The sequence below is a fragment of the Podarcis cretensis genome (genome assembly GCF_951804945.1).
Source record: "Podarcis cretensis genome assembly, chromosome: 2".
Lineage (NCBI taxonomy): Eukaryota > Metazoa > Chordata > Lepidosauria > Squamata > Lacertidae > Podarcis > Podarcis cretensis.
In genome coordinates this window covers 31,924,494-32,031,152 of record NC_137171.1, presented here as the reverse complement: position 1 = coordinate 32,031,152, position 106,659 = coordinate 31,924,494, and the positions used below count along the sequence as shown (strand labels likewise).

Genomic DNA, 106,659 nt, shown 5'->3' with positions numbered 1-106,659 from the left:
GCTGGCGCCGACCGGAAGTCCAGCCACTGCCTCAGTCTAGCCTACCTAACAGGGTTATTGTGATGATAAAATGGAGAGGGGAAGAGCCCTGTACACCACCTTGAGCTCCTTGGAGGAAATGTAATGATAACTCAGTTCCAGCACCTCTCATGTGGGCACCATTGCCATTATAAGAGAACAAGGGAAGCGTTCATGGTGAGTTCCGGCACCTCTTTTTCTAGAAAAATAGCACTGCGGGTGGCGCTGTGGGTTAAACCACAGAGCCTAGGACTTGGCGATCAGAAGGTCAGCAGTTCGAATCCCCGCGACAGGGTGAGCTCCCGTTGCTCGGTCCCTGCTCCTGCCAACCTAGCAGTTCGAAAGCACGTCAAAGTGCAAGTAGATAAATAGGTACCGCTCTGGCGGGAAGGTAAACGGCGTTTCTGTGCACTGCTCTGGTTCGCCAGAAGCGGCTTAGTCATGCTGGCCACATGACCTGGAAGCTGTACACCGGCTCCCTAGGCCAGTAAAGCGAGATGAGCGCCGCAACCCCAGAGTCGGCCACGACTGGACCTAATGGTCAGGGGTCCCTTTACCTTACCTTTATGAGTTTGTACATATAACGTTTTCTCTCAAACTCCACCCAAGAGAACTTATGAAATTATGGCATTCTCAGGGCCTGAGGGGGTGGAGTGGGGGAGCTGAGTTGTGTCTTTAGGATTGAAAATAGATTTGCCAACCATAGTTGCTGCTTGCTGCATCCATGGGGGGCACATTTCTTCTGACCTTTGCTATATAACTTCCTATCAAAGTCATGGTCTAGCAGTCAAGAGCAAGTTCAAGAAACCAATGTAGTTCTCTGGATAGCAGCCAAGCTGTGACCTAAGAGATGCAAAGCTAATTTCAACCACGTGTCTCCAGGCAAGTAATCATGTCTCTCCAGGGGCACCATTTGGGAGGGGGGGGTTGCCCCCTATAACTCTTAGACCATATGTGATTATATTTCCAGCCAATGTACTGGTTCTCTACATGGAGTATTATAAGCAGTTGAAAGGCCTTTGTACCAGCTATGCCTGTTTATTTTGCATTATGTACTAAACCCTTTGTTTTAATGCTGTTACTGTTTAAACTGTATGTTCTTTTCTTGCAGCCCTTGCTAGGGCAGTGAATAAATAAATGCAAAGGTATTTGTTAGAAAGTATCTTTGATTAATTTTTTTTTATCTTGTGCATGTTTAATCGCGTAATGGCAACTTTTGTGTGCATTTAAAGTGTGACATGAGGCTCAGAGTCACTTTTAGTGTCATATATGACTACTCATCAGTTGCCACCCACACATTATGGAAACCTCAAATTGGCACTGAGATTTAGTAAAATAGCTGAAGATGGTTGCTGATTTGCTGCCCCTTTCGATTAGCTGCCCAAAATGCAGGACAAGCCTAAGAGGGAACAAATTTCTGCTTTCCCACAGAATCAGTCAGATCCCATTAAACACCCATGCAAGGATTTTATTATTTTTAAGAGTCTGCCTCATAAAACCTGACGCCTGGGGCACTGTTGATGTGTGCATGGGGGAAGGGATGTCCTTGCCATTGGGCAGAGGGTTGCAGGGCACTGATTACTCCAGACAGACATGAGCAAACAGCACTCAGGTTTCCTCCCAAACCATATAAACAAACCTTTGAAAGAGCAAGAATAAACTAGGGTAGCTTTGTCCTTTTTCTCACCCCGCTGCCTTTGCAAACACTCTTCTCTAGCTGAGCTGTGTCCTTTCTGTCGCCAGCCATGTTGTTTTTCGTATAAGCAGGAGGACACCGTGTTAGTGAAGGCAGAAAAAGGGGCAGATGCTTGAAATCCCACCTCAGGCACATGCAATTCTCAAGCACTATTAAACCCACCACCAATAGATCATCCCTAAAATGGTAAGAAACTTGAAAAGTTACTGAAGATGTACAAAACTTTACAATTATATCCTCATGGAGTACATCTCCCACAAGGAAGCCACAGCCGTTGGCTAATAATATTCAGGGAAGTTTTTAATGTGTGATATTTTAGTGTATTTTTGGTTTCTATGGAAGCCGCCCAGAGTGGCTGGGGAAACCCAGCCAGATGGGCGGGGTACAAATAATTAATATTATTATTATTATTATTATTATTATTATTATTATTATTAGCCAAGAAAAACTAAGCAGGCCTTGACCTCTTAGAAGACCCTGTGTTAACAAGATTTAAGTTCAGGCCATCTTCATACAATGCGTTTTATATTTTAACAGGGGCTTGGAAGAGAAGAGATAAAATATTTCCTTTAGAAATCAGTTTTGGATTTCTGTCAGTTTTGGGGAAATGGAAAGTGTAAGAGATGAGTGGTATTGCTTCCCCATACAAATGGTGGCAACAATCTGAAAAGAAACAAAATTATTTCGGCACACAATTTGTATTATTGGAAGCTGCAAACACACCCACCCTACTGTGAAGTTTGGTGAATATTCCAGACTATAGGAGGGGGATTTTGCCTCCTCCTCAAAACCCACTGAGCATTATTATTATTATTATTATTATTATTATTATTATTAAAATTTGTATACCATCCTTCACCTGAAGATCACAGGGTGGCATAATAGTATATAAATGAGCTACTTCATTTTTGTAGCCTGTATGAAGGGTGGGTAGACATACATGGGTCTTGTCTGCATGGCACAGGAAGCCAAACCTTTGCATAGTGAGAGATGGCAAGAGTGTGTAGCTCTTGGAGAGGAGCTCACAGTTGCTGTATTCCTCCCTGGTTCTTTTAGCTGCTGTGCTGAGCTAAGCCAAGATGTGTCATCTGAACCGGGGGCTTGTGGTTAAGTAGCCTCATCACTAACCACAGTTCAGACGATATGCCAAACCAAACATTAGCTGAGCTCAGTGCAGTTTGGCAACATAAAGGACAAGGGAGAAGTAAAGCAGCTGAAAGCTTTTCCCTGGGGAGACTGCATGGTCTTGCTAAGCTAAGGTTTGGCTTAGCGCGTCTTGTGAACCAGGCCATTGTCAAATTATACATAAGCAACAGTGTCACAGTTATATGTGAAAAGACACATAAAATGAAGACTGGTCTGTGCACAAACCGGCCCTTGAACTGGAGCAAAAGTGAAACATTTCATTTTTATCCTGCCTTTAAAGGTAGAATAATAAATGAACACCAAGCTTGCCACTCCCATGAAAGGAACACAGCAAATTTGCCCCATCCTTGCCCCATCCGGCCACTCAAGCCTGTACCACTTTCAGGCCAAGGAAATAATGCACCGGCAGCTAGAGGTTCACTCACTGTAATGATCACTTTCGAAAGCTACAACAAGAGAGCTCCTCCCAAGCATGGAAGGCAAATTATACGCTCTGTGGAAGGAGCTGATGGATGTAGACCAGGCTATACAAAGCAATTCCTGTCCCAACCTTCTCCATGAAATAGAATTTCCCCCATGTCTGCATCAGTAGTCCCTGTGCAGGTGAAAGTCTGGCGTGGGAAATACCTACATGATCTGGGGTATCTGAGAAATTGGTGCTTTCACTTGTTCCTGATACAGTAGGACAGTTGACCACATTGCAGCTGGGAGGGGGTTTTTGCTTCAGGTCATGCCACTGAGGTAACGTGCATCAGACCAAAGGCTGAGGCTAATGCCTGTCACGTAGGAAGACATTTTATTTCCTGCCCGTGCGACCAGACCGTTCTGTGGTCTCACAAACTGGAATGGATGGCTTTGCCTTGGAGACTTCCTCACAGTTTGAAGGTTTAAAAACGAGACTTGGCTTTGGTGCAGGCCATTAAAATAGTTCCTAAGGCAACGGCAAACACTCCAATGATACCTCAGGCCCAGCCTCAGGTAAGCTGACGCAATGCAGTCTCTCTTGCAGGATCTCCTAGCGACATAAGGAAGATGGACTCCATGATACTCCACAACCTGTCCACTGTAATAATTGAGACTCCCTTCCTTGAAGCCAGGATCCTCATGCTCACTTCTTGGGGCTCTGAGTGCTTCGCGGGGAGCCCTGCACGTAAGACATGATGGCGTTCTGAAGAAAGCTGACTCGCTGGGCTTCCTCCTCCCTCATCCTGGAGATCTCTGCCTCACGAACCCGCAGCTTCTCCAGTAGGCTTGAGACTTCGCCCTCTTTGTCCAGTAGCGCCTCCCGGTGGTTGCTGGACAGAACTACATAAAAAGGAACAAAGCATCAGCACACCAACACCTCTGTGGTCCTCAGGATTCTGGAAATGCTCTTGGGGCTGGGCTAAACTTTACACAGCAGTGGCAGAAAACCAGAAAGCCCCCATTGCCCGTATGATCTCTGCTGGTGGAGAAATCTAGGTTTTTTCTTTGAATGTAAACCTCCTAGAATGACAAAATGGGCAAACCTGTGACAAGTCACTCCCCCAGCTCCAAAGATGCTACTGAACAAGAGCTACAATTGCACTGCTGTTTGGGGAGTTGGCATCTGGGATATCTGGGAGGCAGAAATAAGAGGGGGCGCCCCAATCTTCTCAATCCCGTGGGCTGGATGTGACTTTGTCCCCAGCTGGTAGACTGCAAAGGTCCCACTTTACACCTCTTGCTCATGTATGAGATACTTAATCTTCTACTCCTGCCCTGCATCAAACACTTCTATTTCTCTTTATGTGTTCCTCTCAGTTTGAGAGAGGCTGCCACATGGATTCCAGACAGCCCTCTCATTTCCTCCTCCTTTGCTGGGACTCTATGTCAGCCATCTCTGCCTCCTTCAGTCCCAAATCTACCAGCAAGAGGGAAGCAGGATGCAAAAGGTCCCATTTGTCAGACCCAGCTCCAAGGCATCAAAGGATGCAATAAGAGTACTTGGTGGAGTTAGAAATAGATCAGCTTGGTCTCACAGGCATGGCATACCACCCTGTTTCTTGCAGCTTCCGGGGAAGCAGAGACACACCATTCCCTACCTTTCAGCTGTCGCTCCAGGGCTGCAATCTTCTCCCGCAGCCCTTCCTGTGCCGTTCTCTCGGCCTCAAGGTGTCCTATCTGCTCCTGCAGCCCTACTCGCACTTTGTTGATCTCAGTTACCTTCTCCTGTTCCTTGCTGCTCAACTCCTGCCATCCGAAATACAGGCGACAAAGCAAGTCAAGAGGGCTGCAGGCTAAGAATGAACCATTTTAAAAGCTCAGAAGAGATGCCCATCTCATCCCTTCCCTGTACAGTGGTACCTCAGGTTAAGTACTTAATTGGTTCCAATGGTCTGTTCTTAACCTCAAACTGTTCTTAACCTGAAGCACCACTTTAGCTAATGGGGCCTCCCACTGCCACCACACCGCTGCTGCACAATTTCTGTTCTCATCCTGAAGCAAAGTTCTTAATCTGAGGTACTATTTCTGGGTTAGCGGAGTCTGTAACCTGAAGTGTCTGTAACCTGAAGCGTATGTAACCCGAGGTAATCTACCATGTCTTACAGACACCAATTCAATACTTCAGTCAGTAGAAATTGCATGTGTTTGAAAATTTAATCTTAGGTTTTCTGACAGTGAAGGATGCCCTACCCGTTTTCTCCACTTTATTTTAATATTATTATTATTATTATTATTATTATTATTATTATTATTGCTGCTTAGGAAATTTACCGTATTTTTCGCTCCATAGGGTGCACCAGACCATAGGGCGCACTTAGTTTTTAGGGGGGAAATAAAGGGAAAAAAATTATTCCCCCCCCCAGCCCCAAAGAGCAAAGAAGCCAAGACAGCCAGCGGGATCCATTCTGCTGGCTGTCTTGGCTTCCTCTTTAGCCACGCACAACCTCTCCAGCCGGGAGAGGCTGCGCGCGGCTTCGTTTTTAGCCGTGGGGCTGGGTTGGGGGAAGCCCGAGCTTCCCCCGACCCCAGCCCCCAGAACAGGTCCAGGAGCGGAGGCAAGGTTGTGCAGCCTTGCTGCCGCTCCCGAAGCTTACAGGCTGGGGGCGTGCTCCGAAGGCTTGCGGATAGCTGCCCAAAGCCTGGGGTGCACAGCGCTGTGCTCCCCCAGCTTCGGGCTGCAGGCTGCTATCCGCAAGCCTTCAGAGCCCGGCAGGAACTCCCGCCGCGCTCCAAAGGATTGCGGATAGCTGCCCTCTCACTCTCCAGGCTTCAGCGAAAGCCTGCATTGCTCCATAGGACGCACACACATTTCCCCTTCATTTTTGGATGGGGAAAAAATGCGTCCTATAGAGCGAAAAATACCGTATATACCACTCAGTCACCATGGCCTCCAAACCACACTCTCCATTCACCTGCTGAAGTTCTTCCACCCGCCTCTTGAGCCCTTCCACTTGTAGGCTCAGGTGGCCCTCCCTAGACTGGGCCTCAGCCACTGCTTGCTTCTGCTGCAGGCAGTAATTCTGAGCCTCGTCGCGGGACTGCATCATCAGCCGCAGCTTCTCCTCCAGGTGCTCCTGTCGCTGTTGCTGCAAAGCCCAAAAGGGGGTGGGAGAGGAGGGGGTGGGAAAGCAGCTGCTTGAAATTATATATATAACCCCGGCATGCACTAATTAGGGCCGTCTTCCAGTTAAGGAAAACCTCCACCCATTATTGGTGCAAATTTTAATCCTTTAGTTATTCGACTGAAATTGCACACAACTTTTGAAAAAGCCATAGTTGTGAAGCAAAAAGCATAGATTGTGGGCTCACGTTAGCCGTGTGTGTGTGTTTGAGAAAGGGGAATTCCTATTTCTAAGCCCGTGCTTGCCACCTGCAGTTTTTGGAAGTAGCAATACAATGCGATGTTGAATTCGCTTCCAAGTGTGCAGTTCTGCAACATATATTTTGCTGTTCTGCAGAGGCAAGAAAACATGAAGCTGCCATGGAAAATGCCAACACTCCCCCACTGCTCCAAAATGGTTATCCCCCCTCTCTCAAAGTGGTTTCACACCCTGATGCTATGACATGGAGAGTTTACCGGCCCTGTTTCCACATCACTGGGTGCCACTCGTGTGGCTGTTGAAACACAATGATGTGATATGATGTAGGCGGTACAACACATTATGGATGGAATGGGGCAAGTCAAGTGGTTTGCTGCTGTTGCAGCTTCTGCAACCACCCCCATTGTTTCTTGTAACATGTAGCTCCACCCTCAGCATCCAGCTGCGCTCACCTCTTCCAACCTGGCTTGGTTCTTGGCTTTGATGAGCTCTTCCTCAATCTGGCCTCGCTCTACAAGGGCAGCAGCTTTCACTCGGCTCAATTCCTAGTTACAAAAGCAAAAAAAGGGCATTACGTGACAACTTTGGGTTGTTAAGAATCTCGACGTCACTTCGGCCTTCCTGAGTGTTCTCATCCAACAGGTTGCATTTGGATCCTAGATCCTAGAGGAGGCCGAAAAACAACAGAGGATAGGGACTGGGTATGTTTTTCACGCAAAGGTTGGCTATGGCAGTAAGCAGCTTATGGCTGGGACTTCGTACCCTGTGGCGGATCTGCTGCCGCTCCACTCACCTCCTCAAGCCCTATGCGGATGGCTTCCAGTCTCTGGATGCGCTCCTGCAGGGACCGCTCACTTGCCTCCATGTGATGGCTCAGGTGATCTACCTGCATTATGAATGGCACAAGGGAAGGGGGTACATAACAGCATCTGAGCACCATCTAGTGTAACCCCTTCAGCAAATGGGGACCTTCTCATTCTCAGCTCAGAAAGGGATGTTGGGCTCCACTCCATCCCAAATGGTTTGGGAGCAAAGCCTTCCTTTCAATATAGATACATGAATGAACTTACCTCCTGATAAGAAATGAGGACTGATTCAGACTATGGAGCTTCTGCTTAGAGTCAGTCTAATGCAGCAAGCCATACAGGCTAATTGGGAAATCCCTCAAGGGGAAATGTATTTCCCCTGCCCCAGACTCTTGGGAAGTAAGATCTGAAATGTGGGAACCATTGTGAAAGCATCCAGTCCTTTGTATGGAAAAGAGGGAAATGGAGATTGCAATCGGGGAATTCCCCCCAAAAGAGAACAAAAGGCCTTTCCATCCCCCACTTCGCCCTGGGGGCACCCCCTTCCTTTTCTCTTCATTCAGTCATGTGAAATGGGAAAGGGACTGAAACCTCCTGTAGGAAAAACTCTGCGACCCTACATCCTATGCAGCAAGATGCTAAATGAAGGAATTAAATTTTCACCTGAGACAGAAAGTTAGCTTGAGTCAGCTCTGCCACCTTGAGAAGGGATCTGTGTTTGTCTTCTTATCATGCCCCCCCCCCCCCAGGGACGCTGCTGAGGGACTTGGCCACCCTCAACCTCACCTCCTTCAGCCGAAGGGACTCTGCATCTTCCAGGACCTGCTTGAACCTCTTCTTCTCCATGTCCAAACGCTCTGTGGATAAGCAGGGAGAACTACAATGAGGTGCCAGCTGCTTGATCCTTCACCGATTCCCCTCTTCTGTGGAATCCAGACTGCATCTTACATTCAGCAGCTCCAGACTCCCCAAATCCTGCTCACCTTCAGCCTGTACAGCCCGCAGCTTCATTTCTGCAGTTGTGTGGGTCAGGTCCTCCTTCACCTGGAAGAGCTGCTCCTGCTGTGCTTTGCACCTTCTTTCCAGGTCGCTCACCTAGAAGGAAGCCACTCTCATGATACCCAGGCAAGCCCAGTCTCTGCACCCTGGACTGCTGGGACAAGGGGGAGAGGCAGGAGCCTGGTGGCAGGAAAAGGAGAAGATGGGCTGTCAGGAGTTCCTGGGGTGTGTGTCTCTGTGTGTGTGACTCAGGTAAGCTACCCATTGCAGATACTCAAGCCATTCTCTTACCTGATTCTTGAGCAGGAGGTTTTTCTCATGGGCTGCTGAAAGTTCTCGCTGAAGTGTTGCCTCTCGATTAGCAGATGCCTACAAAGGCAGGCAATGGCAACTATCAGTTCTTCTTCCCCTACTTTTCTTCCATCCTCCTCACATACCCCCTATGTAGCACTGCTTCCCATACCACCACATCAGCTCTGGGCACCTTTCCCACTTCTTCCATGCTGAAGAAGAAGAAGAGTTTGGATTTGATATCCCGCTTTCTCACTACCCTAAGGAGTCTCAAAGCAGCTAACAATCTCCTTTCCCTTCCTCCCCCACAACAAACACTCTGTGAGGTGAGTGGGGCTGAGAGACTTCAGAGAAGTGTGACTAGCCCATGGTCACCCAGCAGCTGTATGTGGAGGAGCGGAGATGCGAACCCGGTTCACCAGATTATGAGACTACTGCTCTTAACCACTACACCACACTGGCCACCTGCCACTTTCTCAGCCACAGATGGCCCCAGTCTGCCCAGATCATCCCGGCCTACCATTTTGTGTTGCTGCAACTCTTTGGCCTGGCTCTCAACTAGCCTCGCCTGCTCCTGCTTTGCCGTACTCAGCAGCTCTCCCAGGTTGCACACCTTCTGCTCGGACAAAGCCAAAGCGGCCTCCGTCATTTGGAGTCTGCAAGGCAGGAAGTGTCACATGAGATTAGGGACATGCAGCAAAGCAAACACCTGTGTGCTTGTGGCCAGAATCAGATGGTGGAGGAGCCAAATTGTCCTGCATAATCACTTTCAACCTGAAGACCTTTACAGCCACAAAACCTCACGCGCAGAGTAGAGGAGACATTCTCAAGGGGAGTTAACCCAGTATAACAAACTTTCACAGGGTTTCCAGGGACAAGGAATTTGGTGCCCTCCCGATATTTGTTGGACTACAACTCCCATCATCCCTCACCACTGGCCAGGCTAGCTGAGGCTGATGGGAGTTTGTGCCCAACATCAACTGGAAGGCCACATTCTCTCCATGCCTCTGAGAAATATGTACTTAGATCAACATCAACTCTATCATTTTATGATTCTATAATAAACAGGGCCTGTTCTTGCTTGACTATCTCCTCACCACCCCAGGGTGAACGTTGTGTGTGAAGGATCAGGATGTGTTTTTGATAGATATTTTAGAAATACAATAAAAATACTAACCTAATTGAAATATTACCTGTAAGCCACCTTGGTGGAATGTAAATAATTGTGATAACTAAATAAAGAGACAGAATATCCATTTTGGATGCTGGAAAACCATTTCAGCATTCATGCAACACAGGTCAAGTCCAATGTATTTCTCCAGGCGTACACGACGACAGTAATCTTCCACCTTTTGAGACTTGGGACCACCTTCTGCCAAGACATGCATTTGGGGACCCACCTCTTAATTTTTAGCTGTATTTCTGCATAGTGGTAGTGTGGTTGGTGTGACTTGGTCTAGATCAAATTGTGATCCAGTAGGGAGTCCCAGTAGCGAGAACAAGATGGTGTATTAGATGGGTCACACCATCCATTTAAAACTCTCTTAGACCATTTTAACAGTCATGGCTTCCCCCAAAGAATCCTGGGAACTGGTTAAGGGCACTGGGAACGGTAGCTCTGTGAGGAGTTGCCTAACAGCTCTCAGCAACCCAAACTACAGTTCCCATGATTCTTTGGAGGAAGCCATGACTATTAAAGTGGTATAAGAGGGCTTTAATTGGATGGTGTGGATGTAACTTTAGAATGAGATTCCGCTTGAGCCAGATATCTGGGTGGAAATGAAATCCTGCTTTTTCCAACCCCCTTGCCTAGCGGGTCCCCAAAGAGTTGCTGCTCCTTACTTTGCTTGTAGCGAGTTCAACACGGAATGTCGCTCCGTCAGGGCCTCTTGCAACTGCCCAATTCGTGTCGCTGATACCCTGCATGGAGGAGAGAGGCAATATCCAGGTATGGGACTATCTGTAAAATAAACTTTGTAGCAAGAGCAGGGAAGGGAGCAGCCAAGTTGTGACAAAAGTACTGGTTAAAATGGGACAAACAGTAACAAGCCGAAGGAAGATTCTTAGAAATCATTTTTTTAAAAAAACCCCACAGCATACTTTGTAGATAGTTCCTATGTGACAGGTAATGCTTTACAAGGGTTCAGCACTTTGAATAACCTGTTTTGATATTTTTGTAAGCTGCCGTTGACTATATGAGGAAAGCTGGGTGCAAAAAAAACCCTTTAAAATAAATAAATAACAGTATTCTGACTGCTAGTCCAGAAGACCTATTAGGGTCAACACAGATGTCATGGTTGTACCATACAAAGTGAAGCGAAGTAAAATAGCAATATCCCTAAACTTCCACAGTGGAAGTATCCTCTTTTTGAGATGCTCCCTGTTCCATGCTACCATTTCTAATTGGCGTAATGCCTTAGTAGCACCTGAAAACAACACTGAGGAACCAAGGTCTGGACTCAGCTGAGGAAGTAAAAAATCTGCAGCTCACAATCCACTCACCTACTGCTGTGGTTCATCACCTCTCGCTGCTTGTCAATTGTGTCCATCATATCTAGGTACTGGAAATCACATATGTATAAAATCAGTAACCTGAGTTTTAAATTCAAGCAGCAAGCAGGCCAATGTACTCAAGAGTACTGGGAGAGTCGAACTTTTCTAGCCTCAGGCCACAGCTTTTCTTCCCAGCCCTCCAGTTAACATGTCTATAGATTTTTAATCCCACCCTTCTACTAATGAGCTTTGGGAAATGCACAATGCCTCCTCCCTGCATTCTAACTACACAACAATCCTCTGGAGCAGGTTAAGTTGAGAGGTAGCATGGCCTAAACTCATCCAATTAGCTTTATGGCTTGAACCTGAGTTTCCCCAGTCCTAGCCTCAAGCTCTATTCACAAGACCGCAAGTCTTTCTTTGTTGTGAGAACATTATCACTGTAGTCACAAGAGCTGAAGGTAAACACCAAGATGCTGAAGAGCAACAGGTTAGATCCACAGGTGTCTTGTCAGGTATATATAGGGAGACCAAGGATTCATTCAATCAAATGGATTACTTTCAGGGAGTTTAAGGAATTAAGTTTTCTTCGCTGGACTAGTGCAGATGATATTTCTGGGAGGCTGAGAGTTACACAGAGCACTACCCATTTCTCTTGGCTTCAGCAATTCTACCAGGCCACAGGGATCCAGAAAGATGATTTTACAGTAACAATCCTCCCTAGACCAGACCAGACAAACTGGTCGAGGCTTTCTTCAATTTCTAGTATGTTCAAAGTAGTTTGCCATCTGAAGTTGTGAGGGTTCTGTAGATCAGAATGACTTCCTCTGGCAACTTGGGAGGAATCACCAAGTGAGGTTAGAAATGCAATGCCCTCAAGATCAAGCACCTTTACAAATTAACCCTTCCACTCAGAGAACCTGATTGAATCCATGGATGAAGAAGACAGGACAGCTCCATAGTACATACCCCCAAAAAACTATCAAGCAAAGCTAACAAACCTGTCTAGAGTTCTTCTCCTTCAAGCTTATCACCTCTTTGCTGAGCACTTGGGTCATGCTCCGACTCTTGCAGAGGATGTTTTGACGTTCTTGGTTGTGTTCCATGGCTTGATCTGGGCCAGAGGGAGAGAGAGAAAGTGCATAAATCATATTCTGCTCAGGGTGAGCAGCCAGCGATGTGTAGTCGACAGAACGTTGGACCCAGACCTGCGAGTCTGGGGTTCTAGTCTCTACTCACTCATGAAACTCAATGGGTGACCTTGGGCCAGTCACTAACTCTCAACCTAATCTACCTTACAAGGCTGTTGCCACCTTGAGCTCCTTGGGAGAAAAGGGAAGGGAATATAAATGCAATCAATCAACCAACCAACCAATCAATCAATCAATCATATAGGTAAAGGTAAAGGGACCCCTGACCATTAGGTCCAGTTGTGGATGACTCTGGGGTTGCGGTGCTCATCTCGCTTTATTGGCTGAGGGAGCCGGCGTACAGCTTGCTATGACCATTAAGGTCAGTTTTGTCCCAGAGTCACAAATGTGAAATCCAACAATTGTTGTTAGTATGTTCCCTGTGCATCTGGCATCAAAATGGGGAGTGTAACATACAAAGAGCATTGCTGGAGTAAACCAAACACTCTGTTTTCAACAGGGGCCTACCAGTTACCTCTGAGACGCCCATAATATAAACTTAAAAAACCCAGCAAATGTGCTGCCCTCCCTCCCAGCCCAGGATGTACTGTCAACTTCAAAGAACTGTGAGCTTGTCTGAAGATCTTCTTTGGTCTCAGGCTGGATGTTGACCTCTTGTACAGGACCGTTGGGTACAGGGCAGCCCGCTGCATCAGCTGAATGTAGAACTCTAAGCACGTAAAGGGTTGGCACAGCTGCTCACCCACAGCCTTCAGGATGTCACTGGGCACATTGTTCCCGGCCAATTCCAGTTGTCGTAGTGCCCGGTTGCAATGCAGGCAATTCAGGAGTGCACGGCCCCCCAGGAGCCCAATGTTATTCCAGCGCAGATCTAAGTAAGAAGAAAAGCACCACACATGACCACCAGTTAAACACAAGCTCTCGCTTTCCCAAGTTTTCACACACCAGCAGCTGAAACTAGGCCACTTTGGGGGGGGGGAATGTTATCTATAACTGCAATTCATCGAGGGTCCAGTGAAAAGGGCTGGGAGGCTAATTTCTGGTGGCATTCCCCTTCATGTCCTTTTTTTTTTTGCACTAGGGAGATAAATGCTTGCTGAACTGCTGCAAAGTTTAGCAAAGGAACAGATCCATACTTTATTATACGTGTGTGAAACGAGCAGTATAATTCTATGCATAATTAGAGGTGCTTAAGCCCATTAATGTGGGACGCAGGTGGCGCTGTGGGTTAAAGCCTCAGCGCCTAGGGCTTGCCGATCGAAAGGTCAGCGGTTCGAATCCCTGCGGCGGGGTGCGCTCCCGCTGCTCGGTCCCAGCGCCTGCCAACCTAGCAGTTCGAAAGCACCTCCGGGTGCAAGTAGATAAATAGGGACCGCTTACCAGCGGGAAGGTAAACGGCGTTTCCGTGTGCGGCTCTGGCTCGCCAGAGCAGCGATGTCACGCTGGCCACGTGACCCGGAAGTGTCTCCGGACAGCGCTGGCCCCTGGCCTCTTAAGTGAGATGGGCGCACAACCCCAGAGTCTGTCAAGACTGGCCCATACGGGCAGGGGTACCTTTACCTTTACCTTAAGCCCATTAATTACTATGGGTTTACGTGTGCACCAAATTATGCACAGGGCTCAACTTGAAAATGCTTATGTAAGGATACTTTGCAGGCTAGTGAGACTTTGTGTGTGTGTGTGTCTGTGTGTGTGTGTGTGTGTAGAGTTTTAAGTATTTTGCCATGCGTTGCTTCAGGTGCCAGCCAGGCAGCCAATAAAGCTCAACAGCTGAAGGCCTCATGACAAAAGGAACAGAACAAGCCACTAAGGCCGTGTCTGCACCTGTACAGTTCTAAGCTTCACTTGCCCTGGCTTGGTTGGTCGAGAGTGGGCAAATTTATATCTTTATGATCAGAGTATCAAAATCTGCAAAGTGAGATGCCCAACTGCCTCAGCACCACCTGCAATTCTGCGGATGCTGCTTGGTAGCATCTGGTGGCTGCAGTGCAGAAGTCAAACGATCCCAGGGTGAAAGTGGGTCACTGTGCAGACAGGGGTTGGACACATCCATGCAATGCCCTGCAGATACCTTCAGAAGTAGGCAGAGTCCAAGGCTCAAGCCAGAAGAGCAGTCATCGCTTCTCTGAAAAAGGAACTGGGCTGACAAGAAGGGGAAGATGCTTCACTGCTTAGAGCAGTGGTTCTCAAAGGGTGTGGCACCCCCCACTGATGTAGCTGGGCAGGGAAGATTCAAGGACCATCAAAGGAACATTTAAACATTTCAGTGTGGTATAATACAGTGTCAAAATAATATATTTTTATTTCTAGAATATGGATAGGTATCTTTTTAAAATGAGAGCAAGAGCATCAAGTAATACTAAGGAGAATCCTAGCTGTGTTTTCCAATGTATTGCTGATCCATTTGGTGTGGCATGAGTATATTTTTATTCTGAAAGCGTGGCCCAGAGAAGTAAGTCTGAGAGATCGGTCTTACCAAGTTCCCGAAGACTGGAATTAGCTTTCAGCGCCATGGACAGCTCTCCTGCCCCCTGGTGGTTGATCTGGTTATTGCGCAGATCCAGGTACTGGATGTGACCATTGGCGCCAAGGCCCTCACAGAAAATGGCAAAGCTTTCTTCCCACACACCCAAGTTGTTCCATTCCAAAGTGAGACTGGAGTTGGGAGCGGGGAAGAGTCAAAAAGAAAGGCAAAGAGACCACGTTAGGCAAGAAACGTAACGGCACAGCTAAGACAGGGCTATACACCAAGCAAGGAGCCTTTAATTTTCCTCGCACTCAGTACCAATTTTATGAGGTAATATTGTGTGACAATCAATAATTTTGTAGAGACAAGAAAGAACCCACTCAGTCTTTCCAGTTTCGCTGAGCAACAACAGGAGAAGCTGATCCCAGTCAGATTTTGAAGAACTTGATGCACACATGCACACAGTGCACCCCCAGAAAGGTCCAAAAGGAGCAGGTGTACCCCAAAATCCCTGTAGCTGCTCACCTCCGGATTGTCTTGTTCTGCCTGAGCAGTTTCCCCAGAGCCTCTGCCCCCACAGATCGTAGGTTGTTTCCCTGAAACAAACCAAGCCCCAGCAGTTAACAGGATAACATATGAGCACGGCAGGGTCAGACCAAAGGCCCACTTAGTCTGTTATCCTGTTCTCAGATGCTTATGGGAAGCCCTTAAGCATGCCAGGAGCACAATGGTCCTCTCCCACTCATGGTCCCCATTAAATGGGATTCAGCTGCTTGTTTTGCCTCGTCGTCAGGTACAAGAACATCTACACTACAAACAACACTGCTTTAAAACAACTTTTTTGTACTGTGGCTTTGCCCAAGGACTCTTGGGAGTCAGAAACTTGTAAAGATGTTGTGACTAGCTCTTGTGAATGTGGACTACAGTTCACATTCAGTGTTATGTTTTTATTTTCATTATCAACTATTATTTTTATGATTCTGCTGTTGTACATCACTTTGTGTTATTTGAACTGAAAAGCAGGGTGAAATTTAGTAAGTACAGTACATAAATAGACTCCAAGATTCCTTTGGGGAGAAAGCCATGGCGTTTAAACTGCAAAAAAAAAGTCTGTATTAGCAACATAGACACACGCTATTTACATTTGAGGTATGGGCTAATCATATGCTGCAACTTAAGCAAAATATCTGTCTCTCTTGGCTTGTGGGGGAGGGTAATGAGGAGCTAGTTATTTCTTATTGGTGCTTTGTTCCACATGTATTTAGGACTGGGATGCAAAACCATATGCACAGAACCTGTAAGAGTTTAAGGCAATTAACTGGGACTTACAATTCTGAATTCCTGCTTTTACATTTAAAACTGTACCTCTGCAACCCTGAAGAAGAGGAATTCAGCCTTTAAAAATAGCTGGGATTCCCAAAATTCCAAAGTTGCATTGTAGTCATTTCTGGACCCCACTACTTGGAAGTGGAACCGACTCACCTTCAGATCCAAGGATTTCACAACAGTGTTGGAACAAAGTCCATGAAGTAGTAGCTTAGCCCCTGTAAGGGAAAAAGGGAAAAGCAGTTAATTTTTTTTTTTGTACTGCAGGTCTGGCCTCTCAACCCTGGGTATGAGCAGCAAGAGTCAGCAGGTATTTGTTTCAGTCAGGCAAGCTCTGTAGTTAGCAACTTCTTGCTGTGCTTCTAACACAGGAGTGGCCAAACAGATGTCCTATATATGCTGTGGACAATTTCCATCAGCCTCAGCCAGTATGGCCAACGATCACGGACGATGGATGAGTTGTTGTCCAAAATATCTAGAACACACTATGTTGGCTATCCCTGCTCTAATGGGTGCCAAAAGGTCTTCCTCTGGGATTATGTGTTACCCATAACTCTAGCCTGGAAAAAGGGGAGGCATAACTCATTTATAGCATCATTTTATGCATGTTGTGAGCTATCAGGCCCAATCCAAAGCTTTGCTACTGGCTCTAGGCTCAAGTACTTAATGGAATGCCTACACTAAATGGACCCACACTTGGAGGTCTGCAGGGGAGAGGTGTCTGGGGGAGGGGGGGGGAGAAGCCTTGAGGGGCAGATAGACAGTGCTGCATTTTGACCCCTGGATGTTTCTCATCCATATTGTAGAAGGCAGTCCCAAAAGGCACACCTTCTCTCAAAAAAAGAAAAATGGGGAAATTCTAGAGAGGCCATTGGCTTTCTCTAATTGCCCTACAGCTCCTTTTATTTTACCTGAATACTTTAAGGCCGTCTCCCTCAAGCCTGTACCTTCTGAATGTTTTGGACTACGACTTTCATCATCGCCAGCCCACATGACCAGTGATCAGGGAGTGCAACAAGTGCATCTGGAGGGCAACAAGCTTTCCACCCATGGGTTAGAAATAAGCTTGTATTCTCAGGATGCTGTATTCTGCCCCCACTGCCAATTATTGCATAGTGCAATCACAGAAATTGCAGTGTATGCCTGGCCCTGTGTAAGAAGCTCTCTTAACAACATGTTATTTGGGAACTGGGAAAATTCTGTTTCAGTGTAATATTTTCTGGGGTTTAGTCTGTTAAATGCAGTCTTCACATTATTGGGGGGGGGATGCCTTAGCCTGGGTGGCTGGTAATTAGCAGGCATGTGGGGTGTGGGGGTGTGTGTTAACCCTTTCCTCCCCTACTGTGGCACTGAGGAAAATCCACTTTCTGCAAAAAATCAATTTTACATCACTTCACACATCATTGTTTGGCTCTTGATGGGATTTAAAATGCACCCCTCATAGAGGCATCATGGTTCTGAATAGTGACCAAATCCCCTTACGGCAATTGCCACCAGCAGGTATTCCAAGCCCTTTTATTCCTGGGCCTCCCATGGCAACTTGTAATCTTTTGTTTTATTCCTTCCCAAGTGATACTGGAAACCCCTTTTACGAGGAGCAGAAATCCCCACTTGTGCAACGCAAGGAAAACATACGGGTGACAAAGCCACATCAGCAACTGAAGGATGGGTGAGAGGCCATGAGGAAAAGAGGCCACGGACTTTGACTTTTATGGTCTATTCTCAGGAAAGGACAGAAATCAAGAATTGCCTTATGAACAAACAGAGCCCCACCTTCTTCACTCAGCATACAATTGCTCAGCGTGATCTCGGTGAACTGGAGTTCATCCTGCAACAGCTTGCCCAGGACCCCGCAGGTTTCCACAGAAAGGGTGTGTGTAGCTAAATCCAAGCGGCTTTTCCCCGAGGCTTCCTCCAAGTGCTGCAGGATACTTTCCTGGGGTTCAGCACCGCTCTCCTTGCACAGCCTAACGTAGGACCGTCGGAAGTCATCCATCTCTGTGGCAGGCATCAGTGTCACTCATGCCCCTCCACGTAGATGAGGAATTAGGAGGGGTCCCGGTATGAAATGGCAGCCGAGGGTAGCCTGGGGGACAGCAACAGTCAGATATTACCACCCTGATACATGCTGCTGAGTGCTTTCTCTCAGGTAATCATGCTTTTAAGATTTTAAGAAAACCCCACATAAGGGCACTAGGAATGGCACCAGCCTAGCTAACTTTACCCCGAGACAAAGCAGTCAGGTTTCCAAACACTCACTGAGGGTTGCTAGAAATACAGCCTCACCCTTCAACTGCCAGCGTCAGCCTATGTAACCAAGGGAAATGGAGCATGATGGGTAATGTAGTTAAATTCTTCCTCTGCCAAATCCTATTATTTAGGAAGTAAGGCATGCTGGGAGTTGTAGTTTAGAAGAAATATTTGACTTTCTTATGGACATTCCTTCTGCTAAGGAGTTCTTGTTTTAAACACACAGGGTAAACACACATATAATGATATATATGAAATCAAATTAGAATCTGATAAAGTGTTTTATGTTAAATTTCTGAAGTAATGAAGGCAACTTAACAAGAACTAGAGTTGGCAGGACAAGCATGTTTAAAAGGTCTCGAGAGACCTTCAGTGCCTGTTTTATGGGACAGCCATTCTCTAAAATAAGAGGCACCTGTGGTCTTTGTGTGGTGTAAGAGAACCCTTTAAAAATAAATATCTAGTGTGGCTGTTCTACAAGATTCCTGAACGTGAGAGATTAGCCAGAATCAAAATGCAAGTCTGGCTAGTCTCTCATATTTTGTGGAAATGTAAGATGCTGAAATCTGAGGTGCACATTCTGCAGAATACAGGACTTCGGGAAAACTTGTTTATTTTTGTATGTGTGTGTGTTATCAAATCAATGCATTAATTTAACTGGGAAGGATGAAGACAGCCTTTCACACAAAGATGCCAAGTTGTCTGCATCCTTGGAGGTTTGCCTTGGAATCACACATGTTTTCTGTGAGAAACTGTTATAGAGATGTAGGGTACAATATGACACTACAGTGTGCCATCAGGGATGAGAATTGGACACTTTATGTTTATGTGAGAACAATCCACTTACTTGTAAATTAGTTCACAGTAACAGTTCAGTCTCAGGATGAGTTCACACATACATGTTAACCACTCAGTGACTGTAGCAAAAGTAACCACTATCACATTTCAAGCATTATGTATCACCTCACACTGCCAAGCACAGTTCTTTTCAATAGAGGCAGTTAATTCTTGTGTCTACAAGTCATTGGCTTTGAAATCTGCAAACTTCCCCTGAACAAAACTAGACTCACTTGGCTTTTTAAAAGTTTACAGGTAATGGGACCCCTGACCATTAGGTCTAGTCGTGGCCGACTCTGGGGTTGTGGCGCTCATCTCGCTTTACTGGCTGAGGGAGCCGGCGTACAGCTTCTGGGTCGTGTGGCCAGCATGACTAAGCCACTTCTGGCAAACCAGAGCAGCGCGCAGAAACGCCGGAGTGGTACCTATTTATCTACTTGCACTTTGACGTGCTTTCGAACTGCTAGGTTGGCAGGAGCAGGGACTGAGCAACAGGAGCTCACCCCGTCGCGGGGATTTGAACCACCGACCTTCCGATCGGCAAGCCCTAGGCTCTGTGGTTTAACCCACAGCGCCACCCACTGTCTTAATTGTAAGAAAAATTGTAAGAAAAATATGTAAAGCAATAAGAAATTGGTTGAAACGGTTTCATATATGTATTCTTACCTTGCCTCGCCCAATCTCTCCCTACACTTTCCCTCCAACACTGTCTTGCAGTTTTAAAAAACGTGTTGTGAATATTCTAATTGTATACATTCAGCCACACTTTCATACCCATTCATGCCTCAGTAGACAAAAAAGAAGAGAAAATCAAATGAACAGAAGAGTAGGATAGAGGAAAAAGAGAAGTGAAAGTTCTGATCAGTGTGGATTTAAAATTTAAAAGGCTGAATCAGGAGCAGATTCTGCATACATCAGACACTATTTGAAAGTTTTACTAAAGGAAGAATTGCTGCTCTCTATTGAAAGCATGGAGACAGGGAAGCCGTTAGGAAGACGAGCACTGGGGATGTTGAATAGTTGCTGAATTGTGGGAAGAGGTGGCAAAGTGTATCAACCAGTCAGATCCACACTATAGACTAAAAGCACATAACTCCCACCCCCAACCATCCTGGGAACTGTAGTGCTCCTCACCAAACTAAAGGCCTTGCTTCACATTCCCTTTGAGTGTTTTTGCCTGGTTGGAATATGTCATTGAATTCTGATAATGATTCCTACTAGTCTGGATGGAGAACAATAGGGGTGTGTGTGTGTGTGTGTGTGTGTGTGTAGAAAACAGCCTACTGTACAAAATAGCATTTATATTCATTGCTCTGTCTGCATTTGCCTCTGGTCCCAGCCAACACTGGCTGGGAAAGTTGCCCATAGGGAAAGCTAGACCTTGCCTGCCCTAGTAGAATTTAGAGAAAGTGTTTGCCATCACATTTCCTTGCTCTGTACCCACTATTTGTTTCTCAGCCTTTCAGCTGTGTCCATGCCAAGGGAGGTTCTGACTAAAATTACCCTGAGAAACAAAACAACTTTATTTGTGTATTTTCTAGTGCCCATCATACAGTTGGCACAAAGTTATTAAGAGATGGTGACAATAGTTGTATAGAAGCATTTTAGCACTATTTCAGTGTCAGTAGCTCCAGTGCCTAGTATGCTGACTTAAAGCTTGGGCCTAGCCAAGTATACTCAGAGGTAAGATGCATTAAATTCAATCAGATTTTCAATGAGTTAAGTTCTCTTAGGAAGGCAGCCTAACAGCCCAGCCCTAAACCTTTTGGATACAGAACTACAGTGGTACCTCAGGTTAAGAACTTAATTCGTTCTGGAGGTCCGTTCTTAACCTGAAGCACCACTTTAGCTATTGGGGCCTCCTGCTGCCACCAGAGCACAATTTCTGTTCTCATATTGAAGCAAAGTTCTTAACCTGAGGTACTATTTCTGGGTTAGCGGAGTCTGTGACCTGAAGCGTCTGTAACCCGAGGTACCACTGTACTTTCAGGGAGCTAAGCAAGCTCAGGATCTGCAACTGTGAGATCCAGTCCTATAAATGTTTACTTCATAAATCCCACCGAATTCGGTGTGACTAAGTCACAGTCTTTGATTGCACAAATGTACAAGAGAGGAAGTCCTACTGAACTTAATGGGGTGTAATTATTTTTTTAGGAGTAATTCCTACTGATATAAATTTAATTCCAAGTAAAGGCTTTAGAATTATGATCCTGTAGGGATGGTGGAAAATGCATTTGCAATCTATCCTACTAGCTATTAATTCATTCTGAACATGGTTACTACGAGCAGTAGAGATGTGAGCAGAATCAGCTATGGCAGTGAAGCACAGGAGCAGGCGCACGTTGCAATGAGGGCAAAAATACCATTTCCACTACCAAATGAGCAAGAAAACCACCCTTCCTGTCTGAACTTACTCGAGCTGCGGCTCTTACACCGCCTATTATCTTCCTCTTATCTCGCTTTGTCTTCAGATCCTGGCCTACCCCCAGGTCCCCATGCCGGGCTCCACCGCCTATGAAAAACAAGGCTTCCCGTTCAGGTCTCTACCTTAGATTACTTACTGAGTCAAGAGAGCACAACGCAAGAGACGGAGGGAAGAGTCAACTACAACTCCCACAATGCTCGGCCAAAGAGGCCTCTTCTGCCACCGGAAGTGGGAGGAAATCGCGAGGGGAGCCGACTTCAGACCGACTACATGTTCCAGCATGCATTGCGCGATACCTTGAGCCCTCGGGACTTCTGGCGCCTCCTCTGGCCAGTGATTGCGGAGGAGAGTCAAGAGGGCGGGTCCTCTTTGAAATGGAGAAGAGGGAAGAAGGCGCGAAAGGCTTCAAAAAGGTCAGGACGGGGGCGGGGGGAGCAGGGGACGGAATCCACCTTGGAAAGTGACGGGTGGCTGTTAAAGGGTGTGTGTGAACGGGAGCCCTGAGAGTTCAGAGTTTGCAGACACGCGTTAAAATGTTATGGCAGGAACTTGGGAAGGTTTCTGTGTAAGTTGTTTCAGTGGCTTGTCAAGTTCTGCAAATCCTGCTGTGAAGGCTAAAGAGGTTCCCTCAGAGAAGACCTGTGTCTTGGGAGGGCTCTTGGCTTAGACTCCCAGCGTTTCCCAAACTTGGGTCTCCATCTGCTTTTGGACTACAATTCCCACCATCCCTGACTTGCTAGCTAGGGATGATGGGAGTTGTAGTCAAAAAAACCAACAGCAGCTGGAGACCCAAGTTTGGGAAACACAGGTTTAGAGGAAGGGTCTTATTTAGTTTTGGGGGCACTAAAGAATAGTGGATAGATAGAGCAGCTTGGCCAATTCAGGACTGCAAGAGTTGGGCTTAATCTTCTTCTGGAGAATCAGATGATGGGTGCTCAGAAGTTGGGGTGGTTTCCTTAAAGGGTAGGTGTTGGATGTGGAATGGGGTTGGGGAAGGACCAAGGAGGTTCCACTATAAAGTGGTGTTGGGGAGAGACATGAATTGGTAATATTTAAGCCCTATCCATTGGCCGCCCCCTCCTTGCTTGAGGGATTTTTTTGCCCCTGGCATCCGGACTTGTAAGTTAGCCAGAGCTACCTACCCACCATAATATGTCTTTCTGAAGGTCATTTTGTAATGGCCTTCATTTGCTATAGAAATCTGAGGGCTGGGAGTGTGAAAATAATTGTAATAATGGATGTTGTAATAATGGGTAACTTCAGCTGCCTTCAAGTTGCTTAGGTGAACTCACGTTCAGGCGGTGACAAAGCAAAACATATCTAAATGACTGCGCCATGAAACTGTTGGGGAAGAAAGCAAATAAATGGGAATGACCCTGGAATTACAGAACAATCTAAATCCCCTTCATAACAGGCTGGAGAGGGAGTTGAATTGGGCAGAGGTGTCTCTCTGCCCAGCCCTGCTGCCTGCAGGGAGATACCGGCGTCATGCCACAAGTATGGAGCTCCCCTTCACCCTGTCAGATGTGCTGTTGGATCCCAAGCTTGTCCCAGTGATGCTGTGTTATGGCATCAGGCCTGATTGCTGCACCAGCTGCAGGCTGCTGCTGTGATACACTTACTTCCTTGCTCCAGCATCCCCCCTGGTGATGGTGGCAGAGCTGTGGATGCAGTGTTGGTCCTGCCACTTTGTTCAGCCCCTCCAGGACATAGTAGTAGTAGTTAGGATTGTAGCTAGAAACCTGAGTGGTAGCCCAGGATCTGTTACAAGATGTAAATGATGTTGAACTGATTGGGAAAAGAGACCACGGCCCTGTCAAATTAGACATACAAGAATGTGGAAAGCTGCCCATGAAGTCAAACATGGGCAAACTTAAATTTCAGAAGACGGGAAAGGAAAGGAATAGGAAGTGTTAAAATGCTCCCAGACAGGCTTCTGAACTTGGGACCTTCTGATTGCAAAGCAGGTGTACTACAACCGAACCATAACTTTTGGGAGATCAGAGCTGATGTCTCTCCATTCTTCCTGTAATAAGACTGATCCTTGTAAGCTGCCCTGAGGGACTTTTTGGCCAAAGAATATGGTAAAAATGTTTTAAATTCACTTTCACACTTTCATGGTAAGAGCATAAGAAGAGTCCTGTTAGATCAGACCACATATAATCTAGAACCCTGTTCAAAGTGGCCAACCAAATGCTGATGGGAAGCCCGCAAGCAAGACTTGAGTGCAACAGCACTCTCCCAACTTTTGATTCCCAGTAAATGCTGTTCAAACACTTACAGCCTTTGACAGTGAATTTAGTCATGGCTGGTAGGCATGATATCCCCCGTGAGAGCCAGTGTGGTGTAGTGGTTAAGAGCGGTAGTCTTGTAATCTGGGGAACCGGGTTCGCGTCTCCGCTCCTCCACATGCAGCTGCTGGGTGACCTTGGGCCAGTCACACTTCTCTGAAGTCTCTCAGCCCCACTCACCTCACAGAGTGTTTGTTGTGGGGGAGGAAGGGAAAGGAGAATGTTAGCTGCTTTGAGACTCCTTCGGGTAGTGATAAAGTGGGATATCAAATGCAAACTCTTCTTCTTCTAAATCCATCCACGTTGGTAGACATCACTACATTTTGTGGGAGCAAATTCCATATGTGCTGTGTGAAGAACTCCCTTTTGCCTGTCCTGAATCTTCCAGCATTCAGTTTCACTGGATGACTCATGAATTCAATTAATAGGAGGGAGGGAGAAAAGCTTCTCTCCGTTCATTTTCTCCACGTCGCATCATTGTATGCCCCTTTGTCATGCCCTCCCCCCAAATACTCACTCTTTCAAAACTTAGAAGCCCCAAATGCAACTTTTCCTCATAAGGTAGTTGATTCAGTCCTTTGATCACACAAGGCAACCAGGATTGTAGCTAGCATTCCATGTGCCATAGCTTTGTAGAATGGCATTATGATATTGGCAGACTTTCAGTCTCTTTCCTACTGACCCTCTTAATGGAATATGCTAAACTGGTGAAACTCTCCAGAGCACTTCCAGATATATGCAGCAGGTAGCGCTACAGCCTAGTTAATTTTGTATTTTATTTTCTAGCAGGCCCACTTGATAAAACCCGTAAGCCTTTCCTTCTTGTGCAAAGGATTCTTTATATACTAATCTAGATGTTATGCTGAGTTAGGCACGCTCAAACCCTTTGATTTCAAAAGATTTAGAGGAAAGATTGTAGTCAGTGGCAAAGCATCCCTAGTTTAGTTCCCAACATTTCCAGCTAGGGTCGGAAAAGACCTTTGTCTGGAATCCTGGGGAGCCACTTCCCATCAATGTCAACCAGATGTGGGGAAGCTTTGGCCGCCACACGCTGCTGAACTGCAACTCCCATGATCCCTGGCCATTGGTCATGTTTCTTGGAGCTGATGGGAATTGTAGTACGGCAGCATCTGGAGCGTCAAAGGTTCTTCATACCTGGCATAGACAATATTGAGCTAGACAAAGCAATGGTCTGACTTGCTTTAAGGCATGCCCCTATGTTCCTGACTCTGGTACGGAGTAAAGGCTCAGATGGCTGATTAACCGCTTATAAAATGAAATTATCATTAGAAATCCTTTGTAACAGAATCTGGGGGGAAGGGCACTTTTTTTTAATCCAGCTTTGGCAGCCAGCATCCTGATTACAGCCATTTCTTCACAGTCCTGCCTAGATCTTATTTGTCATTATTATTTTATCTTAACAGCCAGTCCCTCCTAGGGGTGTTGGATAGGGCTTTCTTAGAATACATTAATCAAGCTAGTATTTTCCATTTGGATGAAGAAAGGGTTTGACATTTTAATTAACCCTTCCCAAACCTGTTGTCCTCCAGATGTTTTGGATCCCAACTCATATCAGCCCTGGTGGAAACACCCAATAGGGATTATGGGAATTGTAGTCAGCAACAGCTAGAGAGAATCAGGTTGGGTAATACTGATTTAATCAGGAGTTGAAAAAGATATTCTGAATTCTCCTCCAGAACCAAAAACTTATTTCATAAGTTACTTAAACTACCACAAATTCCATAGAACAAATAACTTGATCCATTAATCAGCTGTTCCTAAAATTAGGAAGCTTTTGCTGATAGCTTTTACACTGTATTATATAGATGTGATTTTGGTGTCTTTTTAAAACAGAAAACCAAGATTAAAATGCTAGGAGATAAATTAATAGCAGTCAATATATTTTGCTGGTGCTCTATTCTTTAACTGCTCTGGTAGATCACCCTTTTGTCTGACAACTTGTTAAGATATTTAGGCATTGTTAATATATCTCTTCAAGTCTCTTTCTCAAGAGTTTCTTCATCCTTTCTCATACTTTGTACTCCAAGCACTTAATCATATTTTGTTGTTCAGTGTTTGTTGGTATCCTGAACAGAATTTTCAAACAAAAGCCTAATAAGTACTGAACCAGTATAATGTTGTTGCCACTGGTGTCTTCCTTATACTGTTTTTGTTAATGCGACACAACTGCATTTTCCTTGAAATATTTTTATATCTTCAGTACACCACAAACATTCTTCACTTGTGGCCTAGCTGCTAAATTTGCTTTTACAAAGATGCAGTTTTCTGGCTCATCTGAAGTGATTCAGGGGACAGTCACTGCAGCTTATGTTAGTACTTACATTCATACCAGTCCCTTTCTTGAGCAATTCTTCATTCCTAAAACTGTAAGTCACTGTAATGCATAGTTTTTCATGACTCTCATTTTTATACATCTTTCTTCTCTTAGTGTGCAGTGCTACTTTATATACCAGTCCAGAAAGCCAGGGCTAAAATTAGTAAATCCCACTTCACAGGATTTGATGTGGTAACACCTCTACCAAGAACTGAAAGTTAACTTAGAGGAAAAGATGGAATAAACATGAAATAAATAAAATAAATCTTTTCTGGGGCTTCCCCAAACCTCCAGAGCAGATTGGTGCAGTGGTGGTTGGGAGAGGGATTATATGTGGAGAACAAGAACCTTTGTGTATGATGCAGAAGTCCTTGCCCTAAGCTCAGTGATTTTATTAGATGCAACCCTAGTTAATTAATGGAAGGGCATCATTTTTTTATTGGGAAGGTTGTAAGCTAAGGGCATACACCTTATTTCTTTAGGTTATTCTGGTTCTAACAGAACACGAGCAAATGCTAAAAAGGGCCTTTCCATCTGGCAGTGAATGTTTGTTTTCCTTTTTGAAGGTGCAAGTGAGCAACCTATTCTGAGAAATTCATGTGTGAATTTGGATGTTACTGACTAGTCAACTAAAAATTGTTTAACATGATTCTAATCTCATGCAATTCTGTCCAGCCACTGAGCTGGGCTGAAGAGGCTCCTTCTGCATGTCCTACCATCAGTTGAGGTACAATGGATGGGAACAGGAAAAGAGGGCGGTTCTGTTTGGAGTACCCAGGTTGTAGAACTGTCTGTCTAGGAAGAGCCACGTAGCCCCCTTGCTTTTTGGTCTTCTGCCTCAGGTTTAGGACCTTCTTGCTAACTCTTGGCCCAACTTTAGTGTCTCTTTTCCTTTTTTTCATCTCCAGTATGGTTTTCTTGGCTTCTGCTGCTTTTTGATATTTAGTGTTCTGATTATGTATTGTTTTTACCCTGATGAGAGCCAACTTGGGCACCCTTGTATTCAGAGCAGAAAGGCAGAATTAAAAACCCCTATAATAAATAAGATAGCACAAATAAGGCAGTTGGTGGGGAGGAGAATTATCGCCGATTAATAAAAAAAGTTTGGGCCTCAGCAACAGAGAAATGGTGGGTGATGGAGCCAGTTATGTGGTCCCTGCCCAGGGATGGAAGATTGGCATCAATAGTTGTTGCTCTCTTGGTCCCAGAGAATGAGATGCAAAACAGGTAAAGTAATATACTTTATTGGCTGATCTTCTTTTGATGTACTCCTACACCGGCAGAAGTTCATCTCATAAAAGATATTGCTTTACCTATTTTATATCTCTTTGAAATGGAAAGACAGGGAGATTCACTTTTTCTCCATTAACACCCCTTGACTGATTTCCTTTCCATGCAGGAGACCGTGAACAAACTGCTCCAGCTCCACTTCAAAGATGACAAAACACGAGGTAATTGCTTTCCCTTCTGTCTCAATAAGGAGGCCAATTCCTGCTCGCAATCTTGCCAAACTTTTCTGTAGAGAGATCATGCCCTGGAATATCAGAGGTAACCATGATTCCTGGGTTGTGGGCAGATAACTGGGCTGAGCACTTCTCATGGTTACTTTTTCCCCTCTTTCCAGTCAGTGGTGATGCTCTGTTGCTCATGGCAGAAATGCTCAAAGTGTTCGTGCGAGGTAAGTTGTAAAGGACTGTGCCTTTTTTCCATAGAATGGCAGTCACAGATGAATGACATAGAAGGACAAAAATTAGTGCAAAAATCGGAAGACTATAAAAACTCTTTATTCTTTTAAGGTGTAGCCTCACTGCTCGTTCAGAAGGCAGTACAAGTCAATAGGAGATACTAGAAGGAAGAAAGCAGGACAAGCTAAATCATGGTTCAGCACAAAAACCAAGTCCTGAAGAAAAAAAAGACCCTGATCTTTCTATCAGAAACTAGTAGATTCTTCATGAGGCCATTTCTGTTACCCTTCCCAGTACCTGCTTGTTGCACTTTGCCTGCCTTGTGTGTTTCTTGCAGAGGCAGCCGCACGAGCCGCACGGCAGGCTCAAACGGAGGACCTGACCAGGGTGGATGTGGAGCACGTGGAAAAAGTGCTGCCGCAGCTGGTAAATAACGCACGGCTTGGATTCCTAAATTAACAGGATAAGGATGTGGGCAAAGGCATCTTAATCCCCTTCCTTTGGGGGGATGTTTGGCTGGTTAGCAATATCCTCACTGGGCAACTGGAACTCAGGCAAATCAGCCAAACAGTTTGGGGAGAACTCTTTGCTCATAGTAACTTAAAAACGCTTAATGTTTACAGCTTTTGGACTTCTAGAAACCTGATGGGGCAAAGCCCACATTCCTGTGAGAGGGAAGATCGTGGCCTGACCTCTGGAGCAAAGTGGAAGACAGGCTTTGAAATGGAATCTGCCCCGCCGTGATTCTGCTTGCTCGGACGATATTCTCATCACCTCTCCTCTTCCTTGCCGGCACAGTTGCGGTTGTTTGCTATCTCTCTTTCTGGGCACTCCATGATGGTCAAAGGCTGGCTGCTAAGGACTGGAATCTTTTCTCTCTCTCTCCCCCCACCCCTCCCCCTTTGTGATGGGATGCCTGGAGTCAGTGACACCTCACCATCTGAGGCTGCGTCCTAGCCTGCTGCTGTTTCCGATTCACAGCCAGGCAGAGTCTACACTTTCTTTTCCAATGGGAGAAGCAGGTGCCTTCCTGTAGGGGTGTGTGGAAAGAGTGAGTACGCCTGGAAGCGTTCCCCACACCGTGGGCTCTCATCACCTCAGCAGGCATTTAAAGGCCAGCTCCGGGCCTGTCTGCTGTCTGAGTTCTTAAACAGGAGCCGAGCCCCAGGTCTGTGCCAGCATCAGGTACCTGATCTTTATTTTATAAATAAACAGTGCTTGTCCCTCAATCCTTTCCAGCATTCCACAGGGGCCATGACATCAAAGAGTGCTTGGAACCTTTTAACCATTTGATATTCCTCTCAGAAGCTGCTTCCCTCTGCTATAAATTTGTTCTCACAAAGAAACTTCAATAAATCAAAAATAGTCTCCCTCCCTCGCGCGGGGCTCCTTGTTGCAATTAATCATAGAAAGTCAAGTAGCTTCAAAGAGTCGTTTGGCCTCCCCCCCACCCTCTTTGTAGGACGAAAGAAAAACTTTCAAAAAGGGGCAGAATAACAAACAGCATGTGTGAGGATCCCACATCACGCACAGCCCAGCCCCTCTGTGTCAGCGGGGCAGGACGGGGGGGGGGGGGGGGGGAGAGAAGAGAGCTGTGAAATAGTAAACCATATACATGGGGGCAGGGCATAGCCTAATGAATCTTTTTTTCTATTGCAAAATAAATGCTAGGCCTACAGAGGGAGAAGCAATTGCCACTCAAGGTACTGACAGGCTGCAATCCTATACCCACAGATCTGGGCCTACACCCCATTGAACTCAACGGGGCTTACTTCCGAATGGATATAGAGAGGAGTGCGCCAAGAGGCAGAACAAGACCAAGGCAGCAATGATACTGTCAGCTAGTGGTTAGCAGCCATGCTGCCTGATAGGTATAGCACGCGCATGACTTTTCTAAGGTACTAGTTGCTACGTACTGGTAATGACAGGGACAAAGGACTGCTGGCTTTGAATGCTGGCTCTGAAATACCCAGTAATGTTTACGCTGAAAAACACAGAATGAGGGATAGGTGGAAAGCTGCCGTTTCCCAGAACTGTCGTAATGCTGTCTTCCTACAAACCCATGGCCTATAAATTAGGAACCAGCGTTACAAAAGCAACTTCCCTTTCTCCTGTTCTGCCTTTGTCAGCCTCAACCATGGTTTAGCAGAGGGGTGAGTAAGCTGTTGCTGGTCTACAACTCCCATGATCCCTTACCACTGGTGGCGATTCTGGCAGGAGCTGATAGGAATCCAGCAAATTCTAGGAGTGCTACATGTTACCCTACTTTAGCAGCCTTTTAACTATGGTTTAGCGTTTCCAGTATTCTCATCTTCATCAGATTTTAAAAACAGAAGTGGGTTTATCAGTGCGTATTAATGCTAAAGCTCTTTGTATCAGGTCAAAGGTATTTATCCATGTAGTCTACTCTAGCTGGGAGTTGTTCTCTTAGGCATTATTCTTTCCCACCTGGTTCCTTAAACCAGAAATTGAATTTGTAGCTCTTTGCTATGTCTGCGTTAGACAAAAATGGTAGTGCAATGTTTATGTCATAGCTATTTTGCTCGATTGTGATAAAGCATGAAAACAATGTTGTGCTCTGTTGCATCATCAAAAGTATGCTACATACTACTGAGAATGCATGCACTCCTTTGTGCTCGTTTATTGGGAATCTAAGGTTGGTGGGGCTTTACTTCAGAGGATGTGGGCTTAAGAGCAGTACTAAAGATAGTATTTAGTTTTGTGTGTGTCCCCCAAGAACTAATGTGCATAGTTCTTCTCCATTTGTATCCTCACCACAACCCTGTAAAGTAGGATAGGCTGAGAGATAGCGACTGGCTCAAAGTCACCCTGGTTGAATGCAGATTTGAACCAGTGTGTTCTCAGATCCATACTAGTCTAACCAGTGTACCACGCTGGCTCTTGACATGTAAATTAAGGATACTTGTAGGGCTTAGGCTAGAAATTAAAAGTATCTGATCAATCAGAATTTTTACAGCCATCCTGTTAAGCAAAGTGTTTTAAAGTACCAGCCTAAAACCTTGCTTTTAGTCTACTCAGAAGCAAGTTTCACTGAGCTCAAAATGATCTGGTCAAAAGTGTTAACAGCCTTAAAGGCTAACTTTTCCTGTAATTTGCAAGTATCTTCTCCATTTCCATTTGGTTTAATGTAGTCTAGGCCTTGGACCAGCAAATGGCCCAGGCAGCTGCTTCCTATATAGCTCTGAATTGTATAAAACAGGCCGATCCCCAGAGTTGAGCAGCTTTGACTACACACAAAGCTTAATCCCCCATTAAGCAAGGGGTGTGAATGTACTACAGAACATTTAATATGGGTTTAAACACACATGTACCCACAGCAAAGCTAAACTAAAACACATGTAGGTCTCTGTTCTGCATACACTTGCACACTGCCTTAACAGGATGTCTCTGTTTAAATTTCTAAAGGGAAAATCCAAATTATGGCCCAAACCTGGTGCTAAAAATTGGGAGGGGGCATTATGGTAATATGCTATCCTTCCCCACCACCTACTCTATGAATGGGACAGAGGGAACTGTCTCTTTTTCACCTGATTTATGCTACAATCCTGTGTACACACTTACTTGGGTGTAAAGTCTCATTGAACTCTGTGGGATAGAGATGTACTATTAAAAGTCTTGGTCTTAAACAGGGCACAGTGAGTTTGCGTGCAGTACCAAACAAATTTATTTGGAATATAAACTCTGGCAGCAGAGAGGTGTGATTCAACCATACAATGTAGCTGGAAGTGCTAGTCAAGCTGCATCTTCATTTCAACATGATCAAGATTTTAATTTTGAGACTCTAGAGATTATCTGATGCATAGCTGTCAACTTTTCCCTTTTCTTGCGAGGAATCCTATTCAGAATAAGGGAATTTCCCTTTTTAAGAAAGGGAAACGTTGACAGCTATGATCTGATGGGTCCTTTTTATTGCTGCTGCAGTTGAATCTATTCATAGCCCTACTTTGGTTACAATTCAGCCTTTGAACATGGGCCCTGAGCCGTAGTCCCTGTGCATCAGTCTGCCTAATGCACACCTGACTGATTATTGCTCCTAGAAGAAACACTCTACACTTTACAATTGTATCAGTGTTAAAGCATCTGTTGCCTGGGAGAAAGGAAGGCAGAAGAAAATTGATACTACTACATGCAATCAGAGGGATTTTATTTTTTTTAAGTGACAGTGTAGGTAGGATCAAACCAGCGCTCTTACCTGCTCAGTTGTTTTAGGATAGGCAAGTGAGTCAGCAACCAGTGCAGATCTTGAATCTGACACAGGGCAGGATGTGTGCAAGTACAGCAAAGAAGGGCGCTCTGAACAAGAGGTGGGGGAACCTGCCACTCTCCGTATGTTGTTGGACTAGAAGTCCAATCTTCCCTGACCATTGGGCCATGCTGGCTGAAGCTGATGAGAGTCCAGCAACACCTGGAAGGCCACAGATCTCTCATCTCCGCTTTGAAGGAAGACACGAGCAAAAGCAAGAACTGAATGACCACCCACAATTAGGGATTATGAGGTACACGTGTCTTAACAGCAAGCATTGCTGCAGTATAGAAACTATAGCAGCATCAACTAATTGTTTTACATTTTTCAAGGAACAGCTTCTAATGAAAATGTTGTGAGTGAAAAAAACAACAACCCTCAACCTTTGAAATGTAAGTAACTTTATGGTCAAAACTTAGAAACAAGACAGCTTGGCATTTTCAGTCTGGGGCTTCAATCCGCAGGGCGTCATCCCTTCCCTGTTTCCCTCCATGGCTTGTAATAAAAATATAGCAATAAAACAAAATTCTGTTTTTCAAGAACACACATACACCTTTCAGCCAGAGACCCATATGCTAATGCGTATGATCTGTCCTAACAGCAGTGTGTGTGTTCTGTTTGAACAACATTTCAGCGCAGAATGCTGGCTGCTTGATTATGTGACAGATCTTACAGTATAAAGATACAAAGGGCAGATCACAGGGAAAACCAGAAAGCAGCTTGGGTGTCAACACTAACCGGCCCAAAGGAAACAATTAGAAACCTCCAACGTAGAGTGCAGAGAGATGAGATGTGCCAAGCACCTAGCACAGAGAAATGGACTTACTGAAGAACCATACAGACCACATTCTTCCAGGTAAGGGTAATAAGGCTAGAATTGGCACTGTCTTAACCTTGCCTGGATTTAGTTTCCACTTTGTCTTCTGTAGCAGCCACCCTCCCAGTACCACAGATGGCAGCAGTGTGTGCGTGGAACAGTACAGTTAAAGCAGGATTCGGTTTTCGTCAGCTGTTGTCTTATACACTCATCTTCTTTGGTGGCTCAGTTTTTGGGTGACATTAAAGATCTGCGCCTTTGCTATTTTAACTGCTCTCTGCTCCCTGTGTGCTCTGAAGCTTTTCTCTCTACCTTTTCCCTCCCCCCCTCCCCTCCTGGTTTTCTTCAAAGCGGCTGGAAGCATTTGGAAGTAATTAGACCTGAAGGGAAATGTTGGTCAGTCTGGGAGACAATGACAAGTGCCAGGAACCCTTGGTGCCCCTTCCAGCCACTTTGAAGTTCATTCAGATGGTACAATGCTCTTGTTTTCTTTGTTGGAAAAGCAGGGGCAGGAGGGAAATGGGCCATGTCAGGCACACTGAACAGGAAGCAGGTTACTCTGAACTGATAGAGAACCCGAACAAGTAGGTGGAGAGGATGTGCAATTCAAAAAGAGACTAATTGAAAGGCCTCTTATGGTCACCCTGCTTCCATACACCTACAAATTATGCACTCTCAGAAAAAAGTGTAACTCTTAGCACCCATCTAGCATCAAACTAGCCTGATCTGTTAGCCTGCAGCAGAGATATTTCTCCTCCTCCACTTATTCAACTATTATGCAACTATTATGTAGAAGAGCCAGGGTCTTTGAATAGCATAGCACAGGGTTAAAGAAATTAGCTTAACTTCACAACTGTTTACAGAGGGGCAATTGAATCACACTTGGATCCAGAAGCCTTTGAAGTTGCACAAGTGTTTAGGGAGCACCATACTGTTGTCATGGGAAGAGATGGGTGCAGATGTTATTTAAGGGCCTCTAGCCCTTAATGGCCTTCCTCAGCAACTGATTATTTAACAGGGGTTATGGTTTGAATTCAATAAGGGCTGAAGGAATAATGCACTCAGTTGGCTCACTGCTGCCCTGTATATGGCTGAGCTACCTTGCATGTCTCATTTTAGAGCAATCTGCATGTATCCACAGCAATCTGCTAGCAGGTATCCCTTGCTTATAATGTGATGTGTGCAGCGGCCCCCTGGGCCCAGAGAAACTTTCATATTTTTGAATATGACCGGGGAGGAGGGAGAAGTGAGTGACAAGACTAAATGATTCAATGAGTCAACATATATAGGTGGGAGTTATACATATGTGATGAGAATACCTTCTGGTTAGTGAATTTTATGGGGAAAACATCCATTTGATAACAATCTGGATTAAGCTGCAACCTGTTTCTTTTTATGATATTGTTGGGGAGAGGTGCTAATGGACCACAAAGCTCTAATTGAAAATGCTAGTTACTGCATTTGTAATTTTAACAAACTAGAAATCAACAGACCATGGCTTATTGCGGAGGAGCTGGGAAAGCACTCCTTGCAGCTGAAATAGACATGCCAACTATATATTGATATGACTCCAACTGGAAACAAATTGTGATTAACCGCTGCACAGATGGGTTCCTTTTGCTGCACATTGGAATAATCATTGTAAAAGTCCTCAGTTAGAATAACATATTTTTTCCTGTTTTGTAATGTATTTTTATATAATAAGTGTTTTCATTGAGAACAAACGTCAAAAGTTCTGAAAACTACCAGATATTATCGCAGTTCAGACCAAAATGATGCCAACTAGCAAGCCAGTGGTGTTTTTCTCTCCCAGAGTAAATATTTTCCACCTTGCTACTATTTTGGCAGCCTTCTGGCAAGCCTGGTATCAGGAGTTGGCATGGTTAGGAAGTTCCCAGGACGCAGAAACCCGAGCCCTTGAAACTGCTGATGGGCAGGGGTCGTAAGCTGCTGCCACTCCGATCTTTCTGGGCCTAATCTGAATTATGGGTTGACAGGAAGCAGTTGCCGGTACTCGTTCGTGCTGCCAGGGACTGGACATGGAGGGAGCACAATATTAGCCGTTGGTTTAGAAAAAGCAACCAAGGAAACAGAAATGAGGACAGCTTAAACTGGAGAAAAGGCAGCTCAGGAAAAAAAGATACAGGTGGAATACAGAATAATACTTCAACAAAGATATGAACTAGTTGAACATCTGAAGGCTCTGAGGGTAGCGAAGGAGAAAACCAGCATTTGGCTGTTCCTCAAATGCTCCCAGTAATTGATGGAAGCCTTAAGTAGGGCTCAGTCTGAAGCACAATACACCTGTGCATTTTTCTAGTGATTTGTCTGTTTTATCGCTTTATATATTGTATGATCTATTTTTTGTTACATTTGCTTTTTCGGAAGCCACTTTGTGATATTTTCTTCCAGTGAAAAGCAGTGTAGAAATACCGTATTTTTTGCCCTATAGGATGCACTTTTTCCCCTCCAAAAATGAAGGGGAAATGTGTGTGCATCCTATGGGGCGAATGCAGGCTTTCGCTGAAGCCTGGAGAGCGAGAGGGGTTGGTGTGCACCGGCCCCTCTTGCTCTCCAGGCTTCAGGAAGCTATCTGCAAGCCTTGGGAGCCTGGCGGGAGTTCCCGCCAGGCTCCCAAGGCTTGCGGACAGCAGCCTGCAGCCCAAAACCTGGGGAGCGCAGCGGAGCGCACCCCGGGCTTCGGGCAGCTCTCCGCAAGCCTGGGGAACCCGGTGGGAGTTCCTGCCAGGCTCCCTAGGCTTGCGGATAGCAGCCTGTTCTGGGGGTTGGGGTTGGGGGAAGCTCGGGTTTCCCCCACCCCAGCCCGACGCCTGGGGGGGGGAAATGATTTTTTTTCTTTATCCCCCCCCCAAAAAAAAAACTAGGTGCGCCCTATGGGCCGGTGCGCCCTATAGGGCGAAAAATACGGTACATGATTCAAACATGCACATAAAGCAAAGCGAACTGTGTGCTTATTAAGAAGTGACAGCATGAAATCAACAGAAACTACCGTAAGCTAGTGTTCAAAAGGAAGTAGGAAGAGGCTCCAGGAACACTGGAATATTTAAAAAGATAAGCCAATGGAAGTTTCGTTATGGATCTGAAGCTCCAAAAGGGTTTTGGCATGTGACCTTGCCTACATCCTCTGCTTGTGCATCACACATATCTTTAATATAAAGATGACCATGAAGTGCATTCTGGCTTGCCTCTACTTGCCAATGGCATTAAAGAATTAAAAGCAACATACTGAAGACTTTGAGATGACATCCTTTTTGGCTATCACCAACCTATGTTGTCTGAAGCAATTTTGCGGGGATGTGTGTGTTTTTATTACCCCAAAAGTGTATTCACTGACCTCTCTTAAGTGCTGCCAGGTCCTAAGGCATCTCTTCATTCAGATCTACCAACAGATTTTGAGAACTACAAAATATTGCAGCAACGTACGGTGCCTGCAGCACTGGAAAAGGAGTGTCCAGCGTGTGGCAGGCATGGAGTCCTATGGGTTACCAGAAGCAAACCTCCAACATAGGGGATTTGGTGACAATTTATACAACACAAAGGTGATCATCTGACAACTGACGTAAGTGTCACAGACTCATATATGACCATCCAACTGGGTTTTTAATTATCATCAACAACCTGGTCCTGAAATTCCCTGCACCTACACAACAAATACAGCAAAGTAGTTCTACAAATTTCCACGCCTACTTCATGTTAGTTAAACAACAGCATGGCTGGAGTGTGTCTCTGCTTTACCCACCGCCCAAACATAATGTTGCACACAGAGCAGCAGAATGGGCAACAGAAAATGGTGCTTGCAATTTTATTCTGAAAAATCCGTTTTGCTGGGCCCTGTCTTTCAGCAGCTTCACATGAAGGAAAACAGAGCAACCCCACTTGCCTCTCAGCCAGGTGAAGCAACTTTCTGAAGGTGGAAATCACAAGTCCTTCATCGCTTCCCACCTGAAATGCAAACATAAAGCAACTGTGAAAGCAACCTCTACTACAAACTTTGATATAGTGGAGCTTCCAGCTGCTGAGCTTTCCAGAGCCTCCCAAATGATAGGTCCTTTCAGACTGAAAAGTACATAAGAATATTTTAGGGCTCTGCTGGTAGGAGACTAAACAGGGCCACGTTTTACAGGGGGAGACAAGCATGGCGTACCATGCCTAAGATGGGTAGTGGGAAAGGAAAGGAAAACTCTGATCTGCTTGAGGGAAATTCCTTCCCAGCCCTAAATCAGGATATTCAGATACGCACTTAGCTGACGAGCCAGACTGCCGCACAGAATCTTTTTTAGGAGCAGTACAATGGCTAGGAACAAGTAAGGTAAAGGTAAAGGGACCCCTGACCATTAGGTCCAGTCGTGGCCGACTCTGGGGTTGCGGCACTCATCTCGCTTTACTGGCTGAGGGAGCCGGCGAACAGCTTCCGGGTCATGTGGCCAGCATGACTAAGCCGCTTCTGGCAAACCAGAGCAGCGCACGGAAACGCCGTTTACCTTCCCTCCAGAGCGGTACCTATTTATCTAATTGCACTTTGACGTGCTTTTGAACTGCTAGGTTGGCAGGAGCTGGGACCGAGCAACAGCTAACCCCGTTGCGGGGATTCAAACCACCAACCTGATCGCCAAGTCCTAGGCTCTGTGGTTTAACCCACAGCGCCACCCGCGTCACTGTAATACTTAAGAAGGTACCTGGCAGCTTCAGCCACTTTGGCACTTTCCCAGATGGCGTCCTCCTTACTGGTGGCTGTGCTGCTTCAGGAGCCACTGCTGCTTCTGAGTGCCCTCTTGCCACGCTCCCATCAGTCTCATTTGGTTTAGGTAGGGAACTAAGAACAGGATCTGAATTTCGCTTAGTGGGAGGTGCTGATTTAGACAACCGCCTGAGAGAAAAGGTAAGTATTAGATGTTCATATGGGTCTTCCAGTTGCTAAGCTTAATATTCCAAAATGTAAATCACTGCAAATACTGTTGCAAAAGCCAGAGGTTGCATATCAGCAAAAATGCCTTCCAATCCCTATGGCTTTTGATACTACAGGGGTCTCTCTTCATTCATTTGGGGTGTTCAAAGCTGTCAGTGGGAGAACACGTGTAAAAGCAAGCTTTGTAAACTGCTGGCAAACTCTTCATTGGGCAAGGCAACAACTCAGTGGAATGGTCTCCCTTGGGAGGTGGTAGACTCTCCTTCACTGGAGCTTTCTAAGCAGAGGTTGGATGGCTATCTGTCATGGATGCTTTAGCTGAGATTCCTGCATTGCAGGGGACTAGACTAGAGGATCCTCGGGATTCCTTCCAACTCTGCAGTTCTATGATAACTCACTCATCCACAACAGCTTCAAAAAGAATTACTCACACTACTTACCTAGCTACTAAGATGTCAGCTTCAGAAGGGGACACAGCAGATTCCAGGAGGTCCGACCTCAGATAATCTGTTAAACAGACACACACCTCACTCAAAGTTCTTGTCCTTCAGAGCTAGGAAGCCCCATGATGCAACTCTGTTATTTTGTGAAACCAGTAGCCCCAACAAGCTGCACTAATCCTCTTCAGTACTCTTCTCCCAACCTGTGAAACATTTATCTCAACTTCTAAGATTGTGTATTTTAGAACACGCATCTGCCTATCAGATCCTATTCTGTGAACTAGTTGAGTAAAGACTGCAACATTACACAAAAATAGAACTGCCAGACAGGGATGGTGTCTCCCCCTGCTTGTATATGTTTCTTTTATCATTTAGTTCTTGGCAGTTTCTTAGTAAATTGAACCGTTAGGAGAGACTACCAGATGTTATCTTCAACCTGCAGCACAACCCTACTCTGATCTTCCCTGCAGACAAATCCCCCTAAAGCCCATCCAACTATGGTGGTCAGTCCTGCTGCATTTTAAAGATGTCCAGAACAGTATCCACCACACAGACATTTGTCCTCAGATTAACAGTGAACCATGGCGAGAGACAACTGTGAAATGTTCACGTGGACATTTACTGTATTAGTGTCTGGTCCAAAAAAATAAGTTAGATGCAGAAGATATACATAAAGTTGCCATACTTTGGACCCAACTTTTACTTAAGGTCTAAATACCTACCCTGAAAAAGTGTGCAATTCTGCACACTAACTGAAGATGGGCCAATTCAAAAAAGATAATACCTCACCTATTTTGCATGATTAAGATTTCTATAGCTGTTAGCTAACTCAAGATACACACAATAGGACAAAGAGTACTCCCTAGCTGAGTCAAAAAAGAATTGAGAAAGGGGTGGTACATAGGAAGCACAGATTTTCACCTAAAAACAGGCCTCACCCCCAAATTGGAAAAAAGCCACCTGTGACCCAAGATTTCTACAGCAAACAATGGCACTAAGAGTCAGTTCATTTCACCTTAAACCAGAGTGGGCACTTCCCTTACAATCATTTCCATACTGGACTATCATTTAATTTGTATCAAACAAAAAGGTTTCATGAACCTCTAAGAGCCCTGAGCTATAAATATCCACTTATTTATGCCCAACACATTAATCAGAGTTCAGCCACCATAGCTGAAACCATGGACACAGTTCATCTAGATGCTCATGTAACAACTATGCAGAGTTTCTTATGGAGAGGAACAAGATACGTGACTCACCTTTCTGCATCTCAGATCCAAAATGTACAATGGCAGCAGGGAAGAGGTTAGCCTATTAACAAGAGAAAATATCCAGGGTTAGAAGAAACACAGCCAGGGCCAGAAATGCCTCTCCTCTCAGCCTTGGGAACATGCATGCACAGAACAGTACTGTTGCCTTGAAACTTAAAAGTGGGGAAATCTTGCTTGTCACAACATGGCTGGTTTCATACATAACGCTAAACTGACTTAATGTTTACTAAACTGACTTAATGTTATGTGTGAACCCGGCCCAACAACTTCACAATGGTTTACTTACTGCCAACAAACTACACTCTGAAGCTATGGTTTGTTGCAGCAATGGTTTGAACCTTGGTTTGTTCTAACAGTGACCTGGCATTACTCCCAGGATCCATCCTTAACCATGGTTTGTTTGACCACCCCATCCTAGATGATGCTTACCAAACTGTAAAGGAAAAGGCAAGAGAAGCAGGAGAAGCAACAAACCAAACTGGGAAACCAAGTAATCATTGTCCGCGGGACAACTTGTGGTTAACTTGTAGACTTTTAAACAAATGATGGCTTACCACTCTGTGCAAACCAGGTCACCACATTTCAAGAATACCGAGAATCCACCATGCTGGCAACAAAGCCCTTTACATATGTGTAGGCAATCACAAGATAGCCCAGCCTTTCCTAATCTGGTGCTTGCCAAGTGTTTTGGACTACGATGGCTGGCCATGCTGGATGGAACCGATGGGAGCTGGGAGTCCAACAACATCTGGAGGGCACTACATTGGAGAAGTCTGGTGTAAGATGTTAAGTGTTGATGAACTGACTGTGCTGCTAAATTCAATACATATGTAAGTGGAAAGTTGCCCAGAATGTCCAGCACAGTCACATTTGTTTTCAAAAGAGAAAACTTAAATAATGGGGATTTGTGGATAAATAATTAAATGTAATATCTTGACTTTCTACATCAAGCACCCAAGTTAGCCAACAATATATAATACAGGGCAATTAAAAAAGAATCCTATAAATATGAATATACAACAACAGCAAATGAACAAGATTTAGTTACCATCTATCTATGTATCTACGTATCTATCTATATTTAAAAGGAAGTTGAAAGGTAACATTCATTTGCTTAGAGGGCAGCTGGGTGCCTTGCAAAGCTCAGTGCTTGTGAGTCCCTCCTGCCACCCCTTGCTCTAGAGATACCCACCATCTTAATTCACCCAGAGGCATCTATAAATATAAATTAGGACAAGCGGGTGTCATGGGCACGTACCCAAAGTCTTTTAAGTGCCGGGCACTGCTTGTGGGGTGGGGAGAGGGAGTGAGGAACATGTTCTAAAAGTATTAATACAAAATTTAAGTATGTCAGAAGCAGGACATGGAGGCAGTTGGACCATTAGATGACAAAGGAGAGAAAGGATGCTAATAGGAAGATAGGGAGATTGCAGCAAAGCTGGATGAGCAAAAAATAATAATACTGGATATCTGCTAATAAACCACTTTCCTGGAAATGAGGGCATCTGAAGATCTAAGTCATGAAGGGGGGAAGATGATGACATTCTAGGACTTACTGACAAATTAGAAACTTGGCTCACTGGGTCTGGATGGAATATACCTGAGAATTCTTAAGTTATTCAGGATGGTGAAAACTCAAGCTCCACAAGGATCTTTCCAAACTAAAGGAGCAACATGGCAAATCCTGTTCCATGTAAACATCTACAAAGGTGGCAAAAAAGGTGAGGCAAAAATTCCCAGCATCATAAGTCTGGAAATCTTATGCTTCCCACCAAACACATCATTCCATTATCAGTGTTCTTGATGGAGAACCTCTGATTTGGGTCCAAAAGCTATGTATTGGAACAAAAGAGGACAGGATGGTGTTATATTCACTTGCCACAGAAACCACGTTGCTTCCATTATTTGAAGCGACTGATGTGAAACAATGTCAGGATATACTAAGAATACGCCTGCATAACAGTGACCACAGAATGTCTCTTCTTGACCCATTTGCCATAGACTTGGAATGAGCACCTGAGGGGCGGATGTGAGCATGGGCACTCAAAGTGGCCGACAACGTCTAGCTCCCAGGAAAAGCCCGCACTCCCTGCCCTCCTCAGCACCAGGTTCACCTCCTTTCTAGCGACGAGGTCTTTCACAGTGCCAACCTGACATCCTAGCAGTAGGAAACAATATTTATTAGGCCCCTTAAAAACATTTTCTTTCTCAAGCAGCGGGACCCAGGGTTGCCAGCTCCACCAGAAGCCAGTCACAAAGACGGCTCTCCGTAAACTTTTTAATTAAAAAGTACCAGACACAGTTAAGAAACCCCCAAGAAAACTCTTACAAAAGCTTTGATGTCCCCGCTGCCTTCATCTGAAGGGATCCTACTATTTAGGGAATGGATTAAAAAAAGAAAAAGAAAAAAGAAGGTCCCCCTCCCCAAACCTCTTCACATACACACTATCCTTTTCACGCCAGTCCCAACATTGGAAAATGAGGTTTTTGTAGCGTGTTAGTGTTGGAATTTTTTAATAACCTCCCCTCTCTTTTTCCCCTCTCCTGCCCAATTATCATGATGAATAATTAACATTCTGAAGGAGATAACTAAGCACAGCATCTCGGAGCTCAAAGCCCTTTAGTTCAAAGCCCTGCCCTTTTCTCTTCGATTCTCCAGTTGCTGCCACTAAAACTTCCTTGTCAATCAAGCTCTGGGCACACACATCAAAGCTTCATGTGGGAATGGCCCCAAGGGGTCAGAGAAAATTCATGGCAGGGCCTGTGAGTGAGGCACAAAGAAAGAAGGGATAGACAGAGCGCAGAGGAACACAGTTCAAGAATGAGAGACACACGAGGCACAAATGCTGCAACACACACACACACACACACACACACACACACATCATGCCCCGATAAGAGCCGCTACCCTATTTTTACTCAGAGGTTGACAAATAAGTCCCGCTTTAACTTCTGAGCTCCTCCTCTCCCAACCAATTCCCACCACTGGCAAGACATCAGTCCAAAGCTCTTTTAATTGGAAGAGACTTAAAGGAATGGGACAGCAGCTCGTAAGCACACAACATTCTACCTCCTCCAGACTCGTTTTTTCCTCTCCCCCTCCCAGCTCTGCATCCCTTGCCCACCTTTTTCCCTTCCTAGAGTTTGGCCAATAAAAACCTCCCCTCAAAGGGGCTTCTCCACAGCTCCCTCCTTTACTTTTAAGGCTCATTTGTGTGTCATTTGTCTGCTTCCCTCTGCCTGTTGTATAAATTACACGGGAATCCCAAAGACACAACACGTTCCATGGGTGAAGGAAAGGAAAAGTATATTCTCTCAATAGGACCAATTAAATCCTTTCGCCTGCAATGCACAAAAATCAGCAAAATGATCATGGACTTTCAGGGTAGCTTTTGAACACGTTAAAAAGATTTACAGAGAAAACAACTTCATTCCACCTCTGCTTTCCTTCTCTAAATCCACCTTGCCACTGAACTCTTGCACATTCCTATCACTTCACTGCTATGGGATAACACCATCTGATGGCATCTCCATGCCATTTTCATTTTTCTGCCATGGGACAGAATATTAAATGAAAACAGAAGACTAGAGGCCACTTCCGATTTTGCCGCTGGCAGCAACTGCTTCCAAGGAATGAGTCACTCAATGCTGCCTCTGGGCTATGGATACCTTTGGCTTTGGAATGATTGGCCCTGCTCCTGCCTGTTTTCCGGGATAACACATTAGGATCAGGAATTCTCCAGATCTTCTGAAGATCACATTCTCATTTTGGTTATATTTTCGATTAACGGCCTCTGGAACACATGAAGGAGTAGAAGACTCCAAAATCAAAACCCAAGTTAGAGGGCGAGTAGCATCAGGCCTTCCAAAACTAGATTTTAGAAAGAACAGATGGTGCCTAATACAGGAACTTGTGTTATTTGACACTCGAGCCAAGGGTAGTCCAGTAGAGTGCAGTCCAACCTCATTTGTACCATTCTTTCTCAGAAGAACCTGCCAAGCTTTATATAAACATATACGACTATTTGCAATTTAATGGAATATTGCAGGGTCCTTCCACAGCATTCATCTCTGTCTTCTTACACAAATGAAAGCAGCTTACCAAATTAAGTTGGTAAAGTATAGAGGCACACGTGAAAAGATGCAAAATTGAATGCTCTTAAAAGCTGATATTGATAGTCTTGGTTAAAAGGGAAGACTGTGACAGATCTGTGCTATCACAGCATCTCAGCTTTGGCCTGGAGGTAGCAACACATTAACAACAAAAGAACTTAGGAAGTGCCTTGCAAGATCAGACTGGGGGTCCATCTACTTCTGTATCCAACAGCAGCTAGCCAGATGTTTCAGAAAGCTTACAAACAGGACATGGAATTAGTCAGCATGTTAAAACGTTAACACAGACATCTCTGCATAAAATACAGGATTTAGATGACTAGACAGTTCATTTAAACTAGCTCAAGGTACACGTAATGCGGGTGGTGCTGTGGTCTAAACCACTGAGCCTCTTGGGCTTGCCGATCAGAAGGTCAGTGGTTCGAATCCCTGTGACAGGGTGAGCTCCCGTCGCTCTGTCCCAGCTCCTGCCAACCTAGCAGTTTGAAATCATGCCAGTGTAAGCAGATAAATAGGGACTGCTGCAGCAGGAAGGTAAACGGCGTTTCCGTGCTCTCTGGTTTCCGTCATGGTGTTCCATTGCACCAGAAGCGGTTTAGTCATGCTGGCCACATGACCTGGAAAGCTGTCTGTGGACAAACGCTGGCTCCCATGGCCTGAAAGCGAGATGAGCGCCGCAACCCCATAGTCGCCTTTGACTGGACTTAATCGTCCAGGGGTCCTTTAACTTTTTTTAAAGTTAAAAATGCCAATACACATTTTCTCCTCTTATGAAGAGCTCAAGAGGTCTTCACCGATTGCTGTTAAAGTAGAGTGTGCTGCAAGAGAGCTCAAGAGTGCCTTGAAAAGGTTAGCTACCGTGTTGCACACATTCACCACACTCTGGTGCCTCTTGGCGTGGGGAGGCCCAAGCAGCAGCAGAAGCAGCCTCTCCCCCCCTCCCTGCTTTATGAACTAACAGATGCAGGGCAATCCCAGAAAGCTCACCACTGTCCAGAAAGCATGGTCTGAATCCTAGGCCCTGACTGACACAAGGCTAAGGGGAGGGATAATGGGAAGCAATATTGTCTGGGCCAGGCATGGCCAAACTTGGCCCTCCAGCTGTTTTGGGACTACAACTCCCATCATCCCTAGCTAACAGGACCAGTGGTCAGTGTTGATGGGAATTGTAGTCCCAAAACAGCTGGAGGGCCAAGTTTGGCCATGCCTGGTCTGGGTTATCTTGCAAGGAAAGGTGCTCCTACAGTGCTCTGCAAAATGCTTTAGTACAATGCCTCCCATTTTAATGTGGGGTGAAGGGGCTGCAGGAGAACTATTCACCAGATATCAAAGTTTGAGAAACTGCTGTTGACGGTGTAATTCTATGCATAACTACTCAAAAGAACTCCAAACAGAATGCAGGCAGAAGAAATGGGGGACTGATTCATCTAGCAAGCCAAATTGCCTTAGTGTTATGCTGAATCCCGCCCCAGAGAGAGAAACACTCATAAGCTATGAAATCAAAAGATGAGAGTCTTGTTTCTTTATGGCATCACAAGTCTAAAAAAAGAAACTTGTGGATAAAAAAACTGGCAAAACCCAAGCTACCCTAGAAACTAGAAAAGTATTTCTAGAGTTAATATAAATCAATCAGGACTGCATGTGCAAAGTAGAATCTCACAGCTCAGAAACACCCTCTCGTTTGATGGTAGCAGCAGTCTGAGCCTTCTCACTTCTCAGTCACAAAAGAAAGAGGCCTCCAACATAATAATTTTAAGAGCTGCCTTCTTTTTAAAGGGAAATAAAATAGTGTTCAAAGTTTTAATGCATTGGAAGTTTCCTCACCAGTCCTGGAGTACATATCACATTATTCTCCCCCACCATTCTAATTTAGAAAGGCTGTTACTCTCTGCCCCTATTTCAAGAGCCTTACTGCCTATATTAAGCGGGGATAAAAATAACACCAATCATTTGGCACATTTAGCGTGTTCTGAGCGGTCCAAACTTTGCTACATAGACTCTAATGCTAGATGAACTGAAGTGAGGTGAGTATCAGGTGAGCAACAACCGAAACAGGCACCTGAAGCCGCACCTCATAGATTCAAATGAGAAGCCACTGAAAAAGTGCAGCTGGGAGTGTGGGAGGCAACTGGGGAGCCCATGACATGCTGGAGAAGCCTTGAACATGGTCCTATAAGCACATTGGTCACAATGATCTTTGTCAGCATGCTAAACAGAGGCAATTACTTGAAGCAACATATTTCTTCCTGGATCTTTATATTACAGTATATGCATTATAGTGGAAAGGCTGCACACACCCACACGCCCCCTCCAATATTTCAACAGCCTTTCTTTTATAAATCCTCCTCCCTAACAACTGAGGGACACACACACACACTCCTACAACAAAAGGCTGCTGCAAAAGGATGCAATTCACCACACTGCTACTTAGTTTGCCAAGTTCGTTCAGAGACCTTGAGATCAGGAAGAGGCTGTTGTCTTCTTCTTTTCTTTCCCCCCCTTTTTGTTTGGAGGGGTGGGGGCGGGTGGGGAGTTGGAGACAGGGGACAGGGACTTGCAGCTGCCAAAAGAGGAAGCATTCTTTCCGTTACATGAGCTGAAATGATTAGAGTGCCACAGGTCCACTGTTAGTTTGATGTTTAAAGATTAATAAATAAATGAGGGCTTCAAAGGGGACATGCGCATGAATGCAGAAATCCAAGCTACCAGCATGAAATACCTCACAACACCATCCCCCAAACACACACACACACACACACACACACACACACACACACACACACTCCTTCAAGATACACAGAAATCAGCACTTGGAAAATTCAATGGGGAAGCTAGCAGATCAAAAGCTTCCCTGACAAGCAGCAAAGAGCATCTCCGGAAAGGAAACAAACATGAGAACCACCACAGTCAAAGGGACGTTGCCTAAACGGCCTTGTCTCATTTAATACCCAAGAAAAAAGCTTTCCAAAGCAGAGGAGACCATGATCAAACAGAGAGTGAGTGTGAGGCAGCTGGAAAACAGAGGCTTAAGTCTTTTACCTTTTATGAGATATGGTCTGAAAGGGGAACTTTTACACAAGGGTAAAGTAAGTGGAGACAGTCTACGTAAGATACTCCCAAGCCAAAGTACAGCAAGTTCTGACCATGGAGTACTAACAGTATTAGTACTGAACATATCTGGTCTGTTTGGGCACATGGGACCACCCAGGACAGACAATCATACCAGAAACTAACATGTTTAGTGGCATATATTCTCTGCTAAGAGCAACACAGAGGGACAGTAAACAGACTAAGACTTGACATACAAACTGGAAAGGTGCAATATTCACTGTACTTGCTGTTTTTGCTCTCTCTTTGGTTACACAGGCTTTGTCCAGACACAATGGGAAACCATGGTGTCCCATTCCATCTGAAGCACAGAAATGAAGGTTCAATCTTCAAAAGGTACCTTGTGCATCTGGAAACTCAATTGCCAAGTTTGTCCCTGTGTAACAAGTCTGTTTGTATCTGAAGAAGTGTGAATGCACACGAAAGCTCATACCAATAACAAACTTAGTTGGTCTCTAAGGTGCTACTGGAAGGAATTTTTTTATTTTGTTTCAACTACGGCAGACCAACACGGCTACCTACCTGTATCTAAGTCTACTGGAAGATTCTCAACCTGCATAGGCTTTGCCAGCATCAGATTCACTGACTCAAAGATGTGAGCGCACCCAAAACCGCACCAAAGAATATGAAAGTAGAACAGCAATGAGAAAAGATCCTCGGCTCGTTTGTATTTTTCCTCTTGTTGACAAAGCCAAGAATAGCTTGATTCAACACTTGGAGAAATGTTAAGATACACTGGAGGGGGGGGGGAATAAATATTTAGATGGAAGCATGTGGGGCCTCTTCAGCTCCTTTGAAGATGGGACCACAGTTGTCTGCTGCCTTTCCCAGACTCTGGGATGCTTACCTCTCTTCACTGCTTCCCAGCACAAGCAGAGATCTGTGAACTGGCCTTTCCTAAGCCCCAGGACTGAGTCATGCCAGTGTGTGTTCCTTGGGGTAGAGTGGGGAGGGGGAAAGTCCAACTAGCTAAGAAAAAACACACACACAGCTGGAGCTTCAGGGACCCCTTGGCTGGAGTACTCGGCAGAGAAGCCTGCAGTTGATCAGTTCTGCCCTCGAGAACACTTTAAAATAATTCATGGGACATGGGGATAATGCAGCCAGCACAAACAGCAATAACAAAATATCAAAGCAATGCCTTGAAGTCTTTATGGGTTCCAAAAACTCCATGTTGCTGCCAGTCTGCACATTCGCCCTCCAGTAAATAGGCACACATTGCAGGACGCTCTCTTCAGATGCAACCCCTTTTCTCTTAAAGCAGACAAGTTGACAACATTTGTTTTCCTGGCTTTGATCCCACAGTTGAAGTCTCTTCCCCTTTCTGGTGGCTATCGGGTTTAACAATAGTAGCTCTAGATGCCTTTTCAACCTTGTAAGGAAAATAAGCATCAGTCATAGCCTTGTAATTCCAGCACTTGTTCACAGAGGCCCCTGCTAGGGTAACCATCTAAGGTATCTATATTCTTTCAGCCCATCACAGTGAGCAAGGCCTTCCCAGGGTGGGGGTAGAGGAGGAACTCAACACCCCAAGACTTTCTAGAAACAAAAGGTATCAGAAATCAGAAAGGACTCAGGGTCCGGTGACCCTTATCACTGCCTGTTTCAAATAATGGGATTCCTGGAATAGCTTGATGCATCTTCAGACAAGAAAGCTTGTTAGATAGCAATGGCTGTTTTGGTCCCAAAGGTTTGAACAGAAAAAAGCAGACAAAATGTTAAGACTTATTATAGCAACTTAATACACAAGCTTTGAGGACAGAACACATCAGGATAATTGGAAAGGTAGCAAAATCTTGGCTAGAAAAAAAGTAAGTGACTGCTCTTACTCAATGACTGCTGATTGCAAAGCTGAAAGCATGTATTATTGATCGGTCCGTTTCAAGGGTGCACAACTCAAATACTAAGAGACACTTTTATAGTTGTATTAACTTAGCAGGGCTACTCTGTTAGGCTTGCAAAGGAACAAAATTTTATTCCAATTTATTTTATTTTATTGCTCAGGGTTCTCTTTTTAAAAACAATGTCTTGTTAATGCCTCTTTTCTCTGCGTGGCCCACAGCATGTTCCTGGCTCTCTGCATTCCTGTTAGGCCTCCTTCTCTCTGTCTGAAGTGCCACTGGTCCATACTCTTATCTGCTATTTCCTTTTTTTGTTTTCCCCCTCCAGAAATCTCCTTGCATCCCTCTCCATCTTACAGCTCGCTTTCTCTCCCGTTTTAGGTCTATGTGAAGCCACTGCTAACCAGTATGGGAAAGGGAACAGCACATACTTTCCATGTGAAAAGTTCCAGTTTCAATCCCCGGTATCTCCAGGTAGGGCTGAGAAAGACAGTTTGAAATCTCAGAGACCTACTCCATAGCACCCTCGTTTCTGTACCACTGCAGGTTTCTTACATCCCATCTCTGCTACCCACTCCCTTGCACACTCCCCTTCCCACTTGACTTGTCTCATCCCCCACCTCCCCAGCAACTTCCTTGCTGAGTTTGGCAGAAAGAGAACATAAGACTTTCCTTCTCCTAGGAATTCATACAAGGTGAGTGGGCTATGCACCAAAACTGGTGCCAACTGGACCGAATTCAGAGAGAGGAGATGCTATGAAAATGTCCCAATGTAGTTATTCCCCTACTTGCCACTTTGGATGCAATTGGGATTGCTCCCTTTGGATGTTCTCTCACAAAAATAGAAAGAAGGTGCTGTTAACATTAAGCATTTTGAGTTCTCTCAGGAGGTCACAAATAGCTATGGAGTGGTTCATAGCTGGAACCACAGGCCTTATCAGTTTCAAAGAGTCTGAAAGAATGATGTAGATGTCCTGGCTGGGCCACTCACTTTCTGATCTCTCTGTCCTCAGCATAAAAGAAACATCATGTAATAACTTTCAGAAGTCATCCCTGAGAATCAAGATGAATCTCCTTTGTTCAGATAAATGCAGTGGTGTAGCGTGGGTTGTCAGCACCCGGGGCAAGGCAAGTAATTTGCACCCCCTAACCCGTGGATTTGCGCCCCTAACCCTAACCCCCAGATGTTGCACCCGGTGCGGCCGGCCCCCCCTGCACCCCCCACGCTACGCCACTGGATAAATGCAACCAAAGCTTGTCAGCACCCTTTTGCAAGGTTGCTACTTTTGCTGGCAAGACTTTAGTGCGACCGCATGAGATAGAAACGAGTTCATGGAACAATGGCAAATCCAGGCTACACTGAACCACACACCATTAAATGGCATTTAAAGTAGCCTTCTCCAACTTGGGAAAAATGAGGATGCTTCACTCTCATACCTGCCACATCAGCCACTGGAATCCTTTCCAGACCTTCCCTGCTTTTCTGTAGTTTAGTTTTTCTCCACTACAAACAACCATGAGGTTCTGCAGCAAAAGCTAGGATTCTCAGGACCAGCCTCCAAACAATATATTCTGATATTGAAACGACAGTGACCATGTATGTACGGGTCTCCCGAGCCCGATATCTGGCCTGGGTTTCTGCACTGTAATATCAACTGAGACAGTCCTTCATCTCTCCACTGTAAGTTAAGGCTGGATGCTCTAGAGTCTAGTCCAAGGATGTTGGCACCTGCAGCCCCTTGTTATTGAATTTCAACTCCCATAATCTTTGACCATGCTGGTTTGTGCTGATGGGAGTTGCGAGGGCCAGAGGTTCCCCACTCCTGGTCTAGCCTCTTCTGATGTCCTGACAACACAGCATGAAAGTGCAGAGACCTCAAGAGAACAGAGATCTGATGATTCAAGCCCAGGACAGACATTTTCTGAAGATTCATCATACTAGCTATAACCCACTTGTTCCAGCAGGCCTTTGTCTGGCGTTTCCATAAGTCTAATTAGCTCCTTTTTGTCAGTTAATCCATGTTAAATTAATTTACAAGTCTCTTAGAAGACTATTTCAAATATTATAGAGTGGTTTTGTCTATATTAAATACGGAAACTATTAAGAGCAAAGGTTGGTGTTTCTGTGCGTTTCACTTCCATCTCCATGTGTACACAAAACCAACACAGTTTATTTTTTTACAAAAATAAGAGAAGTCTCTGTTCCAGTTCCCACATTAGTCACATGCAGACTCAAAAGCAGGAGTCTGCACAATACATATCCACTCCTGTGCCCATGAGTTTGCCGCTCAGCAAATAATGCTGGAGAAGGCAAACAGCAGGGTTCCCCACCTCAGCACTGCCCCTCACACTAGTGCCGAGACAGGTCCAATAACACACACACACACCCCTCCTTCCCAGGAACACAGGGGCTTAGGCAAAACAGCCCGATTAGGACCAGCAGCCTATAAAAAGGGCATCCAACAATAACAGAGTTGCCAGGGACATGAAAGCTGGAGCAGCTTCCGCACCCATTTCTCTCCAGAAAAGAAAGCCCCCTTCAGCCTCTGCCAAGCTTTCAGATCTCCGGTGGCAGAGAAAGGCTATCCAAGCAGAAGCCATTACAGCATGGAGCGTACACTGACTCAAGGCAAAAAGGGGGAAAGAACGAACGGATGAATGCATGTTTATACTGGTGATAGGGAGCAAAATGGCATCTAGAATCAGCCAATCTAAACTAGGAAAAGGGAGAGGCAACCCAGGAAGTTATAGCAATGTGATTGCAATCTCCCCCACCTCAAAAAAAGGAAGAGAATAAGGAATAAGTTGCTTGTTTGCTCCTGTTTTGATGCACCTGAACAGTGCACATGTTCATTTCTAAGCTCTACTGCAAGATGCTAGGCTGCATTGTATGTGCATCGGATGTTTTCCTAGGGAACACCCTAGGATCAGCCGGTGCAGTCATCCTGAGTGGGGCTTACGCACCTTTTAAGGAGAATTTGGGTGCAGTCCTAATACTCTAGGCAACATGGGCATTTGTAGTTAAAGCACTGCAATTTTCAGTACTTCGGCTATGTCCACACACAGGTTTGTCAGTGTTTTCACAGGCTGTGTTTACTCACAACTATGCAGGGTTCTTATTCATGAGTAACTACTCTACTGGAGGGTAAACATTCCAGCCCACTACTTGAAAAGGGAAGACTGGGGTGCTTAGGAATAGATCTGCTTGCAGGCAGGAGTCCTTTACAAGTACATCCATGAGCAGATTACTGTACTTTGCATCGGAGGGCTAGGATATTTTTTGTTGGTCATTCCGCTCCTTTCTGTATGTTGATCACACACAGTAAGAGAACCTACTGGGACCAGAAAACACCAACCGCCCACTCTTGTACTCAAATGAAACATGAGCTAGAAAACCTGCCATTAACTCTGCTCAAGGACTGTGTGGCCACTAACTTCACACTGTTTGGGCTCTGCAGCACTAAGGCACACAGGTCCAGCCATTTGTTGTTGAAACAGATTCATTAATCTAATTAAACACCCTGCTGATATACTCCCACCGCACTCAGATTTGGAGGTAAGGTGGTCTTTATCCAGGTCTCATTTACACAGGTTACTACTACCCCTTAACCTGCCCAACTCATACCTACTATCACTTCCCTGTAAATCATATTAAACCTCTGATAATTCTATATACCGGGACTTACCTATCTAGCAACCAGGAGAACTGACAAAACTGAATAGTGCTGAAAACTACAGAGCTTTCTGTGCAAACACTGGTGATACTAGAGCACTGGATACATGATCAAATTCACTGCTATTCATCACTCTCCTTAAAAATTTGGAGGTTTGGGAAGAAAAAATCTTGAACCTCAAAAGCTATCTATTAAAACCACTTAATTCTGAAGAGTGGCCACCATCATTTATGTTCAAGCTGTCTAGCCTGGGCTGCTTTCACATTCTCCCAGCTTTTTCTAACAGTCACATTTGATACAGAAATTTCCAAGAAAAGTGAAGTTTTGAACAGAATCCTTCCTGTTGTTTTGGAAATGAAGATTTCCAAAATACTTAAATATATATATATATATATATATATATATATATATATATATAGAAAGGAAGGTTTATCAAAACATCCTGGCCAGCTCCCTGACCTCCAACTTATTTTGCCAGCTAAAAAGCTTGAATACTTTAAGAGGGCTGACCTGAAACTAGGTTTGAAGGTTTGGAACTAATAGACTTTGAATGGGCGCGAGGGGGGGAACCCCCACAGATGCTCACACATTGTGCTGCCAACCCTCAACTTGCATCTCTCTGAGAGCAATCAATGCTCTCTAGTAGATAAAATTAAATGTGGTTGCCTTAGTCATCTGAGGGCAATGGGAATGTAGAGGGCCAGCTAGATTGCAGGGGCTGCTGAAACAGACTGAGCTTGTCATCTGCAAGAGGCTTCACAGAACAGGTGCTGGAAAAGGTGTCAGGGGCCACCAGTAGAGGAGGAAGCTGATGCAAGGCATTCTGGAATGGATGAATGAAAATGCTTCACTGAAGCACTTCTGAACTGTGAAGCAGCTGAAAATAAATGGTGAGCAACCTGGGAAAGCTGTGCAGCTACTCTAGAGAACATTGAAACACATTCAGTCCAAAACTCATTATTGTGAAAGAGGGCAATACCGAAAAAAGGGTCACAAAGATGATAGACAATCTATGTGTGTGTTTGTGTGTGTGTAAAATTGCAAACTACCATATTTTTCGCTCTATAGGACGCACCGTCCCATAAGGCGCACCTAGTTTTTTGGGAGGGAATTAAAGGGGAAAAAAATTATTTCCCCCCTAGGAGCGGGGCAGGGGCAGGGGAAGCCCGAGCTTCCCCCGACCCCAGCCCCCAGAACAGGCAACTCTCCGCAAGCCATGGGAGCCCAGCCTTTGGCATGCAGGCAACTCTCCGCAAGCCATGGGAGCCCAGCCTTTGGCATGCAGGCAACTCTCCGCAAGCCACGGGAGCCCAGCGCGGGCTCCCACGGCTTACAGAGATCTGCGCGAAGCCTGGAGAGTGAGAGGGGTCAGTGCGCACCGACCCCTCTCGCTCTCCAGGCTTCAGCGAAAGCCTGCATTCGCCCCATAGGAGGCACACACATTTCCCCGTCATTTTTGGAGGGGGAAAAGTGCGTCCTATGGGGCGAAAAATACGGTAATCATAATCAGGATTAACTTTCTGGAGGTAAAAGCTGTTTGACAGTGGGATGGACTCCCTTGGAAAGTGATGTACCCACCGCCATTGGAAGTTTTTAAGCAGAGGTTAGATGGCCATTTGTTGTGGATGCTTTAGTCTCTCAGGAACTGGAGACTCCAGATTGTGAATGAAGTGTTCAGATAGCAGAGACTTTAAACGGACCATCAAAGGAAGATCACTATGAACAAGACCATTTTTGACAGTGATAATGTTTGTGATATTCTATCTGTGTTGAATTATTTTCAGATGTCCTTATATGGTCGCTGCAGCAATTATTGTCTGAACTTCTCTCCATTAACCTTTTGCTAACTCTCTTTATGAAAACAGGAATATTTGCTCAGAGACCTTATAGGTGGCAATATCAAGGAAACCACTTCGCTAGGGAGTTAAAGGTAGTAATACTAACCTAAGAAGTAACTCCCATTGAATTCAGTGAAGATTACTCTCAGGTAAATGGGGTTAGGATTGCAGCCTAAGACTCAAATCCTATATCTATTTGTCTGGGATCATGCTTGTAGTATCATTCAAACCTCCTGCCTGCTTACACAAAACACAAAAACCCTACTTTATGTGTAACAATAAAACTGCATATTAGAATGCTAAAAACTCTTAGTCAAAATTGGGTATATAGACCAGAAAGCCGCCATAGCTGGATCAAGGAGTGAGAAGGTACTAAACCTTCCCTTGCAGCTGTTGGTTAATATATTCAGAAAATGCACAAAAAAGAGAGGTGAAGAAAAGCATCCTAGGTAAAGAGGAAGTTAAAATCCAAGAAGTATTCAGATATGCAGTGGTGGTGATGCAAAAATCTATGTTGGGAAGCAAAGTTCAAGGACAAAGCCAACATGGGAGGTTGGGTGGGATGAGTATTCCTCCGTGTTCAAGATACCTAGAAGAGCCTGACACACACAAAACTCAATCCCAGCCAGTGCATTGTATGTAAGACCCAGAGATGAGTAGTAACATTACAATGAGGAGTGACTCCCCTGCAACTCCATGTCCCTGTGTGTGTGTCCCCCCCCCCCAGTGTTACTTTTTAATTTGATTATTTTCTCAAGAGGACAAAGGTTTTATACCCCACATTGATTAAAATGGGATAGGTCAAGTTACAATTGCTTTACAGGTCTGGTTTGGCCTATAGGCTGGGCTAAAGAGGGCCAAAACGTATAGAGAAACTTCCGTTTCCAGATACAGGTTTTAATCACTAGTTTAATCAGACTCCCAGTGTGACCTTTCCCTCCTAAGACTTCTCAGAACTCCACAGAAAACTTCTCTTATTTTCCTATCTTCCGACCACAATAAGCGTGTGGGAATCGGAGATCGTGTTGGGTGGCAGCTGTGGGCAAGATGGCACAAAACAAGGGAAGATGGGAGGAGCTGCTTTCCCAATGAGTGGGAAAGTCGCCCAGTTCAAAGGCACAAGGGACCTTTCCACTGGCACTTCTGCTATTAATTAAAATATTTCAGTGGCTTTGAAGGGGGGGGGGGAGAGAAGAAGGAAAGGCACTGAACTGACTGCTCCCCACCAAGATGACATTGTGACTCAGAAAGAAAAGGCACAGAGCTTTCTGTTCCAGCATTGAAGGGCTGCAAGCACATCTGAGCAGAGGCCAGGCTCAGGTGCTAAATGGCTCTCAGGGTCATTCTGCACCACTGTACGATAAATATGTGTTTGCTTCTCATTTGCTGTGCACAGACATTATGTCTCTGCCCCCAATCCAAGGTCAAACTTCTGTTGGCCAAGAATCCAAAGAGCTGCTTCAAGCTCAGACAAGAGGTTTCTGCTAACCTCTTTTAATTCTTAAGGTTTTTCCTTCAAACATCTGAATTTAAAATCCCTGTCAGTTTCGAAAGCAGCTTGGCGCATAGCACCCAGGGAACTGTGGTGGTAGGGCAGGGGGATGCCTGCAGTTTGAGAAAAACAACTCTGGAGCTTCGTTGGGCTCACGGAACTAGTTGCATGCTTCTTTGGACAAATAAAGCGTACCTCAGAAAATATGACTACTTCCTTCAGACGGTGTGATCACTGCTGTGTGGAATATACTTCCACAAGTGTTACAGGCACCTGCTTGATATTTTGGTGACGTAACTAGTCACGGGCAAAACACCTCTTCCACCTCAGTCCAGTTTTGTAAATATTTTCCATCTTTTTTTAAAAAAATAATAATATGGAGGTTATGCATGTACCTGCTCTATAAATTCCTGGGCTGGAACACACAAGTTTGTTTTTGTTTTTGTTTCTTTACAGAGTGGAAAATTAGGCAGAAATGAAACAAAATAAGTGAAACTCAAGAGTACCACTTTCCCCACAGCAACACCCCACCATTTGATGATTTTTTTTCATTAACACTTAAAAAGCAAACAAACTCTGAAGGCTAAATGCCCCCCCCCCAATTCTGAAGAACACATCTAACCACATCTGGACTTTAAAAGGAGGCCAACAGTTGCACAGATACCCTCCCTCCCCGATCTGTTAAATGCCGGCAGAGTATAGTGCTACTGGCATTGGAAAGGGATTTGCAGAAGTATCTCATGAAAGTCAAAATGTATTTTGTGCACACTTTGATTAAGCATGCCGAAGGGGCCTCAAGACGGCAGAAAACACAACTAACCGCTACATCATGCCCGGGCTATGGAGTCACCAGCCATGAACAATAAAAGCACACCCATGCTGTAAAAGTGCGCAGGCCCGACACATTCCCAGGGGTCAAGGAGGTTGAGGCCAATGTAAGCATTGTGGCAACAAACAAAACACTATTAGTAAACCATACAGAGACAGACATGTTTTGGGGGGTAACCTAAGCTTCTTGGCAAGGAGTTGTGAGGCACTGTGTGTCAGAAAGGGGACAGGTCTTGAGCTTGAACGTAGGTAGCCATCGGTATTGGCTCTTTACACATTCAGTGCTCTGACAGCAGCTGCACTGGTGTCTCGTCCACATGGCCTGGCCAGGAAGTCATGGAATTTGGAAAGCTCCATTATAAACAACTTCAGAAGAGCTCTAATCCTTTCCTAATTCAATATGCCGCCTGAGAGGCTCTGACATACACTACGCAAACCGATTCCTGTTACACTCTGTATGACCTGTCAACCTCCAAATGACCCTTGGTATATCATACCCTGCGAGTGACAATTTTGGTCCTGCCTCGCTTTTCTTTGGGCAGGAAAGCTGCAGTCGGGTGAGGTTTGTTGGCTAGGCCCTTTCAGTTCCACTCAGCATTTAGCAAAACAAACCAGAGCTCCGCAGCTAGGTTCAGGCAAAAAGCCTTTTGTGCAAGGAGTTCTTCATCTCCGGCACAGTAAGCCTTCCTAAAAATCAAGAGCACACATTTTCAGGCCTTCCAAAACAGAGACAGACTGTTCGCTTGACAAGTGCGTACTCTCATCTGGGGCCCGGAGGCAAGGAGATCAAAAGAAAGGGGGGCAGGGGCAAAACAGAACAGGGTTGCACGGACCCGTAAGAGGGAGGAACTTCAGAGAACTTGCAAAATTACCTCCCCTAGAAGGGGGAAGTGGAGGAAGGTCGCTCCACTGATCCTCAACATTGATAATTAACACAAGCTTCTTGCACTCCATGAACAGAAAGAAGCGACTGGTATCAAGAGTCAAGATCCAAGTCACAGAGACATGGGAACACAGGGAGTTGCCTTCAGCTGTCAAGACCACTGGCCCACCTAGCTCAATATTGTCTACACTGACCGGCAGAGCTCTCTGCGTAGTGTAGCAGACGGCAGTCTTTCCCAGCCCTGCCTGGGGATTGAACCCAGGGCCTTTTGCATGCAAACCATTTGCCTACCATTGAGTCACAGCCTTTCTTTAAGATGCACACACCTGGGATGCAGGCATTATGGGGAGCTCACGTTCCGATCAATACCTTATGAAAAGGATATCCATATCACAATACTCGTGCACCCTTTTAAAGTGAAGCAATGTTGTCCAATTTGGAAAAGCCTCCAGGAATTCAGTTCATATAAGCAACATTTCCAGTTACCCAAGAATTCGGAGCATGGTGATCGCAATGCCACAACAATTCCCACATCTATCAGGAGGTACACACAACAGTCAGGGAGGGGAAAACCCCCTTTCACGAATCCTTAAACTTGTATAGCTGGAAGGAAACAGCCCAATTCATCAGCATCACCTCCCAGCTTCTGCAATCAAGGTGCTCCGTATGGTTAGTGTCACGAGACAACGAGAAAACGTTTTAATTTTGGATGTAACAGCCTTTCAGAATCTTCTCACAAGAACACTAGTGAATACTGTGGGCATGTGTAGCCCCTTCTCCTTTTATTTCAGCTGGCTTGCTTCTATGCTAAATAATTCAATTTTAAGCTGCGCTTATATGCATACTAACTCCAGAGAAAGCCCCAGTAAGCACAGTGGGCAGAATTCAATGTAGTGCTAAGTAGGGTATGTGTGGGGAATGAAGTCCATTTGTGCAACAAGACTTCACCTCCCCTCCATGCCCCCCCAAACCTGTTCTGTGGGTTCCACCGACCCTTCAGAGTAGATTTAGGGGATATGAATACAAGGGAGGGAAGTCCCATTGTGCAAGCTGACCTCATTCTGTGCATGTAACAACTCAGTTGAATTCCACCCAGTGGGGCTTATTTGCTTCACTCACGGCAAAAATGGCCTTGCCAGAAGCACTTATACTCAACAATGGGAAGCCCTTGTAACATGCCAGGTGCACAAGCAAAGGGAAGCACTTTAGACTCCAACTGCAGATTTTCACCTACCTTTGGCTTAATAGAGACCCACAGGAGGCAATTATTCTGGCTCTTAAAAGCAAAACCAGAGTAGAGGGCATTTTTGTGATAAGAAAAACAAACCAAACAGGAAGAGGCATACAGCCATTACCTGAAAGAGGGTCAAACTGTCATCATTCAAGATGCATCTGGGAGGTGTAGTAACTAAAGTAAAACACAAAGTTCTCATTAGGTAAAGAGAACAAGAAAAATATATAAAGCTCATTTAGCAAAGGGTTGGGGAATGAGAGGGAATAGGGGGGAGGAGAGAGACAGAGGTGCAGTCATAGCTCACTAGCTGTGGCAATTAAAATTAAAAGACCTAGATGGTGACAGTAGGCCTGGAGAACTGGCATTTAAAAAGTTATAAAACATAAATCTGAACTTACATAGATAGAACGACATCTCTGGATCTGCAAGCTGGCATTTCACAAAGTTCCTCAGAGCACCAACTGTCAAATAAAGCATGAAAATCGATGTGTGGATCCAAAGATATATTGTGAGCCGCATTCTTTTTACAGCACTGACCACATCTCCTTTGCTGCAGTGCTTAGAAAAGAAAACCAATGTAGTCACTGCTTTAAAGACACATGGAGAGGACAAAGCAAGAGGAGATGTCTTCATTGGTCAGCACCTATTTTAGGTTCACCAAAAGGAATTGTAACATCTGTCTATGCTTTCAAGCTTCATCACTGCACATTCTGTCTCTATAGCTGGAAGTCTCCTCCCCACACTATGAACACCCCAACACTGAGACTTCAGCATCCTTCAATGATGGGGGGGAAATTATCATCCTAATCAAGATCTGGCTTGGTTTCCCCAATGCAAAGTCTCAACAGTATGTTCCAATTCTTCTGCCCAGGAGTAAATGAAGAAACTTCCCTTACAAATCTTCCGTCTTATATTAACTGCCAGCACAAACCTGCTCTGCCCCCAATGAGCAATTCAAAAGGGTTTGTTTCCCTGAAAGGAATAACTGAAGTGGTGTTCAGTTTTGCTATCGGAGACCCTCACAAACGATTTTTCCAGGCTTTGCTAGACTGAAAGATAGATGGCGTAGCTAGGAACATGGCTGCTTCTAAATAGAGCAAAAACCCAGATTCAACACAAAGCAAAATGTCAGGGGACTGCCATCGGAACAGGGAAGGGAAGCAGAGGGGCAGTTGGGTTACAGTAAACCTCCGAAAATCTTGGGAAGCAGTTCCTCTTCCTGTGGTGGGGAAAGCCACACCTCCAGTGGGGAAGAGGGGAAGGGACCAGAGGATGCTGCTGGGAGCCTCAGCACCACTCCTGGTCAAGCCAGCCAGGAGGGAACCACGCTTCTTCCGTCGCCCACCCTGCACAGAGGTGCAAAACGCAAAGAAGGAAGGAAAAGGCTGGGGGTGACTGAGCTATTATGTTGGGGGAGGACCCGGAAATGACCACTCCCAGATTCTGCTAGCGATTGAGGCAGACATGAACTTGTGGTTCTGCACTGTAAATAGTTTTGCACCAATATAAAACCTGTAAAAGACAGGTCGGAGTCCTGACTGATTACTCACGAGCAACCACCATTGCCATCTGACACAAAAGAATGAGAAACACAAACAGTAGTTACCCACGGTCCTATCTGCCTTCTCCTGCCCCCCTTCAATATTCGAATCACTTCCCTCAAAAGGTATAGGCAACAATGGTAGTGTTTAAGTGTACAGCAGATAAACCAGCCAGCTATCTGTACAGCATTGTGTAACACCTCCTATCTGGTATGTTCTACCTGCCCCAACTCAGGATCCTAGGAATACAGGGGCTGACGCACACATCTCACGCCAGCAAGGCAGAAGATTCTGGATCTTACTTTAGTCAGGCCTGTGCAAAAGAACTATCACTTTAGAGTTCTCTCTCACAAGCCTAAGGCCAAAGGAGGAGCAGAAATTCATGAGGAGGAACGGACATCTAGTTCCGTAGATGGAGACAGATGCAAGGCAGAAAGCATAGTTGGGTGTGTGCCCTGCCATGCCGCAGGAAGTTCTAGCCTTTTGCTATTTAGAGGTGCAGGAAGCCTGGTTTTGCTTTTGGCCCCTGGCACATTTAAGAAGAGTGGTTGATTCAACTTCTCTTCAGTGTTTCCAGCTCCTTTTTTGGGCTCTGGTTGAAACTACACTAGACCAACACCCTGTTGTTCAATGGCCTCATCTGGGCATGACTAATGCAGCGGTAAGTGGCCTGGAAGATTTGTCCTCTTTAGAGCACAAATCTCAGCCCTTCATTCAGATCACAGTGCTTGAGTTTCAAGCTTTTAAAGCACCGCCCAAATCAAACAACTAGAGACATTGCAGTGTAACTATCTCAAGTCACAAACCTTAGCCTGGGAGCAAGGAACTTTTCTCTATTTCACTGCACCTTACTTGGGGGTGAGGCAGAAGCTGGGAGGGAGATACACTCTTACCTGTTTCACTGGGATGGAAGAAGCCCTGCAGAATGTGACGATCTGGGAAGTAAACTCTCAGTACCACCTAGTTGAAAACAAAGAGCAGGAGCCTACTCAAATAAACCTAAACCATGGTCAAACCAGCTCTGCCTTTGGACAAGACTAGCTCATCCTGAGAAACTGATGCCTTTTCATGAATGAACAACTGCGACTGGTTGACACTATATTTGGGGCTTTCAAGATACTTGAAAGGGCTATTTTAGAAACCCACACTAACAAGAAGTTGTCAGGAACAACAATGGATAGCTGGGGTAGCACGCTAGCTAAGACTGAGTTATTAATCAGGATGCTCCTTGTTCAGATCTTACCTCTGATATTAACTCACTTGGTGACCTTAGGCAAGGTGTTCTCTTTCAGATAGGAAATACTAATTATGACACCTTAGCAAACTTTTGACACACTTAACACAGTATATAAATGCTAAGTACTATTATAGCTTCATTCTGGGCTCTACCACTGTTCCAAGAGAGCTACTGATCTCAAATTAAAGGAAAGAAATGGGGCAAAGAACCAGGGGAGCAGAACAGGTAGGATTCCATCAAACCTTCAGGTATAAGAACCCTGCTAAGGGCACCACTATAACCGGCTATCCCTGTTTGCCATTCATTTGGTTGTCCCAGAATGTAACAGAAGATGGTTCAATGATGCCAGTAACCTGAAGTCAGTACCTGAGAATTTACCATCCACTAACTACCTTTTTGTTCCTCACTTTGTGAAAGACCCAAAACAAAACATTACCTTTGGATAGCGCTCAAGCTTGTCCTTCAGCTGAGTTTCTCGCTGTACTCGTGTCATCAAGGGAGATTCTTCCAAACGCTTCCTAGGAAGGGTGGAAGCTTAGCAAGCCAGTATAGTCACAGATCTATATAGCCAGGGGCTGCCACTCCACACAATCTAGTAACTATCTTATCTGCTTAAGCTCCATACATTCTCCTTCCTGCTCTCTACCTCTGTGTATGTTTGTCTAAAACAAAGCACTACTACACACTCCCAAAACAAGATTGCAAAAGAGGAGGATCTGAGAAACTCTGCAGCAAAATCATTTTAACCAAACAAATCTCAAACATATTTGAAAGTGGCTGAACAATTTTGGTTATGTTCAAATGTTTGCACCAGCACTATACATTTATAACAATTTAAGATTAATGTTTGAAATAATGCATTTTGTAATTTTTACTTAGTTTGGGGAAAAGTCTGCTGGTAACAGCCTTGCCAGATTTCCCCCTTGTGGTGTAGAAAAGAAGTTGTGACAAGCATATAAACTGAAACTATGCAATATGTGTGCTCATATTTTGAAAACTCCTCACACAGGTACCCCCTGTGCAATTTCCAACTATTCTAAAATCATGGGGAGGTGCAGGGACAGACTGTACAGTCTTCAAGAAGCTTCAGCCTTAAACAGAAAGCTCAATTCAGCCTTCCCTATGGTGCAACAAATGCCATACCACAATACCAAAGGAATGACTGGAAGTTAAAGAGGGAAGTTTGATTCATTTGACATTTAATTCAAAATGTTGATTCACCAAGACTGATGAGCGGTAAAGGATATACTGTAATCAGAGAAGTTTAAAAACAAAACGGCAGATACAGCTCAGAGGTGTTCTTCCACAGATTTCACAGCTCCACAGTTTAATTGTTTACTTTAAGAAATGACACAGCACTTTTCATTTAAATTACTTTACTCCTTCACTTTCTTCAACTATTTTTTTTAAAAAAAACTTTGCAAAGCTGCAAAGAAAAACCTCCAGTGAAACCATACAAATATTCACAAGCTTACGGAAAGATCAAGCTAATCCTTTCATTTGTGCATTAGTCCTTCCATCTAAAAGTTTGTTGTTGTTGTTTTTTTTGGGGGGGGAGAATCATGAAAAACATGTATTGAAAAGTATCACAATCCAGACTACCTTCACTTGTGTTAACACCATTTGTCTGCTTTGTGACCCCCCCCCCCATTGTTGCACACTCTGTGTAAAGACCAATTCACATGCAGGCTTTGTTCCAATTTCTAAAATGGGGCAATCTGTTATCTTTGCAATGGTCAATAAAGTTTACCTCCTTGTCTTCAGATTTAGTTTTTTCCTTCCAAAATCCAAGTACAGTATCAGTGAGATCTAATGACAGCCTATGTTATAAATATGTAACAGTATTGGGGAGTATATGAGTAATGTGACAACTACACACGCTCATGTTTATCCCAAATATTATTCAGGAGTGGCAAGGCAACTGTCAAGGAATGGGGAAATGTAGAATCCAACTAGGTCACCCTAGAAGTTTGTGGAAGAACACAAAAATAAGCTGGCACCGGGCTCATCCCTCCTCTCGTTTATATTGCCTGATCCACAATTGGTGTAATCTCCTTTCTTCCTGTGTCTTGTGTAATCCCATTTCATTGCCACAGCAGATGAAAATTTCAGTTTTAAACTGGAAAATATTGCCACAGTGTAAAAATGAGAGGAAACAGAATTCTGACATGGATTTGCTTTTTGGCTTAGCACCTGATGACTTGCATTGTGATCAAAGGGAACTAAATGGGATTGCCAATATATAAACAAAGAAATCATGAGCTTTGCTGTCCAGTCGTCTATCTTTTTTCCAGTGTTTATAACAGAGGCATCTAGTAGATGACATAAAGTGTATCAAGAATTTCTAAACAACTCTGTGACCTAGACACACTGGCTAGAGGTACTGGAAAGAAATAAGGCTTACGAAATTGAAACATCAACTAGGAAAATAGCAGCCTAGATAAACCTTCAGCCTTGCAGGAGGCAACTGTATTTGTCAGCTCCTTAGAACAGAGGTGTATGCCTGGAATAACTACTACAACCTGATCTCAGCACTCACAAAGAAATTAATGTTTCCCCCCTTTCGCTTAGAAGACACATTTCCCATGCCTGTAATTTGAGCAAAGAAACAAAAAACCCTTCCCTATCCAATTTCAATGAAATAGTTTATTTATCATATTACAGCTTCACACTAACTTGGGAGTACACCCACTAAATTCAGAATATTGTACTTTAATTCTTCTAAGCATCATGCTGAGTGGTGTCTAATTTTATGCTAATTTCCTGAGCTCTTAGGGAAATATATTAAAACACCATCTGGGACAGGTGAACGTACTTGATTATGTGGGAAACTATGAGAAAGATTCAAAATCTCAAAGAACATGGGTGACACTATAACAGCATGTGATTCTCCCAGATATTAGGCCAATGCAGACCTATACTGTGATATGCTTTGTGTCAGCAAGATTGTGAAACAGCCTATAGGTGGAATTAGCTGTGTTAGTCCATTGCAGGAAAAATATGAAAGACACTTGTGGCCACTTAAAGATTAGCAAATGTATTATGCCATAAGCTTTTATGGGCTATAGTCCACTTCACCAGATACCTGAAGTATAATCCTAAATTATAGGAATATACACACACATATGGTGGAGAGAACTATAAATTGTAAGGTCAGAAGGAAGTGAAATGTAGAAAATACAGAGGGTGAAAATTCCGTTATTGTCAGTGGCCAGCCACAACATACTACAGATGGAGTGACTGCATCACTAATGAAAAAGAAACTTACCTCTCATTCTGGAGCTGAGACAAACGTTTCCTCACATCATCTACAGTCACCTCAAAGAACTCATCTGGAAGTTCTTGTGAGCCAAAATCCAGTGGCTTCTGTAGATCTGGATGGCACAAAATTGGCTCTCGCTCCAGATGCTGTAAAGAACATAGGAACTGGAGTTCAGATGACTGGATCCAAGAAGGCATGGAATCAGCTGAGCACATTTACATATGTAAAATTGTGCTTTTTGGGGGTGTCCAGAAAATCCTGCCCAAAAGCATTTGTTCGTTTAACTACAAAAAGGCTTCAGAATTACAGTAACTTTCAGCTTAATCATTCCCCGTGTGAATCTCTTTCCTGGTCTTAAAATAGAAATGGAGAAGGATTTTATCTGCTCTGCAATGTGAGGTTAGTTCCCTGGTTCATACCCCATAAACAAGTACTCCTGTACCTGTAGATGTGCAAACCTTTCTGAAACACAGTTCACTCATTCCACTTACAAGATGGTCTGAAGACTGCTTTCCTTCCTTCCTTCCCACTGCGAAGCCGCTAAGAACAGCTTCAAAGAACAGCACCGGGTAAAGGTGCTTTTAAAATGTTGCGGTAAGTGGTTGCACACAAAGGAACAAACAAAGGGACATTGTATGGAAAAAAATATGGATGCCTCCATGTGCTGTTGGGGTAGCCATCTTTTTTACTGTACAAGGTCCCTTTGTGCCTACACAATTACACAGGAAGCAGTGGGCAAAAAGCCTCTTTCTGCAGCATTTTAAAGCATTTTTACCCAGGGCAGCAGAGCAGCTGTGCTTTGAACTAAAGCTGCTAGGAGCCATAAGAAAGAAAGAAAGAAAGAAAGAAAGAAAGAAAGAAAGAAAGAAAGAAAGAAAGGTCTCATAAATAGTACAGCTGAATCTATGTAATTTTAAAAAAATTAAAATTTATTTGATTTCATTTTCCCCAAATTATTATTTAAATGCAATCAGTTTTAAAAATCCGCACGACAATAGGACCAACATGTGAAAATGGGATTGGGCAAACCTTCTTAGTTGACACACAATAATATAAGCTTAAATAAGGGCACAAGGCACAGAACACATGGAAGTGCACCACCTCAGAATTCTCGCTTGAATACAATGCCAAAATCTCCTCAAATGTGCACAGCTTGCACACTGAAAAAAGAAGGCTTCTAACTGAGCTTTCTCATGCAACAGGTTTGCACAATCAAGCAGGTTCTGCTGTTGATTGGGATGGTTTACAAGCAAGTGATCCTCCACTGTGAAAATCAGAGATGATACAAAATGTGCCCTTCTGAGCTTCAGAATTAGTCTGTTAAGTAGCAATCTCTGCATGCTTTATAGCCTGAAAGCTGCTGCCACTCCTCCTTGTCCACATCAGGTATGTTGCCCATGGAGAACTGATTCAGTCAAGATTGCTATGGAAAGCCTCCATCAGTTTTGGGGAGACTGAAGGAACTCGGAAATAGTTATGCAGAAGTGACAAGCATGAACAAGAGACAGATTTCATTGAACCCAGCACTGGTGGCTTATAGCAGATTATATAGAGCAGAAGCATCAAGGCTATGCAACTACCGAACAGTGAGCTTGACATTGATACCACGCTATATGTTCGACTGGAAGCAGAAAGACTTGGGGCTTGTGGGAGCTGGTTATCAGCTGCACCCCACACACTGGAATAACCTGCATCTGCAAGTACCAATCTACATCAGAATTACTACAGATCAGAGATGTAAACAGGAAAGTTGGTGAAGGATGGAGGGGAAGAGGCTCTGTTGCCACTGCTGATATAGTCTCTCTTTTCAGTTTCCCCTCCATGCATGCATAAGATTCCATTCAGTTGGCAAACAGTCCTGCTAGTGCTGACAGAAAAGAGAAGGTGCTGCACTGCAGAGCTACTGGCTGACACTCTGTAAATCCAGAGCTAAAAAATGATGGCACCACTTGGTCTGTATTGTTAATAGGCTGCTTTGAAGACCAGCATCCTTGACCATCAATGATCTGCTTAGCCTGGCCCCAGACTCCGTGAACTTGGGACGTTCCTATTTATAATCACCCATACCCCCCACGCTTAATGTCTCTAGCACATCCCTGTCTGTGCCCTCTTTCCCACCCACACATCCCTGGCCATCTACTGTCCTATCTTATTCTCACTTCTCTGCAGCATCACCACCACCCCTCCCACCCCGAACAAGCCCTCTGGGAATAGAAGGAGTCTCTCTCAATTGTCAGTAGAGACAACACAAATTACAAGGCAAGATTTTCTCTATTTGTGGGCACCAGAGGGTAATTTGGGAAGTTAAAAGAGTGAGGTTGCGTGGGTGGGACCCTCAGCTACTTTTAGAAAGTTGAAGAGAGTTAGGTCTAACTAGAGGGTGAAGGAGCCTGATTGTAGCTTTCTCTGGGCAGAAAGCACAAGAAGTACCCGTGAGCTGCCAATCTGTCCTCCTTCAAAGACTACTGTCGCCTTACGCTGGCTGTTTAGGGACTGGCAGAAGAAGCAGAATGGATAAGCAACCGCCTTGTGCTGACAGTCTGGGACAGCCGCTAGGAGCAATTTACTATAGAGTGATGTAAAAGGGTCCTTTGACACCCCATCTAAAACCTACGGTCCTATTTCCACACCTCTAACCTCTACACTGGAAAGATCCAATCAAAAACTGGTGTGTGTTTGTGTGGCAAAGACAGCTACTACTCCTAGCAAAGTCTGGAGGAAAAATTAACTCCCACACCACAGATTCCCTATGTGAAGAAGAGAGCCCAGAATCAAGAGCCAGCTAGCATACTGGCGGAAATTCCTGGTTTAATCCGAGAGCACCAAACTATTGCACCTATTACAGGATCACACAAGGTACAGCAGCCTCTCTCAACCACTTAGGTCTCCAGAAGTTGTTGGACTACAACTCCTATCATCCCTAACTACTGGTCCTGCTAGCTAGGAATGTTGGGAGTTTTAGTCCAACAACATCTGGGTACCCAAGGTTTAAAAGGCAGGCTTAAAGTCAAGGTTCATTTGGGATAATATAATGGGACATTTCACAAGTGTCACATCCCTCTTACCACAGTTCTTCTTCCATCCTTTAATGCCCATTTAAAGCTGTGCTTTTATGCTCTACTTCAAGATGGAAGAACTCTTTAAGCCTGGCACACTAACTTCTCCATCACTCCAATATCATTCTCCCATGGAAGCATGAAACAAAGTCTGATGATTCCCTGGGAGACACATTTTTGCTCTTTTCCTGGCCTTGCCAGCTCTCGGCAGAACAGAACAACTGGGGGGGGGGCGTGTAGGGAGAGCACTGGGGGCTGGTGGGTCAGATTAGGTCTGCAGGCCAGAGGTTCTCTATGCCTGCTTTAAGATCTTCAGGTCTTTCCCACCAACTCAATACAACTTGCTTGGTATAAAATTCTTCCATAATCTGAACTGTCAACATTTGTCTCTTCTCTCAGCAGCACTGACTGCTCAATAGCTGAAGCAAATCCCAGAAGGGCTCTGTCTAGAAACAAGTAATTGACTTGAGGACAGAAACAATGCAACACATTCCTCTCTACAGACTATTAAACAAACCCAGGACATTGGCAACTTCCAGTGTGGCTAGGGAGGGCTGCCAAAAATGGAGACAAAGGGAACAGGACTTTTTGAATACCAAGCTCTTCCAGTAGATCTTCAATATGATGTAATTTACCGCGTCAACTTTCAGCTTCGGGTGTACAGTTGTAACAGAGGGGCTGATGGGCAGCACCACAACTCTCAACACCATCATCAGTCAATGCCTGGAGGGGCTGCATGGTCTGATCATAGCCTTCAGAGAAGGATGTCAAGAACTAGCTATGATGCTCGCATGCAGGTTGCATGACAAAAGTTCTTCAGTGGTCCTTTTGCCTGAGATGATTCTTCAATTCTGGAAACCGCTGCAAAAAGCACTTAAGGGAGTAATAAATGCGAAATTACTAGCCCACGTCCACTCTCTTCAGTACGCATTTCCAAACCAAAACTCTCAAGAGATCCTTTGCCAACAGTATTACAGGCCATCCATTTGCCCAGTGCTTTGGCCTTGTCACTCAAACCTACCCTTTACACTCCTACGTATTACTGCGGTCCACAGTCAAAAGGGTGGCAGGGATTGCTGTGACGTTAAAGCAAGGTGGTGGGGCAAAACCAGCTCCTCTCCCACACTGCAGAAGTCTCTGATCTCTAGGGGAATTTGGAGCTAAGCTACCTTCTAATAATTAATGTTTTGACATCAAAGTATGGCTGGTCTGTAAACCATCCCCAGCCCAGAAGTGGAGGGACGCCGGCACAGATTTTATCCAGCCTCTTCCATCAAATCCAAAAAACCACACACAGGCACAACATTAATGGGAAGATTCTTTTGCTAAAATGGACCTTTGATGTTTAAAAATAATTTGTTTTGTTTTGGGGTTTTTTTCTTCTTCCCCCTCTGGACTGAAAAGGGACAAAAAGCAGATGCCATGCGGCCAGCCCCATTCTGGAGCTGCTGATGAGAGCAAGGCAAGGGAATGGAAGGAATGGAGGAGGGAGCGCAACGTAATCAATCAGCGGCAAAGGCACCCGAGATCAAAGGGCCTGAAAGCAGCCGTCAGAGTCGCACGCTGTTTAGCATGAGGGAGGGAAGCCTCCAACAGAACCTGCAGCTGCTCCCGAGACACCGCTCCATTGGCCCTGCTTTCCAACCTTTTTGGCATGTTGATCCACAAGTCCAATTTACTTGGTATGCATGGTGACCCACAGATTTGTTGTCACATGAATATAAGGACCTCAGGTCTTTGGCAGCCATCCATTTTGTGCATTTTTAATGGCAAGTTTTGCCTAACACGTAATCATTACTCGAGCTGTATGGGGGGGCGGAATTAACTTAACATTCCTATTTATGTTGAATCTGTTCAAATATTACGCGCTTACAAAGTTGTTCTTATTTTGCTTATGGGAATATAAGGACACCAAGCATCTGATTGCAGAATGTTGCTTTGTAAACTAAGAATTTCCTCTAAAAACGTACCATTACACAAGTTTGTCAAGGGTGTCTAGGTTGTTGAACAGGAGGTTTCCTTAGCTACAGGCAAAACCATGTAAGAAGAGTTAAGGCTGGCCTCAATCCAAGTATCAGAATTGAACAAAACCAGCCAACCCTTCAGCTGCATCCTCAAGAATTAAATCATGGTCCTTTTCTAGTCCCGGATGCCAGCAAGGTAGGGCAGCATTCAGTGACACACTCAAGAACCAGAGGTCACAAAGGACCACACAGTTATGAGTGCTCATAGGTATGCATCACCTTGCCAGGGAAACGTTTGCTTTCTGTATCAGAAGCTACACAGGGGAAAAGACCGAGGGCAAATCATATCCCAAGCACATCAGAAAGATATGCCTAGACTGGGGCAGGGGGAAGGATTGGCTCAATTTCACTTACTGGATTGGTGTTTCACTTACTGTCCCTAATTATTTTCTTTACTCATTTCTCTTGGCTAGCTCAGTCAAAAAGGTCACAAGAGACCAAAACTTCAGGAATTCCACAACAGGAAGGTGTCAGAAGAAAAATATAGCAAAGTCAATTAAACTATAGTAAACCAGAGGATAACAGCAGTTGCTGCAACTCGACTCTCATTTCTGGAGGACAACCCCAATAAGATCTCAGGGTTATTTCCCCCTCCTGATGCATTCGGATGCTAGAAAAGCTGTGAAGAAGCAGAAGTCCTGCTGAGTTAAGGAAGTCAAAGAACCTCTCAACTATGGAATCCATTCAGAGAACAGGAGACAACACCAGAGGAAGCTTTAGTAAATCAAGATCCATTCCAATTTCAGCAGAAGAGTGCAACTAGCTTCATAGTCTTCTGCCACTGGTTGTGAATGTACAGTTCAGTTTCTGTGCTTAATCCTTCAGTCTGCACAGCAAATCCCTAAGATCTGTGCTGCACTTTTGACTCAGCCCTGTCACTTTCACCTAACTTCACTGGTTCCTAACAACTTGGATTTCAAATGCACCAGATAAGGGCTATAAATTCCCGCTTTCCCACCAACTTATTCCACTTTGACTCTTAATACATCAGGTCAAGCAGGCCGAAGATCAAACTCTGCCCGAACTATGTGATGTTCATCAACATCAGAGGTTGTAGGCCAGAGGTTTACTGTAGGATTATGGGAGTGGAACTCTAACAAGCTTCCTCCATCTCTTCAAAAGCCAGTGCTAAAGGGGGACAAGCAAAGAAAATCCCGCCTCCCCAGAACACTGTAAGAAAGCCAAACCTCTACCTCTTTTTGTTCCTTTAGCTTTTCTGGACTGTTTTTTAGCTTCTTTGGCTTGGAAGGCCCTCCAGGACTGGACAGAGATGTTGATAAGCTTGGCGATGGCACATCCAATACAGAAGAGCCACCACTCAGACGTTGGCCACCACCTACAAAAGGGACAAATGGGGAAGGCACCGAAGGAGAATGGCAGGTCACTGAGCTGCTCTGAGATTCTGCACTCCTGTCCTGCTTATCGGTGCTATTGCTGGCAAACACAGCCTCATCGCTGCAGGTTGAAGTTGCTGGGGAGGCAGCTGTATGTGGCACAGGCAGACCCCCTGGCTCTTCGCTGGAAGGTGACCTTGCTGTCAGATCTTCAGAAGGATATTCACCACTTCCAGCTTCTGCGTGGCCAGAGGTGGTGGACTTCTTTTTGACCACCCTAGACATAAAGGGAAAGAGTGAAGCAGTCGCTGACAGTGGAAATGTTGATTTTTTTCTTATTCACAAACAGCTCAGGCTAAACAAGTTTCCCAAGTCATTTCCTCAAGAAAGGAACAAACAACAACTTCGAAAAATCTGGGCACACAACACGCCACAGAAGCAATGCCTAAAAATAAATGCCACTCTTTACATGAACAAAAGTGGGCATTTTGTCCCGGGGGCTCCAATTTTGGGACGATAAGACAAGCAGGAGTAAGTTAACAAGTTGCAGATCACAATCCAAGTTCACTGCGCCTCTTATAGGAAAAGAGACCAGTCCTACCCACTATCCCACCATTTTGATCAGTTGCATAATGGACAAAGAAGAAAACAAGTCAGAGCTTACGGCTAATAAAAGTGACCTGAACTAACAGAATACAAATCACAACATACAGATTTATTAATTAACAAGAGTATCCCTATCATGCAGTCCAGAAAGTAGGTCAGGAGACATAAGTATGTACAGACATACACAGGAAAAATATCACTCCCCTACAGAAACTATGTGGTCAGCCCACTGCAGGAAAGCTAGAATCAGTCTTTTCCTTTAATGATGAAGTAGCTCTTGGAAAGATAATGTGAAAGGAGCAACGCCACATGTCCCAGGCTAAGGGGTGTGTGACTAAGGTAAATACTGGAAGACCTAATCAAGGGTTTGAGTATCATGCCTGAAATTTTAATTTCAGATACTCAGATGTTGCATTCTCCAACACCTGAAGCTGCATGGAAGAGGCAGAAATGCCGCCGCCACCACTAACCCCCCAAATTAGTTATTTCAGGGTTCACAAATAGTCAGTGTTGTATGTTTTAAGAGCTAAAAGACAGCAAACTCAAAATGAACAACTTCAGATTCATGTTAAAAAGTACATCAGCAATCAGCAAGATGGGAAGACTAAGTTTTTCACTGCCGGCAAAAGGAAAAAAGCAAGAGAGCCAGGAAAAACTCATGGGGATGTACAATATGGCTACTGGTGTTAAGAAAGCCCTGCCCCACATCCTTACCAATCTCATCTCATGTGAAGCTAGTCCTCTCTTGCTTATCTATATTTATAGGGAGGGATGGATAAGTCAAGGATCGGGAACCAGACGTTTTAGAGACCACATCTCCCACCATCCCTGACCACTGGCACTGCTGGCTGGGGCTGATGGGAATTGGAGCTCGACCACATCTGGAGGGCACCAGGTGACCAATTTCCTGGTGCAGGAGAATGTATTCTGGAACCAGTGAAGGCAAACTTTTCCAGTCAGCTGGAATGCTGCAAAAAATGGATATATGGTCTGCTAGAAGCAGTTAAGGGTTCTGCTCAGAGTTTCACAGTGCTTCCTCCTGAGTGAAGCAGACAAGCCATTATGAAGAAATTCCTCCCAGCAAAATTGGGGGGTAAGTGGCAGCAGCTGCAGCTACAGAAAGTATATCTAAGCAGCTGTTTCCTAAAAAGGAAAATCCAATAATTATCAAGGACCACAAATATTGGTCTCTGGACATTTCCTTAAATGCATCCCTTATGCAAAAAAATAAAAAATAAAGAGGGAAGCAAAGTGCACTAATAGGGAAGACAATTTGTTCTTTCTCCCAACCTGATGATAGCATTGCCTCCTGTCAGACCAAGTGACTTCAGACTTGTCTTCTCCAAAGCAGTTTTCCCAGTTACCTGCAAAAGAGATGAAGGCAGACACACTTCTCAGTTATGCAGAGGCTCAACGCTCAGAACTGACACCAAGGAATAATTTGAGGGCTACCTCATGTACTCTGTCATACTTGTAAGCAGCTTTATGCTATTTTAAATGTGTTGAGCCTGGAGTCAGGGAAGCTTTGCCGGCATAAAAGGTCCCATGTCCAGTTCTTGGCATCTCCAATTGAAGAAGGATGGGGAACCCATGACCAGATGTTGCCCCAGCCAGCATGGCCGATAGAGATGATGGGAGTGCAGCAACATCTGGAGGGCCACAGGTTTCCTACCCTTGAAAGAAAGGATTCTTGGGTCATAAGATTCAGAAAGGCAGGTGCCACTGCCAGTCAGAGTAGACAAATCTGGGTTGAATGAACTACTTTTCTGGCTTGGTATTAAACAACTTCCCAAATTCATGTTCAAGGGGGCAACTTCTCATCCAGAAGGAAGCTCAGAAACAATAAACTGCCTCCGCCACCCACCCTGCAAGGGCAAACAACCACCCTGTGCCCTTGCAAGATGGCAGAATCAATGTCAATCACCTCTTAGTCTCAGCATACGGGTGATCTATGCAGACCCAGGGGAGGGATATTGTTTATTTATTTGGGGGAGGGGGAGCCTCCAGAATGCTGACATATAAAGTATTAAACAAAAACAAAAATGCTGCAGAGATCAAAACATGGAAAAAGCAAATATTTATTAAAATGAAACCACTGTTGTGACTCTTGAGCTTTAAAAGAACTTAAAAAAACACACAGACAGGTCATTGAGAATGTTTTATGGGCTCAGAGGCTTGTGCCGAGCGACCCGTGATTATGTTCCAGCAGAGGTTTTTTTTTTCTCCCCCACACAAACACGTCAAGCTTTGAAGAGACCAAAGCTCTTCCATCTCCCTTCTTCAGCAAGCCCAGAGATGGAACACATTTTCCAGGCTGGAAAGCTGTGCAGGGTATATTTTGTTATTTTCAGTGGCAGATGAAGGGGGATGGCTGAGAAGAGGGTTTGTTGACTTACCTCATCTCGCATGTAAATACAGACGGGGGAGGTCTCACAGGGCTGCTCCACGTATACCCTGCAAGGGAAAGGGAAAGCAGGCATGCCCTATTAAGATCATTCTATGCTGGCTTCATGCCCATTGGAAAAGCAACCTGTCTGACCCAAATCCAATATATCTAGATATATATCTTGTGAGATTTTCCAAGTCTGTCCCAATCCAAATATCCTATGGATGTGGATATTCCAAGCCCAGTCTACATCTATCAATATTAACGCTCAATTTGCAAACTGCTATTTTCTCTCAAGCTTTTTTTTTGGGGGGGGGGGTGGGAGGTTTGCTTCAGAAAAAGAGTCATACTGAAACCAACTGTACTACACAGCATCAGGGAATGAATATTAAAGCACAGCACACAGCCTGACTCAGCTTGCAAAAAAGTCCAATTCAGGTTGGTCTTCAAGTGTTGAGTCTTAAAAGTAAAGGTCCCTTGACCATTAGGTCCTTGACCGACTTTGGGGTTGCGGCGCTCATCTCACTTTATTGGCCGAGGGAGCCAGTGTACAGCTTCTGGGTCATGTGGCCAGCATGACTAAGCCGTTTCTGGTGAACCAGAGCAGCACACGGAAACGCTGTTTACCTTCCCACCAGAGCGGTACCTATTTATCTACTTGTACTTTGACGTGCTTTCGAACTGCTAGGTTGGCAGGAGCAGGAACCGAGCAACGGGAGCTCAACCCGTCGCGGGGATTTGAACCACCGACCTTCTGATCGGCAAGTCCTAGGCTCTGTGGTTTAACCCACAGCGCCACCCGCGTCCTAATCTGACCCAAAAGACAGTTTCCCCGGGCCACACACCTGACATCAGGTGCTGGACAGGCAAAGACTTGGCTGCAGAGGAACCATTGGGAGCCTTCATGTGCACTGCCTAATGTTCCCTGGCAAATGGGACTTGTATTCAGTGCCTTTTAAATTTGGTGCACAATGCAAGTCACACTGGGATTCGCTCAACTCAAGTCGAGCTGACCTCTACTGAAAGCGGAGCTTGCAGCTGACTGATGGTGTCTGCAAACCCTGCTCTCGGCGGGGATCTTCCTTTGCAGCCCCACTTGAGTTCAAGCCAGAAAGAAAAAAAGAAATGGTAGCGCACTGTGGAGTACTCTCCCGATCCTTTTCTTTGAAGTTGGGTCCTTATCCGATTGCATAGTGGCATCAAGTGACCACCTGGTGAGTGGCCCTGCACACAAGAGAGCCAGTGTGGTGTAGTGGTTAAGAGCGGTAGACTCGTAATCTGGTGAACCGGGTTCGCGTCCCCGCTCCTCCACATGCAGCTGCTGGGTGACCTTGGGTAGTCACACTTTTCTGAAGTCTCTCAGCCCCACTCACCTCACAGAGTGTTTGTTGTGGGGGAGGAAGGGAAAGGAGAATGTTAGCCGCTTTGAGACTCCTTAGGGTAGTGATAAAGTGGGATATCAAATCCAAACTCCTCCAAATCCAAAATAAGGAGGGTGCCTTTTATCATATGTGGTGGGAATGTAGTATTATCCAAAAAAATTGGGAGATGATACATAACGAACTGAAAAAATGACGTTTGTTAAAAAACCCAGAAGCGTTTTTACTAGGTTTTTCTGATCAAGGACTGCCAAAAGAGAAATGGAAAATATTCATGTACGCGACAGCAGCGGCAAGAATCCTAATAGCACAAAACTGGAAGACTGGAGAAATACCTTCGAAAGCACAATGGCAGGAAAAATTGATGAACTACATGGAATTAGCAAAACTAATGGAAAAGCTACATGAAAAAGACAATAGTGATTTAGAAAAAGAATGGGAACCTTTCATAAACTATATGAAGAAACAACTGAAAGAAATGGACTTGATAGCAGGATTTGAATAAACATTCACAACTTTACTTAACAAAATGCATGAGGAATAACATTGTAATAACATTTTGACAGATAAGGAATAGCAGATTGTATCATTTAATGTAACAAGCCAGAAGGGGAAGCTGAAGGAAGTCAACGGGAAGGAGGGGGGGGGGGAGAATGTAGAATGATTGTTTGGAAATGATTTTGATACTTGTTGTTAGAAAATAAAACTAATAAAAATTATATACAAAAAAAAAAGAAAGAAAGAAAACTTGTAAGGCTGAGCTTCAGAGGTCAGCTGTGTGCCTACACACAAGTCTCCTCTAGATAACTTCCCTCAGTTTTTGCAAAGAGGGAGGAGCTAGTTGAAACCACTCTATGGCTGCCACAGTGCAGTTTACGTTTCCCTTAGGAAATGAAAGGGCCAAAGAAAGAAATGTACAAAAATAGGGGAGGCAGGAAGAGGAGAATGGAAAGGAAAGAGAAAGACGGAAGGAGACACCAAGGACGCAGAATGGAGGAAGGACATTGCAGCAGGCACTACGGTAGTGTTGGAGAATGTTACGCTGATGTCTGGGTGCATTTTAGTGAATCTGGTGGTTTCATAATCTGGATTTTTTATTGTTCAAATAGGGGCGTATGGCTGTGGCTATGGGTACAGTGGTACCTCTAGTTGTGGACATGATCCGTTCCGGGGTGCCGTTCGCACCCTGAAAAGTCCGCAACTAGAGTGGCGCTTCTGCGACTCAGCAGTAACATCTAGACCAAAGGAGCGTTTCAGCCCTGTTCTTGAGTTTGTTTAGAATCATTTAAGGTTTATGATTTCTCTATCTCCTTCTGAGGAAACGGAATAGTTCAGTGAAACGAGGTTTGTAGCCGGCATCCCGTTAAGGCTTTGTTCAATTCTAGGTTTTTCTAATTTTTTCCTTAAACTTTTTGATTTGTGGTGGTAGTACCCTGAATATTAAATTCTCTACTCATTGAGGCTTGCCTGGTGGTACCTATATTAAAGTCCTTTCAGCATAAACTGAACACCTTTTTATTCTCCCAGGCATTTTACAAGTTCATTTTTTTGACATTGGACCAGATTACTTCTGCTTAGGTTTTAAATGATGTTTTGGTGTTTGTTCTGTTTTTTAGGGAAGAAACTATTTTCTTTAATATTTTAATTAATATGTAAGTGTTTATTGTCTTAACTCTGTGTGAACCACCAGAAGACATAGCTGACTGAGTGGCTAATAAATGTTCTAAATAAATATTATTAAAATATTCATTTGTTGAGTTCTGTGTGCGGTAGCAACTGATATTGAAAGGAAGGCCGTGTGTTTGTGTGTGTTCGGTTGGTTAGCAACCCTACTGTAGAAAAAAGGTGTAGATAGAGCTAAAGGCTAAGGCAAATTAGTAGGCCTAAAGGTACTCCCAACATTTGTGAATATGCTTTGCACCCCTGCCTACAGGATACTTGCCTGTGGAAGAAGGCTATTGCTGCTAACAAATTTATACAGAAGGAATAGAGAAAAGTATATCCAAAACCCAGCAAGAAGACTTCATTCCAAACTCCAATTCAATTCCTGTTTAGGACTGAATCAGGCCTAGGGAAGATGGAATGTTGCTCTTTCCTGAATCAGAATCTGTCGTGCCCAAGTTCAGTTTAGAATTATGAGATTTCAGGCACCAAAGAAAAATACTTGGTCGAGACAGGAAAATAAGAGTGCCTCAAAGGCATTCTATGTTACATTCACCAGCACCACAAAATGAATGGTTAGCACTGAGAGGCTGAAAGGAAAGGACCAACAAGATTTAAGCCTAGTGGGACTGGATTTTAAGAAGGTTTTCTTTTTGGAAGGGTGGGCAGGTATTAGTAGAATAGCACACCTTCTTAGATTCACACCTCCTATATAGTCATGTGGCAAATGTCCTAAATAATAACCCATAGTTCATTCTCCAAGAAGACAGCAGCTGCCAACAAGACACATAATGGACCATACTGTAGACTCCCATTAGTATCCAACAAAAAAATGGGCTTTATAAGGAAGTTCCCAATCTTTGTAGAGATGTCTCTTCAAACTCTCTCACCACCTTCCACCTCCGTTCAACTACAGTGGTGCCTCGCAAGACGAAAAGAATCCGTTCCGCGAGTCTCTTCGTCTAGCGGTTTTTTCGTCTTGCGAAGCAAGCCCATTGACGGCTTAGCGGCTTTTAGTGGCTTAGCGGATAAGCGGCTTAGCGGCTTAGAAAAAGGGGGGAAAGGGGGGGGGAAACCGCAGGAACTCGCAATACATTTTCGTCTTGCGAAGCAAGCCCATAGGAAATTCGTTTTGCGAAGCACCTCCAAAACGGAAAACTCTTTCGTCTAGCGAGTTTTCCGTCTTGCGAGGCATTCGTCTTGCGGGGCACCACTGTACGTGGTTAAAACAAAATAATTCTACCCACAATTTTTTCCAGCAGTGGGGGAAGAATAGTGTGCAGCAGCCCAGTTCACTCAAATGGAGAAAACCATTTCCTGTTTGCATTTGGTGAAACAGGAAAAGCGTCATGCCAACATTAAGGGTTGAGTGGTACCTAACCAATATTTCCAATGCAGAACATGTTTTATGTTGGCAGATGTGAAGCTATGCTCTTGCAAAAGGAGAAGAATGACACATGCCTAAACTACAGGCTTTGGAAACTGGAATTTACTCAGGACAGTTCTACAATAACAGTTCTTAACAGTAAATGTCAAGGTCAAGCTCAAAAGAGCACCCTGCCAATGACAAACCTGTGAGCACAGAAGAGGAGCTGCAGGATTCCTAAAAAGCCTTCTCTCTGAGCATGACATTTGTGTAATAATCCATTTCATTCTATAGAAGCAGTGCAAATCAGAAAGGTGAGCTAAGGATAAGATTTTCTTCAGGTTGCTTTAAATAACTTGCTGCTAGTGGAACCCTTGGAGTTGCTTGTGTCACTGCTAACTATTCCAATGTTTAGCCATCGTTGAGGATTTCTGGCAAGAAACATCCCACAGCAGATTTGTCTCCTACATAATTTCTTGCTTCCAAAGCAGGAGTTCTATCTAACAGGTTTCCAACATTCTTTGGATTGATGTTCCATACTCTGTTTCCCTGAACCGTACCTTGCAAAGGAAGCATTCTAAACTAAGGTCCTTCCTTTTCAAGTTGCCTTATTCCACTTTCCTGTTATTTTCTTCTTAACTTCCACATGATATGTTCAGAATACCAAAGACATGGTGGGCACTTCCTCAGACCCCCCCCCCCAAAAAAAAGCTACAAGAGCAGTATGGCGTACAGGTGACAGTTCTCTGCAAAAGTCAGGTCTGAAGCTGGGATTCAGTTAACTGGCACTGCTAGCGGAAGCCTATGCAAGGACCTTCATTAGAACTACAAGGCTTTTCCCCTCTCCCCTCGCACCTTCCCAATTCGCTGGGGGGGGGGGAGGCAGGAGAACCCCCAGAGGAACCCCCAGGGAAGAGGAAGAGAGGGGAGATTATTCCATTGGACAAGCAGAAATGCATGTCCTGATGGAACATTTGTAACAGCATGTTGCTGAATGCCTCCCGACATGTTTAACATGCAAGGCTACACAGGAATGCAGGGATCTGATAGACAAGCTAAAAGGGCCGCCCCTCTAAATCTGGATAGCCCGGGCATTAATATCCCAAGACTGTGTCTCCCTGATCAAGCCTCTGCAAAAGATGACACACACATAGCCCCAAGAGATGAGATTGTGTGCAATAGTTGGGAGCCAGCAGGCCCCTCCTCCAGCTGCTGCTAATCCATTACGTGCATTCTCTGAGGCAAGCAGACACATCAAACAGGCTGCCATTTCTTTGATGTGCTGTTCTTCAGAAGGGGAACAGCAGGCAGATTAGATTCCCTCATGTAGGGATCTGACAGGGCCTGTAAACATCTTGTGTAAGGACTAGAGCATGCCGAAGGAGGAGGAGGAGGAGGTGGAGCAGTTCACAATAGCTTCCAGACCTTCTTCAGACCTAATTAGCAGAAATGGACACAAGGGACCTGGGGGGAAATTCCAGTGGGTTTACCATACTTATCCCCCTTGTGCTCCAAGAAGAGTTTCAGAACTCCAAGAAAACTCTCCAAATGGGGCTGCCCAAGGAGGATGCAGAAGGGTCAAGCAGCTAGACAAACAGCTGTGGCTACCAGCATCCATGCTAAAACAGCTACTGAGCCAGATGGCTTACAAAACTCAGAAGCATCCCAACTTACACAACGACCAAATGCAGCCAGGAAGATCACCAGCTCAGTTCACTACTCTGCCAGATCACGTATGGCTTTTTAGTGTTCCTAATTTTTTAAAAGCAGAATACCATCCAAATGGCTGCCTTCCCATCCCGGAGGGCAGAATATCCCAGCTGTCTGTCGTGGACTGAAATTAATAATAATTAGAACTTCTGTTAGTGCTTCTCATCTTCAAAAGAGATGTTTCATCAGCACTGTCATACCTTAAACCACAATAAGCCAAATGTCTGCGAAAGAGAAAGAAAAATGCCAGCTGATAAACCAAGCAAAGATATTGCAGAGAGCAAGAAGCCATGCTCAGGGGTATGCACTCATCTCAGAAGCTGATAGTTTCATTGGGCAAACATATGAAGCTGCCAAAGACCAAGTCAGACCAGTGGCCTATCTAACTCACTCAGACTGGCAGCAGCTCTCCAAGGATCTCTGGATCATGGTACCCAAAATTTGTTAGTTTGTTTTAAATGGATACACTAGGGCACCAAGACACTTATTCATGTAAAGAGTCTGCCATGGCCCTGCCCCTAGGTAAGACCACAATTTTAGTTCTTAAGGTGAGTTTCACTGGTATTCCTTGCATTTCTTTTTAGAGAGAGAGTTCTCTATTAAACAAGTTTAAGGACCAAAGTAGTGGCACCAGCCTAGCCACATCATTGGGCAGCGAGCACTACTCTCCAAATTTTAAGAGCTTCCGAAATTCTCTGAAAGCAACACCAGACCCAAAATTTATAAATATATACATCCTGCCACTTCATGTAATGGTCATGAGAGAGAGGACGTAGGGCAGGGAGAGGAAGCAGTGTGAAGACGAAACTTCCAGACTACTTTAAGAGTAGGAAACAGGAATAAGAAGTGTGCAATAAATCCTCCAAAATAAGCAAGCAGATTCCCAACTTCAGTGGGATCACTTGTAAGGGACAGAAGAAGAAACGTATGCCTATGGCAAAAGGAGGGAACATAAATTTAAGTAAATAGTAGGCTTCCAAAGAGAAAAGACAGCAACAACATGTGACACCAGCAGCATGAACAGAGTAAACTTGTATTCTGCTTTATGATCAGAAGCCAAACAAATTAGGCTAGGGGAAAAAACCAATAAAAAAATTAAATTAAGTGCAGCCTTTTGAAATACAGTTAGAGCCTCCCCAAGAGTTGAGCAGATGCCCTGGAATCAATTCAGTATTCAAGCAACAAATTAAAAAAAACTAGTAGGACCCCCAAAATCATTGATACTGAAGTAGGATTTTCCATACACAGAGTTCTTCAAAATAACATTAGCTCATGAAATAAGATGACAGCATGCCACAAAACCAAGAGCAGGGGGAAATCTACTAAATGAACCAAACCCTTCTTGTTTTGTATTGCCCTTCCAGTGAATTTCTTATACGTCACAGAACTCTGGAAGAAAAAATATTTTGAAACATGAACAGTTTTGTGGCATCGAGACCCGACAGATGCAATAGACAAAACAAGTTTCTAGGAAGATAGATATGATGTGCTATAAAAGTTGTAGAGCAAGAGTTGAAAAGCTTTAAACACTAGTGGGGGTAAAAATAAAAATAAAAAAGCTATAGAAGCTACAATACTTCCCTACAGCACAGAAACTATGGAAGATATAATAGAATGTAATCTGGATGGTCTGACTCTGTATAAGGTAGTTTCCCAATTTCAGAGCTTTGAGGAGTACCTCTCATGCTTTGTGTGCTGAGGCACGCTGATGTGCTGCCATAGAACTGGCAGCATGTCACACAAGTTAAATAATGAAAGACTTTTGTGAGCCCAACTTTTCACCAAAAGAACTGGCGACCTGCTACATCTTTTCTATAATTCACTGCTCCAGTCTCACCTCCTTCCAATCAGCCTCTGTTGAAGGTGATTAGTTTTACTGTGTCTTTGCATGTGAAGTGACTTCTGATGAAGACACATAGCAGAATTACCTGAAGTCAGACGAGGCCAGGAAGAAGGCCCAGATCAACAACTCAGGAACTCCTCCAAGTGTGGCTATTCTTGTGCTCACTAACAGCTTTAAGAATTAGCTGCATTTTCAATTTTAATTCAGGAAACAGAAGTATATATCCCATGATAAAGTACGGGAGATGACGGCTTAAAGATTTCATAATCATAGCATAATCCATGACAAATTCTGCATGTCAAGATGCATTTGGAGTTCACACTAAATCATGGGTTATCGTGACGGGAACAAGTCTACTTTGCTTCTCGTCTCACACACTGACGCCTACTCTACAAGCTCCACCGCCAGCACCCCAGTGTACACCGCGGTGTCCTCAACCTTCCCTGGCAGTGAGAGCAGAAGGTCTGCAGGAGGCTTTTACTCATGCTTGCGTGAAGGCAAGTAGAATCCTCTGATAAAACAGGCTCCCTGATTGCAAGGAGTCTACTCACAAAAACACACAATCAAGCAAACACAAACAGAGGTTTCCTACAGATCTTCTCCATACAAACATGGGGAAGCCCAGGGACTGGGGGGCAACGCACAGGAAGATATTAAGGACGGGGCTTGCATGCACCCCCCTGCCCTCTTCCAACACTTTGAGCATTTGCATGATCAGGTAAATTCCTAATAAGAGTCAGCAAAGTAAGGCCTGAGGGAATTTGTGTATGGCAATAAATAGAATATGGGACGCGGGTGGCGCGGTGGGTTAAACCACAGAGCCTAGGACTTGCCGATCAGAAGGTCGGTGGTTCGAATCCCCGCGACGGGGTGAGCTCCTGTTGCTTGGCCCCTGCTCCTGCCAACCTAGCAGTTCAAAAGCACGTCAAAGTGCAAGTAGATAAATAGGTACCGCTCCAGCAGGAAGGTAAACGGCATTTCTGTGCGCTGCTCTGGTTCGCCAGAAGCGGCTTAGTCATGCTGGCCACATGATCCGGAAGCTGTACGCCGGCTCCCTCGGCCAATAAAGCGAGATGAGTACCACAACCCCAGAGTCGGCCATGACTGGACCTAATGGTCAGGGGTCCCTTTACCTTTAATAAACAGAGCAATCTTTACACAGATCCATCAGTAGGGGCTGAACTACAGAAGAAGACTGCCAAGTGGATCCGAGGTAATCCCTAGTTGGGGGTTTCTACAGGGTGTGGTGTGCACTGTGTACAATAAAGCCATTAGATGTGAGCCAGCACATGGAGAAAGGGCTAACAGGTATATCTTTTGTAAACGTCTGAAATTAGGAGTGCTCTGTGGCAGTCACACAACAATGCAGATAGACATAAACAATATTACTTGTGAGGTTAATGTCTCCAATGTGTCGAGCGGGAGGGGGGATGGGCAGGAATACAGAGACTGCAAATCCACTAGCTGGCAAAGAAATAGCACTCATCTGCTTGTTGTTATTCATACCAGAGTCCAAGCTGGCCCACCCACCCCTTTCCTGGTAGTTCTATCATTTCAGCTTTAGAAGTCCTGGTACGACAGTAGGTCGATGACTCCTTTAGATGATTGTTGGAATGGTTTCTGAGCCAGAAAGAAACAACCGCCAATTACACAATCCTACGACGCCGCACGTGGACTACGGAAAAGACCTTTAAATAGAAAGGGAGCCAAGAGCTCCCATTGGATCAGAAAGAGAACTTGGAACGAATTCAAGAAGCAGAGATGACAGAAACCGTACGAGGCTGAGAGCCCCTTCCCAAGTGTTAGAGGATTTGCCTAATAAGTGAATGTGATGTGGGGGGGGGGAGGGAGGGAGGGAGAGAGAGAGAGAGAGAGAGAGAGAGAGAGAGAGAAAGACGCTCCAATAGAATTTGTAGCAATCACCCTCGATTTATGAAGTTCAGCCTTCCATGCCACAAAAAAGAAACAAAGTTAAGCAACAAAATTGTCTTGGAGTACAGATCATTCGTTTGACATTTTGGTTTGAAAGAGCACCTTTTGTTCTTGAATCCTCTTCAGGAAGAAGGAAAGCACTAAATGTAGGCTGCAGCAAGAGGGAGGCAAACCCTCACAGAAGCTTTCTAATACAGAGATGCTATATTGGAAGTGTAGACTGCTTCCGGTTAGAACAAGGCCTTTCTCCACTATAACCATAACTCAGCAAAGGTTTGAAAAAGCCCATTCAGTCAACACTATGAGCTGCAAGCATGCTTGGAACTTCTCTGCACAGTCAAAAGTGTGCTCAATCAAGTTCTAGCCATGGCACAATTCTCTTACACATCCCCTTTCAATCCCATCTGTGCATATGGGATTGCATACAATACAACCCTTCTAACAAACAAAAACAAAAAAGGGATCATTAAAAAATATAACTATGAATAACATGATGATACTGTTACTCAACTTGTGAAATGTACACAAGAACGGCTGGGTTTTAATTTCTCTTTTCCTTTGCTTTCTTTTTGTTAAATATGTCATTTCTATTGTTTTATTACTTTTGAATATAAATGATTTTTTAAATGAAAAATGGGGGGGGGGGGGAGAGCAGGAGCATACCACCACTGAAGACTGAAATAAAACACTGTGTTGGGGGTGGGTTGGGAAGAGAAAGGAAGTTGTGTTTGTCTCGCCAGTCATACAGCACAATAGTTCGTGGCACTTGTGCAACCACATTTCATAGAGCAACCAAAACAGCAGCAAATGTACCCTCCTGGTGAAAAAAATCACATCATCCTAGATAAAAAATGTTGTGTCTGAAGCGGCAGTTCAAAGGATACTGAGGCAGGCACACACAGACATGCGAACAATGTACAGTCATTGATATACAAAATGCATGTTAATGGCACAATAAACTGACTGTGAAGAAGTACCCCTGGAGAAAACACACACACATACACGGCTTAACAGGGTGTGTGGGTGTATCAAAAGCTGCTTTGGAAGTGTGCAAGAGGTAGCAAAGAAGAAGCAGAGGAAAATAGGCACTTCAATGAGATATAAAAGAGGCACTCTAATGAGATATAAAACGGTATGTTTGGACAAAGACACAAGTCCTCTTCAAGTGCTCAAAAGAACACATGAGGACTTAAACTGGGTAGGGGGTGTGAATGTGCGTGCACACACACTCTACCTAATTTTCAGTACTCGTATGTTCTTCTGAATGCATGAAAACTGACGGCTACATTTTAAACACTATGGGCGGAGGGTGTGTGATTTGAAGCAAGGAACTGATAGGTTAGGTAGGAAAGGGTTAGCTGCTCCCTTCCCTCACCACTTCTTAGCTGAACCCTTCCACAGTATCTGTTAACTCACAGAAAGGGCATTGGGCTGCAGTTACATGCCTTTGTGTGTAATGAGTAGTTTGGACCTAGTGGCGTATCTTCCCGTCTTTCTGCTGGGAGCTAAACGAAACAGGAAAGAGGATAAGAAGTCTGAAAATGGCAAAGTACTTAACCAATACTCTCTTGCCAGCATTATTCTCCTCAAATGCAGACTGAGCTATCAACTGCTTCCATTGCTGAACCCCCGCTTTTAAGCAGTGATTCCAGCTTCCTTAAAGGAAACTAGCAGTTTTTGCCCTGAATGAATCAACGTTCCAGGACAATGATGAAAGGTGATCCCATTTGCAGTATAACCTAGTCCTGCCCAAAGCAACTGTCATTAGTGAACAAATAGTGAACAAAGAGCTATGAAGCATAACAATCATACAGTCATTAATCTGAAAAGTATTCATTAGTGGAGCCTTATTCAAGTAGCAGCACAGAATCAATTCATTCATGACATCTTAACCGTCTGTGCTTTTCATCTTCAGCTTTCTGAAACATTTCTCTCTCATCGCTCTCTGTCTGCACTCACCTGGTCTGTGCAAAGTGGTTAAGAATATCCCACAAGGTCTGACTGGAGCAAAACGTGTCTTGGAGCCTAGAGCAATCATCCAGCTGCAGCACAATCCGTACCTAGGAGGTAGAACCCAGGGAATTAGAACAGAATATATATGTCCCAAATAACTAATGGCAGAACAGTATTTGACAAGTTGCTTAAGGTCACATGTGGCAAGTCAGCCATCCAGGGTCATGTCAGGCCAACTGTATCCTGACCTCCCCATCCAGAATTTTGACTAATGCTTCAGACCAATAGATATCAGCACATACAGTGACCCAAAAAACCAAACAGATCATGTGGATCAAATTGCAGTTCCATTATTGTCTCTCTAGAGACATGCATACAAGGCTTAGATGGCAGAACTATATTTTGAACAAAACCACACTGCAGAGTCCATGGACTGCACTACTTCATACTTCAAGTGAGGGATGATATTTGTCAATGGCCGTCTGTGCAGAAAAGTAGAACATAGGGGAGAATCAAGGAGAGAATCAAGTTATTCCATAGGAACTCTATCATTCTATGATTAGAAGTGTTCCTAATTCCATACAGCCTGTTTACAATACCTAATCTTGACCCATCTGCGTTCAACTGCATCCTGACTGGTCCTGAAAAGAATTGCAGCAGGAGTGCAGAATGGAAAGTTATATGAACTTGGCTATCAGTTTCATCGCCTGGGGTCAATGCTGGTGTACACGATGTGGCTGGACTTTTGACATACTTCAAATGAGCAATAATCAGAGGTGTTTGAGTTTCTTCATATATGCAATTACCTCCTTGGCTCCATAGAAAACAGGGAGATATAAAAAGACTGGATCACAAACAGAGTTCCTTAGGGTAGCTAAGAAACTGGACTAGTAACATTTGTATGTAACTGTCATAGAGGGTTGTGCAGACTGAAGAGCTCCTCCAGTTTGCATGTCTACTCTACTATAAAATAATTTCAAATCAAAGGTAGTCACAACAGCAAGCATGTGCATGTTTTGCCAACAGTTTTTTGTGTGTGTTCGCATCTGGTTTTGCCAGATAGTTTTATTGGCTTAGTAGTTAGGCATGGCTGCAGACACAATATATGCTATTGAAGTTTTCTTTTTCATGGGCAAAGACAGCTAGGTCTCACTATGTTAAGTCAGAAACAAGAAGACACTGGCATAATCAGAGCGATCCACAACTAAGGACAAAAGACCATTAGGGTGGGATAACAAAAATCCTTGTAGAGATATCCCAATATCCATAGGAGTTTGTGTGCAGGCACACACAATAAGATATGTTTTCTCCCATGTATAGGTTCCTTAGAACTCATGATAAGGTATCTTATTCAAAATAGCTCGTCTTCTCACTAGGCTAGATCTCATCTGAAGTCTAAAGACACTGAATAATTAGCTTCCCTATGTCTATAGGAAAGTTATTTTACACTTTAGATCTGTTCTCACCACTGCACAAGATCCTGGGATCCTGTCACAGGCCTCTCCAAATCTTGCTGCCACTGGGGAAAAACAACCCATCCAAAAACCGGACCTGAAACACTTTCATTCAGAGGTAGATTTCTTTCTCACTCTGAAAGCAAAATTAAGAAAAGCTGAATGCTTCCAATGTAAATTAATTACTTCTTTAGCAAGGAATTTCACTTGCACAATGTTAAAAATGGCCAACTAGTAGATCCAAAACAGAAGGAGGCAGCCATAGTTCAAAAGGGGCTGCGTCTGACGAAGGCAGTCATGGACAAAACAATAAAGGGAAGGTCAATCAAAAGTTCCCTTTGGGAGAAGCCATCATGGAGGAAGTTTGGTCAGAAACTGCAATCACTTCTGACCAGCACAAACCTAATTTCCATTTGAGAACACTCTTCATCTGACACGCCACATGGTCAACTCAACCCCTGGATTTTTGTGATATAAAATAATGCTTGACTTAAATAACTGTGCAACTGTGCAACTGACATGGGCAAGAAAAATCTCCTTTATGGAGAACAGAACTTTTCCCTCCTAAGCCATGAATCTGAGAACCATCCACACTATCAACTGCAATCTGAAAGCCTGAGCCAGTAAATGATATGCAGGGGTGGTCCAATGACGTCTATAAACATTCAACAACAAGCAACTCCTGCGAACACAGAATTTGTGTTCTTTTAATGATAGTTTTCACTGTAACTGGGAGGGCAAAACGCTCTTTTTAACAAGCAAATTCTTTGAGAAAACACCAATGAAATCTCCAGAGTTGGCAATGGGGCAAGAGCGCTGAACCACCATCCCACTGAACTCATTCTGCACATAGGCCTCATCACGGAAGCATCTAAGGGTTCTGGGGAAAGAGACAGACACAACAAAATCCTTCCAAGATTTTGACAAGAGTTTTTTTTAAAGTAAACCCTATACACCATAAAATCCAACGTGCCCTAGTGCTTTCGTTGGCAGGGTATGATTGCACCATGACCGAGAGATGTGACCCGCTTGGAGCCAGCAGCACGCCCCTAGGAAGCGGAGCTTCAGACACTAAGCACAAGGGCCAAAGTAGTTTCATCCCATCACTGTCATGGCTTTCCCTGTTTCTTCATTGCCCAAGACCAGCCTCTGGATTATCCTTGGCTGCATAAGGGTGCCGACAACTGACATCACCGAGCTAGAAGACTCTTGCCCAGAAATCCACTCTGCCAATTGCATCAGTTTTTTAGGCAGCAGTTCAAAGCCAGTCATGACACGAAAGTCATATTCAGGCAATTAAATGAAAACTTCACAGAAATCCCAAGCTACGTATAAATATTAATCTTTTTATCCAGCAAACAGAGAGCCATGCCATTTAGTTTCTAAGTTTACAAACACACGAGTACAAGACTGATGAACGGCTAAAGTGCTGTGTTAGTTCTTTGTAACAGTACACTTCCCCTGACCACTGAGGAATCTGCTTTCATTGCCTTACGTACGTGTATTTCAAAAGCCAGAAAGAAAGAAGATGTGGACCCAAATTCAATAAAGAGGACATGAATTAAAGAGGACAGTTCTTAACAGTTGTGGTCTAGAAAATTTCACAGCTTGCTTCCAGTCAGGATGTACATATCCTGTGTTTTCATCATGCTATCGAAGCTACAAATTATTCAGTTACACCATCACTATTTACCAGTTGAAGGCACTAACACTGGGATATAGGACATAGTATGCTGATTTAGCTCATGTAAAGGCCGCTGGGAAATACAATAAACACTACAAAATATATATTATTTACAGTATTGGCCTGAATATAAGCCGCACCTCTTTTTAGAAATTCCGACCGTGAAAAGTTAAAGTGCGACTTAAATTTGCGACCTTACAAAAATTGGTTTTTTTACGATATTGCTGGTGAAACAGACATACGGTAAAATGGAACGGGTGTCAGTGCCTGCGTAATTTTAAGGGAGCAGCTTATATTCGGGTATTGACTTTTTTTCTTTTTCCCTGTGAATTTTAAAGGTGAGGCTTATATTCGGTTGCAGCTTATATTCAGGCCAATACAGTATATGTTGTAACTCACCTTGAGACTATTTTCCAGTAGTAGGGGAGTCTCAGAAATTAAATAATATACAAATAACTTCACCTAGTATCACAGCCGCAGAGGAAGACATCTTTATTTTTATTTATTTATTGAATCTCTATACAGCACTATACCCAGAGGTCTCAGGATGGTTCACGGAACAAAATCAAAATATAAAACCACAAAATATATAATCATAATAAAAGCAACAACCCAATAAACCCCCCACCCCCCCAAAAAAACCCCACATTTTAAAAGGGTATTATTATTTAGCAGAAGTAATTGAAGAAATTATAAAGCCATTTAAAAACTCTTTTGGAATGCGATATTATGGTCCTTGCAACCAACCAACCAACAAAACCAAATGCGAAATAACAGATTTTCATAAACTGCTTGGAGATTTGCTTACAATAAAGCAGTATACTCAGTTCGTTAAATATATATATTGCCTCAATTCGTAGCTCACATTTAGCCACAGTTTTCAGCTATCTATAGTTTAATGGGACAAGAATTAGCTGAGATTCCTGTATTTTCCCACTGTTGCCACACGATATAATAAATATGTCACAGCCGAACATGTCGTATCATCTGAATTCTGGCTCCTAATTCCCCCAAACTATCAGTGGGAAACCAAGAATAAGCCTTGGTTATCGCTCATGGCTTGTTTGGAGAGAAACAAACCAGAAGCTGAGGTTCAGATGACACAACAGTGCAGCAGAAGCAGGGAAAGAAGTATCCCAGAGAAGCTTTTAAGCAGCAAATCCCAACAGGTTGACCCAAAACCAGGGCTGGGGAACCTTGGGCGCTCCAGATATCATTGAAATCCAACTCCCATCATCTATCACCATTGACCTTGCTGGCTGGAGTTGATGTAAGCTGGACAATATCTGGAGGCTCAAAGGTTCCTCAGGTTCCTCATTTTAAACTATGGTTTAATGTGGCACGCCCAGGCCATTGCCAGCCAACACAATTTAAGGTCATCCTTTGAGGTGTCCAATTTTCAAGTTAAGGTAGTTTAATGACATACAGTGGTACCTCAGGTTAAATACGCTTCAGGTTACAGACTCCGCTAACCCAGAAATATTACCTCGGGTTAAGAACTTTGCTTCAGGATGAGAACAGAAATCATGCAGCGGCGGCGCCGCGGCAGCAGGAGGCCCCATTGACTAAAGTGGTGCTTCAGGTTAAGAACAGTTTCAGGTTAAGAATGGACCTCCAGAACGAATTAAGTACTTAACCTGAGGTATCACTGTATACAGTTTAACTAGAATTCCCAGCATCCCTATTTGCTATGCCGACTGAAGCTGATGGGAACTGGAGCCCAACAAGGTTTCCGGAGTTGCAGACAACAAAGCAGTCAAGGTTTATAATGACAGCATAACAAACCAAGAGTCGGCACAAGGGGCTTATTTATTTAAAGCACGTTAAAATCCCATTCTTCAACCAAAAAATGCCCTAAGTCTCACATAAAAAAAAAAAGACGCCACTCCTTGCCCATCTCCCCCACTGGTTGTCTCTGCCCTCTGGAATTGTCAGTTTCGGTTCAAGAAGCTCTTTCACAGACTTTAACAAACCACTTCTAATGAACTGAGTCACATTCCTTATAGTAATAGTTTGGAATTAACAGAATTAGGCATTGCTTAGCCTTGTTACTAACTCAACTGATAAATCTTGATTTCTGCAACTAGTTATTTAGTCATGACCTGTCTCCCTTTTCGGTTTAATGCAGCAGATAACAATTTCAATACTTCCAACAGATAAAATCTAACTCCATGAATTATTGATAAAGGATTAGTAATGAGTCTTAATAGCAATATTTTTATATTAATTAAACATGTTCCTTTTGTAATTAATAATTTAGGATTAACTGGACTAAACTGTTGATTAACTATTTATATCCAAGTCAATAATTAAATCTGTTTCTGGGATTACATATCTTATTTTTGAAGTAGTTTCCCCTGAACACTCCACCTAAAAATGTATGTGTGGTTTTAGTCAATATCTTCCTTAAGTTCAACAACTGACTACTGGAGGCTAGACACTGGATTCATTTAAAGGATATACACAGAGAATTCATTTACATTTCTGAAATATACAAACATCAATCCCCATATATTTTCCCTATCTAGTTCCATTCATTCCACTCTAAAAGTAAATATAAATAAATAATATGCTTTGTTAAATTAGTTCTATCCTTCAGTTGCTAGTACTGAGTAGTTTCCTGAGGGAGTTATTTCTTTTTAATTACAATATGTATCTGATAATTTTTTCAAGAGCTAAAAAATCAGACGTCAGATGTTCTAAAGCTACACTACCAAGTCTGAAGCCCACAACCCTTAGGTAAGGGGGATAACTTTCCAACGCTACAACATAAAATACAGGTTACAAATCCACAGCCCAATGACTCAATGCAGCCCGCAAAACCACTGTTAGCAGCTTGCCAGCCCTTTACCAAAACCAAGCACTACTTCTTAATTTGAGAAGATCCTCTTCTCCCTCTGGCACAGTACAATTGCTGGAAGGCCTTAGGCTCAGGAAACAAGAACGGATGCTCCAACCTCCAAAGGCTTCTAGCAATGGTGTCTCACAAGAGGAAGAAGAAGTGCTGTTCCAAGGTAATGTCTGCAACTAGAACCAGTGTGGAGGCCGAAGGAATGAGGAGTCTGGAGCTAGGAGGTGGAACACAGAAACTGGAGCACGGAGGAGCTCTGAAGGGAGCTCTTTACCCAGCAAAGGTCCAGAGGAGTCTGAGGGACGTACATAGTCCCCATCTCTCCCTGGTCCTCTTCTGGGTCACAGCCTGCAGTTGGGTCTTCTCCCCACTCCTCCCATGTAGAACCCTGCCAACAGAGCTGTCTGGAAGGCAAGAAGATTACCTTGCAAGTTAGGCCTTCCCACCTGCTCTCCCACCACCTTTCCTCCTGTGGCCCAGGGGATGATGGGGAAGAACTGCAGATCAAGGTGGATAGGGTTGAAGGGGAAGCAAAGGAGGCATCGTTGAGATGGGGCTCTTCTGGTTGCCTTGGGACTGGTATGGGTTTCTTTAAGTATTCGGTGGGAACAGGGTGCTGCATGCAACCCCCAAATCTCTTCCTCTGAAGAGGTCTCTCCAGGGTATGAGTCTGTCAAGATCCTAACAGGTGAGTGGCTTCCTCACCCACCTACCATGCCCACAACCATCACAGTGCTGGGCCAAGTGGAGTAAATTTAATCCATCTGTCCCATCCTGTTGGTGTGATTTCCAAACATCATGGCGAGAGTAGAGAGAACATTTGATATTTACCTAGAGAAGAAAGCTGAGCCTTCCAAATACTTCTTCATCAAGAGCTTAACTGACTCACGTTGCCAGTACAAATACAATTTCTCTCCATTGCATTCTCAGCCAATTAATTTTATGAAAAGTTGTTGGCTAACTGACCATAAATTGATGATTCTTTAATTGGTTTAGTGTGCTCCAGCAAATTTCCACTGAAAAGGATTTGCCTTGGTTCTTCATTTGTTCATTGTTGTATATACAATTTCTGTAAGTCTTTAGGGCTTCTTCTTTTTTAAAGAAAATATAGTTGGCCTTGGTAAATAACTTCCTTCTTTTAGGGATTTTAAGAGCAGAACTGCTATCCCTGAAAAAGTATATTGTTTGGGTTTCACACTTAGCTAGAATTAAGCCCCAGTGAATACCATGGGATTTATTTGGGGGTAAATACACATTGGACTGCATTGTAAGTCAAACATATATCACCATGTCATAGCAAAGCTTAATCTATGCTTTTAAAGCAATAATAATGCCCTTTTCAAACCAATTTCTGTGCATTCTCCCATTTTTTTCATCACTCTTCCAACACTTTTATTACTGATACGTGAAAATCTAAGTGGCACACAGCATCTAATGGCAATATTAGCCAGGACAACCATTTAGAACCATTTAGGAGATCCAATTTCATTTACAAAACTGATAAGAACCGCAGTACAATATAGTATATCCCAGACAAGGAAAGCCAAACCCTTTCTCTTTTGGCAACTTTATTCAGGTCAGACTAAGCCTTATGTCAGACAGTAATTACCAAAGAACATGAGTTTTAAAAATAAAATTACAGAGAAATACAGTGGCACCTCGGGTTACAGATGCTTCAGGTTACAGACTCCGCTAACCGTGAAATAGTACCTCGGGTTAAGAACTTTGCTTCAGGATGAGAACAGAAATCGTGCTCGGGCGGCGCAGCAGCAGCGGGAGGCCCCATTAGCTAAAGTGGTACTTCAGGTTAAGAACAGTTTCAGGTTAAGAACGGACCTCCAGAACTAATTAAGTTCTTAACCTGAGGTACCACTGTGTATGATATGCTTTCTAAAAAGGACTGAAGTCCTACTACTACTATGCCATCTCTCACTCTTTCTTTTATCAACTCCATTTAAGATTATAAATGAGTTGACAGAAAGAAGGTGAAGAGGTTGACAGTGAATGAGAGGCAACTTACAGTACAGTACCTAGAGAAACTGAGGGATTTCTTTATCATGCCTGTCTTTATCTTGTACAAAAAGCCTTAGATGGAATCCAGCAGCATCTGGAGGCTCACAGGTTCCTCCACTTTGCCTTGAGATTTTGCTTTAAAAACAAAGCAACATATATAGGTTCATAAGGAAGCTGAGAATCCTGTGAAGGGGGATATCTTATCATCGTCCCTCTGACAAAACCCTGCCACGATCACGGCTGGAATGTGAGCTAGAAGTGTGTTATAAAGTGAAAAGATCCTACCGTAGTTTCAATTCCTGCTCTATTACGAGAGACTGGCACCATCTCTAGTTTGGCGTTGTTGGGTAGGTTGGCAAATCTCCATTGAACAGAGAGATCCAGCACAGTCCTCTGAAACCTGCAAAAGAAACAGTCTAATGATATCCTTTTGCCCTGAGACTAATTCAGACTACTTATCAGTGATTCCCCCCCACCCCCGTATTTTGTAACCCGATAATTTCTACTTGTGTTCTTCTGGCTGCTGCATGGAATAACACATAAATCTGACATTTGGGAATTGTAAGTAAAATCCATTAAAACCTACAGAACAGTGTGGTCTGATCACTACAAGAGGGGGATAAATGGAGAAGCACTGTAAGCATACTAGACTGGATATTAAAAGGGTCTAACAGCCTTTATTCCTAATGCTTCACTGTTGCTAAACATTTTGTGATTTTTAAACTCTGCTGGGGCTCTCTTACTACTGGAGAATGTGTTCAGCCTGCACTCTGGATCTAAGGATCCAGCCAAGTCCTTTATTAATTACCCCAAACAGGTGATCTCTAAATCTACCCCCCCCGACAATCTTCCTTAAATTAAATTAAGTTACTACAGTACATGTGAGACATTTTCCCCTGGTTTTTCCCACAGCACTATGGTAACATTTAAAGGCCCCAAACCACATGGGTGGTAACCACACAGGTCCTTAGCATGATATCATCATTCCCTAGCCATGGTTAGGCAACAAGGATTTATACAATTTGCACCATTCATGTGGTTATGGGCCTTTAAATGTTACCACAATGCTGTGAGATGGACCCACAGAAAAGCAATTCCCCAGCACCACAGTAATGCTTGAAAGGTACTCCTAAAATATTATTTTCTGTTGCCACATTTTATAGCGTACTAACCAGAACATGTAGATTTGTGCAACCATGATTTTAGGTTCCACATAGATATCCCCAACATAATCAGAATATCATGGAACAATTAGTACTAGTTACTGATGCTCACAGAAACAATAGCTTGAATCCAGAGGTATTTATACTTGTGCAATTGGTGGTTCCAATATCCACTAACATCCCTCTCCAGCAGCATCTCTGCACTTGCCATATCCCATGTCATTCTAGAAGGCTTTCTGACCTGCAGGGGCTGCTTTTCAGAGGGCACAAGGACTGTGGCTGGAAGGTAGAGGCTGGAAAGCTCCACTGCATGACATTCACCCCTATGCTCCCCTGGATTCAAGCCAACAATATTAGGTCAGCTACTTACTTCCCCCTCTCCCTTGCTTCATTTAACACAGGTTAGTAATAATAATAATTATTATTATTTATAGCCCGCCCTCCCCAGCCGAAGCCGGGCTCAGGGCGGCTAACTACAATAAAATAGTACAACATTCTAAAATCATTTCATTATAAAATTAATTCAACTCAAATTGATGGCAACCATTAGACTACAGTTCTGTGAAGATTGCCAAAGGAGGGAGTCAGGCTGTGCCCTGACCAAAGGCCTGGTGGAACAGCTCTGTCTTGCAGGCCCTGCGGAAAGATGTCAAGTCCCGCAGGGCCCTAGTCTCTTGTGACAGAGCGTTCCACCAGATTGGAGCCACAGCCGAAAAAGCCCTGGCTCTAGTTGAGGCCAGTCTAACCTCTCTGTGGCCTGGGACCTTCAGGATGTTTTTGTTTGAAGACTAGGAACAACAGGAGCCACCCAACTCTCAACAAACTATGAATATGCATACAAAGGGCCACACTCTTAGAAGCTGTAGAGTAAAGCAATGGAAAGAGGTGCAAGCATTTTCATATCAGGAAAACTTTTGGATAGAAAATAGAAAAAAAGCTGCAGGAGTTGCTATTTGGAAAGAGCTGAAATACATGTGACAAGCAGAGGCAACGCTACTGTCAGTGTTTTTATTTTCAGAGAGGGGCCCAGGCCCAAACAGCTGCTTAATAGAGGAACAGCTTGTTGTAAAAAGAATAGTCTAGAACAGCAGCCTGATCCAGTTGCACATAGTGCCGTGTGATGTCAGTTATGAGAGGGGCTGTTTCCACCAGAGTGTTCAGAGACCTGGGGAGTCAGTGGAATCCTTTGTTAGAGGCCTGTATGAAATAGCAGCACAACAATTAACTCTGCATCGCAGCTATCATAGGCAAAGTGAGATGGCATCTGTGGGCAGCAGATGTTTAGTGTTCCAAAGGACAGCAGAGTAGGAGGCATACAGGTTAAAACCATAAGGCACAATCCACCAGGACAGTTCCTGCATGAGCCCCATTAAAATGAGCAGGATCTGGAATAGCTCCCATTCATATCCATTCGTTATGCACAAGATGGCTTTCTCTAGACCTGTGAACTAGTTCAAGTGAAGGCAACGCCATTTCCATTTTCCACCCCAGGTACGTAAATGCCTTTGGCTCTCCATAGCTGCAGCTTCAAAAACAACAACAACAATTTATTATTTATATCCCTCCCCAGAGATCATCAACCAACGCGACCAAGGCAGTTTCAGTCTCATGGTGAGGCTTGGATCCCGATTGGAAGGGATCTAAATGGTTCGCATCCTCCAGGCGTGCTTGGAGTTGTTCAGCAACCACCCGCTCAACCGCCTTGCCCAAGAATGGTAGATTTGAGACGGGGCAATAGTTGGCCATATTGGCCGGGTCTAAAGTTGTTGTTTTTAAGAAGCGGTTTAATGACCACCTCTTTCAGTGGGTCTGGGAAGACTCCCTCACAGAGGGAAGCATTCATCACCCCACAGAGCCCATCGCCCAGCCCTTCCCGGCTCACTTTTATTAGCCAGGATGGGCAAGGATCAAGGAGAAAGGTGGTCGGTTTCACTCGTCCAAGCAATCCTTGGAGGTAACAGATTGGAATTGATCCCATGTAACATGACTAGACAGGACTCTAGCACTCTCCCACCCTGGCCTGACTCCCACGGCGGAGTCTACCTCTTCTGAATCTGAGCGACTTTATCTGCAAAAAACTTTACAAAAGCATTGCAGGAGATCTTGCAATAACAAGGGTATTAACTGTCTCAGTGACTCAACTGCAGGAAAACACAACCCTAGCAACACCATTAACAGCAGGTCTACCTGCAGCTACATTTACCGTACTTCCCAAAACATGGAGGAATGAACAATCTTCTCATAGCAGTGATAGCATTTATCATCAAAGGTTTCACATGTATCAAAGCTTGCTGAAACTGCTGGATTACAGTATAACTGATGAAGTGACAAAGGCACAGAGAGCCTTTTGCCTTACCAGCATCCATTTAGCAACTGAATATTTAGTTTGGAACTTAATATTCCTTTAGACTGCCATGCCTCTTAACATCACCTGCACCAACCAGAATGGGATGCTTCTTGCCCTAACTATGAAAGGGAATCTACTGTGGGGATTATTATTTTTACTTGAGAAACACTTTTTTTTAAAAAACTAAATTTGAAATCTGGGCTCTTATTAATCATTTTCTGATTCACCTGTAATTATTGATTATATTGTTGCCAGATTTTGTTAATTTTCGTGGGGTGGTATGGTTTTAGTATTATACAGATAAATTATTGGATTTCAATGTTTTATTTTGCACTGTAAATATTTTAGTATTCTTGTTAGTCACCTTGAGTTCTCTGAGAAAGGCATCTAAGAAATATTAATAATGATATTAATACATGCCTATTTCATAGACCGATTATGCCAAAATACTTGGAATTTGGGGCTATAAATCCCTAGAGAAGTTGGTGAGTATGCATGGAATTAAGATATATTATTGCTAAAACAGGGAGGGAGAACCTGTGGCCATTTAGAGGTTGCTGAAGTGTAACGCCCATCATCCCTAACCGCTGGTCATGCTAGTTGGTGCTGATGAGAGGCAGAGTCCAACAACATCTGGCGGTCCATCCGTTCCCCATCTCCATTCTGAATGAACTAGTGACTGTGTTTTCACATCAGGGAAGTGGGTCTATCTAGCCCAGCATCCTGTGGCCAGTGTGGTGTAGTGGTTAAGAGCGGTAGACTCCTAATCTGGGGAACCGGGTTCACGTCTCTGCTCCTCCACATGCACCTGCTGGGTGCCCTTGGGCCAGTCACACTTCTTTGAAGTCTCTCAGCCCCACTCACCTCACAGAGTGTTTGTTGTGGGGGAGGAAGGGAAAGGAGAATGTTAGCCGCTTTGAGACTCCTTAAAGGGAGTGAAAGGCGGGATATCAAATCCAAACTCTTCTTCTTCTTCTTCTGTTTTCAACAGCCAGCTGCAGGTGCATGAGAACTGGTACTACATCTGACCAATTAAGATGAAAGTTTGATCTTGGCCAAGGAACACTCTGCTAGACATGTCAAATTTGGGATCACAGCCTTCAAAAGCGAATAGTTCTGGACGGCCATTGTGGGCTCCATATTACACTTCTCTCCCACCCGTCCCCCAAATTAACGGCAAAGAAACAGCAAACTGTCAAGCTATAAAGGTATGGAAAAAACAGTAAGACTCACTTCAAATCATATTCATTGGGACTGAAATTCTGCTTTCTACAAACCTCTTCCAGAATCTTAAAAAAGAAAAAAGGCAAGATGTTAATATAAAATAGAGAGTTCTCCCATTCTGTCCCATAACATACTCAGTGCAGATTAGTCATAGAATTATAGAGTTGGAAGGTACCATGAGGGTCATCTAGTCCACCCCCTCCTGCAATGCAGGAAACTTTTGCCCCAAATGGGGCTCAACTCATGACCCCGAGATGAAGAGTCTCATGCTCTAACAGGTGAGCTATCATTCACTTCAGTCAGCATCCTTCCCCCACCCCCCTTCTCAACTCATGCTTATGGGTCAAGTTGTCATTCTAACTTACATTAACAATTCCACCTGCATGAGAGGAAGATTCTCCCCCACAGCCCGGCAAGAGAATTTAGGCCAAATGTGAGAGTACAATCAGAGGAAAATTACATTTATTCTGGGGTAACACTGCAAACTATTCCAGGATGTTAACATGATACATTTCTGACAGAAAGTAGCAATCTCCCTCAACATTACATTAATTTGAGGACTAATTTTTCATAATGAAGGCTAAATTGACTGGTTGTTTTTAGGTACCCCATTGATCCTTGTGGGATTTTATAGAGGATAATTATTTACATGAATAAGTGCAAGGAAACCTTATGGAATACTCATTTATGGACCACTGAACATGCAGGTTGGGAAACAAAAGAAAAAAGAACTTACATGAAAGAAGCTTAAATCAAAATCTTTGTGGTCCGATAAAAAAAGAAAACCTCTGATGAAGTCTGATAGAGTGAGAGTGGAAAACCTTTTTAAAGTTATAGATCCACATGCCAGTGGTGGGCTGGGTTAAAAGGAGGCAGAGTAGTGAATGTAAATATTACCTTTATATGGTAGGGTAGTTTCTACAGACACCATTCTCTGTTCTCCATCCAGTTAAATAAGAGACATGATCATATTAAGGGCACATGCCAGCCAGACACAAACACCTGAAGAGGGTGCAGAACAGGCCTGGGGAAGAGTATGGTCTGGGGAAAAGTCCCAAGGGACAGACAGAGAGGTCTGGAAGGCCACATTCAGCCCCAAGGCCTGAGGTTCCCCACCACTGCGATAGAAGATCTACCCCCAAAAAATATAAATTACATTTCCCTGAGAGGCAAACCCAAAAAAGAATCTTGCAGCAACTTAAAGACTAGCATGTGCCATAATACATTTGGTAGCCTTTAAGGTGCCACAGGACTACGGGTTGGTTTCCCCCCATAAATTAAATAAGACTAGAAGAGATACTTTTAACATTTCAAAGGGACTTTCAACTCTCTCATTCGCACCTGCCTACATCGGAAGGCGTCTATTTTTTTCCGGCAGGGTCTACTAAGGTTTTACAGGAGGAGATCCCTCCTTTCAGTTCTTTTCTCCTACAGAAAATGCATTTCTCGACATAACCCCATTCAGGTTGCAATCCTAAACACATTTACTAGCGAGTAAGCCCCTGCTGAATGACAGGCGTCACTTCGAAGTCAACAGCCAAGATGACTGCGCTGTCAGGGGCCATTTCTTTTCCCCACCAGGGGCAAATATCTACGATCCTCCCCCATTTCAGGAGGCCGGAGTCCTTCCATTATTGCACAACTTCCTTTCAGACACCGAGATAAAGGGAGGAGGAAAAAGCCCGTCACCGGCTTTTATCAGTGTTCAACCCATTCCGTTTCTACCACTCAAGAAACTCTTCCCGGCCCGGCCGGGTCCGAGAGAAAAACCCTTGACAATTATGTGCCCTCTGGTCCAATCAGAACGAGCCTCTTTCCCCCCTTTCCTGCCCCAGGGCCAATCAGAGTGACTGCATCCGCCCAGCCTCCCCGTCCCTGGGCCAGACCCACCTGGAGCAGCGCGGTGCTTGGGCCTACTCGCACCGTCACTCGCCTCCCGTTCGGAGCCAGCACGGAGACCGCGGAAGTGCCGCCGCCAGCTGCCGCCATCGTCCCCCCTCTTCAGCCCCCGGCCGACCCCACCCCTGGCTGGCCCTCGAGCGCCTCAGCCGCCGGGCTCACCCCCCGCGCCCCGACACTTGTCTATAGCCAGCCTCCTAGGTAGTTCAGCCCAATGGCCCCGGCAAGGGGGCGCGGCCACCACTCAGGCCGCCCCGCCTTACGCTTCGCCTCCCGCTCGCTCGCTCGCTCGCTGGCTGCAATAGGGGTTCCTCCTTCTTTAAAGGACTCGCGGCCGGTTCCTGAAAGAAATCTCTTCCGAGTATGCACGGCTGTGCTTTGCTTTCCGTTCGTTGTCGAGGGGCAGCTGTGCCCTCACTGTTAGTGAAAAGCGGGGCGGGGGACACACACACCCAACTTTTGGATTCTTCAACATCAACTTCGTTGGACTGGTCATGTTGTGCGGATGCCTGATTATCGTCTTCCAAAGCAACTACTCTATTCCTAACTTAAAAATAGAAAGCATCATGCTGATGGTCAACAAAAGAGGTCTCAAGGCAAATCTAAAAAATTGTAGTACAGTATAAACACCAACAATTGGGAAACACTGGCCTGCGAGCGCTACAATTGGAGAACAGCCTTTACCAAAGGTGTCATATGGGCTTTGAAGACACTCGAACTCAGGACAACTCAGGACTCAAGGCAAAAACGTGTTAAGAGGAAGGCACGCTTGGCTATTCTACAACATGATCAACTTCCGCCCAGAAACCAATGTCCCCAATGTGGAAGGACGTGTGGATCCAGAATTGGCCTCCCCAGTCACTTAACGGACTCATTGTTAAAACCGTGTTTATGGAAGTCAATCTTACTCGGCTACAAGCGATCGCCAAAGAAGTAGTGAAAAGGGGGGGAACCCAACTTTTCCACCTGGGTTTCTCTCTTGAAAAATACATGTGTACCACTGCAGCGTTTGCTCAAAGACGGCTACTTTTAATATTGGGAGGGTCCCTGTGCCAGGGTCCCCCAGATCTACATTTCTATCCCAGAGGCTCATATGTTTCTGTTGAATTTCTGCTTGCCTGGCACGCAGCAGGTGCAATGTACCGGGATCCTGCCAGGGAAGGAGCGGCAGCATCCTGAGTCCTGTATAATCTGCCAACCCATTGGCAGAGAGTAATAGATGGGACGCGGGTGGCGCTGTGGGTTAAACCACAGAGCCTAGGACTTGCCAGTCAGAAGGTTGGCGGTTCGAATCCCTATGACGGGGTGAACTGTTGCTCGGTCCCTGCTCCTAGCAGTTCAAAAGCACGTCAAAGTGCAAGCAGATAAAAAGGTACCGCTCCGGCGGGAAGGTAAACGGCGTTTCCGTGTGCTGCTCTGATTCGCCAGAAGCGGCTTAGTCATGCTGGCCACATGACCTGGAAGCTGTACGCCGGCTCCCTCGACCAATAAAGCGAGAGGAGCGTCGCAACCCCAGAGTCAGTCACAACTGGACCTCCTGGTCAGGGGTCCCTTTACCTTTACTAGATGAATAGGATTGGATCCATGAACTGGACTCCTGCCATATATAACTGCTCACATGGCCCCTGCCAAATTGTTCAGACTCTGTTCCCCATCTGTAACATGAGAATAGTAATGATCTGCCTCACTCACAAGGATGTCCTAAGGAATAAAGATGGTAAAGGAAACAGGAGGACATGGTAGTGAATTTGATGCTACTGTAAAGCAGTCAATGTTTACTCAGAAGTAGGTCCTGCTCCCAGATAAATGGCATAGGAAAACTGGCATTCTTACCTACCTATTCCAACTACCCCTGTAAGGTGCTTCCCCTTTTGCCTATGAGTTATTTCCACAAATATTTCAACAATAGAACCTTCCATTAGATTTTGACCCTCACTGCATACAGGACCACAAGAACTGGGAGGGACTCAGGGCATCATGCAGACTGAGCTCCCAAACTTGCAACACTATTCCTTCGCCCAAATTTTTTTTTCTACTGAGGCAGACCCAGATTACACAACATCAGGGGTTCATTCACTGCACTTGTTCCAATGACATTTATGCCATAATCTGTCAACAATTTCCTCTTACATTCTGCTTACAAGAGACAGGCCTTCCTATGCAACGAATAAATTCACACACATGCAACTTCAGAAATGGTTATATTCATAAACTAGTAGGAAAACGTTTGACTTCCCAGGGCATTCTGTAACTGATCATAAGGCCAGCATTCCAGAAACAATGATCAATTTTTAAAAAATCAGTTTTATTGCTTGTGGATTGATTACATCAAGACAAAGACTGAAGGTTTTAAAAATCCATACTACATGTGTTGATTGGCTTACCATTGACAGAATAGCTGTGTTATCTATTGTGTTTTGTGAATAATTCCCTGCCCATTACAGGTGTTTATAATACAATCACCACAGCAATTCCGAGTAAATTATCACTAATCTACTGCTGTAAAGAGGGATGCAGGTGGTGCTGTGGATTAAACCACTGAGCCTAGGGCTTGCCAATCAGAAGGTCGGCGGTTTGAATCCCCACAACGGGGTGAGCTCCCATTGCTCTGTCCCTGCTCCTGCCAACCTAGCAGTTTGAAAGCACACAGTAAAAGGTAAAAGGTAAAGGTACCCCTGCCCGTACGGGCCAGTCTTGACAGACTCTGGGGTTGTGAGCCCATCTCACTTAAGAGGCCAGGGGCCAGCGCTGTCCGGAGACACTTCCGGGTCACGTGGCCAGCGTGACAAAGCTGCATCTGGCGAGCCAGAGCCGCACACGGAAACGCTGTTTACCTTCCCGCTGGTAAGCGGTCCCTATTTATCTACTTGCACCCGGAGGTGCTTTCGAACTGCTAGGTTGGCAGGCGCTGGGACCGAGCAGCGGGAGCGCACCCCGCCGCAGGGATTCGAACCGCCGACCTTTCGATCGGCAAGTCCTAGGCGCTGAGGCTTTAACCCACAGCGCCACCTGCGTCCCTAAAGCACACAGTACAAGTAGATAAATAGGTACCGCTCCAGCGGGAAGGTAAACGGCGTTTCCATACGCTGCTCTGGTTCACCAGAAGCGGCTTAGTCATGCTGGCCACATGACCTGGAAGCTGTACGCCGGCTCTCTCAGCCAGTAAAGCGAGATGAGCGCCGCAACCCCAGAGTCAGTCATGACTGGACCTAATGGTCAGGGGTCCCTTTACCTTTACTACTGTAAAAGTTAAATGTAAACCTATTTGACATACATTCAAGGTCCAGTTACTACTGATTGTAACTTTTGATTCCCCTCCCCTTCAACTCCCTCCTTACAAATTTCTCCTTTATATACCTGTCAACAAAGATTTTACTTCAGGCATCTGACATTGTGGGGATTGGTCCATGAACTCTTATGCCTTAACAAATTTGGTAGACTTTTCAGTGCTGCAAATCTCTGTTTTTGCTGTGAAACCAACACACATCCCTCTGGAAATCACATATTAACCCTGCAAGACCAACACAGAGTTCATTTCATACTACCTTTCCTACAGTCTCTGGGTTGGCTTATTTTATGAAATCATTGGGAGGGATGGGGGGGACTTTTTAAAAAATTTTATCCAGCATTGCAATATAGCCAGAATCAGTCGAAACAAGTCAGTCCAACACATGAGAACTGACAGTCCTGCATAAACAGTTCATGGTCCTGATGTGTTTATCTTTAAGCCTCTGAAAGGTTCTAGATCCAGCTGATAGTGAGGTTGAGACAGATAAGACCAAGGGTAACTGATACCTGTTGCATCTTATCTTTTCCATTTTGTATAAAAGGTATGACACGTAGGTGCTAGCAAATGCTAAATTGACTGGATTAACATCTTCTGCTTATGAGACACGCCAGTTTAAATGGGCGGAAAATGGTTTTAGTACAGAGCAGCTTGTTTCCATCAAGACAAATAAAAGGATAAGAAATTCCAAAGAAAACTACTTTTTTTATGCAGTCAGTAGCAAAATAAAAGATACAGTGATCACCTATAATTGACCCCTACATGATAAATTAAAAAACAAGAAGCTACTACCACTTGACCCAATCTCTTCTCAGATAGATTATGAAAGCAAGGAGGGGATATAACGTTGAAGTCTGGGCTCCTAATTTTCACATTGCTAGAACAATATGTTTAAGAGAATGCATTGTTAAACTTAAATAAATGTAACATTACAGTGGTACCTTGGGTTACATATGCTTCAGGTTACATACGCTTCAGGTTACAGACTCCGCTAACCCAAAAATAGTGCCTCGGGTTAAGAACTTTGCTTCAGGGTGAGAACAGAAATTGCGTGGTGGCAGCACGGCAGCAGCGGGAGGCCCCATTAGCTAAAGTGGTGCTTCAGGTTAAGAACAGTTTCAGGTTAAGAACGGACCTCCAGAACGAATTAAGTACGTAACCAGAGGTACCACTGTATTGTACTCCATCTGTGCGAAGATTTTCTCATCAGTAAGTTAAACTTTATTGATAAACAAAAAGCTCCCTACTAATCAAAAATACTTTCCCCAGTGCAAATACTCTCAACAGATTTGACATGAGTTTCATCAGCCTATTTGTTCAGTGTGTTCACACCCATCTAGTTTCCAAAAGGATCCATTAAGATTCCTTTAGCTTGCACTGCAAGTTACGTCTGTTTTTTAAAGTACCATCTCATCCATTCTATCCTGCACATCAAATTATTCATATTCTACCTTAGGCTGCAATCCTAACCTAATTTACCTGAAGGTAAGCCTCATTGGATTCAATAATTCAATACTTCTGAAGTTCTGACACAATAAGGGTTGCAGTGGTATGGAAAACCTTTAACAGTCTCTTCTAACTTATATAATCTTCCTGAAAGAATTCTCAAAAGTGTAGATCAGGAATCCCTAGATACAGTAGTAGGTGGGAGGCTGTGGAGGAAGTGGAGTGGAGACAAAAAGAAAGTGGGGGGGTGGCATGAAAGGAAAGAGTCTGAACAAATGTGAGTGCCACAATATTGTCAAAAAAGGCCTATTAATAATAATAATAATAATAATAATAATAATAATAATAATAATAATTATACCCCACCCACCTGGCTGGGTTTCCCCAGCTACTCTGGCTGGCTTCCAGCAGAATATTAAAATACAATGATTCATCAAATATTAAAAGCTTCCCTATCAGTACTTTTACATGTGGCTTAAACCTATTTTGTAAATTGGCATATACAGCCAACACTTTGGAATTGCTAAAGTAACATAGATTATTATAGGACCATATGCAAGTATTCTAGTGATGATGTGAGAAACAAGTGGTGCCATCATACCAGCTTTGGGAACAAATTCCCAGACTATCCCTGTACCTTTATCTCTACCATCTGAAGTTTAGACTGACACATTTAAGGTTCCATCTTGTTTACAATGTCCTCCTCCTTGCACTTTCTCTGGATTTCAAGGCTCAAGGTCATCTTGGAAGTATTTTCTGAGAATAAAGGGTCAAGTATGGCTTCTTTATTTCTCCAACTAGTTTATTAGCTAGGACTATATAACTTTTCAATTGTGAATGTACTAGGCATGGAAAAGTAGGCATTTAGACTGGATGTAGGTTTAACTGTTTTGTAAACATTGATTAAACATATGTAAACATTGATTAAAAAAATTATTGAAGGCAACTTTTTGTTGAAGTTCAGCAAACTGTGTATTGGGCACCAAATGCAAAATTAATGTCCTACCATAGCTCTTGTCTGACAGCAGGAATGCTTCGTCTGTGGCCTCTGTTGTTGGATTCCAATGCCAATTAGCTCAGCCAACATGGCCAATGGTCAAAGGTTCTAAGAGTTGCAGTTCAATATCTGGAGAACCTCAGCTTTCCCATTCCTGTCTTGTAAGTGATGAACATGGGTATAATTAATGCTGATCATATAGGAGACACCCTGGGCAAGACACTAGAAAGATATATATAGGGAGGAAGGGAGGAAAGGAAGATGCAATAGCTC

The 106,659-nt window shown here is 44.3% G+C and overlaps 3 protein-coding genes across 9 annotated transcripts; 1 reads left to right on the top strand and 2 right to left on the bottom strand.

The window, feature by feature from the left end:
- Positions 1-3,270: 3,270 nt before the first annotated feature.
- On the bottom strand, positions 3,271-21,964 carry LRRC45 (leucine rich repeat containing 45). Of its 5 annotated transcripts, none has more exons than XM_079967676.1 (18): positions 21,827-21,964; positions 17,952-18,264; positions 16,335-16,396; positions 15,378-15,448; positions 14,862-15,040; positions 13,128-13,256; positions 12,236-12,348; positions 11,244-11,302; positions 10,584-10,661; positions 9,262-9,397; positions 8,742-8,819; positions 8,435-8,546; positions 8,238-8,308; positions 7,439-7,531; positions 7,098-7,190; positions 6,238-6,411; positions 4,924-5,071; positions 3,271-4,165 (listed from the first exon to the last, which is right to left on the bottom strand). In XM_079967676.1, exons 2-18 carry the CDS (start codon positions 18,187-18,189, stop codon positions 3,969-3,971), a joined length of 2,031 nt encoding a protein of 676 aa, XP_079823802.1. In that variant the 5' UTR covers positions 18,190-18,264; positions 21,827-21,964; the 3' UTR covers positions 3,271-3,968. The 5 variants fall into 5 exon arrangements, with proteins under 5 accessions (XP_079823802.1, XP_079823805.1, XP_079823806.1 ...); XM_079967679.1 differs by lacking the exon at positions 21,827-21,964 and adding an exon at positions 21,680-21,820; XM_079967680.1 differs by lacking the exon at positions 21,827-21,964 and adding an exon at positions 18,465-18,484.
- Positions 21,965-21,985: 21 nt separating this feature from the next.
- On the top strand, positions 21,986-29,378 carry CENPX (centromere protein X). Of its 3 annotated transcripts, none has more exons than XM_079967722.1 (5): positions 21,986-22,103; positions 27,716-27,767; positions 27,941-27,994; positions 28,339-28,427; positions 28,625-29,378. In XM_079967722.1, exons 1-5 carry the CDS (start codon positions 22,065-22,067, stop codon positions 28,637-28,639), a joined length of 249 nt encoding a protein of 82 aa, XP_079823848.1. In that variant the 5' UTR covers positions 21,986-22,064; the 3' UTR covers positions 28,640-29,378. The 3 variants fall into 3 exon arrangements, with proteins under 3 accessions (XP_079823848.1, XP_079823849.1, XP_079823850.1); XM_079967723.1 differs by lacking the exon at positions 21,986-22,103 and adding an exon at positions 22,124-22,255; XM_079967724.1 differs by lacking the exon at positions 21,986-22,103 and adding an exon at positions 23,011-23,187.
- A 7,513-nt stretch (positions 29,379-36,891) lies between these two features.
- On the bottom strand, positions 36,892-100,926 carry ASPSCR1 (ASPSCR1 tether for SLC2A4, UBX domain containing). Its single transcript, XM_079967685.1, has 16 exons — positions 100,649-100,926; positions 98,768-98,823; positions 94,310-94,424; positions 86,029-86,129; positions 74,188-74,245; positions 73,082-73,155; positions 71,045-71,462; positions 64,778-64,917; positions 61,946-62,027; positions 61,166-61,232; positions 59,130-59,192; positions 58,853-58,905; positions 39,709-39,760; positions 38,450-38,516; positions 37,780-37,970; positions 36,892-37,045 (listed from the first exon to the last, which is right to left on the bottom strand). Exons 1-16 carry the CDS (start codon positions 100,745-100,747, stop codon positions 37,032-37,034), a joined length of 1,650 nt encoding a protein of 549 aa, XP_079823811.1. The 5' UTR covers positions 100,748-100,926; the 3' UTR covers positions 36,892-37,031.
- Positions 100,927-106,659: the final 5,733 nt, after the last annotated feature.

Coding starts and splice junctions, on each gene's coding strand:
- LRRC45 (XM_079967676.1), bottom strand. CDS start 18,189: ATGCCTGCCACAGAGATGGATGACTTCCGACGGTCCTACGTTAGGCTG. Junction 15,041..15,377: donor CAGAACAAGACAATCCGGAG/GTGAGCAGCTAC, acceptor TCCCAACTCCAG/TCTCACTTTGGAATGGAACA. Junction 10,662..11,243: donor GTGATGAACCACAGCAGTAG/GTGAGTGGATTG, acceptor TCCTCCATGCAG/GGTATCAGCGACACGAATTG.
- ASPSCR1 (XM_079967685.1), bottom strand. CDS start 100,747: ATGGCGGCAGCTGGCGGCGGCACTTCCGCGGTCTCCGTGCTGGCTCCG. Junction 62,028..64,777: donor TCTCAGCTCCAGAATGAGAG/GTAAGTTTCTTT, acceptor CACCCTTCCTAG/GAAGCGTTTGGAAGAATCTC. Junction 58,906..59,129: donor AGAGATGTCGTTCTATCTAT/GTAAGTTCAGAT, acceptor GTTTTACTTTAG/TTACTACACCTCCCAGATGC.
- CENPX (XM_079967722.1), top strand. CDS start 22,065: ATGGAGAAGAGGGAAGAAGGCGCGAAAGGCTTCAAAAAG. Junction 22,104..27,715: donor GCGCGAAAGGCTTCAAAAAG/GTCAGGACGGGG, acceptor CTTTCCATGCAG/GAGACCGTGAACAAACTGCT. Junction 27,768..27,940: donor CAAAGATGACAAAACACGAG/GTAATTGCTTTC, acceptor CCCTCTTTCCAG/TCAGTGGTGATGCTCTGTTG.